Source organism: Antechinus flavipes, chromosome 1, assembly GCF_016432865.1.
Source record: "Antechinus flavipes isolate AdamAnt ecotype Samford, QLD, Australia chromosome 1, AdamAnt_v2, whole genome shotgun sequence".
NCBI lineage: Eukaryota > Metazoa > Chordata > Mammalia > Dasyuromorphia > Dasyuridae > Antechinus > Antechinus flavipes.
This window is the reverse complement of record NC_067398.1, coordinates 138,722,798-138,866,976: the sequence shown is the minus strand read 5'-3', so window position 1 is coordinate 138,866,976 and position 144,179 is coordinate 138,722,798. Positions and strand designations below refer to the sequence as shown.

Here is a 144,179-nt window from a genome sequence, read left to right as displayed (position 1 = left end):
TTTACACCTTGGAAATTAGCAAATGCTAAAAATCAGGGTTTGATTTGTTGTCTTGTTGATTGGCCAGACTCTTTCCTCCACCCTTTCCTTTCCTTTCACTTCTTACTTCCCCAGTGTCCTTCAGCACTCAACTCAAATTACCCCTTCTGCAGAAGTTTTTTTTCCCAGACTCTGTCCCTCTTCCTAGTACCTTTCCCTCTCAAATTACCTTTTACCTACTCTGTATTTATCTTTTAACTGTCATCTCCCCCATAAGAATGTGGCACTTTTTTTTGTTTCAGTCCTTGGCACAAAGTAAGCACTTAACAAGTGCTTTATGGCATAGTGACTGACCTTTACTAATACAGGTGTTCTAAGTACACTTAGAACTTGGATGAAACCGCAGGGAGAATACAATACTATACACTTATGCTATTGTAATGAATGACATGTAACACCAGAGGGCACTGTGGATATTAGCCATACCAACTTGCTGTTTATCTCAGAAACTCAGGGCAGCTATTGCTAATCATTTCTTAATTCTTTCTCTTTTGTGGATGTTATCTTCACAGGGGTGTATGTCCTGCATTCAAACAATGATCAAACAGAGCTTAGTTATATATTCCCACCTTCTTATATCATTAGGTCATCCTCATTTGTCAATAGTCTAGAAAAACATTTAATCAATATGATAAAAATAAATAAATACCAAAAAGAATAAATTAAAAAGTGCATAGCAGGGAACAAAAAAAATAACCTGCCTGGGAGTCAAGAAAAGAGATGGATAGTCATGATTATAATGCCTTCCATTATCATATCTGTTTTCTTGAAATGGAAATTTATTATTACATATTTCAAATCCTTCTTGATATTCTGTTGGACACACGACAATATTATGTTTTTTTCTTTTTTCTTTTTCTTTTTCTGTTTTGTTTTTTCTTATTTTTTACTTGTTTTAAATAAATAAATTTTAAAAGAAAAAAAAAAGAAATAAGCACCAACAACAAAGCAATAACCTAATGTATCATTCAATGTTTAAAACTTAACTGCTCCCAGAGACAGAAATCCTACCCCTGAAAAAGTATATAGATTGTCTTATGAGTTACCATATCTAAGTTAAATGGTGAAGCTATTTTTTGAATTACTTAAAATAATCTGGGGATATATTAGTTTATACAGAAATCTATAATGCTTAACAGTTTGTCTAGTTTATAGAATGGGAGCCCTAAGGTGTACATGTGTACAGGGTATCTCTGGTGTGAGGGATGCTGAGCCTTTTTCAGGGCAGCTTTCCACTGTTGGTGTTCATCTGATTTACCCAACTCTCACCAATGGTTTCAAGAAGATGTAACATGCATGGTAACCACACCCAGTAAACCATTTCTGCAGATGGGCTAAACCAGGTTGAAAGTACCTGAGGGGTTTCAAACCTATCAGTGAGCTAGGGAGGTGTGTATTGTAAATATGTGAAGACTTCTCCAAGTGTAAGGAACAGGTAATTTGTTCAGCATGAAGGCAGCTGAAATAGACATTGAGGAGTGTTTAGAGATTGGTTAGTTATCAAAGATACCAAAATCATCCACTGCATCCAAAGCCATTGACAGTTATCTTCTTGACTTTTGTCATGCCTCTGGACTTCAATAACTAGAAAAGAGTGAATCCAACAATCTTGTGCAACTCTGCTTCATTAAATACAATGTTATTTACTAGTCAAAAGGCATCACTCATATCACTTTACCATTTTTAGTTACTTCAAAGTCTGTGGTAGCAGGCAAGTGATGAAACAGTAGGTACAGATATACTGGGAGCTGCACTCATCACCCAGCACCCAGTGGTCCAGACTGAGGCAGCATTGGGATTTGGCAGCCTCTTGGGTGTCTGAGGAGCCTTTTCAAGGACTTCACTGTTCACTTTCTTCCATAAGGAAGGGGATAGAAAGCTTTTCCTAAAAATTGTCTGTTTCACCCAATAATGCCCTGATTGTTGTAGTAGGTAGGAACTTCACCCTGTGGTCAAAACACACAAAATAATGAATGAAAAATTTTATAAAGATTATCTCACACACCATCAATATATAGAATATGCACACATGAAAGATGAACAATTCTTGTTGTGAGGGAACTCAGTAGTTATCAGTTATATCCAAGTAGCAGCCCTGAAGGAATATAGCTGTCAATTGAAGGCCAATTTACCAAAATAGGAACTGGATTGTGTTTTTCTAAAGTGACTGAAGTGTAGGTTTTGCCACCAAAATAAATATAGTCCACAGGCTTATATAGCTACCAAAAGGAATGAACAACAGATTCATAACAATGCGATTGCCACTTGCAGGAAAGCACCATGCTATTATTATCATCAGTGCATTTGCTTCCACCTTGAAGCACCCTGATGAGATCAAAGCAAAATTTTAGGAAGACCTGGAGACCCTTATTATTAATGTGTCAAAAGAAGACAAGCTTCTAATTCTGGGTGACTTTAGTTCTAGAGTCATCAAAAACTGTCAGATATGGCCGGGAGTGCTTGGGAGGAATGGAGTTGGAAACAGCAACAGCAATGGACACATACTACTAAAGATTTGTGCATCTTATCATTAGCAATACCTTCCATTCTTAAATACCATAAAACTTCATTGATACACAGTTAACAGCAAACACTGGAATTTAATAGACTATGTCATTGTAAGGTGAAGAGACAGATATGATGTGAGAATGATAAAGGTAATATGTGGCAAAGAGTGCTAGAATGCTCAATCAATCTATCACAGACTCATCCTTTCCAAGCTAAAAAGTCTCATTCAACAAAGCAGTGGCCCCCATGGCAAGATGATTACCAAAAATCTTAATATCAATAGATCAGAACAGCTCTCCAAAAGGAAACAGTTCCACACTAATTTGGAGGGAAAACTAAGCCAACAACAGAGAAGCAGAAAAGGAGTTGGTAGCTTTCAGAGATTTGGGATACAGCTACACATTTATTCATCTGAGCCCGAACATTCGCAAACATCAAGACTGGTTCATTGAAAATGATTAGGAAATTCAGAAGCTGATAAAGGAAAAATGAGAACTCTATAGAGTTTACCTGTGGGATAGCTCTTTTATCTCTAAGAAATTGGTGTTTAACTTCATCAAAAGCAAGCAAAGCTTAGAGAGATGCAAGATTCTCGGCTCTATAAGAAGGCAGAGTGAATTCTGTTTTATGGTGATGGTAACAATCCAAAGCATTTTTAAGATGTCCTAAGGATATCTGTGGGCCTCATATATTCACCAGGACAAATCACTTAGCTTCTACAGACCTCCATTTTATCATATGTAAAATTAGGATATTGGCCCAACTACTCGATGCTGATGGAGCCACATTGATTAGTGATAAGGATCTCATCCTAGAGAGGTGGGCTGAGCACTTCCATGGTGTTCTCAACAAACCATCATCTCATCAACCAATGCTGAAGTAACTGACAGTTTATCTTAGGTTGAAATCAATCCCTCCCTAGCTGAAGTTCTAACTGTAGAAGAAGCCACATTTTCGATGGCAAGCATGTGGTTCCGATTGTGTTCCAACCGAGATTTACATGGCAAGGGATTCATTGCTCATATAAAAGCTAACCACTATTTTCTAGCAGTTCCAGGATGCCTCCATTGCCATTCCTACAGAAGAAAGGGAAGTAGTTTGTCCCATGACAATCATAATAGGGTTTCTCTCTTGGTCAATGCTGGAAAGATTTTGCTAGTCTTCCTTAATAGGCTGATCCTTCATCTAGAAGATGGTCATCTACCTGAGAGTTAGTAAGGCTTCAGAAAAAGCAAAGGAATGGTTGGTATGCTATTTGCTAACACCAACTCTAATAGAAATGCCAGAAACAGAGGTCTATACACAATAAATGTCAATCTAACCAAGGTTTTTGATGCTATCAGTCATGAGGGCTTGTGGGAAATGATGGCAAAATTTGTTTGCCCCACAGAAGTTCATCAGTATTGTGTGCCAGTTTTATGCTGGTATGCTTGCCTTGCTTCTGGATAATAAACAAACCTCTTGTACTCTCCCAATCATCAATGGACTGAGGCAGAGCTGTGTGCTTAGTCCCATGTTTTTAGCATGGTATTTTCAGTAATGTTGTTGGACACCTTCAACGAGAATGAAAACAGCATCAAAGTCAGCTATTGTACCGGTGGTAAATTATTTATCTTGAAAAGACTACAAAGCCACTTAATTAATATCTTGGCATCTGTTGTCTACCACCTTCTAGGATGCTTTCTTTTTTCCTCAATGAATTCAATGGCTCTTTTTGCCAAGACAAATGCCTCTACATGTACAAGTGATTCCATTCCATGTCATTTTCTCTAGAAGTTTGATCACTCCATCATCCCTACTTGTCTTCAGTCTCTCCTTATCTATGGACTACTTCCTTACTCCTTACAAACATGCCCGTACCCCTCCAATCATCTGAAAAAATCTCACTTGATTCATTGATCCCTGCTAGCAATCAGTCTAAATCCCTTTTTTGCAATTAAAATTTCTTGAGAGAGCTTCTGTAATAAGACCACTGCTACCTTTATTCTCTTTTCTTAACTCTCTATAGTCTAGCTTCTAATTTCATCATTTAATCAAAACTGCTCTCTCCAGAGTTACTAACAATCTCTATGTTAATAAATATAGTGGTTTTTTCTCAATTTACATCCTTGACTTCTCTATAGTCTTTGGCTTTATTAATCACTCTTCTCCTTAATACTCTCTTCTCTCTTGGTTTTTCATGACACTATTGTCACCTAGTTCCTCTCCTACCTATCTGACTTCACCTTGTCAGTATCCTTTGCTAGATCGTTTTTTTTTTCCATATTATGCCTACTAATGATGAGTGCCTCAAAAGGCTCTGTCCTGGGCCTCCTTCCATTCTCTATACTATTTCACTTGTGGTTCAACAGCTCCTATAGATTCAGTTATCATTTCTGTACAACTGATTCTCAAATTTACCTTACTAGCATTAACCTCCCTACTATTCTCTAGACTGAAATCTTCAGCTGCCTAGAAATCTCATGTTGGATGTCCTAAGGTCATCTTATACTCCATATGCCCCAAACTGAACTCATTATTCTCTCCCCAAGCCCTGCCTCCTCTGACTTCCTTATAACTAGAGAGGATTTCACCATCTTCTCAGTCATCAAAGATCACAAACTGGATTTGCTGCTCTATCTGGTTTCAGCTCCATAGAACAAAACACTTGTTAGCTGTGTGATCCTGCGCAAGATCCTGTGGTAGGAGAGAATTCCATTATTCTTCTGCCTTCCCCTACACTCTTTTACCACTAACATCTAGCTCCTTACTACTAATTTCATTATTCCAATTTATTTCTCTATCTTCCCTTCCTGGCCACTTGATACATATTGAAATTCTGGGAGAGAAAATTTGACTACTTCTCTAGAAACTATGTCCCACTAGAGGGAGTCAGAATCTAGAGTTTGAAAATCTTACCTTAGTCTTATGCATCTCATAAAAATGTTTTCCAAAGACAAAAAGGATAACTGAGCCAGAGCCATTATCTAAAAGTATTTGCAACCACATAGGTCATGCCTTCAGAGAGCCCTCAAGGATGTTGCTAGCCAAGTAGGGCAACAGAGGAGCTCATCTGGGGGCCAGAGCCTTCAGAAGGAAATATACAATCTGGAAATTCCTGTTATAAGTTCATGTGTACTAACTAGAAATTAACTGTGTTGCTTCTATTCTTCTGAAGTGCTATCACCACCTTCTCAATTTGGTGCCCTAGAGAAAAGTCTCATTTTCATATCCTAGTTGCAGCTCTGCCCTGAACTCTTCTCAATAATTGTATTATTCATCTAACCATTTCCCACACCTCTTCCTTTAAAAAGAAACCACTTTCCTGACAAGACAACCTCTTGATAATCCATTTGTCTCCTTTTCTAACAGATTTACCTCCTTCAGATGAGATAAAAGTCACCCACTTCCTTTGTCACATCCTCCAATCACTTCTGTAGCAACTTCTCTTCTTGATTGTGCCATACCAAGTTTTTCACCAAGCATTCAGTGAGCATCTGCAATGTTACATAGGGAAAAATGAAATGGTCTGTATACAAGGAATTTACATTCTATATGAGAAAATAAAAATCAGACAAGTAAAAAAAAGTTTAAAAAGTAAAAACAAAATTTAAAATCAGACAAGTAAATAAAAAATATATAAAACAAATTGTTATTTATTTGTTTCAATTGTTTCTGAGTCTCTATGACCCCATTTGGGATTTTCTTGGCAAAGATACTAAAATAGTTCATTATTTCCTTCTCCAGTTCATTTTACAGATGAGGAGGAACTGAAGCAAACAGGGTTAAGTGATTTGCCAAAAGGTCACACAGCTTAACTGCCTGAGGCCAGTTTTGAACTGATTTGAACTCTAAATCCAGCATACTGTTCCAATTAGCTGCTTTACAGGAATACCCACACATAAAAGGCAGAAAGACCAGGATGATGCTGCAAAAGAAACTGAGAAGGAGAACCAGAAACGAGAACCATGATAGAACAGTATGAACTCATGCAGATAAGTCTTCCAGATTCCAAGACCAGTGCTCGATTCACTGTACCACTTACCTGCCCATTAAAAATAAAAGCAATGTAATTTTAGTAGGGGAACTAAAAAATGGGGAAGTCAGGAATGGCCACAAGTAGAAATGACACCATGAAGGAGCCACAAAGCAGACTCCAAGAGGCAGAAATGAAAGGAAAGACCATTTCACACATAAAGGGTGACAGATGGTACAAAAGTATGAAGAGTGGAAAGGGAATGTCTTATATAGAGAGAGTATTTTTATCTAAGAGATAATAAAGAGTCACTTCTTGAAGAGAGAAAAATAACATTTTAAGAACTTTAAGGAAAGTTTTCTGTTTGAGGAAAATCAATTTAGTAGTTGTTTTGAGGATAGATTTTGAGCATAGAGAGTTTTGAGGCAAAATAGATTTGAGGTAAAGTGGCTATCAATTACGATTGTTTGGGCAAGAAATAGTGAAGACCTAAATAATGGTGGTATCTTTATCAGTATAGAGAATGGCATAGATGCAAGTGATGACGAAGAGGAAGAATCCACAAAACTTGGCAAGGGATCAGTTGTGTCAAGTAAGTGACAATGATTGGTTAAGGATGACTCAAAGGTCAGACACATAATACTTCCTAGCTGTATGACCTTGGGCAAGTCACCTAACCCCACTGTCTCAGGGAAAAAAAAAAAAAGGATGACTCAAAGATTTCAAACCTAGATGACTCAAAGAGTGGGGTCACCTTCAACTACAAGGGGAAAATTAGAAGAACAATTAGATTTAGTCAGAAGGATAATTAGTTATGTTGAGTTTAAGGTACTTGTCAAGTGTTCAGTTGGAGATGTCCAATAGTCAGTTAAAATTTTGTCAGCACAAAATGGGTTCAGAATTTAGTCCTGGAATTCAGGAGGGAGATGGGGATGAAATACATAGATTTTTGAGAGATTTACAGAGAAATATTAGTTGAATATGTGGGACTTATGAAGATGACAAATAGTAGATATAGAGTAAGATCCATGAAAGATTTCCAAGGTAGTTGTTTAGTAATTTTTCAGTCATGTTCGACCCTTCATGATCTCTTTTGGGTTGTTTTTTTTTTTTTTGACAAAGATACTGGAGTAATTTAACATTTCCATTTCCAACTAATTTTACACATGAGGAAATTGAGGTAAATTGGGTTAAGTGACTTGCCCCTGGTCAAATAGCTAGTAAGAGTCTGAGGCCAGATTTGAATTCAGTAAGATGAGTCTTCCTGACTCTAGACCCAGCAGTCTGTCCACTGTATCACTTAGCTGCCCTATAAGAACACCCTCACAGAAAAGGCAGAAAGGCCAGGATGGTGCTTCCAAGGAGACTGAAAAGGATAATCAGAAAGAAGAAGAACCATGATAGACCAGAGTCACAATATCAAAGGGAGGCTAAAAAAATTTAGAAAAAGGGTTTTGGTCTTATTTTTTCAAGGATGGAGTGGGAATCTAGAAATGTCAAGGAAAGAAAGAATCTCTTTATCTAGGATGGAGCAAAGGAAAAAATGGCAGATGGTGTTGAGGGATTTAAGGTATAGAGTTAGGAGAGCAAAGGAGTTGGGAAGAGTTTGCCCCAATTTGTTTGTAAAGTGTGAGACAAGGTCCAATGACAAAGGGAGGTCATTATATACATAGATTAAAGAGAGAAGAGAAAGGTGGTATCATTGTTTCATGTTGCTGTTACCTCTGTACATAGCTCAGACATTGCTTGTCTGATCATGATTTGTCTAGTTTTGATAACATATATTATCTCTATTCTCAACTAAAAGAAACCATCTCTGTTAATACCTTCTTCTTCAGATTATAGAAACGAGAACCATAGTGTTTAAACCCGCCAGACAAGTACTTTTCTTTGTCTTCTGAATAGCATTGAACACATTGCCCAAAAAATACTTATCAATATGATTCATAACACCATAATAAAATAGTGTTAATAAAATAAATAATTTCACTTGACTCATTTTTTACTCACACAGTACTGGAACTTTACTTGTGCAAAGAAAATTTAATTCAAGTTAGTACTTTTTTTTTCTTATTTAGAATCCACTCTATCCAAGGCAAGGTCTCTGAGTTCTTTTAGCCTATATTTTAAGATACACAATTTCAACATATTTAAGTTTATCAAGGAATATACAAAAGCAGTATTGCCCAGAAGTTCATATGCATGAAAAGTGTTTTTACTTTACTTATAGCATACATGCAGTAAGTCAAGTAGTGCTTATTTGTAGGAGCTGTGAAAACTGGTCATAGGATGTGCATGTCAATGACTCCCCACTCTCATTTAGTCAGTGGAACAGACTTTGGGTCAACCTGCAGCTACATCTGTGCTAAGCTCTATTACTGAGAAAGATGGAAAGTTTTATGCGTCCTGAGGACTCCATATTTCCTAATATGGTTAGTGATCTGATGATGATTTAAGTCTCCTGAACTAGTAGATACTCCAAAATAAGGAAATGATTCTGAGCCTGAGAATATGAGTTCCCAATTCATGAAAGCAAGATCCTAGATGAAGCAAAAATTCTAGTAACAAAGGGTAACATAAAAGATGTGCTGATGTCTGTACCAATTTTTAAACTATCTTAATTAGTTCCTATGAGTTTAGTGCTTATGTTAAGATGACACTTCCTTGACTACAGATGAATGAATGAAAAAGCTAAATGTTGGGGATACAAATACATAAGCTCTCAAAGAGTTTATATTCTGATTAGGGGAGATGACATATACAAAGAATAATGGCCCTGGAAAGATATTTTGCTTAGAAAAGTCACAAGGATGGAGAGTGAGACCATAGGAGAATTAACTGGCAAATCCTTTCCAATACCAGTGGCAATACTAATTTGATTATACTTCGAGAAATGGAAATTGGGCGATAAAGGAGAGGAGGGAAGTGGTGACGAGGTCCAGTAGTTCAATAAATGTATCAGGCCAGCAGTAAAACAGATGGTCCAATCATAGTCTGATTAAGGGAAACAAGTGTGGTTCTCAAGAAGGGACTTACTAACCTCCTAGCTGTTTCTTCTTTCAATCTAACAACCTTCCATTACCCTATTAGTAATAATGAGCCTCCCTTCTTCTATCCCTTGATCTCAGAAAAGGCAAATCACTGTATTTCAGATATTATTACATTATACATTTCAAGAGATCTTTATATTTTATATTTTTTATATATTACAAAGTTGTTGTTGTTTGTTTGTTTGTTTGTTTATTGGTGTCTCAATAAGTTAGGTGAACAGATAATATTGCTCCCTGTTTACAGATGAGTAAACTGAAGTATAAATAACTTGCCCGTGGTCATATACATAATTAGTGCCACAGGCAGAATTTGAACTCATATCTTTCAACTTCAAGACTAACATTCTAAGCACCAAGTTAGACTGCCTTTCATGGGGGTAAGAATTCCTTCCTATGATATAGATCATGGTCCACCCACAACTTCTCATCCATCCTGTGTGATTTGTCCACGTATATCTATAAATCCTTTACAACAGCTCCATTCAAGATATTAGAAGTGTTCCTCATGATCTCTTGACATTGCATGGTAGCCGGTAGAACTCTTGGACTGCGTATCAATTATTCCTCTCCACAACTAACCCACTTCCTTTTATATTTCTTTGACATAATAACTTCTCCTCTGTTCTTTTAGTATAGTTCTCTGTTGATAATAAGTTCCAGTTTACTCACACCCACCATGCATCTTTTTAACCTTGGCGTGATCTTCAGCTTTAATTCTTTGGAGAATATAGTATTGTAGGATGTATAGAAATATGCAACGCCAGAAGGGTGTTAGTATTTAAGAAGAATTTATCATTTCTGGTTGTAGTTTAGGATTGTTCCAAATTCATTTGATCCCATTCTTCTGTTCAATTCTGAGCCTAGATAATTATCATTTGCTGTATGTTTCCAAGCTCTATACTAATGGAACAGCTCCATAGATTCCCCAGTGCATGTCCACAAATTTTTGACAATTCTTCACAATTCTTGACAATTCTTTACATCTCCTAACACATAGTATGAACTTAATAAATTCTTATTTTCTTTCTTTTTCCTTTCCTTTCTTTCTCTTTTCCTTTTACTTTTTTCTTCATTCCTTCCTTTCTCATTTCTTTCCTCCCCTTCGTTCTTTCTTTTCTCCTTCCTTTTTATCCTTCATTTTTGTCCCTTTCTTCCTTTCTCCCTTCTTTCTTTCTTCACTTCTTTTCCCCTTCCTTCCTTCTCTTTTTTCCTTCTCTCTTCTTTCCTTTCTCCTTTTCCTTATTCTACCTTCTTTTCCTTCTGTCTTCCTTTTTCCATTCCTTCCTCCCTTCCTTTTTTCTCCTTTCCTTCCTGCCTTGCTTCCTCTTTTTTTTCTTTTCTTTATCCCTTTCCACCTTTCTTGTTCTTTCCCTCCCTCCCTTCCTTTCTCTCTTTCTCCCTTTTTTTCCTTCTCTCTTCCTGCCTTCTTTCATTTCTTGCTTTCTTCTTTCAAATGTAAATAACTAGGTTAACTTTGGGGAATGTGATTTTTGAATCTCATCAAGAAGCTCAATGGTTTGGGGAAACTTGATGCAATAAGTCCTATGTGATCCACAAACATAGGGAGGGAGAACTTTACACTCCATAGAGAATCCCTCTTTGGTCTTTGTATTAGACATCCTCCATCCTCTTCATTTTCTTTGATGTCATTTCTACATAAAGCACATGGATAACTGTTATGTTATACTACTAAAAGGAAGACTCCCCTGACATTAATGGAGAAATAATTTGTTATAGAAAGGTTGATAGATTTCCATTTAAAAATGTTTTTAGTACTCCTACATATACCATTGCTATATGGTATCTGGATGATCTGTTTGATTCAATCTTACAAAAAGCTTTCCTAAATTTGTTTTCCCTCTTATATTTCTCCCTTGTCCTGGGTAGCCTTTAATTTCATTAGCTAATGTCCTATTTGGACTTGCATGACCCACCTCATAATTTGTATGAAAGTGAAACTCAAGGATAGACCAACCCTCAATTTTTTTGTTGTTGCTGTTACTTTACTGTCATTCTTGTCAATGTTAACTGCAAAAGTAGCCCCCATTTTTGGAGGAAGGAAGCCTGCATTTATCAAGCACCAACTATAGCATGTGCCAAGTGCTTTATAAATAACTCATTTGACTTTGGGAGCAAGATGTTATTATTGTTGTATCAGTGAGGACACTGAAATGGACAGAGGTTAAGTGACTTGCTCAGATTACTAGGCTAATAAGTAATCTGAGGCTAGATTGAGATTATATTGTTGTCTCAAGATCTGTCATTCTATCCACTGTGACACTTAGGTGCCTAATAAAGGTAGGATCCTTTTTAAAACAGAAGAAATTTTAAAATGGTATATTGTAATTCTTTTTGCTTACATATGTTATTGCTTTTTTTTAAAGCATTAATGACTTTGGTCTTGTACATTTCATCTGATCATAAACTCCTACCATTTTATCTTTCCTGTCATCTTGCCCCTCTTAATCCTATTTTTTTCCTCTCACCATAACCTCTAATTTTTTTACCCCTTGGTATTTCTTACTATGGCTTCAGTTTCTTCTCTCCCCAGTACAATTTAACATTATATTGCTATTTTTCAATCCTTTCTATTATTCTACTAATGCTCATGCTTTGCCAAACCTTATTCCTGTATTTCTGATTCCATCTGTTTCCTCCTCTCCTACTCAAGTGCTATTAAACACAGTTAAAGTCATTGAGTCAACTACATTAAAATTCATGTTATCTAATCTCTTTTGGCCCCCTCCCAGAAACAAACCAATTGGTTCTTTAATCAACAGAGGGTATAAATCTTCTTTTTTATAATTAACTCTTCCATATCATCTCTCATTCTACTCTTTCATCTGAAAACTTCATTTCAAACCTTTCTGAAAAAAATGGGGTCCCTTCTTTATTATAGCCCAATGATAAAGTGGATAGAGTGCCAAATATGGAATCAAGAAGATTTATCTTACTGAGTTCAAATCTGGCTTCAAACATTTACTAGTTGTGTGATTCTGGAAAGTCATTTTACCCTCTTTGCCTCAATTTCCTCATTTGTAAAAAATAATTTGAAGAAAGAAATGTTGTGCCACAGTTCCCTTTTAATGTCCTAACCCAGTTTCCCTAATTATCCTACCTCAATTACTCTGTCCCAAGACCTTAGGTTATAATCATTCCCTCTTAATGTTTGATGGAATAAAGGTCTTTAACCATTTTAGACATCATTAGAATATCAGGAACCTCTCTAGTACTTCCCTCTATTATATCATCCTAGATGCCTCCCCCCATTAGGTCATCATTCTTGTTACCCTATAAAAGAATCTTGTATCAACCATTCACAGCTGGATTCTTAGAGATGATAGTCTCATTCAGCCCTGGGACCAAACCATGGATCCATTTGGTCCCAATAAATCTCTCCCTTTCAAATAAAACATTAATAACTCTCTAATCTCCATCTTGCCTCAGTTTCTCTGGCATTACAGAAATAATTGAAAAAATAAAATACTTTAATTAAATTTAATACTATTAAATTAAAAAAAAAAAAATGTTCTAACACAAAATAGGTGGAAATAACAGATAGAGAAAAACCAAGCAAAATAATTATGTGATATATAAACTATCTGAGAGACAACCTGCAAGGATTTAAAAAATATTTATTTAAATAAAACTACAAAATTGTCTTTAAAAACACAAAGAAAGATGTAATTAATTGGAGAGATATCCATTGTTTATGGTTGATCTCTGCCAGAATAATAAAAATAATGATGACACCTAAAATGATTTTTAGATTTAGTGCCACTCCAATCAAATTTTCTAAAAGGTTATCTAAAATTTTTAATAATTATCTATAGTAAGAAAATATTTGTACTCAAGAATTTCAAGAGAAAAAAAATTTTTTAAGAGGAATAAGGGAAGCCTGGAGTCATTACATTTATATCTCATTATAAAGCAAAAATCATCAAACTTTTTGGTACTATCTAAAAATAGAAAAATTAGTCAATAGTAGAAAATGGAGAAGATCCAGTACAAATCCTAGATCTAGAAATCATTGGACATAGTTGTCCAGTGTTTAATAACACCAAAAATACATGTTAGTGGAGAGGGATTCCCTATTCAAAAGGAATTGAAAAGTAATTTGGAAGAAATTGTTTAGAACAACCTTAATACATATACCACAAAATGTTAGATTTTAGGATTGCATTACACTATAAGACCTTAACATAAAAGATTATATAATTTTAGAAAATAGAAAACCATGGAAGCATGTAATATCCATATATATGAGGAGAAAAAAATTTAACCAAATAAGACATAGAAATGATCAGAAAAGAAAAGAAAAAAAAAATATATATATATATATATTTGACTAGATAAAATTTAAAAGTTTTGCAAGAACAGAATCATAGCAAATAAAATAAAAAGAGAAACTATTAGGAAAAATCTTTGCATTGCATAATTCTGATGAAAAAAAAAATCTGCTATAGTGGATTAACCCAAATAGATGAGAGCAAAAGATATAAGGAGTTTTAAAAAGAACTGCACAAATCTGGAATTATGCCCAAAAAATTATCAAACTGTGCATACCCTTTGATCCAGCAGAGCTACTACTGGGCTTATACCCCAAAGAGATACTAAAGAAGGGAAAGGGACCTGTATGTGCCAAAATGCTTGTGGCAGCCCTGTTTGTAGTGGCTAGAAGCTGGAAAATGAAAGGATGTCCATCAATTGGAGAATGGTTGAGTAAATTGTGGTATATGAACATTATGGAATATTATTGTTCTGTAAGGAACGACCAGCAGGATGAATACAGAGAAGACTGGCCAGACTTACATGAACTGATGCTGAGTGAAATGAGCAGAACCAGGAGATCATTATATACCTCAACAATGATACTGTTTGAGGATGTATTCTGATGGAAGTGGACCTCTTCGATAAAGAGAGTCTTAATTGATCAAAGATGGACAGAAGCAGCTACACCCAAAAAAAGAACATTGGGAAATGAATGTAAACTGTTTGCATTTTTGTTTTTCTTCCCCGGTTATTTCTACCTTCTGAATCCAATTCTTCCTGTGCAACAAGAGAACTGTTCGGTTCTGCACACATATATTGTATCTAGGATATAGTGTGACATATTTAACATGTATAGGACGGCTTGCCATCTGGGAGAGGGGGTGGAAGGAGGGAGGGGAAAAGTCGGAACAGAAGTGAGTGCAAGGGATAATGTTGTAAAAAGTTACCCAAGCATGGGTTCTGAAAATAAAAAGTTATAATTATTTAAAAAAATAAAAAGAACTGCACATTTCTAATCTTGTGAAGAATTGCCCCAAATCACCAAGAAGAAAACTCAATAAAACAGCTCTAAGATTTCACCATCTCATACCCCTCAAAATGGCAAAGATGATAAAAGACAGAAAGAATTGACATTGAAATGATGAAGGGAAGACAGGGTCAGTAATCTGCTGTTTGGAAAATTACATATTATTAGTCCAACCCTTATGGAAAATAATTTGGAATTTTACCCAAATAAAGTCTCTAAACTATCCTTTGATCCAGTAATCTGACTCCTGGATAGTTAGACAGAATGTATCCACACATGCCACAGTATTCAAAGCATATTCATCTTGTGGTAGCAAAAAGAGAGAGAAATTACCAACAAAATGGATGTCTGTCCATTCTTTTGGGAATGACTAAAGAGATAGAGGTATTTGAATGTAATTTTGTTATAAGGAAAAATGAATATGAAGAATTAAAAATAATTCCCTAATAAGGGAAAATAGGGAAACTTGATGAAAGAATTAATAAAAAGTGAAATGAGTAGAATCAAGAGTGCCATGCAAAATGATTATATATATATATATATATATATATATCCAATTCCTTTAATGCCTCCCAAAGGAGAACCCAGGTTTAAGGGTAGGAGGTGCATTGGGAGTAAGGGAGTATATATATATAAATTTAATGTGTTTAGCTACATGGCCTCTAAGGTTCTATCTAGTTCTAAATTTATGATTCTATCATCTTTATCTAGCATTTTTTCTTAGTATAGAAGCAGAAAAAGACTCCATAGGATTGGGGATCAGTTTGTGTTTTCCAAGGGACTAGCTAGTGATGAGCCTCACCCTACCTTCCTTGGAAGGTGACAGGTTGTTCCATATTGAAAAACATAGAATATCAGTCGGCAAATCATTTAGCTTCTCTGAACCCATTTCCTTAATTGCAAAATGGGGTTTCAGTGAGGATCAAGTGAAATAACAAAATGTTTTACAAAACAGAGTGCTATATAAATGCCTTTATTATTATTTAGGGACATATGTTTGAAATCATGTGACTGATGACAAATGAAAAACTAGATTTTCTGTAATGATCAGGAGGAAAAGAAAAGGAACTAGAATTAGAACTTGGTTTTTGTTATTCAATTTTTTCAGTCATATTTGATTCTTCATGGCCAATTTTGGGGTTTCTTGGTAAAGATACTAGAGTAGTTTCTTTCTCCAGTTCACTTTACAGATGAGAAAACTGAGGCAGAGTTAAGTGATTTGCCTAGAGTAACACACCAATAAATGTCTAAAGCTATATTTGAACTCAGTTCTTACAATCTTCAGGTCTGGTGCCTTCTATACAAAGAATAGTTGAAAGCCTGGTGTAAACGAAATTTGAAATACATGAAAAGGAGAGTGATAAATAAGGCTAGAAAAGTAGGCCTTTTCTATCTAGTCCCAGGACTAGATTGTGAAGGACCTTTAATGTCAGCTTAAACTCATTTGATAGTTTTCAGCACATGTGTGCCACAATCAGACTCGGATACTATATAAAATCTATTTTAAAAAAACTACAAAATTTATACATTGGATTTCTCTACTACAAGTTATGGAATCTGTAATGAATTTCTACTTATCTGACTATTTTCTCCTTGTTCTTATTGTGACCAATGGGAGGTATCTGTCAAATGGTTGACTGCAGTTTTTGCTGTTAGAAGAGAATGAAGATTACTAGCCTGTTTGAGACCTGAACCCATAACTCTTGTCTCATTAATTGGTACACTAGCCAGCTGACTTAAGATGCTGCAGACTTTCTTCCTCTTAACCACATTTTAACCTACATTTTTTTCCTCACTATACAAGAAACTTTGGATGTCCAATTCCAATTACATTTGGCATAAGACCTATTTCTCAGAAACAAAATGATGCAAGGGAAAAATATTTTCCAAAAGCCCCTAAGTCTTCCTGACATGCAAGACAGATGCTGATTAAAACCATTAGGAGATAATTTCTCAAGGGGAATCATAGCTGGCTTAGAAAATGGGAGAAAAAGGCGTGTAGCTGAAATCAGGAGTATTTTTTTTAAAAAAAAACAATCTTTGGGATATTCAGAGAATCTCCAAACCATTTGGGATTTACAGTCATTCCATTTGCCCTCTAAATAATTTTATGACTGAGGAAATGGCCTTGGGATAAATGCAATTGAATTGAACTTCCCAAAGTTTCCAGTTAAAGTGGAAACAATATGGTTAAGATACAAGCTGTGCACAGAAAGCAAAAAAAAAAAAAAAAAAAAAGCTTCCAGTATTGTCCATCCATGTTATTTAAATGCTGGCCAAAATTATCCTGAGTCACATTCAGCTATGATGATAAACACTGGCCCCATTAAATAACTTAAAGTGAAATAGTAAATAGAACACTGAGATACCTTCTAAATTTTTAGAGCTGTTGTATAATAAATAGAATAGAATAGCACAGAACAGAATGTAATTTAATAATTTAGTGTAGTTCAGTAAAACATAATATATTAAGTACATCATAATAAACATTCTTTAATCACCTTCCATAGGCAGTTCATCTTGTTAAGTTCTTTGATGAAGCTAAAACACAGACTACCTTTACATTCAAGAAGCTTATAGTCAAGAAGAAAAACAACTCAAACACAAATTATATGCAACATTATATGGTAAGTATATGGAAAGACAGCAATGGCAAAATGCAACACAGAAACCAGAGGGGTTTGTGACCATCAAATATCATAATAAAAGTAGAGATGAAGAGATTAATGAACTTGTCATCTACTTTTGTAGCTTTTGTTCTTTCCCAAATTCATTTGCAGCTCAGCTGGGGAAATATCTTGGGAGCGAGCTGGGCTCTTTTAGTGCACTGTCATATTGTTAGAGTGCCCCCAAGCTAAGATTAAATCTATGTTTTTGACCACCTTTATCTGGAATTAGTTAAAAATTTTCCACATTCCCAAACCCCAATAACTATCTAACTTAGGGTTATAAAATTGTTTGTAATTTCCTTCATATTTCCAACCTTGTTTTGTCTTTCTACCAGTAAGGACAAAACAAAATAAAATAAAACTGACTTTTATGCTGTTTTGGTTAGAACAAAACCTAATTCTATGAAGGACTAGAAGGGTTCCTATAAAAACTATTATAAGATTTCCACACATTTTCCAATCTGCAGTCAAATAATGTCTCCTGCCTTTTGTATATTGTTTCCTTCCATTAAAATGTAAGTTCCTTGTAAACAAGTACTGCAGTGTGTGTGTGTGTGTGTGTGTGTGTGTGTGCGCGTGCGCGCGCATCTGTTCACTTGCTTATATTTGTATCTCCAGCACTTAATTGGAATGCCCTTAATAAATTCCTGTTTTCCTTCCTCCCTCCTTTCCTCCTGTGTGGTATGGCAAATCCAATTTACAAATACTCAGAGATATCGCAAATGAAGAATAGAAATATTTATTTTTAGAATCTTGCAAGAAGCAAACATCTCCAGACTGGAATCCAAACCAGTCTAGAGAGGTTACTTTCCACAGAGATTGAAATGAGTTATATAGTCATGACCACAAGAATAATGCTTGGAAGTACCATGAACTTGTTAAATTTTGACCTGAATTTTATGATGGTCCATTTTACAACTGCTTTCAATTGTTTACCTTATTTCATTTGCCAGATAAATTAAATCTCAATCTACCTTAATGATTTTATAAGAAACCATATAATCACCTCACAAAGATATTTGTTTAGAGATAAGTAATCCATTAAACTAGAATAATCAAGGAGAGATTACCCAGTTTACAGATTTCTTAGAATGTCTCCAGTTCATTAATTAGTTAGCTTCTTCTAAGAAGTTAAGTAAAGGTACTTAAGTTAAGATCCGATATTTCTACTAGAGGAGCAGGTCTTTTGTTCTCTTTTCCAGAGCTTTAATGATTAACAGACACTTGAAATTGGGTCTGGAATTATCAAGTGAGAGGTTTAAGTTTTGGGGTTCTCTTCAAATGACTTTCTTGGGAAATCCTCAGTTTCCTGCTACACTCACTCCTTTTCTTCCTTTCTTTTTTCTTTTTTTCTCCCTTTCTATAGAGTTGCAAAATGAAATTTCATGTGAGTTTGAAGACCTTTGACAATGTGGAAGAGGGTGATTATTAGGGAATCCTTCCTACTAGAAGTAGAATTTTAGCTGCCTTTTATCCAAGGGTAAGAATTCAGGAAATAAAGACAGGAAAGAACACATCCCAGTGGAGGAATGTTGTGAGAAGATACTCATGTGAGAACACAACTTATGTATAAGGGAGCAGAGAATTGTACAATTTTCACAATCCAACTTTCATACTGAGAGTAATATGAGCTGAAGGTATTGTCTCTAAAAAAATTGATGAAGTGAATAAGACCCCAGGTCTTTGGTTGATAGGACAAGGCTTTTGTTGAATTTAAGTGTAATTTAAGCGGGTTATTATTGCAGTGGGCTCTAACCAATTCCTAAAGCTATCTTTTGAGGCAAGCAGGGAGGAGTATTGACAGGATTATCTTGTCCTTAAGTGGACCCCTTTGTTGTCCTCCAGTGAGTTGAAATGAGTCTTTATTGAATTCTGTGTTGAATTCCCTGCACTGACAAAATTATCATGACCCCCACAGTTACTATATTCAATCAGAAAATCATGCTATAGATGTCAACCCTCTAAGTTATTTTTCTCCTATAAAAGAACCTACAGGTACCCCATTTCTTTGCTAACTCCTTTTTGGGAACTTAGCCCACCAGTCAATTGTGTAATCCCATCCTAACCCCTTTTAGGAACTAACCCACTTACTAAGAATCACAATGGATAGTTCATTAGAAATTTAACCTGCCTTTGATGATGTGTGAGAATTGAGGGTAAAAGATCCCCTCTGGTCTGATGTTGCAGATTCTTTGGGAAAGAATTCACAAACCTGAAGTTTGCGTTAAAAGAAGTTTTATTTACACTAAGAAGACAGCTTTCTTAGTGGGCAAAGAATCCTGTTAGGATTTTTAGCAAAGATGGGTTTACACTGAGAAGAAAATAGCTTCATCAGTGAGCTAAATCCAGAAGGGCATTTAGCAAACAAGGGTTGACAAACCCTTGCTTATATAAGGTTAGTGTTGGCCTGGGGCTGGGAGGCAGTTTGAGCAACTCAATAGAGAACTTTGACTATTCCCCAGGAGGAGAAATCCAACTGAGGGAGATTACTTATCTTGGGAGTCCATGGGTGGACAATACTGGCCCAGGGGCCAGGAGGGTTTGAGTGTCAAGAGCACCCTTCCCCCCAGAGGGGACACAGTTTACATCATCCCCGCCCCCCCTCCCCAAGCAGTCTGAAGGAATAATTAATAGTTCGTAGCTTGGAGCCTGAGAAGTAAAAACTGGACTATTTGTAGATATGCAAGGAGGAGGCAGATGTAGGCAAAATATGATCTCTTTTAGCAAGCATCTTGATACCTCCTGAGCCTTCTCAGTCCTGCAGGGAAAAGCTTCTCCCCAATTAGCAAAGGTGTCAAGAAAGCAACCTGAAACCAATCTCCCCTGGGTGTGTGCCCCTTTTCTGAACAGGCTTCAGGAAAGCGGAGGTTTAAACCAGCCAGACGGAGAAAGGATTTGTTCCTGTGGGCTATAAGAAGGGGTGTGAGAATCAGGGAGCTGGGAGATTAAAGGTGCCATAGTCAGGGGTGAATGAGCAGTAGCTTTAGCTGTAAACCCATTCCCCTTGGCTTGACTCCCTTCTGGTGTCCTTTACAGAATATGACTGAAACCTCTCTGGGTTTATGGACAGCCTGTAGTAGCTGTAGAATTTCTCTTGCATATTTAATAGGAGAGTTCTTTGCTATCAAAAGTCCCCTTTCTTTCCATATAGCCCCATGAGCATGCAAAATATGAAAAGCATATTTGGAATCAGTATAGATGTTTACTTTCATTTCCTCTCCCAATTCCAAAGCTCTGGTCAGGTCAAGAAGTCCCAGGGGGAAGTGGTTTAGCTTCATGTCGGGGGTGTATAGTAGGAGAGTCTGATATAGTAAGTCTCCCACTAGCAAGCCACTGACGCCCTTTAGCTTCTAAAATGCCCTGGTGCCCTAGGTTTAAACCTCCCCTCTCCTGAAGCCTATTCAGAAAATGGGGCACACACCCAGGGGAAATTGATTTCAGGTTGCTTTCTTCACACCTTTGCTAGAAGCTTTTCCCTGCAAGACCGAGAAGGCTCAGGAGGTATCAAGGTGCTTTTGAGGCTTCTTCTCTAAGGCACAAGAGCCATTCTAGGGAAATAGTCCAGTTCCTTTGAGAAATAGGCTATCAGCTTGGGATCTCCCAGGGCCTCACTCTGCCTTTTGGGACTGTAGATCAAGATAAGAATGCAGTTAAGTGGTTCCAAATCTCTTAAATCTTTAGCTAAAAGTTTATGCTTAAGAAATTTCTCAATCCTGACTAAGGTTGAAGTGGTCCAAACAAAAGAATCTATTTTCTCCCAGATTTCAGAGGGTTTTGAGAGCAGCACAAAAAAGACTATCTGGAGGTCTGGAAAGAGAAAATTGGGTCCCCAATTTCTCTATTAAATTACACCCCAATAAGGGAGCAAGATAGGAGGGAATAATAAGGAATGAGTGTTTAATAACAGGTCACCAAACTGGCAAGGCAGAAGGAAAGTCTCCAAACAATTCTTAAGTTCCCCTGCAATCCCCATTCTAGGGGGGAGGAGTAAGTGAGACCAGAAGGCCAGAGCAAGAAGGAAGGAAAAGTCCTCATTTCAAAAAGAAATTCAGTGGTCTTACTGGCCAAATCCAGGGATAGCCAGGGTTCCGATGTTGTGGTGGAGTTAGGGGGAGCTTGACCAAGCCCCAAACTCCTGCCAGAAGGCAGGGCATTGGGGGGGGGGGGGGCAGGAAGGAGGGGGAGTAGCAGCTTGTCCCCTGTAGGCAGTCTCTCTTTCAGTGCCCCTCAGGGCAAGGACTGGGTAGTTTCCTCAGACAGTTTCCATGACACCTAAAGCACAAACCTCTATGTTTCCCGGAAATGTCAGCAGCCAAAAGTAGGGACTGTTCTCCATATCTCGCTTTAACTCTGTGATCTTTTTCCTCTACTGCAGTTTGATTCCTATTATTAAAGAGTCCAACAGCTGCTTCTACCAGCTGAGTGGGAGAAATTTGAGGGCCTGAAACTGGTTTCTGCAGCTTCCTCCGTATATCTGGGGCAGATTGTTTAATATTAACATCTCCCCAGGACAAATCAAATTGGAGGGCATTCATTGGTCTTAGACCTCTCAAAAAAAGCAGGATGGGGTCCTCAGAGTAATGGCCAGGTTTTTCCTTAGTCTGAGGAGATTTAACATTGAAAGAGGCACCTCTGCTCTGAGTGTCTCTCCCTGAGAATCTGCTACTCCTCTCAGGGAGCAGAGGTTAAAATCAGTATCCTGAAGAGGAGAAAAAGGGGTCCTACTTCTTGTATCAGAGGGATTGAGGAGTGGAGGCTAAGAAGTCTCAGGATCTGGTTCAGATGAGGGGGATAGAGTTAAAAAAATGTTGTTGGACATAAGGTCCTGTTCTGGAAGGAATTCAGAAGCCTCCTGATAAGAGTTGCATAGGGGTACAAGAGAGGGATCCTGTGTCCCTAGAGGAGCAGGAAGGAGGGAGTTTGATTTCCCTCCATCAAATTTAAGCATCCTGCACTGCTATTTTAATTTAAGCTTTTTAGTTTTGAGATCTTTTAAGCCAAATTTGTCTCTATTTTTTAAAAGACTGCCTAAGGAAGAGATAGATTGTCCCATTTTGCCACAAGCCTTAGATTTCCCCAATTCTATAGTGCCTCATCCTTCTCTTAGGCATCCCCAGAGAGAGAGAGAGAGATGACAAAATGTCCTCTGATTAAGGGGACTTTTGTCAGAAATGCAGGAATTCCCAGTCCAAGCATCCCTGAGAGAATTCTGCTCAAGCATGAAGCTCCCAACTACCCAAATTTTTCTTGGGAATTTGAGTGTCCTAACTATAGAATAGGCAATCAGAAAGAAAAAGGCTTACCTCAGCCAGATTCTCTGGGATCCCCATATGGGCCACTAAATGATGAAGTGCAAGAATTGAGGGTAAGAGATTCCCTCTGGTCAATGTCACAGATTCTTTGGGAATGAATTTGCAAACCCGAAGTTTGTGTCAAAAGAGGATTTATTTACACTAAGAAGACAGCTTTCTTAGTGGGCAAAGAATCTTGTTAGGATTTTTAGCAAAGATAGGTGTGAGGGATGTAGAAGACTCTTACCCAAAAAGATTACTCAGAGATCACTCAGTAGAAGGCAGAAAAGTTGTTTATTGAAAACCTCCAGAGGATGAGCCATCCCATCGCGAGATGAGAAAGAGAATGCTTGCAGTAGGAGGGCTAAAGAAGTAGTAAAGATACATAGCTTTTATACAAGAAATTGAGAAGGGGATGGGAAGGCACCTAATTGCTTTTTGCTATTTGGGGAGATTGGAATGGAAAGTTTCTGTTTCTCTGAAATCCCCTGATTTCTAGGAAATAGAAAATCAAGCCTTTAGGCTAAATCAAGCAAACGGTGGTCCAGCTAAGAGACTAAATATCAGTAAATGTCAAATACCAATAAATGTCATCAGCTCAGGTTAAGTAAATATGTTTCTAGCTGGTCAAGGCTCAAGTAGATATGAGTTTGCACATATTATACAGGTCATAGGGGAAACACAGAAATAATAAAATACAGAAAAAGAATTCATACCTGTAAGTTCTTCATCTTATCTATTCCCTACATAGGTTTACACTGAGAAGAAAATATCTTCATCAGTGGGCTAAGTCCAGAAGAGCATTTAGTAAACAAGGGTAGCAAATCCCTGTTTATATGAGGTTAGTGTTGGCCTGAGGCTGGGAAGCAGTTTGAGCAACTCAATAAAGAATGTTGTCTATACCCCAAGCCGAGATTTCCAATTGAATGAGATTACTTATCTTGGGAGTTATCTGGGAAAGTGTTTCCCTCCCAGGATCCTAGAAGGTTTGAGAGTCAGGAGCATCCTTCTCTTCAAAGGGGACATAGTTTACATCAGGTCCCCCCTCCAAAGATTAAAGAGGACATAATTTACATCATCTTCAGAGATTAATTCATGAATTTCTAAGAACTAAACTTTCTTTTTGGAACTGTTGAAGTTGGAAAGGGAATCCTAAAAGGTGGGAGTCACAGACCAGTGATGTGAGGTGTCTCAAAAGAGTTTACAGACTTGAACCAATTTTCTGGTCAAGGGGCAAACTTTATTGTAATTGTAATGCCATTGCAAGTGGTCTAAATTCCAAGAAAATTTAGCAGAGAAAGAGAAGCAAAGGTATACATTTATCTAGTTCTTCATGATAATTTTATGGCTCAGAGGTAGGACCAAGGAATGGTCTCTGGTTGAGGATCAATAGACTTACAAAGAAAATCAGTGTAGCTGCTTCAAAACCACTGGACAGAAAGCTAGACCAGAGAAGTACTGCTTTGATATAGGTGGGACACTAGACAGTGTGGATTGTAAGAAAGCCTTCAGGTAAGTGGCCTCTCACCTTAGGTGAACAATGGGAGGACAGCTGCATGGGCTGAGACAGAGCCTTCCTCTGAGGGTCTGAAAGTACTGTTATCAAAAGATCCCCTGGTACTTAGCACGATCGGGGAGTGAACCCCATATGAGCTGCTGCTGCCCACTGCTTCCCCAGTTGTAAAGTAATACAGGAGTAGGCTTACAACCAACATTCTTTTAGTGTGAAAGAAGAATCCTTAATTCAATTCTTGGGAGGATCAGGTATACTCAGGAGGAGGACGCACCAAATACAGAATCTGGAACAAGCTTTATACTGTAAGTTTGGTTTCTAATGCCTCCCTTTAAGGTTCAGATTGGTTGGATTTACAGTAAGAGTTAGTTACAATTGGCTAACTTTACAATCCAAATTAAAATGAGGCAGGATTTGCAATCTGAGTTACAATTGTTCGGATTTACAATCCTCTTTCTTCACCCATTCTGTTTGTGCCCTGTCATTTGACCCTAGCCAGTTTGGATTGGTTTAAGCCTGGCCCCTTTTGTCAGGAACTTTGTTGTTTAGCCAATTCCTTGACTCCCATGGCGATTGGAGATACCTTAACAAAATACTTCATCCCTCCCTTCATTCCATTTTTGACAATATCTGTGGAAACCTAACTTCTCACACTCCTCACAGAAACCTGTGGGTTCACCAAGGGTGCCTGGGGTAGAAGACATGGAAAGTTAGATCTCACAGGAGTATCTAGAAAAATAGTTTTGAGGCAAGTCCATAGGACAATGAGCCAGAAGCCACTCCCTTCTCATGGAAATTCTCTGGTCAAAAGTTCTAGTATTAAAAATAGCTAAGATGGTAGTGTTGGTTCTCATAGTAAAAAAATTATTAAGCACCTACTATCTTGTATGACCCTGGGACCTCTATCTACCTCAGTTTCCTCAACTATAAAATGGTGATCATAATAGCACCCACCTTCTAAAGTTGTGTGGATTCAATGAGATATTTGCAAAGCCTTTGGCACATAGCAAGTGCTATAAAAGTGTGTTTTTTTTTTTTTACATTGTTTTTGCTATGTATATGTTTCAGGCACATAGTAGGAGGTTGGTTAAATATTTGTCAAGGATATTGTAGGAAGACTCCTATTCAAATGCAAGTGAATCAAGATGGTCCCGAAAACTTCTTCCAAGTCTGTCTGTAATTTTGTGAAAATCAATGTCATAGGATTGGGGACTGCAGGTGAAAGAGTGGATTAGTAGAGCACTTAATTCTGGACATTACTGTTAAAGTATCACATTACCTTGTTGTTCCTTATGATATAAAACTGAATTATTTGTTCCAAACTTGTAACAATTGAGGATGATCATCACTATCACTAAAAATATTTAAGTATCAACAACATGGTAGGGCTGTTTGAAATGTGTCAGATACATCTTCTGCCTCTGAGGATGTCACTTTGATTATTCTTCTATGAACCTTGGAAAGCAATTTTTATAAAAAAAACTAGTTTTACCAGTAATCTTTGAATTATGGGAAAAATTGAACAGCAAAGGAGGTGACATTTATAAAAATTGCTTTCCAATATATTCACACATGGTCTTCCCAGATCCCACACTCTGATGCTGTAGTCCATTGAGATAGTGTTCCCCAAGCAAGCTGCACTCTGAATGCCATTTGCATCCTACGAGGAAATCAGTATCCAAACTGCATTGGCAGTTTTGCACATGCTCTGTGTGACACTGAATTCTCAGTCACCGATTGAGATTTCTGTTTGTTTAAAACAGCCTTTATGCTGCTGATACAGGGTGACCTGCAACATCTTTCCCATCCTAGATAAAAGGAAGATTACCATTCCATATACAACACTAGGATATTTGGGGGATAGTTCTCCATCCCTCCATTTCTCTCTCTCTCTCTCTCTCTCTCTCTCTCTCTTACACACACACAAACACACACACACACATGCAATCATAGCTATCTAGTGAGACCATTCAAAGAGATTCTATGCCTATTCCAGTTTAAGCTTGGCAGCTTATACCTGATACCTTTTATTTGCCTTGACAACAACCTGAAGCTATAACATATGTTTAATGAGAGCACTTGGCCACAGCTATCAGTGAGTGTTCTATGGCTCAAATGTGTGTAATGGTGCAGTATGGGTTTTTTCCACGCTAGAGACCTGGAAGATGATTTTTGTTCAGTCTGAATGGTAAGCCAGTCTGATCTACGACACCATGGATTTTAGTCCCTCATCTATGTTTGATCAACATAAGGGTAAGCTTGTTTTTCCTTTTTTCTTCCTTTTTCTTTTTTTAAAGAAAAAACAAAATCTACTGGTCCTCAGCATCCCTGATATAACTAGAAGGGTTTATAGTTGTAAAGCTATTAAAATGAGAATGTGTGTGCATGTTGAATATAGAGGAGAAGGTAATATACGCACTTAGCCTAGTAGGGAAGAGATGTGTCCCAAAGGTGAGGTTTTTTCCCCTGACAATTATTCAGGAAAGAAAAACGAAGTCCATCATGATCTGATTGAGCTTGCTGCACCAACAAAAGCATCTCTACCATTTTTAAGAACTGGGATTGGAAGGTAGCAATATGCTTCTTATTATTCTCATTTTTATTCTCATTAGAGCTACTAATACGAGAAAAAGAGAAAGAGAGAGAGAGAGAGAAAGAGAAAGAGAAAGAGAGAGAAAGAGAGAGAGAGAGAGAGAGAGAGAAAGAGAGAGAGAGAGAGAGAGAGAGAGAGAGAGAGAGAGAGAGAGAGAAGTGATTAGGACAAGAAATGGAAACAGAACTAAACATGTGTGTGTCATTTTGTCTCCTATAAAACCAACATTTTGACATGTTGACTATGTCATTAATTTTCAGTTTCCTTTGGGAATGGCTGACATTCAAATTTGTAATGTCAAAAGAAACTTTCCCCTAGGGGATATACTATTTGTTACACAGAGATCATTTTTTTATTATCATAGAATAGAACTCACTTACACATAAGAGAGACATAATTTCTATATGAAGGGTTTATTGAAATACAGACACATCTTTATATTATCCTTATAAATTTAATAATAGATTTATATAGTGTCCATATAGATTACACATATTTTATGCATATATAATATGCATTATATATTTGTGTATTTCTAAATTTGTTTTTATATATATTTAGAATACTGTTTATATTTCATATACATAGTGCTATTTTTATCTCATGCATTTATTTATATATATATATACACATATACATTTTGTATAGATGAATAACATCTGCTTATTATGCTTTTCTAATTCCAATGTATCTTTTTTTCTTGTATGGGGCAGAAAATTTCCATTCTGCAAATATAAATATAATCCTCTTAGTCAGACTCTTTTAAAAAATTTCTTATGTCTGAGCCCCATTTTATAGCTTATTGGATATTTTACAGGATGTATCTCTAAGGTCTTAGGGACTTTTCGTTCATTGACATTTGCTTGATGAAACTGCAAAGGGCCAGGGAAATGACTGGATTTATAAACAATCATTAGGAATACTTAACAGTTCAGCTCTCTTTCCTCTCCTTCTCTTTGAATCTACTGCCCTCTCAGCTCATGGCATGATGATCCAATAAGCTCCCTTTGAGTAGCAGCACCATAAGATTTAATGAGTGGCTTTTTCCAGTGAAAGATTTATATTAAATTGCTAAATTTAATCATATTGATACATATGCTTTCATCTCCCATGTTAGCATTTGTGCTCTTTTGCAAAGAGGTAATTTGGGCGGGGGCAGTGATTGCCTCCCAAACCACCAAAATTTGTTAATGCTTTAATGGAGCTTATTACTTTGTGGAAGGTACTCATAATTGACACAAGCAAATCACACACTTTAAGTACTGGAAGGAGCCTGAGAGATCATAATTTTACAAATGAGGAAACTGAGGCCAAAAGAGTGAACTAATAATATTTAAAGTATGCTATAAACATTAGGTGAGAGTCAATATGTTGTATTAGATTGATGATAAGTCTCTGAAACAGGGAAGGTAACATATATGCTTAGCAAAGAAGGGAAGATATGTGTCCCAAAGGTGAGATCAAGGTTCAAGTTTTGCCTTTATGCTTTTTCTGTGACTCTCTGTAAGCCACTTAATCTCTTAATGCTTCCCAGGCAACTCCAAAAGACTATAACTTACAAAGTAGTACTGTCTCAGTAGAAGAAATTTCCATACCAGGAGTTCCTCATAAACAATGAAATCACAAATCTGATCCCCCAAAGTCATCATCATCATCATTATGATGCCAGGTCATTTACAAGTCAAGGAGCTGAGCCACAATTTAACCAGGTCATTTAACTCTGCATTCGGAATATTTTATACATTTAGATAGCTGCTGATTCATCTTAGTAAAAGCCATATTGTTACCATCAGAAAGTAGCAGAAGGAAAAAAATCTACTTAAACTCAAAAAAGTCTTCAGGCAGCAAAAAATTAGATTGGAAAACTATATAATCCAATTAGGAATGTCATGGATTTCTTTTTTGCAATAATTTAGAGAATTATTCCGGACCTCATGAAAACTGGAAACTTCAAGCACCATTACACATGCACACAAAAATAACAACAATAAGAAAAATATCTAATAGTCAATTTTTTCCCCTTATTTTCTTCTAGCATTGTAGTTCAGTAGAAAAAAAATCTGGACTGGGAATCAGGAGACCTTAAGTTCTAGACTCCTTTCTACCACTAACGTAAGTTAGTGTACTTGAACAAGTAACTTTATTCCTATTTCTTCATCTATCAAATAACAACATTGGTCTATAATAAGTCCCTTCCAGCTCTGGTGTTCTATGATTCAGACCTTCCAGTTGAGAAAACCATAACCCTTTCTTAATACTTACCCATTATAAATTGCTTTCCCTTATGCTGATGGATTAATTAGACTTTTCCAGACCTCCCAGGTTTAGTGCCCTGGAATAATCCCAAACTAAATGTTACTTTGGCAAAGTTGCTGGGGTATTTTCTTAATCCTTTTAACTTCTTGGGAAGATTTCGGGCCATTGCAACAATATTGAAGTTTACAAAGTACTTTTCTCATAATAACCCTGTTAATTAAATAGTATTAGGTATTACAATCCTTCTTTTAGTGAAGAGGGCACTGATGGTCAGACAGCTTAAGAGGCACTGATAGTAATAGAATTCAGATCCTAACACAATTACCCAAATGGACAGAGATAAATTTCTCCAGAATATGCATTGTCCACTAAGAGATTCAGTGTGAAATATATACTAGACTGACATTTCTCATTTTTTGAGTATGTACAAAACATTTATACTCTGGGAGCCATATTGCAATGCCGGAGAAACTGAAGCAAGACAGAGATTAGAGAGTTGTTTTTGTTTTTTTTTTTTGTTTTGTTTTGTTTTGTTTTTTTACATTTTATTTGAAAGGGAGAGATTTACTGAAACCAAATGGATCCATGGTTTGGTCCCAAGGCTGAATGAGACTATTGTCTCCAAGAATCCAGCATCCAGCCAACATCTAGCCACCAATGAGTTCTCAATGACATATTTATACACAATAGCTAAACAAAGACAGGGGGGTGGAGAATGGCATAAGTTCATAGCTGAGAGAATCACAGCTATTCAGGAGATACATTTGAAGTCATTTTCTTGTCACCTGCAGCACCCCAGGGGAGATAGGTCACTAGCATCAAGACTGAGTATTTTCTCATGTTAGCAATCATACTTTTTGTCTACTTAAGAGAAAATTCAGCAGACCAGGAACTTTCTGAGATTCCACAGCAAGGGCATTCATAAAGAACTATGTGTTCTTTATGAAGAATAGCGTCTGGAATTACTTTCTCAACAGGCCCTTTATGCAAATATATAGCTTTCTCTAGATCAGCCCTTTCAAAGTAACTAATCTGTTTGATATTTAAAGCTTTTCAAATGTATATTCTAGACTTATTTTACATTTAATTCTCTCCATAACCTCCACGGTCCAGCCAAACTACAGTCAAACAGGACTTTATGTTGTTCCTTGAAACAGCTTTCCATGTTCTATCACCATGCCTTTATCTAGGTTGTTACCACCCTCAAGCCTACAGTGACTCCCTCTTCTTTTCATTCTTGGCATCCTTAACTTGCTTTCAATACTCACTTCAATTTCTGCCTCCTATATTCTGCCTAGGCAATTTCTGCCTGCCTGATTCCCCTCTCCCAAATATTATTTCATCCTGCCAAAATTACCTGATATTTATTTTGTGTATTTTCATATGTACATGTTCACTTCCACAAGACTGTAGATGCCTAAGGAGCTGTTTATTTCCCTTTTGTTTTGTATTCCCATCATTTATGTGGTACAGTATATAAAGCTTCAGACATGGATTCAGGATAAGTTCAAATTTGGCCTCAAACATTTACTAGCTATGTGACTAGCCAAATCATTTAACCTGTTTGCCTTAGTTGCTAATTTTCCAGGGTTGTTTTGAGGATCAAATGAGATAATAATTGTAAAGCTCTTAGCAAATACCTAAATATGCAGGTAAATTATTACTTTTATTAACTAAATTAGCTTAGAAAACTTTTGAAAGTCCCTTAGACAGTAGGGAGACACTTTAGTCAATAATTAAAGAAATTCAATTCAAGCTTTTCAATGGAAGGTCAAATATTAAACTGAAACTTAAATACTTTGGCCACATAAATTGGAGACAGGACTCATTGGAAAAGACCTTAATGTTAGGAAAGATTAAAGGCAAAAGGAGAAGGCAATGGCAGAGGATTAGATGGATAGATAGGGTCATGGAAGCAATGAACATGAGGTTGGACAGACCTGGAGAGATAGTAGAGAAAAGAAGGGCCTGGTGTGCTTATAGTCCATGGGGTCACAGAGAGTTAAACAACAAAAAATTAGTTAATATACCAAAGAAAAATGTTTTAATCTTTTATTATGATTTTTGCTGTCCTGTATACTTTGTATTAATTGAAAATATCTGTGTGCTTCCAGTGAAAGATTTAAGCAAGTAAAATGTAAGAGTAGTCTCTGACTGCTTGGATTTGAGTCTGTACAGGTCCTTTATTAGCATAAATCACAGTAGAGAAAATTTATAAGCCCTTCTCTGATATATCTTCCTTTATCTGTACTTAGGTCTCTTTCTTTATATGTGACTTTCTTTGGACATCTGCTTTTGTCCTTTTTATCCTTCTTTCTTTCATAGAGTTCTGTTTGGTAATTAGATTTACTGTTACCATAGTAGACATCTATCCCATGATCCACTGTGGTTGTAAGCTTTGATATCTCTTCCTTATTTTCCCCACTTTTCACTTCACTTCACAACACTTCATATCTTCTATGATACCATTCCTGGTTGGAATCCTTAGAACATTTTACTATTGTATATTCCTATTCAGAACAGTGACGAGTTTTTTCCTTAAGTTTTTTACTTGAGTTTAGAGGCTTCTGTTTCTTTCTTCATCCAACACAAGATCATATTTTGTAACTGTTTGGATTTTAATTTAATCTCGAGAGCAAAGTTAGAAGATTTTTCCTAGTCCTTTTATTATATTCCTTGAAATCATCCTTGATATATGTCCCCTTTTCTTTTACATTTAACTTTTGCAACAGATGGGCTAAAAGCTATACATAATATATTCTATTCATTTGCCATCTACAAACACAATATCAATTTTGACAAAGCCTTTTTCACAATGTTCTTCCTTTTCAAATTCAATAAATGCATAACAAAGGGACCCTCCCAACTTTCAGTCATGAATAATTTCACAACTTTTATGGACCCAAATGTTGAAAATATTATTTCCAGATTTTCATCTGTGGTTACTGGATTCAATTTGCACACAAACAGAAATTTTCTAGAGGTTTGATAACTGCTTCAGGTAAATCTCCCACCATTTATAAAATAATAACCTGATTTTTTTTTCTTCTTCAGCCATTATTTCTTCAGTTTCTTTAGCTGGTCTCCTTTTGAAATCATTGATTTCATCATCTATTTTATTCAGTCACTATCTAGTTGTTCCTTTATTGGTTTTGGTGATCACTCAGGAATAGGTACACCAGATAAGTCATCAAATGCATCATCTAAAATCACTCTATGATTTATTCTGATATTTTGATAAGTTACAAAGTCTTTGTCAACAGAAGTCTCATTCATTTTCTTGAATACAGCCATTCTCTCTATTAGTTCATCAGACACTTGATGCACACCTGATCAAGGTAATCTAGATTTTCTCTTGTGGTATCAAATAACTGAGATCCATGGTGATCACTATCATTGTTCACTATGATATGTACTCTTTTTCTTGTGCTTAATTCTTGGCATTTTTTCTGTCTCAAAAAACCTTGCTTAATCACCATATGGTTGCACATAGACTGACTCACTACCCATATCATCACCAATTTGTACAATAAAATTTCTCTGGACATTATGAATGACACAATATTTAAGTATTTTGTTTTTTACAACTTCAGAAAATTCAGTCAAGCCTATGACCTCCCCTCTGCATAGAAATTAATGACAACATCTCCCGAAGTAGTCTCCAATAGCACCACCAGCCTCTGGGTCCTAGAGAACAGAAATTCACAAAACACTCTTTCACACTGGTGATGTTTCAGTAAGACCAGTATTATTGCTATGGATATAAGCTGAAATAATAATTTTATAAAATGCTTCACAAACCTAACAGCTAGCTAAATGAATTCTAGCTATTATTATTTACCATCTGTCGCATCTCCCTCTGTCACCACTGTATAAAGACACAGATTCAGATCAGTGATTCCGTGGTTAACCACTACATATCAAAGAATAGCAAAACAGATAGTAAAACAAAAATTTGAGAAATAGTAATTGAGAAACAAGTTTGTTTCTCTCCTAAGAGAAGGAGATACCAGGAGTGGGAGTGAAAGAATATGCAAGTGTGAATTCACCAGTTCTGTTCTCAGCAGCAACAGAAACAATGCCAACTATTCTGTCACTGTTACATTTGGCTTTCTTATAAGTGTTACAAATTTAGTGTCTTAGTATCTCAAAATCTACTCTACCACCCAGTCACTTGTGGTTATGGTGGTGATAGTTATAGAAAAACCCATGCAAAATCCCACATGAAAGTCCCCAAACTTGCCCTCACTTCCACTGAGAAAATCATCCTTGTTGTAGCTCTACTCCCTCACTTCTCACTTGTCTTCCTGGACATCTTCCCTTCTAAAAGTGTGATGGAGGCAAGCCTTTCAATCACTTTTTGGCTTCCCATGGGAGCTAATCAAATGCTGAGCAATTGCTGCCCATCAGAAAGTGTAGGGGATTTAGTTTGCCACTGTCCTGCCACACATTTCTATGTACATGATTTTCCCCCTATATAAAGTATTTTTAACCCAGTACTTAGTACAGTTCCTAAATCACTCCTTCAGTCTGATTCACTTACATGCCATAGCTTCACCTCCCTGATGTTATGGTCCTCTTCGAGAACGAAGGCAAACAACAACAGAACATAGTCAACCCTTAATACTTATTGACTAATTGGAGGCAGAGAGATGAAGTAACTTTGTTATAAGAAACACAAATTTAAAACAATAGCAGAACCAAACCTAGAAGCCAGTTCTCCTCACTTCTAGTCCAACAGTTCTCCAACTCTCCTGCTTTCTTTTCTTCCCAAACCATGTTAAGTACAGGGGAACAAATGGAGAATTTCATTGGCAGTTATTCTTTCTCAGGCTTCCAGTTGACTCCAGAGGATATTGGCATCTTGTACTGGGAAAACCCTGACTCACACTGTACTTCACCACAGGCAGAGAGTTTTTCATTACAATCTGAGTTCCTCCTTATTTCTTCCTCCATTTTCTTCTACCCAACTAGCTTCTTCTTAAGTGATATTCAGGAGAGACAACCAGAAAAATTCTCTTTTTAAGGGAGGTAGATTGAGGCAAAAAAAAAAACCAACTGAACTTGAGATCAAAAAGTCAAGGCTTGAATCTTAGACAGATATGTAACCTAGGACAAATACTCCTCTGGAAATCTGCTATCACATCTATAAAATGAAGCTAAGTATTTTTTTTTAAATTTACAAAGCATATGCATGGGTAATTTTTCCAACATTGACCACTGAAAAACCTTTTGTTCCAAATTTTCCCCACCATTCCCCCACCCCCTCTCCTAGTCCAATACATGTTAAATATGTTGAAATGCGTGTTAAATCCAATATATGTAGACATATTTATACAGTTATCTTGCTGCACAAGTAAAATCAGATCAAGAAGAAAGGAAAAGAAAAACTGAGAAAGAAAATAAAATGCAAGCAAATAATAGAGAGAGTGAGAATGCTAAAAATTGTCTTCTACACTGTTCCCACAGTTCTCTCTCTGGATGTAGATGGCTCTCTTCATCACTGAACAAGTAGAACTGGTTTAAATCCTCTCATTGTTGAAGAGAGTCATGTCCATCAGAATTGATCATCATATAGTCTTATTGTTGCCGTGTATAATGATGTCCTGGTTTTGCTCATTTCACTCAGCATCAGTTCATATAGGCCTCTCCAACCCTCTCTGAAATCATCCTGCTGGTCATTTCTTACAGAACAATAGTATTCCATAGCATTCATATACCATAATTTATTAAGCCATTCTCCAATTGATGGGCATCCATTCAGTTTCCAGTCTTTTGCCACTACAAACAGGGCTGCCACAAACATTTTTGCACATGTGGGACCCTTTCCCTTCTTTAGTATCTCTTTGGGATATAATCCCAGTAAAAACACTGATGGATCAAAGAGTATGCAGTTTGATAACTTTTTGAGCATAGTTCCAAATTGCTCTCCAGAAAGATTGGATCCGTTCACAGTTCCACCAGTAATGTTTTCCCACATTCCCTCCAACATTCATCATTATCTTTTCCTGTCATCTTAGCCAATCTGACAGGTAGGTAGTGGCATCTCAGAGTTGTCTTAATCTGCATTTCTCTGATTAATAGTGATTTGGAGCACTTTTTCATGTGGGTACAAATAGTTTCAATTTCTTCATCTAAAAATTGTCTGTTCATATCCTTTGACCATTTATCAATTGGAGAATGGCTTGAACTATTATAAATTTGAGTCAATTCTCTATATATTTTAGAAATGAGGTCTTTATCAGATTCTTTGAATGTAAAAATGTTTCCCAATTTATTGCTTCCCTTCTAATCTTGTCTACATTAGTTTTATTTGTACAAAAATGTTTTTAACTTAATATAAACAAAGTTATCTACTTTGTGATCAATAATGGTCTCTACTTCTTTGATCACAAATTCCTTCCTCCACAAATCTGAGACGTAAACTATGCTATATTCTTGTAATTTGTTTATAATATCGTTCTTTATGTCTAGATCATGAACTCATTTCGACCTTATCTTGGTATATGGTGTTAGGTGTGGGTCTATGCCTACTTTCTGCCATACTAGTTTAAAATAATGTTGAGTCAAGGAGCTCATCATATAATGTTCATAAAGTATTATATAAATGTCAATTATTTTCATTCTTTATTCCCAAACTACTGTTTTTTTTATTTAGATGGGCTTTTGAGGGATCTTGGACCAAGATATATTGAGCAGTAGAACAAAGTATTTAGAGAATCAGGATATCTTAGAAATAATGTCATCCAGAAGAAAACGTCCTGGTTTTAAAGTCAGAAGAACTGATTTGTGTTCTATCTCTGTATGATATGCCATTTCTGATTCATACTTTTCTTATAAGCAAAATGGGATAATAATAATTCATCTAAGAAGTTCATAGGGAGGGATCCTGTAGAAAGTTCTTTGCAAACTTCTAAGTGCTATATAAATGTGAATTATTGGCCAAGTGTGTCAGAAAAGTCATACTCAGCTGCTTAAAATATTGTGAAATAGACCAAGTTTGTCTTCAGGCCTACTTAACCTCTTCTCTTTTTGCATACTTTTATCCTTTCAATAGTAACATATTTTTCCTCTTGGTCCCAACAAAGAATCTGATATTACTAATGTATTTCTTAGTATAAATTTAAGTTAATTTGGGTTTTATATCTAAAAACCTCTCATTGTAAAAAAGACAAAACACTTGTTTTCCATCCTTAGGCTTAGGATCCTTCCTCCCCGACCTCATCCCACTGAAATCAGATAGCAACAGGACTAGTCCCATCAGGGCCAGGCTTGTCACAGTCTTTTAGAGTCAAAATGAACCTCTTATCATGGGGAACAGTGGAAACTGGGGTTGACATGCTGTCTTTGCAATTGAGCTGAGAGATCTTGAGGAGGTGTTTCTATCCTCCAGTGTAAAAGATGGGAAGATGAGTAATACTCCTATATCCCCCATCATTAAGTTTCAAATATCTTGGCTTCCTTCATCTGTAAAATTTATTGAGAATTTCAGTAAAGAAACAAATGGCATTCCTCAAATCTCTCCCTTCTTTGTACTCACATGGCCACCATCCTTGTTTAGGTCCTCAAGAACTTTCAACTGGATTATTACAATAACTTAATTGATCTCCCTTCCATGTGACTCCACCACTCAATGAATTTCAGTGGTTCCCTATTGCCTTGAGGAAAAAATACAAGTTTCTCTGTTATTTTTGTCTTCCCAATAGATTATTAAACTTCTTGAGAGTAGAAAGTGTTTCATTCTTTTGCCTGCATGCCTGCTTCTGAGAACAGGTGCATGCTAAGTACTTAAGAAAAACTTGTTGATAGGTTGAATAAATGAGACATAGTATGTTGTGTTATATATATGTTTTATATATAAAATATACCTTCCTATTGAAGAAGTGATGGTCCGCCTCATCACTTCTTCACTAGGAAGATATATTTTAATCATCCCATCGTGAGGACTGTAGAAAGCAATGGTATATTTTGTCATCCCAATTTGGGGGCTCTAGAAAGCAGGATGCAAACAATGGTATATTTAAAAACTCAAGCTGATGTCCCAATTGTGCTTTTTAAAAGCTCCCTCTGATAGATATGATGGCTTTGCATTTCAACTCTTTATGAAGATGGAAAAGTTACTCTGAGAATGCATTTGAAACATTCAGATTTACTCTTTGCTGAAAAGGCAAATATTATAAATCAAGTATGATCACCAGATGCCTGTTGAAAGAAAATTAAGGGAAATGCAAGGAGAGTTTCAGAAGGAAGGAAGGAACTTGAGGAGAAGCAGATAGAGGAGGTTAAAAAAAGGAGAATCAATTTGGGGCAAATATTTATTACAATGTGTATCAAGGTCTATGTACCTGTTCCTGGAATATAATCCAATGAGAGATTTGGAGAGTTTTGCAATCAGTTTTCAAATTCCAAACATGGAAACAGCTGGCACATTCAGAAGCGCTTCATATTTGGAAGGACATTGTTGGGTTCCTTTAAAAGAAAGATCATGTGTTTTAATGTAGACTCAAAGTTAGGAATACCACTAGTGAAGGGAGACATTAACAAAACAAAAGGCAGTCAGAGAGAAAGATAAAATGCAATTAGGCAGCTGGTGGGTCCCTAGAGGAAATGTAGTACCTTCTCCCTAACCAGTAAAATGTGGATTTTGATAGGGTTCTTCTCTTAGTCTAGAAAGACCAGGCATTGTGACAAGAGAATATGGAGCATAGAACTGTGGATTGGTGCTAATTCATTCTAAGAGTCCTGGGAAATTGGAGGTCTATTCAAACTCTTCATCTTTGAAAAAGGATCTCTGGGCTGTTATTGTTTGGTTTTACATTGACAAAGAAACTCCTCTTCCCTCTCTTTTTTTTTTTGAACCAAAATTTGATTTTTAATCTATTACATTTTCAGCTATTCTATACATAACTCTCTCTCTCTTTTTTAATTATAGCTTTTTGTTGACAGAACATATGCATGGGTAATTTTTACAACATTATCCCTTGCACTCACTCCTGTTCCAACTTTTCCCTTCCCTCCCTCCACCCTCTCCCCTAAATGGCAGGCAGTCTTATATATGTTGAACATGTTAAAGTATATCCTAGATACAATATATGTGTGCAGATCCATATAGTTCTCTTGTTGCATAAGAAAAATTGGATTCAGAAGGTAAAAATAACCTGGGAAGAAACACAAAGATGCAAGCAGTCCATATTCATTTCCCAGTGTTCCTTCTCTGGGTGTAGCTGATTCTGTCCATCACTGGTCAATTGAAACTCAGTTAGGTCTCTTTGTCGAAAAAATCCACTTCCATCAGAATACATCCTCATACAGTATCATTGTTGAAGTATATAATGATCTCCTGGTTCTGCTCATTTCACTCAGTATCAGTTCATGTAAGTCTCTCCAAGCCTCTCTGTATTCATCCTGCTGGTCATTTCTTATAGAACAATAATATTCCATAACATTCATATACCACAATTTACCTAATCATTCTCCAATTGATAGGCATCCATTCATTTTCCAGTTTCTAGCCACTACAGAAAGAGCTGCCACAAACATTTTGGCACATACAGGTCCCTTTCCCTTCTTTAGTATCTCTTTGGGATATAAGCCCAGTAGTAACACTCTCAGCTTCCTTCTCAAGGGTTTTGAGTTTTCCCAGGGTTTCTTCATTTAATGAATCAGGTACCTATCCAGAAGTTGCCTCTCTACAACATGGTCAATCTTTGCTTCAACCCCACTCCAGTGAGGGAGAGCTCACTGACCCTGCAGGAAGTCTACTTTTGCATAGTTCTTTTTGTTATGAAATTTTTCTTAATTAAACCTAAATCTGACCCTCTGAAACTCCTCTATGTGCTCCAAGTTCCTCATTCTAGGGCCAACTAGGACAAGGCTAATTATGCTCTTCCACCTCACAGTCCTTCTAACATTGAATGATCACCACCTAGTCTCTCCAAATCTTTTCCAAATTCTAAGCATCCCCAGTTTCTCCAACCAATTTTAATAGTCATTTTTTAATATTATCCAGCTATTTGTGATGCATTGGAAGGAGCACTAGGCTTGGAATCTGGCTTCAAATCCTTGAATAATTATTTGTTATATAATCTTGAACAAATCACTTTTGGTCTCTATCTAGTTTCCAGCTATAAAATCTATGACCAAAAGATAACAGAAAATCCTGTCATTTCTACCTTTGCTTTATTTCTCACATATGCCTCCTTCTTTCCTCTGATACTGTCACTATGCCATGCCACCTCACTTTTTTGACTACTACAATTACCTACTGGTTAATGTCTGCTTCCTCTCCCCTCACTTCAGGATATCCTGCTATCAGCTGTCAAAAGTGATCTCCCTAAGCCCTAGATCAGACTATGGCATTATTCAGTAACCTCCCTGTAGATCTCTATTACCTTCAGAATGAAACATAAAATCCCATTTAACTTTTAAAGCCCTTCCTACTTTTTCTAGTCTTCTTATACATTTCTCCCCACCATAATCCATGATCTGTGACACTGTCCTTAGTTGCTGGATCTTGCCCATGACACATCATTTCTTAACCACAAGCATTTTCTCAGGCTGTCTTCCATGCCTGGAATTCTCCTCTTCCTCATTTCCACTTCCTAGCTTTCCTTAAATATTACCTAATTTTATTATTAAATTAATATAATATATTATATTATTATATGTAATATATAAAATATAAATTAAATTATTAAATATTACCTAATTACCTAAAGTTTCCCCAATGACAAGATGCCTTTCTCCATCTGTTTGGTTTTTTTAAAATAACTTTTTATTGACAGAACCCATGCCAGGGTAATTTTTTACAGCATTATCTCTTGCACTTCTGTTCCGATTTTTCCCCTCCCTCCCTCCCCCCCACCAAGATGGCAAGCAGTCCTTTACATGTTAAATAGGTTACAGTATATCCTAGATACAATATATGTGTGCAGAACCGAACAGTTCTCTTGTTGCACAGGGAGAAGTGGATTCAGAAGGTATAAATAACCTGGGAAGAAAAATAAAAATGCAAGCAGTTTATATTCATTTCCCAGTGTTCTTTCTTTGGGTGTAGCTGCTTCTGTCCATCATTGATCAATTGAAACTGAGTTAGATCTCTTTGTCGAAGAGATCCACTTCCATCAGAATACATCCTCAAACAGTATCGTTGATGAGGTATATAATGATCTCCTGGTTCTGCTCATTTCACTTAGCATCAGTTCATGTAAGTCTCGCCAGTCCTCTCTGTATTCATCCTGCTGATCATTCCTTACAGAACAATAATATTCCATAACATTCATATACCACAATTTCTCAACAATTCTCCAATTGATGGGCATCCATTCATTTTCCAGCTTCTAGGCATTACAAACAGGGCTGCCACAAACATTTTGGCACATACAGGTCCCTTTCCCATCTTTAATATCTCTTTAGGGTATAACACTGCTGGATCAAAGGGTATGCACAGTTTGATAACTTTTTGAGCATAGATCCAAATTGCTCTCCAGAATGGCTGGATGTGTTCACAATTCCACCAACAATGTATCAGTGTCTCTGGTTTCCCACATCCCCATCCAACATTCCGCATTATCTTTCCTTGTCATTCTAGCCAATCTGACAGGTGTGTAGTAGTATCTCAGAGTTGTCTTAATTTCCATTTCTCTGATTAATAATGATTTTCTCCATCTGTTTGTACCACAGTTCTCTTTTATTATACTGACTCAGTTTCCCTAATTGTCCTGACTCAGTTCCCCTAAATTGTCCTGACTCAGTTTCCCTAAATTGTCCTGACTCAGTTTCCCTAAATTGTCCTGCCTCAATCCCCTTACTTGCAAATCCCTCCCTCTGCCGCTCCGCCCCCCCCCATGAAGATTGAAATAATTCAGGACTATTTGCTCTAAGGTTATAAATTGTCAATGCATAAACTCAGAAAGGGGAATTCCAAACTTTGTGTCTGTAATCAGACACTTTCTTAACTCCCAGTTTGTTAGAATTTATAGTCCCATCCCCCAACCTGCCAGAACTGGATTTATGGTTCCTGCCTGAAGATTCCCACTTTGGACTTCACCCCACTGCCTTTGTTTAGCTACTGTGTATAAATATGTCATTGAGAACTCACATTGGCTGCTGAATGCTGGCTGGGCTAGCTGGGTGCTGGCTGGATGCTGGATTCTTAGAGATGGTAGTCTCATTCAGCCCTGGGACCAAACCATGGATCCATTTGGTCCCAGTAAATCTCTCCCTTTCAATAAAATATTAAAAACTCTAATCTCTATCTTGTCTCAGTTTCTCCAGCATTACACATCCCCCTTTATTCTAGTACATTATCTCTAAGAATATCTCCGTTTATCTGATATACAACTGATTTGTACATAGCTGTGTGTTGTCTCCACCATTAGACTGTAAGTTCCTTAAGAGCAGAAATTGTTTTTGCCTTTCTTTGTGTTCCTAGCATTTAGCACAGTGCCTAGTATACAGTAAATGCACAACAAATGCTTGTTGACTTGACTTGTAGCTGATAATTAAACTTGTCTCTGGCCATTATGCCTTCCATGATCCATCTCATCTTTTGCCACTTCAGTAGGTAATCATTATGGATTAGTATAACTAAAAATGTTCATTGCCCATTGGTCATTCCAAAAGTGAGACTGTCCAAATATAGCAAAGCTGATCTTTATACAACAGATACAAAGTTTGTGATTGGTCCTTTCCAACTCAATAGAAGTTATCATTGTCATAAGAATTTTTATTACTTTTTATTATACTTTATATTATTAAAATATAAATTAATTATGTTTATGTTGTTAGATCTCTGATATGAATGTCCCACAATGCCCATCACAGTATTTTGCACACAATGGGCATTTAAATGTTTGTTGACTTGACTTTATTTGACTTGATATCTGATTTTTAGTTTTTAGTTTTTATTTAAACAGTGGATGATTAAGCAGCTTACCTTGGGGGAACTTGTAAAATTTTAAAGGCCTCCTCTCCAAAAATCCTGCCTTATTTACATTTTGTTCATCACTTTCTTAAATGTAGAAAATCAATAAAACAATAAATCAAATCCTGATTTGAAGTATTTGTAAATATTTGCTGTGTAAATGCTTCTTTTGAAAATTTAGCAATAGCTACTACACAGTCAAGAGAAGCTGGCTCCATTTATCTCTACAATCCCCAGGTTTTCTTCAGAATATCTGAACAATAGTTAGACCCCAGTTACTTTCAGAGTTTTCTCTAATTAAACTGGGGATTCATGAGAATTGGCTTCGCCATTCTGAGGAATAGTGTGCTAATATGCTAAGCAAAAACCACCTAAAATTGTAATCAAGTCATAAATAGCTCTAACAGTGCTGAATGTCTGTCTCTCTGTCTCTGTGTCTCTGTCTGTCTCTCTGTCTTCCCTCGTCTCTTCCTCCTCCCATTAATTAGCCACATAAGCTACCAAATTGATATTCCTAAAATGCAGGTCAGACTATAACATTCCTCTGTTCAAGAAGCTTCAATGGCTCCAAATTGTCTCTAGGATAGAATATAATTCCTCTTGTCATGCCGGAGAAACTGAAGCAAGATAGAGATTAGAGATTATTTAATATTTTATTGGAAAGAGAGAGATTTTAGTGGAACCAAATAGATCTATGGTTTGGTCCCAGGGCTGAATGAAACTATCATCTCCAAGAATCCAGCATCCAGCAGCCAATGTGAGTTTTCAATAACATATTTATACCCAGTAACTAAACAAAGGCAGGGGGGTGGAGTCCAAACTCTGATGAGCGGGAATCTCCAGGCAGGAATCATCAATTTGGTTCTGACAGGTTGGGTAGGCGGGGGGAGGTAGGACAATAAATTCTAACAAACTGGGAAGTAAGAAAGTGTCTGGCTGGAGACACAAAGTCTGGACTCCCCCTTTTTGAGTTTACACATTGACAATTTGTAACCTTAGAGCAAGTAGCTCTGAGTTATATCAGTCTTAATGAATCGGAGAGGGGGGTTGCAACTAAGAGGATTGAGGCAGAACAATTAAGGAAACTGAGTCAGGACACTAAAAGAAGACTGTGGCACAACACTCTGGCATTTAAAATGCTTCAGTGTCTGGCTTTAGTTTATCTTTCCAGGATTATTGAATGTTACTCTTTTTTTCTATCTAATTCCACTTAACATGGCCTTTTCACTCTTCCCCATTCATGACATTCAATATCCCATCTCCATAGATTTGCAGAAACATGGCTTACCTCTGCATACATACAATACTGTCCCTCTTATCTTAGTTCAGCACTCCCATCTTCCCAACAAAGTGTCTTTTATATTCACTTGGTGCTTTCTTATGTAGATACTTCAAAAGCCAGGATTCTGTCAGTTTTGTCTTTGTAGCTCTTGCCTCTCACATAATGCCTGGAACTAAATAAATACTTGGTGAATGAATTGATTTTCTTTTAAAGTAAAGGAAATATGGGTCAAATGCTACAGCTATATAAACTAAGAAATGCAGTACTTATTTTAACAGTGTAGAATACAAGTGGTCCACCATGTAGAAGTGAGATCAAAGAGAGTTCTGCAATCATTTGTTGTCAGGAATTATCAAACTATTATAGCTCAAAGTGTGAGACTAACCTTTTTCAGGATGGGAATTGATTTAGACTCCATGGTAGCCTGATTTCAGAACAAACTGTAATTATAGAATCCTAGGAAATAGGTAGTGGTACTGTGTTAGAATACATGGGAGAGCTGCTGGAATACACAGGAGCCACCTGACAGTGGCTGCTGGAGATCCAATCCAGAGTGGATCTCCTTTTGTGAGAGGATGATACAAGAACACTGAGAGGCAATTGCTGTTCTCTGACCTCTCTGACTGAAAGGCCGTTGCATTGTCTGATTTCTCTCCTCTTCCCTCTGCCTCCAATTTATCTCATTCCCCATCCGCAACACCTATGTCAGCAAAGACTGCTTTCCAATTCCTTTAGATGTTATGATCCTGTGGAGGCTCTCGGAGAATTGACCTGTCCCTTAACAATACAATTATAAATTGTTTAGGGAAGCTAATGCTAAAAGGGGGAGCTAGGCTCCATTTTAGTAACTTCAGAAAACAGGTTGTTTTGCCCTGGGAACAGCTGTCATTATTCAATGTGGTAGAAAGTTAGCCCAAGTAGCTTATAGAGACAGTCTTTGGAAATGATTCCTTTCTCCTTTTTTTTTTTTTTTTTTTGGCCTCTGATTTTTCACCCTTGGCAACACACATAGCATCAATAGAAAGAGGGGCAGCTCTGACTTTGACTTTTTCAGGAATGTCTTCTTCAGATTTTCATCATTTTTGCTTTTTTAATCATATGTTTCAAGTCATCATAACAAGATGCAGCCTACCACGCCTCATTTTAATGATTGAATTTAATCATTTTATGATAGGAATGCATTGAGATTCATCTATATTTTTTATTTTTTCTGATCATATAACTTCTTAGATATCATAGCAAGAGAGGCTTTTCTGTTTTGTTTTGCTTAGATTTCATACAGCTAGGTTTATTCTAAGGAAATGGTAACATAATTTAGAGTGAGAAGATATCTAGATTTGAATTCTATTGCCAAAACTTATTAGCTGAGTGACCACGAACAAAACACTTAATCTTAATTAAACTTGGAAAAACAGCAACAGAGAATAAAATACTTACACCTCAGAAATGTGAATTAAAGGATTTAGAAAGGAAAAAAGGGAAAAAAGCAAGACAGAAATTAGAAATCTATGTCATTCTGCATTAAAAACCAATCAAAGGAATGTTACTATTTTCTGTTTTTGCAATATATTCAGCTTATTAAACAGTTTCTTTATTTAGTGTGCTTTAAGCATCAGGACCCACCTGAAGAGAAGACAAAATAATATAGAAGTTGCATCAATTCAGTGACCAATTATGACTTCAGAGAACAAATGAGAAAGCATTCTACATTGTTTTGGCAAAGACAAGATGGATTAGATGTAGAGAATGAGACATGCTCTTTCAAACGTGGCCAATTATGCATATTTGTCATTAAGAGGGGGCACTTTACAGAGGGGGAAAAGATAATAATATATTAGTGTGTAGTGATATAGATGCAAAAAAAAGAAAGAAAAGGTCATCAATAAAACATTTTAAAAGTATGCTGGAGAAAATGAAAAGAAGTTGATAAAGGATCACAAACAGGGCAGTTCTGTTGCAATTGTATTCTCTTTAATATCTACTTAAAAAAAACAAATTTATGTAACAGAAATTTATAATTTCTCATACAATACTCATTTTATTTTTCCTTAATTATTAATGACTGTTAAGTTAAAAATAAAAAAAGGAAAAAAATTAAATGAAGAGATGGAGCAAGTGTATGCTCAGCCCCATGGTAAGTTTTGAAGATCATCGTGGCCCAAAAATAACATTTCTACCACTTGTCACTCAGTGTGGTTCCATCATTAAAGATATATTTCTTGGGCTTCTAGGAATTTTTAGGTCTTCTAGAGTCCAAAATCAAAAGCAAATATCCTTAAAAGAGATAATTTCAGTAATAATAATAATAATAGCAACCCTTCAAAGTTCAACCTCTCATCTATATATGGAGATAAAATGGTTAAAATAGCAAAGTAGGCAAATGCCATTGAGGGTGAGGTACATGAGAAACTTAGTACGATCTGAGACCATTATGGTGATTGTAAAGGCCTGATAGAAAACCTGAAGCACTGGCAATTTAGGCTCTGGCAACACTATCAATTGGATTAGCATTGCAGTCAGTATAGCTGCTTCTAAAAGTCTAAGAAATAGACAACTAGCATAAAGAACAGGGTGACCCTACTTGAAGAAACTGCCACAAGTTCCAGCTTGATACAGAGAATAGAGCAATGAGAAACAACTTTGTATGTTTTGGTAACATAAGAGGAAAAATATACTGGAATAAATCAGAAATATCAATGCTACCATCCCTGCCTCCCCTTTGCTGAAAAAGCTTTAGTGCAGATGGCACTGACTACTAAAGTGAGCAAACCATGATTGTACATGAAACGGACTGAACAAATCAATATCTTCATTATGTGCCAGTACTACCTCCTAACAAAACTGGAAATAGAAGATCTCACCTGTTGTCAATTTAACTCAGCTTTGGTAAATGTCCAAATCACCTAAGATAGGTCCATGTGGGAGATGGCAGAGACCTAATTTTGGTAGAAGATTTTCTTTGTTCCTAAGAATATCTTAGAGGCAACTTTTCCACCAATCAGGCTGCATCTTTGAAACTAAAACACTAGAATGGGCCTCAGCATCCATGATAAAGGCCCTGTTTACTCACAGCAAAGGCACCTAAACTAGGTCCCCTTTCACTTATGCTCTGCAATCTCAATAAATGGGTTTGATATTTGGGTCTATTTTATCTGTTCTTTAGAGTTCTATATGAGGAATCACACCTGGGCTCAGGTTACATCATTCAGGGCTTCTCTACTGAGCAGATGCAGCTTAGAATTCTGGCTCCAATATCATAATAGCTCAATCTCCTGGGTCCAGTACGCCATCACATGTGCACATGCATATGTATATGTATATATACTTAGAATTGAAAAGGAAAATCAAAAGATGCCAAGATCTCAAGCCCAAAGTCCATTTCTTGGGCTTGAAGAAGGACTTAAGGAAAGGAGAAGGTACTACTTCCCTCTACCTAGTGTATTTCATGATGCCTATGTTATGAATAAACAGGCTCTTCACCCCTGGATGGCAGTGGTAGGGACGCTGGCGAGACAGACAGACACACACACAGATGGACAGACAGACAAACACAGACAAAGAGAGAGACAGAGAGACACAGAGACACGGAGAGAGACAGAGAGAGAGAAAGGCTACATCCACAAATTCTTCATAACAGCTAAACATTAATGATCAGCATAGGACAAACATTTTAAAAATAATTAAATAGCATTTTAAAAATATTTTAATAGCCTTAACCTAGATTAGCAAAATAAGAAATGAAATTAAGAAATTACTAAAATCTAGAAGAAAAGTTAAAGAATCTAAAGGCACCGAAGATCTCTCAATGCAAACTACAAAAATCTACTATTAAGTAGATTAACATTTACCTAATTATTATTATTATCTAATTATTAAATCAAACTAACCTAGCACAAGGATCAAATGATTTTGAAAGGGAAATAGGTGTGCTTGGACTAGAAATTTTAAAGACCCTTTTTTGAAACTCACAACATGAACCCAAAAAGGAGACTACTTATACCACAACTGAGTAATCCAAAAAAGCTAGTATCTGCTGTAACCATTATGAATGAATATGTTCTCCCATAGTGTTATTGTTTTCCATAAGAAATGATAAAAACATATACAGTGGTATATGTGGTGACTGTTGCCATGGCAAAGAATCATGAAAGAAAGGTTGAGCTATTAGGAAATACTTCTAGGGGAAGGTGTCAAACACTATCATGGCAGAAATGACTTGAGAAGTCTTTGGAATATCTTCAGGAAGACAAGGGAAAATTACATTAATACCAAGCTATTTTTTTCTTTCTTTTCTTTATAAAAGCTTTTTATTTTTCAAAACATATGTGTGGACAATTCTTCAACATTAGTTCTTGCAAAACCTTGTGTTCCAGTTTTTTCCCCCTTCCCTTATGCCCTCCCCCTAGATGGCAAGTAGTCCAAATATATCAAGCATGATAGAAATATATGTTAAATCCAATATATGCCTACATATTTATACAATTATACAAATATACAATTATAGTGCCACACAAGAAAAATCAAATCAAATCAGTAAAAAAGAGAGAGAGAGAAGCAAAATAAAATGCAAGCAAACAACAACAAAAAGAGTGAAAATGCTATGTTGTGAACCACCTCAGTTCAAAAAGTCCTCTCTCTGGATATAGATGGCTCTCTTCATCACTGAACAATTGGAATCATCTCACTGTTGAAGAGAGCCACATTCATCAGAATTGATCATCATATAATCTTGTTGTTACTGTGTATAATGATCTCCTAGTTCTGCTCATTTCACTTAGCGTCAGTTCATGTAAGTCTCTCCAGGCCTCTCTGAAATCATCCTGCTGGTTGTTTCTTACAGAACAATAATATTCTGTAACATTCATATACCAAGCTATTTTTCACAGTAGAGCATTGCCCATATTGCCCAGTTAGATACAATAAAAAAGAATCATGAAATACACACCTAATATTCATAACTGTGGGTATGAATGGAATGAACTCTTCTACAAAATGGAAGTGAATAGCATAATGCACAGAAAACCCCACACAAAATCTCACACTGTGTTGTTCACAAGAAACACATTTGAAGCAAGGAATCACACAGAGAGTAAAGATAAAATATTAGAGCAGAATATAATACATGGGTAGTAATTCTAATCTCAGACAAAGCAAAAGCAAAAATAAACCCAATTAAAAGAGACAAGGAAGGAAACTACTTCTTACTAAAAGGTGCCATAAATAATAAAGCAATATCAATATTAAATATATAGGCACTAAATGGCATAGCATGTAAATTTTTAGAGGAGAAGTTAAATGAGTTACAAAAAGAAATAGACAGGAAAATTATACTAATAGGGAGCTTCAATCTCTTCCTCTCGGAACTAGACAAATCTAACCACAAAATAATCAAGAAAGAATTTAAGAAGGTAAATAGAATTTTAGACATGTTAGATTTGATAGGTCTCTGGGGAAAAAATTGAATTGGAATAGAAAGGGATATATCTTTTTCTCAGTGGTAAATGGCACCTACACAAAATTGACCATATTTTAGGGCAAAAAAACTCACAATTAAATGCAGAAAGGCAGAAATATTATCATATCCTTTTCAGATTATAATGCAATAAAAATGACATGTAATAAAGGGCCATGGAAAGATAAATTAAAAATAATTGAAAATGAATTAATTTAATCCAAAAGAATGAGTGGATCAGACAAGGAATCATAGAAATAATCAATAATTTCATCAAAAAGAATGACCATAATAAGACAACATACCAAAGTTTATGAGATGCAGCAAAAATTTTATATCTGCAAAAGCTTATGTGAATAAAAGAGAGAAAGAAAAAATCAATGACTTAGACATGAAAATTTAAAAGCTAGAAAAAAAGAACAAATTAAAAATTTTCAATCAAATGCCAAATTAGAAATTCTAAAAAATTAAAGGAAAAAAATAATAAAATTAAAAGTAAGAAAACTATTGAACTAATAAATAAAACTAAGAGTTGGTTTTATGAAAAAAATAGATAAACTTTTAGTTAATTTGATTTAAGAAAAGAAGAAGAAAACCAAATTACCAGTATCAACAATGAAAAGGGTGAATTCACCATCAATGAAGGAAAAATTAAGGCAATAATTGGGAGCTATATTTTCAAACTGTGTACCAATAAATCTGATAGCCTAAATGAAATGGATGAATATTTACAAAAATATATCTTGCCCCCAATTAATAAAAGAGGGAATAAAATATTTAAATAACCCCTTTTTGGAAAAGAAATCTAACAAGCCATCAGTGAATTCCCTAAGAAAATATCTCCAGGGTGAGATGGATTGAAAAGTGAATTCTACTAAACATTTAAAAAACAACTAATTTCAATACTATATACACTATTTGGAAAAATAGACAAAGGAATCATATCAAATACCTTTTATGACGTTTTATGACACAAATATCTTGCTGATACTTAAACCAGGAACAGAGAAAGAAAATTATAGCTTTCTGTATCCAAAATAGAAAAAGAAAATTATACTCCAATCTCCCTAATGAATGTTAATGCAAATATTTTAAATAAAATATTAGCAAAGAGATTATGGCAATTTATCATGACTGCATGGGATTTATACCAGGAATGTAAGACTGGTTCAAGATTAGGAAAATTATCATCATAATTGACCATATCAATTAAAAAAACACAGAAATCACATGATTATCTCAAAAAAAAAAAGCTTTTGACAAAATACAGTACCCATTCCTAATTAAAATACACACACATACACACACAACAAAGAATATAAGAATAAATGGTGCTTGGCTTGAAGTGTTAAATGATATCTACTTAAAATCACCAGCAAGTATTATCTGTAATGGGGATAACTGAAAAACCTTCCCTAGTAAGATCAGGGGTGAAACAAGGATGCTCATTATCACCATTATTTTTCAATACCATTTCAGAAATACCAAATCAGAATAAGAGAAGAAAAAGAAACCAAAGGAATTAGAATAAGTAATGAGGAAATAAAAGTATCATTCTTTGTAGAAGATATGATAGTATATTTACAGAATTGTAGAGAATCAACTAAAAAACTACTTGAAATAATTAACCACTTTAGAAAAGTTACAAGATATAAAATAAAACTATATAAATCATCAGCATTCCTATTTGTTATAAAGTTCAGTAATAAGAAAGAGAAATTCTATTTAAAATAACTGTATACAATGCAAAGTATTTGAATGTCTACTTGCCCAGACAAATCCAAGAACTATATGAATACAATTAGAAAACACTTTTCACACAAAATCAGATCTAAAAATGTCAATTGCTTAGGGATAGGCTGAGCTTATAAAGTAAAAATGACAATTCTACATAAATTAATTAAATTATTTAGTGCCATGCCATTTTGTAGAGCTAGAAAAAATCATAACAAAATTCTTCTGATAAAGCAAAAAGTCGAGACTATTAAAGGAATTAATGAAAAAAAGTAAAGAAAGGTGGTCTATCCATACCTGACTTAAAACTACACTATAAAGCAGCAACTATTTTGTACTACCTGAGAAATAATGTTAGATCAATAAAATGGATTAGGTTCACAAGACACAGTAATAAATAACTAATCTACTGTTTGATAAACCCAAAGATTCTAGCTTTTGGAATAAGAATTCACTATTTGATAATAATTGTTGTTAAAAGTGGAAAATAGTATGACATTAGGCATAGATCAAAATCTTATACCTTATATCAGGATAAGATTAAACTGGGTATGTGATTTAGATAAATAGGGTGAAAAAATAAGCAAATTAGGAAAGCAAGGAATTGTTTACCTTTCTACTCTATGAAGAAGAAAAGAATGTATAAATAAACAAGAAATTGAGATCATTATGAAAAGCAAAATGGCTAATTTTGACTACTTTGAATTTAAAAGGCTTTATACAAACAAAAGTAATACTACTAAGATTAAAAAAAAACAAAGAAGGGAAAGAATTTTATCTGATACAGGCATGATTTCTCAAATATATAGAGAACTGAGTCAAATGTATAAAAATACAAGTGATTCCCCAATTGATAAATGGTCAAAGGAGATGAACAGAAAGTTTCCAGATTAAGAAATTAAAGCTATGTATAATTATATGGAAAATGCTTCAAATCCCTATTGATTAGAGAAATGCAAATTAAAATAACTCTGATGTATCACCACATACCAATCAGATGGGCGAAAATGTCACAAAAGGAAAAAGATAAATGTTGGGAAAAGATTTGGGAAAACTGGAACACTAATGAATTGTTGGTGGAGATGTGGACTGATCCAACCATTCTGGAGAACAATTTGGAACTGTGCCCAAAGACATTCATCATGAAAAGGGGGAAAGGCCTTCCATGTACAAAAATATTTATAGCAGTTCTTTTTGTGGTGGCAAAGAATTGGAAACTGGGGAAATGCCCATTAATTGGGCAATGATTAAACAAGTTGTGCTAAATAAATGTAATGGAATACTATTGCACAATAAGAAATGATGAGCAGGCAGATTTTAGAAAAACCTGGAAAGACTTAGAACTGCTGCTGAGTGAATTGAACAGAACCAGGAGAATATTGTCCACAGTAATAGCAACAATGAATGATGATTAACTGAGATCTTCTCAAGAATACAATGATTTAAGATAATTTCAAAAGACTCATGATAGAAAATGCTATCCACAGCCAAAGAAAAAACTATGGAGTCTGAATGTAGATCAAAGCATACAATTTTCACTTGTTTTTTGTTTTTGTGACTTTTCCCTTTTGCTCTGTTTCTTTTTTTACAATATGACTAATGTGGAAATATGTTTACATGATTTCACATGTATCATCTACATCAGATTACTTGTCAAATTGGAGAAAAGAGATAGGAAAAAAATTGAAACTCAAAATCTTATTTTTTAACAAATGAATGTTGGATATGAAATTCCTTCAACACATCAAAAAAAAAAAAAAAGATGGGGACAAAATGTTTGTAGGATATTTTGTTTCTATTTCAGAGTGGTATAAAAATAAATTAATATATATATGTATGTATAAACAAAAAGTTTTTTTATAAGAACAGTATGATTGCATGTAGTTCAATATAATTAAAATGCTAGTTAGACAAAAAACACCAGAAAGTTTGAGAACTATTAATATGATGAATTTTAGAATAGTTATTTCAAAAGAAGTGACTAAAACTCTTCTCTTAAAACGTGAAAAACAGTGAACACTGGGCCTAGACATATTCCATAATTATTTCAATCACTTCACAAGGACATATTAATGATTAGCAAAGCACTCTTTTATGTTCCTCTCAGAAGAAACAAGAACAAGAATGACTCTCAAATATAGAAAAATTCTATTTTATACCCATTATTCACAAAAACAGAATACAGAAACAATTCACAGTTTCACGAAATAAACTTATAAAATTCATAAGAAAGCAATATTTTGTCTGAGGAGTAAAAAGGCTGGATCCAAAAGTCTTGGGGATTAAAAAAGAAGCTCATTGATTTAGTAACTATTGATCAAGTTTCCTGAAAATTCTTTTATATTTACATTGCCTTTGTTTATTACTGCAAAAACTTTGGTTCAGTTCTGAATCATGATTTATTCATATACTGAATTGTAACTAGAACCAAGTATATTAAGACCACAAAGTATTTAATATCCACATGGAAAACTTCTCTATTTAAAATGCAGCATCAACATAATTATGTAAAGAAAAAATTATTTAAAATCAAGTTTATATTGATATTTGAAGGGAATAGTTTAAATACAATATGCTTCTGCCTAGCCTTAAATATGCCATCACTTTTCCTAAACAGAATTAAGTGGCTCTCAAATTAAAGGAATTAAGTCAAAATCCCTAATTAACCACTCAATGTATATAGATAACTTTATTTGCCTACACTGAGAAACAAAGCAAACAAATCCTTCAACTCACAGTCTCTTTCTCCAATACTCTTTTGGATTAGTTAAGTATAAAATTCCTAGCATATACCAAAGAAAGATAAAAACTGAAAGCTTCATGAACCTAGAGGTAATATTTAACTAATGGATGAAGATGAAAGCCATAAATATGTTGGTTTCCTTCAAGGAAAACACCTCAAGTACAAAAATATGCAAAATATTCCCAGAATATTTTTGAAAAAAAAAAACTGATATTCCTTCACTGAGCAACAGTAAAAGCTGGTAAAAGGTAGATGCTATTTTATTTAATTTCTTGTAACCAAAAGTTACTTACCCTTTCAATGAAACCTATGAAAATGCAGAAAGCAAAGGCTACATGTTAGAAAAGACAGAAAATTTATATCAGACCACAAAGGCTATATCATAGAATAACTGCCATCTAGTAAAGAAAAGAGACAAAAATATGAATAATTATGATATAACTACTAGTGTACAATAAACTATGGTTTTGCTACATTAAATAATAAGGCATTAGCAAGATAACCACAAAGCTATGTGAGGTCTGGAAAATAAATTCAATTCTGATCTGGTGAGATCATGGGAAATTTTCTGGCAGCACAGAATACTTTTGGAAAAAGCTGACCTTCCTTCACTGAATAATAATTTGTCTTCTATAACCAAAAGTTACTTACCTGATGATAAAACCTAAGAAAGAACAAAGATCCAACCAAGACTGGAAATAAAAGATTCATCATGGATGAAATCCACATAAATTCAGACAACATATGTCAACAATGAAGACAATGAAGTGTCAAATAAATGATTGAGCCAAGGAGATTTGTTTGTGGAAAATGCATCAGTTTATGATGGCAACTCAGAACCTGGTCATTGCCATCAGAAATTGAAAAGAAGCTAATTATTCTTAAACCTGAAATTGGTAATCAATGTAGATTATGGAAGGAAATGGGAAAGACTGTGAAATGCCTCACTGTAAGCTGAATCCTAGCAAAATATGACTATATTATAACTATATATCAGAATCTCATTATCTCTCATAAATTGAAATAAATCCCCAGCTAGAATACAGATATCTGAAAATAGTCTGTAAAATTTGATCATTAAAAATTATATTAGAAAAAAAATTATTTCAAATTGCCTTTGAAGGAGTTCTTTTCTTCAGTGAATTTATGTGCCATTTGGCTTATTCTGGTTTTGAAGATTTTTTTAGCATTTTTTTTGTGTGCCTCATTTACCAAGCTGTTAATTTTCTTTTCCTATGTTCTTACATTACTCCCATTTTTTTTTTAATTTTTCTTTTACCGTTCTTATTTCTTTTTTTCATTCTTCCAGGAATTCCTGTTGGAAGTGGATCCAATTAACATTTTTCTTTGAGACTTTGCTTGTAGCTCTTTTCACATTGTTGTCCTCTATGGTCAAATTCTTTTTTGTTGTTGTTACTATTTGCTCATTTTTCTAGGTTATTTCTCAAAAATATGTTATATTCATATTAAGCTGGGCTTTGATCATCTGGAGTTGAAAAGCCATTGAACCAACTTCAGATTTTTTTCTCACGGCTGTTTTTATTTTTATTTGTTTATTTTAATACCCATTGCTTTATGAATCATATTGGGAAAGAAAAATCAGAGCAAAAGGGAAAAACCATGAGATTAAAAAAAAAAGAAATTAATATAGCATGTGCTGGTTAACATTCAGGCTCCTTAGTTCTTTTTGTACATGCAAATGGTATTTTTGTCCAAAGTCTATTAGGATGCTTTGAATCACTGAACCACTGGGAAAAACCTAGGCTTTCATAGTTGATCATAGCATATTCTTGCTGTTATGGTGTACAATGTATTCCTGGTTCTGCTTGTTTTGCTCAGCATCATTTCATGTAAATCTTTCCAGGCCTTTCTAAAATCAGATTGTTCATAATTTTTTTTAATAGAACAATAATATTCCATTACTTTCATATATCTCACTGCTGTTTTTAGATTTTGTTCTGGGGGAATCTGAAAATTTTCAGTACTTCTAAGGTGAGGTGATCCAGGGAGAGCTGTGGTCAATGTTTTTCTGCTCTGTGCTCTGATTTTTACCCAGAAAGGACCCCTGAATTGTTGCAGCTGCAAATACTAACTCTTTTCTGCTTTGGTAATGTGATCAGGACCCTTGCTACCTTGTGACCCATCATAAACACTTCTCTTCAGCCTGGACCTGTAACCTAAATCTGTGTATTAGCAACAGAGTTGACAATTAACCCTAGTGCCCAGTGCCAGAAAAGGACTCCCTGTACTCTCTTTCTGACTAGTGGTCCTACCCTCTTATCATTTCTAGACTGAGAAGTAAAGTTACTGTGGGTAGAGAGCACTGGCTATGTACTAGAAGAGACAGAAAATTTAAATCAGATCACAAAGACTACATCATAGAGGATATACCATCCAGAGACAAAAGCACAAATAACTATAATATAACTATTAATGTATAATAAAATGTGGTTTTTATAATAATTTATATTAGATTGCCATCTTAGAGATGGGGAGAAGAAAGATAGAGGGAGGAAATAATGTGGGACTCAAAATCTTATAAAAGTGAATGTTAAAAACTATCTTTACATGTGATTGGAAAAAATAAAATACTTTTAGATGGGGGAAATAAACTATACTTTACTTGCATTAAATAATAAGGGCATTAGAAAGTTATTAGTTATTTTGAGGTCTGAAAAATAAATTCAATTCTGATCTGAAGGGAGCATGGAAAACTCTATGTAGGCATCTAAGCTACATTTTAATGGATGAGTAAGAACTAAACAGACTTCACTGCTGCCTACTTAGGCTATCATCTCCACCTCATCTTCCCCATTCCTAGAAAACTGAGCTCCATAAATGAAACTACTCTGAGCTTTGATAGGCGAGCTTTGGCTTTCTATTGGCCACATTCAGACCTATAAAGCACTTCCCAGACATCACCATGCAATTGTGCAAATTTCCAGGGTCTTTAGGTCAACAGAACTGAACTCCCAATGTATCTTCTGCTTTCTCAGAATAACTAGACTAGACACAATTCTGAAGTCATGTTTGATAGTATTATTTCTCAGTTCATTGATGTACATACCCCTAATGCAGATTTTAGGGAGTGATTTTAGTAATATAGGAATTCCCAGGTGGGGAAACTTCCTCTACAACCTAGGTCATCACTTTTTCTGCAAGTTATAATCTTAAAGAATTGTCTAAAAGATTAAGAAGCTAAGTGTTTCACTTAGCATGATATAGCCAGTCACCTATGTCATGAGCACAACTTGAACATGGGTCTTCCTGGCTTTAAATCTATTAAGTAATTTTTGCTGTTAATGCAAATGATATGGCAATATTCTGCCAGGAACAGCCCTGTAAGCTCTGTCAGAGCAGGAATCTGATTTATTCATGTATTTTCCCAAAAAAAACCTTAGCACAGTGCTTTGCATGCAATATATGCTTAACAAATAGTTCTTTACCAACTGAATCGATTTCATCCATTCATGCACCGATTTAGGTGGTAAGGATTAGGATGTCTCTTTTATAGGAGAGTAAACTAAAGCAGTGAAAAGCAAAATAATATTCCAGGAACACACTAACAGACCTCAGAATATGTCTTTATTTTCCAATATTCGTGTCTTGTTCTCTCAACCACACAGTGTATACATGATGCTTTAGAAGTGGCAAGGGTAAATAGATTCCCAATGATTCAGTATACTTCTCTGGATCATTATAGAACTTTATGATTCTTCAATACTTCAAAAAAGGATTTTTATTATTATTTGTGTGTGTGATTTATCATAATGAAGAAACTTCATATACTCTAGCCACTGTCTCTAATTTATTAAGGTGAGTCAGCTGAGGAAACTGACCTGACCCTGGTTTACCAGGCAGCAGAAAATGGAGATGTCGACACACTGACAGCAGTGATTCGGGAAGACCCTTCAATTCTAGAATGCTGTGACAGTGAAGGTAAGATGCCTATTCATCATAGTCCTGGGAAACTGTAACTTTTACCCTTTTGGGTCAATTTTTCAAGATAAGCAATACTAATGCAATAGTATCTGACAAACTGTTCTCAAGGAAGAATCCCTCCCAACTAGCCCTATAGCAGATCCATGTTTGTTCTGACTGTGAGCACCTCAAGCCTTGATGGCCAAGGATCCCCATGATGGAGATCTTGTAACTACCAATTTCCTAGTTTGCCTGTCCAAGGAAAATTGCAAGCTATCCCTCCATCTTCTTGGAGCTTGGTTTATTAAACTACTTCTCTCTTTTCCAACTACATGTCTGCATTAAGCTAGATTTTCTTCATGAACTTCAACCAAAATAATACACCACAACGGTATTAATGTGGAAATGAGGACTTTTATTAGGCCAGACATTAAAAATATTTGCAAAAATATGCAAAACACTACCACCTTTCTACTAATTATTTTTGCTTTGGAAAGTATGGTTATTTTTCATATTTAAAAGATTATTGAGGATCCCCAAAGAGCATTCTCTATATGAGTTATATCTAACAATATTTACTTATTAGAAATTAAAATAGATAAATTTAAAATATTCATTGATTCACTTTAAAATAATAATAAACCTATTATCTATTAACACAAATAGCATTTAAATTACTGCCTTCTTTAGCAATTAGTCCCTAAATTATCCCCACTTTCTTACTATCTAATACTCAGTTTCTTATATGTTTTTCGTTGCATATTATTAAATCCTTTGAAGTTTCTCCCATCTTTAAATTAACCCTTACTAGATCCTACTATGCTCCAAAGATATTATTCTGTTGCTTTTGCTTTGCTTGTAAAATTCTTCAAAAAAAAAAAAAAAGCTGTCTATATTCATTTCCTCCCATTCCTCTCCTTTCACTCTATTCTCAATCCTTTGCAACTTGACTTCTGACTTCACAACTCAACTGAACCTGCTCATTTAGGGTCTGGCAGCCTTTTCTCAGAACTCATCTTTTTTTTTTCCTCTTTCTCGCTCTCCATTATTTGACATTATTGACCACTTTCATCTAGAAAACTCTCTTTTTTGGGTTTTTCTTTCCCCTTGGTTCTCCTATCTACCTGAGGCTCCTTTGAGTTATACACATTCTGCTCCCTAACTATGGGTATACCTAAAGGCTCTTTTTTGGGTCCTCTTCTTCTCTATGCTATTTTAGTTAGTGAACTTATCAGCTCCCAGGAGTTTAATTATCTATTCTATTGCTGATGATTCCAATCTATCTATCCATTACCAGTCACTCTTAAGCTCCATTCTTGCATCTTTAGTTGCCTATTGTATGTCCTGCAGATCTCTCAAAATTCTTTTTTTTTCAATTAAAGTTTTTTATTTACAAAGCATATGCAAGGGTAATTTTTTCCAACTTTGACCCTTGCAGACCCTTTTGTTCCAAATTTTTCCCCTCCTTCCCCACATCCTCTCCCCTAGAGGGCAGGTAGACCAATACATGCTAAATATGTTAAAGTATATGTTAAATCCAATACACACACACACACACACACACACACACATATTTATACAGTTATCTTGCTGCACAAGAAAAATCTGATTAAGAAGGAAGAAAATGAAAAACTGAGAAAGAAAAAAAAATGCAAGCAAATAACATCAGAGAGAGTGAGAATGCTACATTGTGTTCCACACTGTTCCTACAATTCTCTCTCTGGGTGCAGATGGCTCTCTTCATCTCTGAACAAGTGGAACTGGTTTGAATCATCTCAATGTTGAAGAGAGCCACATCCATCAGAATTGATCATTGTATAATCTTGTTGTTGCTATGTACAATGATCTCCTGATTCTGCTCATTTCACTTAGCATCAGTTCATGTAAGTCTCTCCAAGCCTCTCTGTATTCATCCTGTTGGTCATTTCTTACAGAACAATAATATTCCATAACATTCATATACTATAACTTATTCATCCAATTGATGGGCATCTATTCAGTTTCCAGTTTCTGGCCACTACAAACAGGGCTGCCACAAACATTTTTGCACATGTGGGACCCTTTCCCTCCTTTAAGATCTCTTTGGGATATAAGCCTAGAAGTAACACTGGTGGATCAAAAGGTATGCACAGTTTGATAACTTTTTGAGCATAGTTCCAAATCGCTCTCCAGAATGGCTGGATGTATTCACAATTCCACTAACAATGTGTCCCAGTTTTCCTATATCCCCTCCAACATTAGTCATTACCTTTTCCTGTCATCTTAGCCAAACTGACAAGTGTATAGTGGTATCTCAGAGTTGTCTTAATTTGCATTTCTCTGATCAATAGTGATTTGGAGCACCTTTTCATGTGGCTACAAATAATTTCAATTTCTTCATCTGAAAATTGTCTGTTCATATCCTTTGACTATTTATCAATTGGAGAATGGTTTGAACCATTATAAATTTGAGTCAGTTCTCTATCTATTTTAGAAATTGGACTCTCAAAATTCAACATGCTCCCAAAAGAACTCACCTTTCTCCAAAAATGTAACTTTTGTCCAAATTTACATATTTCTTTCAAAGTCAACACCATTCTTTAAGTTTCATTGGTTCACAACCTTGATATTCTCAACTCCTCAAACACTCACTTCACAGATTCATTTAGTTAACAAATCTTGATATTCTTCCTCTGTATCTCTCATATCCATTTCCTTTGTTCCAATCACATAGCCACTCTTCCTAACTTCTGTTCAGGTCTTTATCATCACTTGACTATACAATTGCAATAGTTTCCTAGTTAGTCCTCCTTACTTCAAGGCTCTTATCTCTCCATTTCATCTTCCATATAGCTTAGCTTCTAACATGATTTTCCTAAAGCACATGTGTGACCATTTCACTAATACACTCAAACATCTCTTTATTTTCATAAGGATCAAATAGAAATCCCTTCATTTGGCACTTAAAGCCCTTCAGATCTGTTCCCAACCTACCTTTCTCATCTTATTATATACCGTGTTTCCCCAATAATAAGACACTGTCTTATTATTATTTTTTTTTTTGGACAGAAAAACACCAGAGGGTTTATTTTCAGGGGAGGGCTTATTTTAATGAACATTGACAGCAATTTTAATAAACAGGTAAATGTGAACAAAAAAAAGTACCTTTATTCAATAATGATCATGTCATCTTCTTCAACAACATTGTCATAAGTGTCCATACCCTGAATTCTATTCTGGATGTCTTGCGCCTCTATTTCCTTCAGAAGAAGTGGACCCAATCTGTCATGTCCAGCACTATAGCTCTCTTTAAATGAACATGTCTTGTCCAGGTAACCTGTTCATAGTGCCTTGGCGACACAGCTGTCAGTAATTTTATCCCATGACTTCTTCACCCAAGTCACGACTTCTTGCAGACAGGGCTTCACAAAGTTTTCACGCAGATTTCTTTCCATTCTATTTTCAATGTAGTCATTGACTTCCATGCACAAATGGTCCTTGAATGGCTTGTTTATTGCAATATCAAGGGTGTGGAGATAGGCAGTCATTCCTGCAGGAATCATTACTTGATCTATTCTTCTCTCTGCAAGGAAGTTCTTCATTTCTTTAGCACGGTGAGTGCTGGCTGAATCCCAGATTATCAGACCTCTTTGGTTACCTCGCATAACAAGTGGCAGCATTAAATCAACCCACTTTCTTATAACAGCTTGTGTACACCAGGCTTTTTCGGTTTCATGAACGTAAATACCTGATACACGTTCAATCTTATCTTTCTTGCCCTTACTGATGATTAGAGGTGTGGCTTTCTTTCCATCCAAACGAATTGCCAAAACACAGGTGACCCGTGCAGACAGAATAATAAAATTATGACCATCAGTCCTTCTTTTCACTACATCATGCCCCTCAATAATGTTTTCACCCCATCATGCTCCCTGAGTGCTCCTTCTATCCTCCATCATGCCCCCTGAGTTCTTCTTTTATCCTCCATCATGCCCCCTGAGTTCTTCTTTTATCCTCCATCATGCCCCTTTTATTCTCCATCATGCCCCCTCACTCCCACTTACATACCGGGTTTTTATGTTGTCCTGCCTCAGCTCTCCTCCGCGGCACTGCTCTCAAAGGCGCCAGCAAGCAAATCACTGGGGAAGAACAGGATGACACGCTTACTGCTGCAGCTCTGATTGGATGCAGCTCAGAGCGTGGCATGCATGTCACCCAGGGCAGGAGAGGGGGGACGGTGCATACAGAGGGTACTGTAATATAGCGTGTAGCATAGGGGATCACCTTCACTACAGTAGCAATCTCAATAAGGCTTATTTTCGGGGGAGGGCTTATTTTAGAGGAATCTTACACAGTAAGGAGAGGACTTATTTTCGGGATAGGCCTTATTATCAGGGAAACACAGTATTATTCACACACAGAGAGATTCTGTGAGCCAGACAAATTGGCTGCACCCTTTCACTGATAAACCCCTTTCCCCAATCCATCCCAGAGGGCTTAATTCCTTCCCTTCTACCCCTTAGAAACTCTTGTTTCTTTCAAAGCTCAATTCACAGACCATCTTCAATATGAAGTTTATCTCCTTACCTTGTAGTTTCCTTGTCAAAATCATATTGTATTTATTTTGTATTTTACTTAAATAAGTACATATAACATAAACTCTTTGAGGGTAATGATTATCTCATGTTTATCTTTATTATCTCCAACATATCACATAGTAAGTAATTAATAAATGTTTGTTGATTCATTAAAAGATGTATTCCTGGTTTATACCTCCCTTGATGTTGTGTGTGCTCAGTGAATCATCTGTGTATTCACATCTTTCATAGAACACTGGATGATATCATCCTATGCATGGGAGGGACAAAGTCAAGGAGAGTTCCAGTTCTTCATTTTGCTGCATCAAGTTAAACACGTAGAAGGATCTTAGAGACTCTTCATCTCCCAGTGAAGCCATGTGACCATGATTATGTGGTCTGTTGTAGAAAATTGCCTACAAAATGTTGCTTAATATATTTTCCTATTTTCATTATTATATAATTAATGCTTGCATAGATCATTATGTGAGAAATTTTTAGTCAAACATATAGATCTTATTAATTAATAGGGTTTTTTCCAAAAATATGCTGAAATAAGATGAGATAGGCAATTAATTTATACAAGATACAGAAGCAATTTTCTTTTGCCAAAAATCATCTTAAGGTTGAACAGCAGGGTTTCTATTATTATTCATTTGTTTCCAGGAGACTTAATGTTCTAAAATAAATTATTGCTTATCAATCTAATAAATGCAACATTTTAAGGAGTATTTAAATATTTTCTTCCAGGTTGTACCCCTTTGATACATGCTGTCTCTGGTCGTCAAGTTGACACAGTGAAGCTATTGCTGAAAATGGGAGCCAATATTAATACTCAAGATTCCTGTGGGCGCACTAGCTTATCACTAGCAACTTATGAGGTATAACTTTATGTCTGTCACAGAAGAAGAAAAATCAAGGGCAGGACAAGGGGAAAGAATTAAAAATACAATGGTTGAGTAGCCATAAAAAAGTTATTTTGATTTTTATAAGCAGCAAATGGAGGAGGACATTTTAAGTTTTTTTCTAATATTGAGGAGTGACTAGCTGGATAGAGTGCTGGACATCTACAGAAATTAAGGGAAACATTTAAATACGAAAAGTCAGTCAGCATATGGCTGAGGGGGAGGATGGGAAGGGGTGAGGGGATGGGGAAAGGGTCCAATAAGAAAAAAGGAGCAGGTTGTTGCAAGTTAAAGAGGCATAGCTGCTATTTCTGGATTTAAGAAGATCTGGATTCAAAACCTGTCTCAGATATTTATGAGCTCTGTTATTCCGGACAAAGTCACTTAACCCTTATCTACCTCTATTTTCTTATCTATAAAGTGGTGGGGGGGTTATAATAATATCTATCTCCCAGAGTTGTTGTGAGGATAAGATAATAATTGTAAAGTGTTTTGCTGGCCTTAAAGCACTGTATAACATAAAGCAGTATATAGAAGATGACTGTTGTTTCTCAGTCATATCCAACTTTTTGTGACCCCATTTGGGATTTTCTTGGCAGAGATACTGGAATGGTTTGCTATTTCCTTCTCCAGATCATTTTACAGATGAAAAAACTGGGGTACCCAGTGTTAAGTGACTTATCCAGAGACACACAGCTAGTAAGTGTCTAAGGCCATATTTGAATTTAGGTCTTCCTGATTCCAGACCCAATACTATTTCCACAATAACTAATTGTTATTATTTTACTATTATTATCATCATCTGCATCCCCAAAGTAAAAACTTAACCATCATAGTGCTGTGTTGTACATTTCAAAGAGAATAGTTTTATAAGACTTTAAGCTTTGTAAATTATTATAAGATTTTAAGCTTTGTAAATTATTTTTCGCTAATACCATGCCTTGCACTTAGTAGGTGCTCAATAAATGTTTTTTGAATAAATCTAATCCCCATGCAATAATTTTGTCCAGCTCAGCCTTGAACACAAGCTATCCATTAACATTTAAATGAATAGATAGTTTTTATTGAATATTTCATTTTACATGGATAAATAATAAAATACCTCATAATATTGAAATCACAATATATAAAACAGATTCACACACACACACACACACACACACACACACACACACACACACACATTTCCCAGCTGCTGTCCTTAAGTTGGATGAGCAGTTCATTGAAAAGAAGTAAACATCATGATTTCAGAGAGGCCTGGAGAGACTTACATGAAATGATGCTAAGTGAAATGAGCAGAACCAAGAGATCATTATGCATGGCAACAACAAGACTTTATATTGATCAGTTCTGATGGATGTGGCCCTCTTCAACAATAAGATGATTCAGACCAGTCCCAATGACCTTGTGATGAAGAGAGCCATCTACACCCAGAGAGACGACTGAGGGAACTGAGTGTGGTTCACAACATAGCATTTTCACTACTTGCCATCTAGAGGGCATGGGAGAAGGGGGAGGATTGGAACACGGGATTTTGCAAGGGCTAATGTTGAAGAATTGTCCATGCATATGTTTTGAAAAATAAAAAGCTTTAATTTAAAAAAAAAGAGAGAAAACAAAGAAAAGAAGTAAACATTAGGTAAAAATCAATTATAAAGTAGATGACAAAAAATACATTATGATATACTGTATAGAAATTAATAAAGAGACATAATAACTTTTCACCATTTTCTTTATTAAATTCAAAGCCTGAACTATGTGTGTGAAGAAAAGTAAAAAGCAGGGACTTCCGGTTAAGATGGCGGAGAGGAGGCTCACAGTTGCATAAGCTCCGCGCTTTCTCTCACTATCCACTTCATTACAAGCCTCTGAATCAATGCTTGACTGAAAAAAACCCACAAATAGTTACCAAGAGAAGCCATCCTTGAGATCCGCCAAGAAAGGTCTGTCTTTACTGGAGGGCTGGGGCGGTTTTAGATCGGGCGCAGGCTGAGGGCAGCGGCAGTGAGAGCACGGGAGCAGAGCTGAGAGGGGGTGGGGAGTGATCGTAGCCGTCTCTGCGGGGAGAGCTTCGCTACAGGTTTGGAACCTGCAGCAAGTCAACAGCCCAGCAGAGAAGCTAAAAACACCGGGGCTGAAGAACACAACCGCAAACAGCTGGAGTCTCTCAGGACCTGGCCGCCCCCCCCTTCCCCTCCCTCAGTGACTCAGCACGCTCTGGGATCTCAGAGCACAGGCGCAGCACAGTCCTGCTAGTGCCTCACTGCTGCCCCCTGCAGTCTGTAGAGGAAGCTCGATAACACACCCAGCCCCCCCCCCAAAGAAAGACTCCAGTTTTTTCTGTTTTTCTTTGGTAGTTTATCTCTGATTAATAGACAGAATGAGCAAGAAGCTGAAGAGGACTTTAACCCTTGACAGCTTCTATACAGATAGAGAGCAGACTCTAAATCCTGAGGAGACTAAAAACAGGCAGTCCCCAGGTGATTCCCCAAAGGAGGAGATCGTCTGTTCCTCAGCACAGATGAACCTCATAGAAGTGATTAAAAAGGCTCTCACAAGGGAGCTAGAAGAAAAATGGGAAAAGAGTCTGGAGAAAGTTAAAGAGAGAGTGGATAAAGAAGTAAAATCCTTGAAAAATAGGATTAGTGAACTGGAAACAGAAAACAGCTCTCTAAAAAACAAAATTGGCGAAATGGAAAAAAATTCCACAGAACAAAAGAACTCAATTGGACAATTAGAGAAAGATTTTAAAAAAGTGAGTGAAGAGAATACTTCACTGAAAATCAGAATTGAACAAGTGGAATTGAATGACTCGAGGAGACAAGAAGAATCAGTCAAGCAAATCCAAAAAAATCAAACAATGGAGAAAAATGTGAAATACCTTCTGGGGAAGACAACAGACCTGGAAAACAGATCCAGGAGAGACAATCTGAGAATCATTGGACTCCCAGAAAAACATGATGAAAAAAAAAGCCTGGACACTGTCTTCCAGGAAATCATCAAAGAGAACTGCCCAGAAGTCATAGGAACAGAGGAAAAAATAAACATTGAAAGGATTCATCGATCACCCACTGAAAGGGATCCTAAAATCAAAACACCAAGGAATATAGTGGCCAAATGCCAGAACCCTCAGGTGAAAGAAAAAATATTGCAAGCGGCTAGAAAAACCCAATTCAAGTATCAAGGAGCCACAATAAGGATCACCCAGGATCTGGCAGCATCCACATTAAAAGATCGAAGGGCCTGGAATATGATATTCCGAAAGGCTAAGGAACTTGGTATGCAACCAAAAATAACTTACCCAGCGAGAATGAGCATCTTTTTCCAGGGAAGAAGATGGACATTCAACGAAGTAAGCGAATTTCATCTATTTCTGATGAAAAAACCAGAACTTAACAAAAAGTTTGATCTACAAATATAGAACTCAAGAGAAATCTAAAAAGGTAAAGATTAATCTTGGGAACTATATTTTGACTATATAGATGTATAAAGAATACATGTATACCTTGTTCTAGAAATTGATGTGGAAAGGACATTGTACCAGAAAAAGGGTAAAGTGGGGGTAGTACATCTCATGAAGAGGCATAGGAAACCTATTATATCTGAGAGAAAGAATGGAGGGGGATGAATATAGTGGGTATCTTACTGCCTTCAGAATTGGCTTTAAGTGAAAAATCTTAAGACATATTCAATCTATGGTGAAACTTCTCCCATCTCATTGAAAAGTGAGAAGGGAAAAGTGGAAAGGGAAGGAATAAGCTAAGCGGAAGGGAATACGGGAACTGGGAGGGAAAGGGGTAAGATAGGGGGAGGAACTCTAAGGCGGGGGGAGGGACACTAAAAAGGGAGGGCTGTGAGAAGCAAGGGGTGCTCACAAGCTTAATACTTGGAAGGGGGGGAAAGGGGAAAGAAGGGAGGAAAGCATAAACCGGGGTTAACAAGATGGCAAGTAATACAGAATTGGTCATTCTAACCATAAACGTGAACGGGGTAAACTCCCCCATAAAGAGGAAGCGGTTAGCAGAATGGATTAAAAGCCAGAATCCTACAATATGTTGTTTACAGGAAACACACCTGAAGCGGGGAGATACATGCAGGTTAAAGGTAAAAGGTTGGAGCAAAATCTACTATGCTTCAGGTGAAGTCAAAAAAGCAGGGGTAGCCATCCTGATCTCAGATCAAGCTAAAGCAAAAATTGACCTAATTAAAAGAGATAAGGAAGGACACTATATCTTGCTAAAGGGTAGCATGGATAATGAAGCACTATCTATATTAAACATATATGCACCAAGTGGGGTAGCATCTAAATTCTTAAAAGAGAAACTAAGAGAGCTGCAAGAAGAAATAGACAGTAAAACTATAATAGTGGGAGATCTTAACCTTGCACTCTCAGAATTAGATAAATCAAACCAGAAAATAAATAAGAAAGAAGTCAAAGAGGTAAACAGAATACTAGAAAAGCTAGATATGATAGATCTCTGGAGAAAATGTAATGGAGACAGAAAGGAATACACTTTCTTTTCAGCAGTTCATGGAACCTATACAAAAATTGACCATATATTAGGACATAAAAACCTCAAACTCAAATGTAGTAAGGCAGAAATAGTAAATGCATCCTTTTCAGACCACGATGCAATGAAAATTACATTCAACAAAAAAGCAGGGGGAAGTAGACCAAAAAATAATTGGAAACTAAATAATCTCATACTAAAGAATGATTGGGTAAAACAGCAAATCATAGACATAATTAATAACTTCACCCAAGAAAACGATAATAATGAGACATCATACCAAAATGTATGGGATGCAGCCAAAGCGGTAATAAGGGGAAATTTCATATCTCTAGAGGCCTATTTGTATAAAATAGAGAAAGAGAAGGTCAATGAATTGGGTTTGCAATTAAAAATGCTAGAAAAGGAACAAATTAAAAACCCCCAGTCAAACACTAAACTTGAAATTCTAAAAGTAAAAGGTGAGATCAATAAAATTGAAAGTAAAAAAACTATTGAATTGATTAATAAAACTAAGAGTTGGTTCTATGAAAAAACCAACAAAATAGACAAACCCTTAGTAAATCTGATTAAAAAAAGGAAAGAGGAAAATCAAATTGTTAGTCTTAAAAATGAAAAGGGAGAACTCACTACTAACGAAGAGGAAATTAGAGCAATAATTAGGAGTTACTTTGCCCAACTTTATGCCAATAAATTCGACAACTTAAATGAAATAGAAAAATACCTCCAAAAATACAGCTTGCCCAAACTAACAGAGGAAGAAGTAAATATCCTAAACAGTCCCATCTCAGAAAAAGAAATAGAACAAACTATCAATCAACTCCCTAAGAAAAAATCCCCAGGACCAGATGGATTTACATGTGAATTCTACCAAACATTTAAAGAACAATTAACTCCAATGTTATATAAACTATTTGAAAAAATAGGGATTGAAGGAGTCCTACCAAACTCCTTTTATGACACAGATATGGTACTGATACCTAAACCAGGTAGGCTGAAAACAGAGAAAGAAAATTATAGACCAATCTCCCTAATGAATATTGATGCTAAAATCTTAAATAAAATATTAGCAAAAAGATTACAGAAAATTGTCACCAGGATAATACACTATGACCAAGTAGGATTTATACCAGGAATGCAGGGCTGGTTCAATATTAGGAAAACTATTAACATAATTGACTATATCAATAACCAAACAAACAAAAACCACATGATCATCTCAATAGATGCAGAAAAAGCATTTGATAAAATCCAACATCCATTCCTAATAAAAACACTTGAGAGCATAGGAATAAATGGACTTTTCCTTAAAATAGTCAGGAGCATATATTTAAAACCATCAGTAAGCATCATATGCAATGGGGAAAAACTGGAACCTTTCCCAATAAGATCTGGAGTGAAACAAGGTTGCCCACTATCACCATTATTATTTAATATCGTATTAGAAACACTAGCCTCGGCAATAAGAGTCGAGAAAGATATAAAAGGAATTAGAGTAGGCAATGAGGAAACCAAACTATCACTCTTTGCAGATGATATGATGGTATACCTAGAGAACCCCAGAGATTCTACCAAAAAGCTATTGGAAATAATTCATAATTTTAGCAAAGTAGCTGGCTACAAAATAAATCCCCATAAATCCTCAGCATTTTTATACATCACCAACAAAACCCAACAGCAAGAGATACAAAGAGAAATTCCATTCAGAATAACTGTTGATACCATAAAATATTTGGGAATCTATCTACCAAAGGAAAGTCAGGAATTATATGAGCAAAATTATAAAAAAGTCTCCACACAAATAAAGTCAGACTTAAATAATTGGAAAAATATTAAGTGCTCTTGGATCGGCCGAGCGAACATAATAAAGATGACAATACTCCCTAAACTAATCTATTTATTTAGTGCTATACCAATCAGACTTCCAAGAAAATATTTTATTGATCTAGAAAAAATAACAACAAAATTCATATGGAACAATAAAAAGTCGAGAATCTCAAGGGAATTAATGAAAAAAAAATCAAATGAAGGTGGCCTAGCTGTACCTGATCTAAAATTATATTATAAAGCAGCAGTCACCAAAACCATTTGGTATTGGCTAAGAAATAGATTAGTGGATCAGTGGAAAAGGCTAGGCTCACAAGACAGAATAGTCAACTATAGCAATCTAGTGTTTGACAAACCCAAAGCCCCTAACTTCTGGGAAAAGAATTCAATATTTGATAAAAACTGCTGGGATAATTGGAAATTAGTATGGCAGAAATTAGGCATGGACCCACACTTAACACCATATACCAAGATAAGATCAAAATGGGTCTATGACCTAGGCATAAAGAACGAGACTATAAATAAATTAGAGGAACATAGAATAGTTTATCTCTCAGACTTGTGGAGGAGAAAGAAATTTGTGACCAAAGATGAACTAGAGACCATTACTGACCACAGAATAGAAAATTTCGATTACATCAAATTAAAAAGCCTTTGTACAAATAAAACTAATGCAAACAAGATTAGAAGGGAAGCAACAAACTGGGAAAACATTTTCACAGTTAAAGGTTCTGATAAAGGCCTCATTTCCAAAATATATAGAGAACTGACTCAAATTTATAAGAAATCAAGCCATTCTCCAATTGATAAATGGTCAAAGGATATGAACAGACAATTTTCAGAGGATGAGATTGAAACTATTACCACTCATATGAAAGAGTGTTCCAAATCATTATTGATCAGAGAAATGCAAATTAAGACAACTCTGAGATACCACTACACACCTGTCAGATTGGCTAAGATGACAGGAAAAAATAATGATGAATGTTGGAGGGGATGCGGGAAAACTGGGACACTAATGCATTGTTGGTGGAGTTGTGAACGAATCCAACCATTCTGGAGAGCAATCTGGAATTATGCCCAAAAAATTATCAAAATGTGCATATCCTTTGATCCAGCAGTGTTTCTATTGGGCTTATATCCCAAAGAAATACTAAAGAAGGGAAAGGGACCTGTATGTGCCAAAATGTTTGTAGCAGCCCTGTTTGTAGTGGCTAGAAACTGGAAAATGAATGGATGCCCATCAATTGGAGAATGGCTGGGTAAATTGTGGTATATGAATGTTATGGAATATTATTGTTCTGTAAGAAATGACCAGCATCATGATTTCAGAGAGGCCTGGAGAGACTTACATGAAATGATGCTAAGTGAAATGAGCAGAACCAGGAGATCATTATACACTTCGACAACGATATTGTATGAGGACATATTTTGATGGAAGTGGATTTCTTTGACAAAGAGACCTGAGTTTCAATTGATAAATGACGGACAAAAGCAGCTACACCCAAAGAAAGAACACTGGGAAACGAATGTGAACTATCTGCATTTTTGTTTCTCTTCCCGGATTATTTATACCTTCTGAATCCAATTCTCCCTACGCAACAAGAGAACTGTTCGGTTCTGCAAACATATATTGTATCTAGGATATACTGCAACATATCCAACATATAAAGGACTGCTTGCCATCTAGGGGAGGGGGTGGAGGGAGGGAGGGGAAAAAAAATCGGAACAGAAATGAGTGTAAATATAATGTAATTATTAAATAAAAAAATTAAAAAAAAAAAAAAAAAAAAAAAAGAAAAGTAAAAAGCAGATAAGCATGAGTCTCTCACTATGAATAGAATCCAACAAATATTCAAATCTGACCAAAACCATATTTCAAAACTTGACAGGCCATCCCATTCAGTCTATCATGCACTAGAATAAAACTGCCTTCTACAGTATACCTGGCAAGAAACCACCCATCTTGTTCAAATAGGAAATAGCTTGTCAAACAGAAAGACTAGGGCAATCAGTTTAGGGTATAAAGTCACGTGTGGAAATATGTAGATGAAGATACATGTGGAAGGAGAATGGTTTCAGGTTATGGACAATATTTGTTCAGAAAAGATGTAATGGCAGAAGAGGAGAAAAGAAGCCTGAGTGTGAGGTCTGAGGAAACTAGCTCATCCTGAAATATTTGGGACAATAGTTAGAGAATGAAACAAATCTTCTAGAGTTTCTCTAGTGTAATTTCTCATCAGTGACAAGAGTGGAGCCATCACATTTATATTCAACACCCTCAATATCTTATGGCCCACATGAGGAAATGGAAATGACACCAAAGATGATGTTGGAAAGCATGTCTGGATCTGATCAAATATATAACAGGGAGAGGTGGAAAGATCTGTTAAAAATTACATACTTTTAAGAACTCATGGCATTTTCGTGATATATTAAAGAAGGAAATGTTTCCTTTCTTCTAAAAAAATGAAAAAGATAATTGAATATATTTTAACAATAATCAGAAACTCTAATAATATGCCTACTTTCTTGACTATAAAATCATTGTGGGAATAGTTTTAACAATGGTGTCAAACTCAATCAGAAACAGATCCCTGTAAACTGCATATTCATTTAATCGTGAATTAACATTATATATGTTGTATATATTTTCATTTATTTATTAAATATTTCCCACTTACATTTCAATGTGGCTTTAGCCAATATCAGAAATTTTGAAGGCCATGAGTTCTACACCTCTATACAGTATATCATAATGTACTACACCAATTAATATTATATATGTTGTATATATTTTCATTTATTTATTAAATATTTCCCACTTACATTTCAATGTGGCTTTAGCCAATATCAGAAATTTTGAAGGCCATGAGTTCTACACCTCTCTACCTATAGTGTAGGAGTATGTACACCTACACTATACATAAATGAAAATTGTCCTGCATGAAGATATGTAAACAGATCAGGCAGACTTCTGTGAATGATTTTCTAGAGTAAAGCAAAAATTTTCATAATCATATAACTAACTTAGGCAAAAGAGAATATAAGATCTTTCTTTGTCTATTTAATGATTCTCCCCCAAAAAAATACCTACTTAGGAGCTTAGGAGAGCAATATACATACTTAATGTCTTTCTTCAAAGTAGTATCTCTATATTAAGATTATTTTTTAAATTATATGACATGTGAACACTGATATTTTATTGACCACTAAGCAAGATATAAAGCAACCCCATCCCCTGCACAGAGGTAAAATTGAAGAAGGATTCTATACACATACAAAGATCCTCAAAATATCCTTTTGCATAGATAATGCTATACTAATTTCATTGACCCTTGTTGTTCAGTCGTGTCAGTCATGTATGATTCTTCATGACCCCATGTAGGGTTTTCTTGACAAAATACTGGAATGGTTCCTCATTTCCTTCTCCATTCATTTCAAAGATGAAGATACTGAGGCAAATGGGATTAAGTGACTTGCTCAGAATCACACAACTATTAAGTGTCTAAGGTCATATTCAAATTCAAAGAGATGAGTCTTCCTAACTTCTCTCTATACCACCTCGCTGCCCTTGTTGATTCCCAAAACAAAACAAAATCTGAATGAAATTCATACTCACTCAAAAAGTATTGGTCTAACCATTCACATTGGAAAAGCAAAATGGATTCAAACACATACACATTACCTAGGACCGTCCTTCAGTTGGATGGGTGGTTTATTGAATTATTCCATTAGTATCTAGATTTTGAACTGCTAGAGTAGAGGACCAAGTTGGACTCAGAATTGAGTAAGATAGAGAGACCAGATTAGATCATATTAAGTAAAAGGCATAATATTTCTACTGATACTAACTTGCTCCCTGCAGTAAAAGTTTTTTGGGTTTTTTTGCTTTTTGTTTTTAGTATCAGTACTTTTCAGTGAAAGTACAGATCTTCGAATCAACTTACAACCCAGTCTCTAAGTGCTGTAATTGCAAATAACTCAAAAGGCAAGGGAGGGACATATAGCCAGTATGAGGAGACTGCAGTATATTACCAACAATGATTGCATACAAGAACTATAGTAGATTAAATAACATCTTCAAGGACATGCATGACCAGAAAAGGAAATAAGCTTATCATGTATGTGAAAGGCTAACAGAGCAGTTCCTGGATGGTACTGATTCTATCCCTTCCTCTCCCCCCACAAAAAAAATAATCAAAGGAAGGTGTTCTACTCTTCAAGATTTCCTTAGATGGTATAGAGAAAGACATAGATAAGAATCATACAAGATGAGAGAGTTGGTAAAGTCTACGAGCTGCACTAATATCAATAATGTCCATACTGGTATTATTTCAAATTCATCAAGTTTTCAAACTGAGTCATTCTGTGACTCAAGGTCATCTAAGCTATATGAGCAAGGGGCTGTGTTAGCAAATCTGGTTCTCCATACCACTAGTTCAACTGCAACGCCTTTAATAATATATATGCATACATGTCTTCCCAGATAGAATGTAAATTTATCCATGAGGGCAGGGATTGTTTCACTTTTTGCTTTTATCCCCATCAATCAACAGCATATGTGGTACACTATAGGTGCTTAATAAATGCCCTCTGGGTGGCTTTTTCATTGGAGCCTAAGGAGGAAGCTAAATGAACTTGGGATGTTAGAGCAGGCAATATCAAGGGACAGGTACCAGCCAAATGTTTCATGGTGACCACCAGTCATAATAATAATAATGAACTATATTTCTTCCAAAGTTTCAAAATAACTGGGGGTTTTTGAATGAGACACCTAACCAGGGGACTGAAAAGAACATCCTGTTGGGGGCACTGTGAGGGAAATGCAGTAGAGCAGGGGTTTCCAGTTGACAAGAACCATTGTGTTTAGCAGAAGTCACAAAGAGCTAGTATAAACTGAGAACAGTCTTTTTTCTTTGAAGTTTATAGTTTTGAACAGAGAGACAAGAGAACTAAGTTCCTATAACTGTGTTTCAGGGTCCCCATCCCTAAAATGAACTAATTGAACTAGATGATTTCTAAGACTACTTCTAGTTCAAACATTCTTTGAATCTATTGAGAACTCAGATTCAAAATAGCAGAATAATAGAATATGTTAAAGAAAGAGACCAAAAAAAAAAAAAAAAGACCAACCTCTCAGTTACTCCCACAGAGATGACTTTTTTTTTTTGGTTTAACATCTGAATGTGTGACATGACTCTTGGTATATGTAATACCTCTCTGGGTTCATTCACCCAAATCTTAACATACACAGTCAGTCTAGGATTCCAGGGGGTGGTTAGCTGGATTTTAGTAATACTGCTCATTATCCCCTACTTGTGTGCTCCTCCCATAACTGATTAGCCTATTAATACCAATTGCTCGATCTTTTATAATGGGTTATCTACTAAGCAGGTATATCAAAGACAGTTCAAATAAAATACCCATTCAAACGAACAGGCACATTCTCCCCTCCTACGCAGATACATACATAAAGTCCATTTATGGTGGGCTATCTGAGGGGGCTCAGACTTGAATTATCAAAGTCTTGGAGCAGTCATATAGAGAAGATACATAATCCAGAAGGATCTTCCAGCTTTGAAATTCCTGTTATCTTTCTGGAGTCACCATCAAGTTCACTTCTAAATGTGACATCATTCATGGACAAGTTGTTCTCTTGCTTTCAGGACATAGTGTCTTGGCTACCGGGTTGATTTACTACTGGCCTGAGTCAAGCAGATTGGTCCTTGGGGAGTTGGCTCCTCACCAGACTCAAATATTGGTAACACTGGCTCAAGTGACCTCTCTTGCTGACTCCAGTTACTGAATCTCTGATGGCTTTTCTGAACTTTCAAAGTTCATAGGACTGTAACTTAATGCAATTCATACTCAATCACCTATGATCAGTACAGAATAAACACAAAAAATAAAAGACAAATAACAACAAAACCTTCAAGGTGCCATGTATTCATGGACACATGGCAACCAGATACATGATAGGGGCTAATTTCCCTCATCTACCAATTCCACTCACTCAAAAGCTATGAAGGAAAAGAGTGAAAAGCTTTTGCAAACATACTCGGTTCTGGATCCATTTCCACTGTGTCATTATGTTTCTATCTTCTTGGCAAGCTAGAAAACTTTTCATCATTACATTGTCCTTCAGCCATGAATGGCTAGAAACTAAATCCTCAAAGTTCTGCATATTATATTGGCAGAAAACAGAGAATATTGCAGGTAGTCTATGTAATCCAGCAGAAAGATTATATCCTCATTTGCTTTAAAGTTCAGTCCTTTGCTTAATTGATTTCCCCTTCCCTTTATACCTAGATTTACCTCCTTAGTCACTGTTGATTTAAACTGGCATGGAATCTTATTTTATTGACTAGGGGACAGTGGAGAGAAAGGGCAGAAGTGAAAGAGGGAGAAAATTAGCCAGAGAAAAGTTAATAAGATAAGTATTTTTTTAGATCATTCCAGGTGGTAAGAATGCAAATAATTTGTATATGACAAATTTGAATTGGACTGTTGTATATTAGACAGATAAATAAACCACTGAGCTTCTGATTTTTAGGAAAAAATATTTAAGGAAATAATTTAGGGAAAAATTTCAGTAATTCTTACAAAATTTGCAAAAATATTCTAAACTATAAAATATGTGTGCCAGATTTATGTCTGCTCAAATACCTTTGACATATAAAGCTTATCCAAAACAAAACAAAAAGGTTTTTACTTTTGTTCTCCTAATTATATATATTTTTTCTTTTAGTTTTATGGGATAATTTGTTTGACAGTAATTTGATAACTTGGTGAATAGCAATCCAAAGCAGTGTACTGTGCCATATTTTTTTTTCCTCTGTCTCTCTTTTTTTTAATTAAAGCTTTTTATTTACAAAACATATGGATGGGTAATTTTTCAACATTGGCCCTTGCAAAACCTTCTGTTCCATATTTTCCTCTCCTTCCTCCCACCCCCTTCCCCTAGCTGACAGGTAGTCCAATACATCTTAAATATGTTGAAATACATGTTAAATCCAATATATATATATATACATATTTATACAGTTATCTTTCTGCACAAGAGAAATCAGATCAAGAAGGAAGAAAAAAACTGCAAAAGAAAACAAAATGCAAGCAAACAACAACAGAGAGAGTGAGAATGCTATGTTATGGTCCACACTCAGTTCCCACAGTCCTCTCTCTGAGTATAGATGGCTTTCTTCATCACTGAACTGGTTTGAATCATCTCATTGTTGAAGAGAGCCTCATCCATCAGAATTGATTATTGTATAGTCTTCTTGTTGCTGTGTATAATGACCTCCTGGTTCTGCTTATTTCACTCAGCATCAGTTCATGTAAGTCTCTCCAGGCCTCTCTGAAATCATCCTGCTAGTTGTTTTTTACAGAACAATAATATTCCATAACATGCATATACCATAATGTATTCAGCCATACTCCAATTGATGGGCATCCATTCAGTTTCCAGTTCCTAGCCACTACAAAAAAGGAGTGTCATATATTATTAAGAGGGCCAGAAAAACCTTGACACCAGCTACCATTTAACAATATTTTTTTGTTTTCCACAAAACTACATCCAAAATTATAATTTTATCTACAAAATTTTAATGTGATTCTAGTTTCTTCATTTGTTTTTTTTCTTTCTTACTATCTCTCTCTCTCTCTTCCTTTCTGTCTACTTCTCTATCAATCACCCCACTTTGGTAAATTTTTCATTTTTTAAAATGTATGTATATTTCTTGTTTTTATATTATCTTAATTTCCAAATATATCCTATTCAATAATAAAGAATACAAAAGCAATTCATCAAAAATTACTAGAAATATATGCAATGTTCTGCACTACAAATGCCTCATATCTGCAAAGATGAGGACTTTTTTTGTCTTTTGGATATCTGAGCTTTGTCATTATAATTAAATAATATTTAGTTTCATTATTCTTGTTGCTCTTTCCATTTACACTGTTGTAATCATTATATATGTATATATATGTATACATACATATATATTAATTTTCCAGTTTGATTTACTTCCCTCAATTTTAGGTTATACATCTTCCCAGGCTTCTTAATATTCTTAACATGAATTCTTAATATTTATTATTCCTTATGTTATTCCTTAATATATTCCACTACATTCTTATTTCATCACTTGTTTATTGCCCTAATCGATGGACATCTACTTTTTTGGCAGTTCTTTGCTAACACAAAAAGTTATGTTATTATATTTTTGTGACTATGGGATCTTGTTTACTGTCATTTACCTCATTTATATAGAAATACTATATAAAGGGATCTCTGATCCAAAGAACAGGGATATTTTAGATATTCTATTATCACAATTCCAAATTGCTTTGCACACAGGTTGGCCTGCCTTACAGGAACTTTGTATTTTAGTGCTGTTATTTTTGCCATCCAGAAAACATATCTGTTCACTCATTTTTCTGAAGCAACTATGAAACCTTTGACTTTTTTTTACCTTCTCTACACTAGACTGGAAGAAGACAGGAAACCTGATTTGGAACAGAGTAGAGAGGCCTTGAGGTATTTTTCTTACTAAAAGTTAAATTTTAACTCATTTCTGTTCCTTTCCCACCTGTTGGTAATTTGATTAGTAACCCACATCCTTTGAATCAAAAGTAGCAGGAAGTGCTAGAGATGGCTGGCATTGTTTTGAAGGTTTAAAAGACTTATAGCCTAAGAAATAAACCCATCCCAGGGCTTTGCTACTTCATCTGAGATATTCAGGCTTAGAGCAGAGGTAATTTTTTAAAGAAATTTTCTAATGCCCCATTAGATTGTGAGCCTCTTAAGAGCTGGGATTATCTTTTGCCTCTTTGGGTATCCATCACTTAGTATAGTGTCTGGCATAAAATAGCTGTTTATTTCTGACTGATTGTTTGCCTTTGAATGAGGTATTTTGCAACTAGACAGAATCATGTGCAAAGGAATAAGAGAAACAGAGACAAGAAGAGGGAGAGGGAGACAGACAGAAAGACAGAGATAGCAAGTCAGCGAGACACAGAGACAGAGAAAGAGAGAGAGACATACACACACACACAGAGAAACAGAGAGAGAGAGAGAGAAACAGAGAGAGAGTGTGAAACAGAGACAAGAAGAGGAAGACAGACAGACAGAAAGACAGAGACAGAGATAGCAATCCAAGAGACACAGAGACAGAGAAAGAGAGAAAGAGACACAGAGAGAGACAGAGACAGAGAAAAAGACAGAGACAGAAAAACACAGAGAGAAAGAGAGAAGACAAAAAGAAAGAGAGACAGAGAGAGACAGAAAGAGAGACACAGAGAGAAAGAGAGAGAAGACAAAAAGAAAGAGAGACAGAGAGAGACAGAAAGAGAGACAGAGAGACACACACACACACACACAGAGAGAGAGAGAGAGAGAAGAGAGAGAGAGAGAGAGAGAGAGAGAGAGAGAGAGAGAAACAGAGACAAGAAGAGGGAGAGGGAGACAGAGAGACAGACAGAAAGACAGAGAAATAGAAATAGCAAGACAGAGAGAGACAGAGAAAAAGAGAGAGACACAGAGAGACACAGAGAGAGACACACAGAATTATAGAAAGCTTATTATGGTATTATGTGGTTATTGGGTTTTTCTTTAACCTTGTTCTCTGTCTTCCAGGGATGGCTAGAAGGCTGTGTGAGTCTGCTCAGAAATGGCGCCAAACAGAATATTCCAGATAAAAATGGGCGCCTACCACTGCATGCTGCGACTGCTGAGTCAGATGTGAAGTATGTATAAATGTTTAGATGAAACTGTTGATTCCACATAATTCATTCTTATATCACTAGGATTATTCCAGTCCTTCCAAGATGCCTACCCAGAGAATAGACTCTACATAGTCTAAGATCTTTCCTTATCCTCAGTAAGTTCTGTCCAATATCTGATCTAAGTACTTCCTGCTACAAATCAATCTTTTTCCCCTTTGTCCTGCCCTTAGTACAAAGAGATCAGAACCCACTCCTTCCCATAAATGTAGGGCAATCAAAAGTGATATCTTTTGTGAAATACATGTTCGCTAATTAATCACTGATTTAGATATTTATTCTTTCTAATCGTGAAGACCATTACCTTTCTCTACCATCTCAACCAATGCCATTCTTGCATGGTATGGGAAGAGGTATAGAATTATGTTTCATCAGTGCAGGTATTTCCATGTGTAGGAACTCCCTCCATCGATGATCAACAACTCATCTGTATTTGTAATATTAGGGAGTTGCCTGAGTCACTAAGAAGTTAAGTCACTTATCCAGAATCACATGTTATTTTATCAGCAGCAATACTCAAACTCAGGTCTCCCTGATTCCAACGTGAGCCTTTTATTGACTATGCCAGACTTCCTCTCATTCTATCCATGTTCTCCAGCAAATCCTTGAGGATTTGTCATGCTGGGGCTTCACTCTAGGTCTTTTTCAAATTCTGTGCATACTCAGGTTGCCTACTTCTAATTTACTCAACTTTATTCTTTTCTGATACTATGTTTCCTTGATGATATCTATCTTGCTACTTCTTTTGCAAAAGGCATAACAGCTAATATACTTCCACCTACTTCAACTCATTGAGTCTCTATTTCTTTCTGCTTTGGCAGTTGCTATATTCCAGTTCTCAGTTAGATAGCATCACTTGGAGAATGCCAGTGTTTAAAAAAAAAAAAAAGACAGGGCTTTGTGTTAGAAAACGTGGAAGAACCTACTTGCTGACTAGTCTGGGCAAAAAACTTTTGTTACTGTCAAGTCAAATACATCTCCATTATTACCTGACCATCCTCACCCACACCCTAGTTCTAAAGCCCCTCTATTATCCATTATCCAGCCCTGCTTAGAGAAGTCCTTCAAAACTCAGCATGACAATAACTCATTGGATCAGTCATTCCATAAAGGTATCCCCCAATTCCTACTATAGAAGAATGACATTGAAAGAATCAACTGGTCCACATAGATTTGAAATTGTTAGCACTGAACTCAAGCTCCGGTTTTATTCCCTTACTTTAAAGGCACTTTCCTATCCATTCCCTCTCTTCTCTGATCTCAAACTGTGAGATAATACAATGATGAAAATATACAATGCCCACACCCTAATACAGAACAGAATCAGACCAGAATTTGGTTGTGGGAAAAGACAAATTTGCCACTCATCTGGTTTTCCTGAAGTAAAGATCAAAAGATTTCTCTTCTTTTTTTCTTCAGTTTCTCTTATAAAGAAATGAAAGGTCTAGGGGAATTCCAGGATTATTCCCAGAGTTTGCCAGTTATTATCATTGGATCACACACAGGAATAACAGAAAGAGGATTTCACCAAAACTCATCAAATGAGGAAGTTTAGAAAATAGGTTAAAACTACACACAGTTCTGTATGAGAAAATATTCAGGCTCTAACTCCTTTTTGATGAGTAAGTTAAAAACAAAACAGCTTTTCCCAACAATACATAAAAACATAATTGCAAAAACAAATTCTTTCCCAGCAATGATCTTAAGCAGACACACTTCAAATGGATTATTTAGGGCTATCCTACAGTGACTTAGTAAACTTACTAGGTGATTCCTTAGCTGCTTTTATTCATTCATTTATTCAATAAACATTTAACAAATGCTTACTTTATGTTAAGCACTGTTCTAGAAACTAAAAAAGTCCCTGCTCTTGAGGAGTTTACATTCTACTTGGGGAAATAGCTGGGTACATATAAATAAGAAAATACAACATCCAAGTAGTCAACAATAGAATTCCTTCTAAATTTAAAAGATTACTATAGAAGGTGACCTAGTACAGATAGAATCGGGACTTGAATTAGCTAATTAACACACATCATTCCATAATGTCTTCTCTTTCCACAGAAGAATTATCTCCAATTCTACTTTTTTATTTAGCCCAGGGATTCTTCACCTTTTTTGTGTGCCTTTGCTAATCTAATGGACTCCTCAGAATAAGGTTTTCAACAAATAATATGAAACCCATAGAATTACAATAGAAATCAATGATATTGAAATAAAAACGTGATGTTTTTCTCTATATAAGTTCACAGACTTCCAGAATACACTCCAGTTAAAGAATCTCTGCACTAAGCTACACCCCATAGGTAGTCTTAGTATGATTATTACAGTACCACTGGTCCCTGGTTAGAGGTGAGTCACATAAGTAACTATGTGCAAAAGATTGAATCTGAAACCTCAGTTTCTCATAGTGGAAAATCATTGACACCACATCAGCTCTCAGGCTTCCTTTGGAGCATACTACAAAATACAAATCCAGATTCATATTTACTCTAGAAACCACTTTACCACAATAGTTCACTGAAAACACAATTCTCACTAAATCGATAATGATAAGCAGATTGTGCTAAAATTCAAATTCTCTTGCTTTCTCAGGCTAGGAATTTCAGACTCATATTAAGATCAGTTATCCTTTAAATAGCCAGAGCAATGACTTGGGAAAGAATTACAAAGAGGTATGAAGCAAAGGAACTTGTAAACCAAAACTCAGGGACATGCCCCATGTTAAGATTGCTTCAGACATCATTTTTATTCACTAGATTCAGTTGCTGCTGCTTATCAGAGCTTTTCAATTCTAATGTAAGCATTTGACTAAACTGTAAATTGATGCACGATATAAGTGATGCAGGGGAAAATGATTTATGAAAATGTACAAAAGGGTTTGCTAATCAAAGGAGCAAAATTCTTCTCCTTGAAGCTTCTATGTAGATTTCAAGTTCATTGCCTTCTTGCAGCATTTCCATAGATCAATCTCATTCTCCCTTCTCTTGTTCATTAGGTATTATACTCAAAAGGCAACAGAAGAAGAGAAGGTGCAATGTCATAAAGTAAAGTAGACTCTTTTTGGAAAAACACTCTTTCCTAGAGGCTCAATACAGAAAAACTCATTCCTAAATTATTGTCTTGAGCTTCAATCCAGAAAACACTCTTTTCTAGAATTTCAATCCAGAAAACACTCTTTTCTAGGATATTTTTCTAAAGCCTCAATCCAGAAAAAGCCTTTTCTTCTCCTAGATTCTCTTCTGGAGTCTCTCTCTAGAAAAAACTCTTTTCTAGAGCTTCACTCCAGAAACCACTCTTTTCTAGATTCTTTTCTGGGCTTTCTCATTAGGAAAAACTCTTTTCTAGAGCCTCAATCAAAAAAAAAAAAACTCTTTTCTAGATTCTCTCAAAAATTTTTCTACAACCTCAATCCAGAAAAACTTTTCTAGATTCTTTTCTAAAGCTTCGATCCAGAAAAACTCTGCTAGATTCTTTACTGGAGTCTCAATTCAGAAAAACTTTTCTAGATTTTTTCTAGATTCTTTTCTGGATCTTCTATCTAGAAAAACTTTTTTCTAGATCATTTTCTAAAGCCTCAATCTGGTAAAAATTCTTTTCTAAACTCTTTTTTAAAGTCTCAATCCAGAAAAACTTTTCTAGATATTTTCTGGACCTTCTCTCAAAAAAACTTTTTTTCTAGAGCTTCAATCCAGCAAAAAAAATTTTCTAGATTCATTTCAAAAGCCTCAATCAGAAAAAAAAAAATTCCAGATTCTATTCAGAGTCCTTGATCCAGGAAAAAACTTTTCTAAATTTTTTCCCTACATTCTCAATCCAGGAAAACTTCTTTTCTAGATTGTTTTCTAGAGCCTCAATCCAGAAAAGACTTGTCTAAATTTTTTCTAGATTCATTTCTGGATCCTCTAGAAAAACTTTTTTCTAGATTCTTTCTGGATCCTCTCTTTAGAAAAAACTTTGCTAGATTATTTTTTAAGCCTCAATCCAGAAAAGATTTTTCTAGATTTTTTTTCTGGATCCTCTCTCTAGAAAACCTGTTTTCTAGATTCTTTTCTGGATCCTTCCTCTAGAAAAACTTTTTTTCTAGATTCTTTTCTGGATCCTCTCTCTAGAAAAAACTCTTTTCTAGAGCTTCACTCCAGAAACCACTCTTTTCTAGATTCTTTTCTGGGCTTTCTCGTTAGGAAAAACTCTTTTCTAGAGTCTCAATCAAAAAAACTCTTTTCTAGATTCTCTCAAAATTTTTTTCTACAACCTCAATCCAGAAAAACTTTTCTAGATTCTTTTCTAAAGCCTCAATCCAGAAAAACTCTGCTAGATCTTTTTCTGGAGTCTCAATTCAGAAAAACTTTTCTAGGTTTTTTTCTAGATTCTTTTCTGGATCCTCTCTCTAGAAAAACTTTTTTTCTAGATTCTTTTTTGGATCCTCACTCTAGAAAAACTTTTTTCTCGATTCTTTCTGGGTCCTCTCTCTAGAAAAAACTTTTCTAGATTATTTTCTTAACCCTCAATCCAGAAAAGACTTTTCTAGATTTTTTTTCTGGATTTTCTCTCTAGAAAAACTTTTTTCTAGATTCTTTTCTGGATCCTCTCTAGAAAAACTTTTTTTCTAGATTCTTTTCTGGATATTCTCTCTAGAAAAACTCTTTTCTGGATCCTTTTCTAGAGCCTCAATCCAGAAAAGACTTTCTAGATTTTTTCCTAGATTCTTTTCTAGATTCTCTCTCTAAAAAAGCTTCTTTTAAGATTCTTTTTCTAGAGCTTTGAGCCAGAAAAACTTTTTTCTAGATGCTTTTCTAAAGCTTCTCCCTAGGGGAAAAAACCCTTTTCTAGAGTCTCTTTCTAGAAAAGCTCTTTTCTAGAGCCCCAATCCAGAAAAACCTTATTTCTGGATTTTTTTTCTGGAAACTCTCTAGAAACAACTCTGTATGACCCTGGAAAAGTCACTAACCCCAATTGCTTCAGAAAATAAAAACTAAAGCTTTTTATTTTCAAAATATATGCATGGATAATTTTTGATATTCACTCCTACAAAACCCTGTGTTCTAATTTTTTTCCTTTCTTTCCCCCACCCCTTCCCCAAGTCAGCAAGTGACCCACTATGTTGAGAACATGTGCAGTTCTTCTACATATTTCCCCAAATATCAGAAGCATATTATTTTCACCTCTTTTTTGTTTGTTTTTTATTTCTAGTGGTTTTCTCATTTTGTTCTGATTTTCCTTTCACAACGTGACTAATATGTAAATATGCTTAAAATGATTGTACATATATAGCCTATATTAGATTGCTTGCTATCTTGAAAAAAGAGGAGGTAAGGGATGGAGGGATAAAAAAAAAAAATTGGAACTCAAAATCTTACAAAAATGAATGTTGAAAATTATCTTCACATGTAATAGGAAAAATAAAATACTATTGAGGAAAAAATAATAAAGGTAATGAATGTGAGGCTTAAAAAAGGACACAGTAGCCCAAGAGACTCTATGAAGTGATTTGTAGGGACTCTGCTTCCTAAGCTAGTTTTTCTTTCCAGTGTATCAAAAGTTCTACTTCTTTCTCATCTATATTATTAGACCTAAAGGGAAAAAAAATCATTTTTTGGGATTTGATTACTCAATTATTAGAACTGGATGGAGTTTGTGGTCCCAAAAAAGAAATTCTCCCTACCTGAGTTTTTATTCAAGGGACCCCAAGAACTTTTCCATCACATTTGGATCTGATAGTCAATGTTCCCACTTACATTTGGAATCTATCATCTATTTTCAATCAAGCCCAGGTTTGGGGAATATAATCTTGTCACCTGAACCCCAACTCTGAGTATGTTCTATCTCGAACACATATTTCTTTTCTTCAGGCTCAGATGAGTTTCTTGCACATGTGAATAAATTATATTGCCATATAATGTGTATGTATGTGTATTGTATGTGTGTGCACGCTTTGCCTATTTGTGATAAACTCAACAATTAACTCATAATCATATAATTTTCCTGAGTATAAAATTTACTAGAAATTTTCAGACACAGGCATTTGCTTTAACTCAAGCCTTGAGAGGGCAAATGAACCTATGACCCTATACATTTTGGATAACGGCCTTTTGAGTGAAGAGAAAGAGGTAAATATGAAAAATTTGGAGGTAGAATCATAAGATTTAATTTAAAAAAGTGATTGGATGTCAGAGAGAAGAATCAAGAAGGACTTTAAGGTCTGCATTCATTAAGGTCTGAATAAATGAATGCATGAATATCTTTTCCTTTTCACACAGTTTGAGAGAGGGACATTTGCTATCAAAGTATAGCATACAATTTTGCAATCTCTCTCTTACAATTTGTGCCATGGGATATTAAAAAGGGACAAAAACCTTAGAGATTATTTAGTCCAGAGGAGCAGCTCATAATAGCTAACTATTGAATTTTCTTTTTTTTCACTTAATAATATTTTATTTTTCTAATTATATGTAAAGATAATTTTTAACATTCATTGTTAAATTTTCAACATGAGTATTTATACCTCAGAAATCAGCAAATGCTAAAATCCAGGGCTTAATTTATTATTTTGTTGATTATCTAACCTTAAGGAAGTAATGAAGAAAATCTTTAAAATGAAGGTTAAACTTAAAAGTATTGTTAAGTAGATTCATTTTTCTAGAGAGCATTTGCCAGCATACCAATAATCTAGTTTAACTTCTCAATTTCTAAATGAGGTGAGACCCAGAGAAGGTAAAGAATGGGCCCAAAATCACAAGGTTGGCAAGTAGCAAAGTGAATACTCCTTTGAATGCTTTGAGTTCTGAGCTTGCTGGTGTTGTCCATTTCACAGATTCACACAGTTTGAGGTTTGGAATGGAACCTTCACAACAGTCGTGTCCAACATACATATAAGGAGTCCTCAGTATAAAATATTTCACAAGTGGTTTTATGAACTCTTCTTGAAGACCTCTAGAGAGAAGGAACCCATCCTATCTCTGAACAATTTATTCTATTTTTCCTGTTTAATCATTTTGCAGATAAATCCAACTCTTCATGATCCCATTTGGAGTTTTTTGGGGCAAAGAAACTAGACTAGTTTCCAACTAATTTTTATGGATAAATAAACTGAATGAAGTGACTTGCCCAAGATCACACAATTAATAATTGTCTGAGTCTACATTTGAACTTATGAAGATAAGTCTTCCTGAAAAATCTAGTGCTCTATCCATTGGATCACTTGGGACATGAAAACTAATTTTTTTCTTCTTTGCATTAGTTTTGCTTTCTGAGATCAAACATAAGAAACTAATCCCTCTCCCACATAGCAAGTACTCAATTGTTTTAAAAGAGTTATCATGCTCTTCTCCCTGAGTCTTCTCTTCCCCAAGTTAAATTTCTTTTAAACAATCTTCATATAACATAATTTGAAGACCCTTTACCATACTAGTTACCTTTCTCTGGACAAATTTGATAGTTTTCTTAATAATGTCTTTCATAAGCTGCCTCAAACTGACTTTCTTCACTATAGCTCAAGATGGCATTTGTTTTTTGGGTTTTTTTTAGCTACCTCATATTGAGTTTGGAGCTCACTAAAACTCGTAGTTCTTTTTCAAAACAACTTTCTAAATATGCTTTCCCTATCCTATACTCATAAATTTAATTTTTATTGTCTTCAAATGCAATTTTTAAAAATTTATCTTAATTAGATTTTATCTTATTCAATTCAGTCCCATACTCTAGTCCAGTGGTATCAAACTCAAGTATAAACTAAGCCATACCTAAGGATCATGGTGGGGAGCCATGTGTTTAATACCTCTGGCTTAGTCTGCCAATATCCTTTTGGATTCTTACTTTATCATCCACTCTGTTACCTATCCTTCCTTTCTCTGTCTCATTAATAAATTTAATTTAGTATAGCATTCTATTCCTTTATTCAAATAAAAAAACAAAAATGTTACATAGCACAAAGTCAAGAATAGATCCTTGGTATACTTCAATAGAGATTATTGAACCATTACTAATTACTCTTGAGTTGTCATCAAATTAAGTCTGAATCCACCCAATTTTATTATTGTCTAATCAATCTTTTCATCTTTTTCACAAAATAGTTTATCAAAAAGTTAGCTAAAAATATGTTACAGAAATTATACAAATAAAAATTGCTTGATACACTATATACATAGTGTTCTCTTTGCTATTTATTAAGTCTGTCAAAAAAGAAAATAAAGTTAGTTTGGTGTGACCTTGATGAAGTGAAGATAGCCCTTTGTAACCACCATTTCTCTGTCTAGATGTTAGTGAGCCATTTTGTTACCCATCTATTCTATAATTTTCCTAGCTATGGGAGTTAAGCTAACTAATCTATAATTTTGAAAATTTGTAATCTTCTTTTTTGAAAATAAAGACATCATTTCTTTCTCCAGTCTTATAGTATCTCTCCCATTTTCCATGATTTTTCAAATGTCAATGACATTTGACCAAGTATATCAGCCAGTTTTTATAAGGCAAGGAATATGATTTCTCTGGGTGATTTGAATTCATCAAAGAGAGTCATATCATCTCCTTATTTATTTTGAATATCACCTCCTTGTTAGTCATTTTTTGTTGTCTTTCTTCTTGGCACAGAAAACAGAAATAAAAGAATGAACAGCTTAGCTGCTCCTCTGTTGTCTATTAATTCTTCACCACAAAGAAAGATCCATTATCTAATCCTTCCTTTTCTCCATTATAGCTATAAAGAAAGAATGAATGTACAAACAAATGAATACCTTTTAAAAAAAACATTTAATTATTCTGAGGCTTATCATTCTTGACATCATTTTTATTGTACTGTAGCACAATGTTATATTCATTCCTTATTTCCTTGCATTGCTTTCATTTTCTGTACATTTCTTTCTAAAATTTAAGGTGGTTGATGAATTTCCTGTATAGTTCTATTCAGACTATCTTATTTTTTCACTTTATTAGAATAGTTTCTTTTTCTCTCTTCACAAATTTATTCTAAATTATTCTTCATCCATCTTAGGTTATAACATAGGAATATAATGTATTCATCCATAAGTATCTTACTATATTTCATCTGCACCCTTCAAAATTTATCTTCCCTAAATCTAGATTGCATGGTCTATAGTACACTCTAATAACATTATCACTTTCTTGAATTTCACCCAAATATTCTCCATCAAACTTTTCCTTTTTGCTTCCTGGATTTCTCTATAAATCTATATTTTTAATATATATTATAACTACCCCCACCTCTTTCCTATCATGTGCTTTTCAAATAAAGTATACCCATCTAGTCATGACCCAGTCATGGGTTTCATCCAACCAAGCATCAGTGATATCTCTCAAGTCAAATTTGTGTATAGTACAATTAATTAAAATTTGATATTAGATTTGGCCACTTTGGTCTCCACAAATAACAGAAATGGAAAACTATTCATTTCAATCACTATCTTCAGTAGAATTATCAAATTGTTTGGTCAACCACTCCAGTAGTTTCTGGGACTTTTATGGTTTTCATTAGTCTGTGTTAAGATAGCACCAAGCTGTTAGGTGACAAATGACAATTGGAGTTGAAGAGGACATGAAGAAGTGTTTCATCTATGCCTTTCACTAATGACAGCATGTGTCTACAAAACCAAATCTTCCAGTCCTATTCAATGAGACACAGTCTAATGTGGTTCCAAAAACAAATTGGCAGCTTTAAGACTGCTTAAAGGAATTAATCCTCAGAAAAAGTTAGAGACTGGGTTATGTTACAGGTGACAGAACACATTTTACTCTGATACAGTTTGCCAAGTTTATGAAATTGTCCAAGTTCTTGTTTTAAAATCCTCCCTAACTCATCTGTTTATGAAACTATTTATTGTTTATGAAATTGTCCAAGTTCTTGTTTTAAAATCTTCTCTAATCTATCTGAAGTCCAAGGTTATCATCAAGCCACAGACTTAAACACCACGGGATGCTTTCCACCATATTTGAATCTTTTCCAGCAATCAACTGTGTAACTGTACTGCAATTGTCAAACTCCTTCTCCATAGAACTACTGAAATAAGTGACCAAGTCCTGTGGCCAGGAGTCACAATTAATTCTATTCTTTGCTATATCACTAAAGACATGGTGAGAACACTGACCTAAGTCCATTGAGATCAATCAGCTGACTATATAAACCAGCTCTCTATTATCAACCACCACAACTAGCAGTAAATTCACTCCACCTGGAGCTTGTACAAGGGTTCAGTGATGACTATTTGAGGAAAGTACATTCATTTCTTGCCATCCTTTTTAACTATTCTACCCAGGAGGCTGCGTGTACTCTTAGGACTATACCACTCTTAAAAATGAAAAGAGACACCAAGTAAAAGTACTCACTACATACAATTTTTGCAGTGTTCTAACTCTTCAGCCTATTAGGTCCAAATCAAATGTGATATATTGTGTTTCTCATCATTGGCTGAATTTGTAGTGTGGAGCCCCATAGAAATTCTGAATTAGAAATACATGACTGCCTCTGACATCAGAGAAATCTCTTAGTTTTGAACACAACAATGCACATTGTATTCACTTAAAATGTAGCCCTATCCATGTAGCAACCTCAATATCTTTTTTCCAGTCTTTTAAAATAATTTTATTAATTTCATTTTTAATGTATGACATAAAACAAGCACTTCCTTAACATAATAAAAAAAAGATTATTGCACATGAAATTGCAAATCCCTTTGTGTACAATTTGCTATAAAAACAAGAATCTGAGGGATCGGCCATTATGACTAAATCACTCACAAATTCCAGGCAATTGGTTTTTGTGTCATACAATTTACAGCCCAACACTGTCCTCATCTTGGCCTGCACTGTTCACACCCTTATTTTTAAGTATACAAATAGGGCCCCAAAAGTAGAGAAATACTCCCTAGTTTTGTTTTTAACTCAATTTGTCTTTCAGTGCCATGTTGGAACAGATTCTGAAAGCACAATACCCAGTTTGTTCTTCAGTATATTGACTTATCATTATCTGTTTTATTTTTTTTTCCTTACAGACTATTAACAGTGCTCCTTCAGCAGTCCAATCTCAGTGAAATAAATCACCAGGATAATGAGGTGAGTCAATCTTATTTAGCATGAGTTGTCTATTCACTAAGAGTTAAAAGGACCTACTCAATAATTTCATTTCTCTTGTGATTCTGCTCTTAAAATTTTGTCCTTACTGCTCTCACATGCCACAGACCATGTGGTGAAGGGGAAAAAACACTAGACTCAGAGGCAAGTTCAAATCTGAGTTGGCTCTATAACCTGGAATAATTGCCATCAGCTCTATGTCACAGTTCTTCACATATAGGATGAGAATAATGATGCTGGCATTCAGTATCTCATAGAGTGGTTGTGAGAAAGACTTGGTACTTGACAGTAGCTAGGGGAGCTAGGTAGCCCAAAAGTAAACAGAAGTCCAAATCTTCTGATTTTCTTGATTTCAGCAACTTTGCCAACAAACTAGGGTGTCAGTGTTTATGTGTCCATATGAATGCTAATTAGAATTAGCATGTACTTTCCTGCAATTGTCACATATTGGCTCAGTGGGGTTTATAGGGTATTCAGGGAGGACTAGTACTTCTGGTGTTAGGTCTTGCTGAGCCCTTTTCAGGGATGCTTCTCCATTCCTGGGATCCACCTTCACCCAACTCTCACCTATGACTCTAAGAAACCATAGCATTCACAGAGGCAAAACCCTAGTAAAATAATCTTAAAGAATGGCCTAAATTAGGTTGAAAGTAATTGACATGCTTCAAATTTGTTGATGAATTAGAGAGGTATCTACATCAAACTTATGAAGTCTTCCTCTGGAGAAATGGGCAGATGAGAACATTTTGTTCCAGTGGTTATGAAGGCAGCTAAAGCAGGCATTGTAGAGCACTTAAATTTTGGTCAGCCATTGAAGATGCCAAGGTCATCCACTGCATCCCAGGCTATCTCCATTTGTTAAAGGACTTTGATAACTTTGGTAGAGAAAGTAAGGCTGACAACTTTATGCAACTCTGTCTCATTTAAATCCAATTCAAATGAAAGTCAAGATATCACTCTGTGATGTTATTGGTCCTATGTCTCTGTCTCTGTTTTCAATTCTCTCTCTCTCTCTCTCTCTCTCTCTCTCTCTCTCTCTCTCTCTCTCTCTCTCTCTCTCTCGGATTTGAGTCCACATCTCCTGCCTCCAAGCCCAGTATTTTTTTCCATTGCATCACACTCTAAGGCCAACAGGGAAAGGCCTTCAGGTTCTCTCCCTTTCTCAGACACAGAACTTTTCTACAAAGACGGATATGTATGTGCTGATTGAAGCATTCTAACTACTCTATGAGCATACTCAGCACTTCAGAGAACCTCTAAAACATGCAGTTTATTTCTCTTGACTTAGAGAAATCTAATATTCCTGTCACTCCCTCTTCATTAGGTTCTGAAGCAATTCCTAAGAATAGTTGAGGACCTTGTCCATTTGATGATAGTTCTGCTCTATCCTTTTCACTCTTGTCATTTTCAATGTGAGATAATTAGGAGAAAATTGCTAGACTTAGGAATTCATGGAAGTCCTCTTGCCATTTGGAAATAAAGACAATTCAGTCTCAAAAAGGACACACCCAGGATTTCATTTTCCACATTACACATTTCCTTCTTGGCTTCTCAGTATTTTGTAAAAAACAATTCTTCCACCCTCATCAGTTCTAACTTTCCCTATCTTCATTTCCATTCATCTCATTTCCCCTGTCTTTTCTAAGCAAGAATAGTCTCCTTTGCACAAGAAAGGTGAACACTTTTGCAGTTAAAGATTATATCTGTTTCTTACTTTCAAAATAACAAGGAATAAATGAAGCTAAACCAAAGAAATTAGAGAAAGGAAGGAAAAGGATGACACACTAATGTGTGCTGTTATTATAATTACCAGGAAAAGGAAAGCACACACCTAAATCAAGATGTATGGGCCAAATTATTTTAAGAGAATAATTTAACAAGGAGTACTGACCTACAATGTATCATAGAATAGGAGAATTAGAAGGGAACCAAGAGTATTATTGTTGTTATTATCATAATTGTTCAAAGATGTACAGCTAGTTAATTGAAGAACCAGATCTAGAGCCAAGATCCCCTGACTTCTTTATATATGTTCTTCCCCCCTTATCATGTGATAGCAGATAAATATGGTAGCATCAGTCAAATCAGGACATAGAGATGGAGAGGGATCTAAAGACTATTCAGTCCCCAGGCAGCCTAGGAAAAAACCCTGGATTTGGAATCAAAGAACTTTGGTTAGAACCCCAGACTTGATATTTCCTATCTATGTGACTGACCATGGACAAGTCATTTAACTTCTTTTAAATGTAATTATCTTGGTTTCCCCAGTTGTAAAATGAGAAGGTTAGAGTTAGTTGACCTCTAGGGTATCTTCTTCATTTAAATCTATAATCCTATGAAGACGTTCATATTATAAATAAGGAAATGGAGGCCCAGAGTGAAGTGACCTGGCCAAAATCATATAACCAAGATTTCAATCCAGATTCCCAAATCCAATATTCTTTTTTTGACATCACCCTGCCTCCAAAAAGCAAAGAGGCAATTAGCACAGACATAACTTGATTAAAATTACATTGAACAAAAATTAGTAGAGAGGAAGAAAAGAGAAAAATATGCCTTAACATATCTCTCACTCCCTAATAAAGTAATCTTTTATGTAGTAACAAAGGCAGGTCTATTGAGATATTTCATGAGATTACCAAAACTTACAGGTATGGTGAGCATTTATTTATTCTCCCTCAAAATCATATTGTTGTTAATCTGTTTCAGTCATATCTATAACTCTTTGGGACACCATTTGAGGGTTTCTTGGCAAAGATAGTAGAGTATGTTGCCATTTCATTCTCCAACTCATTTTACAGATGCAAAAACTGAGGTAAACAAGATTAAGTGATTTGCCCACCCCAAAACATAGAAACAACTAAAATTAGCACCTATTCATTAAGAATTAGTTGAAAGAGAAAGGCAACATAGAGGGCAACAGAAAGGCTTATGTTGGGTTTGACCAGCCTGCTATATATAATGGAGAGACCCCCAAAAATGGTACTTAAGAACATCATCAAGGAATTCTATGGGCTGGTCACTTGGAAAAAATGATAGATGACAGTGAACAGCCAAAATCCTACTAAGAAAAAGTGAGAAAGGGTTATAGAATGTAAGGTGGACTCACTAAAGTAAGAAAATATGAACTAAAGTCTCAGTGGATAGATAGAGAGAAATAGGTTGTTATCCCTCAGACTATTGAGATGAGAGAATCCTTTGATTATTTAATAGGAAAGAATCAAACGGCCTACTTTCTGCCCCCATTGGAAAGTCACAGATAAATTCCTCCCTGATCTTCGCTCACAAGCTTTCTGGCCTATCAATGACTTTTTTTTATCATTTGGAGGCCTTGCCTCTCATAAGGTGCCAAGTTTTACACACACACACACACACACACACACACACACACACACACACGTGTGTGTGTGTGTGTGTAATTTATTCCTGTTTTATCAAGGAATTAGTAAAATTTGAGTTTTTTCTGTTTCATTTTTATATGATGGCTATTAATAGACATTCCCATAGAACTACTAATTCAAAGTCCATTTCTAGTTCTTGATTATCATTTTCCACCCTCGAATATAGCGAAGAATCTCCATCACAAAGAGAACAAATGAATTCAACAATTTTCCTGATAAATTGTAGCCATTTGGCAGGTTGAAAACCATTTTTTTCTGATGCCTGTTGTATCAAATGTTGGAGAATTCCATTTACTCCATCTATCCAAAAAGAGTTACTACTATAGAGACAACTATATTTGATTCACCCTTTATTCCCAGGGTACTTCCTCAGGATTATTTTACTATGAAAACAAATCTGACAGGAAAAGGAGGCAAGCTGAACCACTATTCTCAGATTGTTTTGTTCCTCTCTTAACCACACCCCAAGTGTTTGCCGAGGCATGATGCACTCAGCGACCTGCCACATCACACATTCTTCCTGGTGCATCTCAGCATAGCTACAGGAAAATGCTATCTGAAACTTAAAACACATAAGCACCTTATCAGGTTTCAGGTTCAAACATGAACTTATTGTTGATTTGAATTTCAAAAAAAAAAAACTTCTGAGAATATATTGAAGGAAATGGGCCTCTTCAAGAGCTTGAAATTTCAACTAAAAACACTGGCTTAGAGAGTTAAATTACTTAATTTTAGAAAGACCACTTGACCCTTTCTTCTTCTGCAAAAACAAACAAACAAATACCATGAATGCAGCATGATTATGGGTCTAGGTCATAATTTGGACTGCATAAATCAGAAAACGGTTTGAGATTAAATGAGGGAGTTTGGCTCTGTGGGGAAAGAGGAGATAGTTGGTTTGGAGTCAGCAGGTCTAAGGTCCAATTTAGTTTCTTCTACTTATTACTTTGCCACATCCCTTTATCAGTTAATTAATAAGCATTTATCCAACACCTACTATATGCTAGGCACTGTGCTAATCACTCCAGATCTAAAGAAAGGCAGGTGACATTTTTTGATCTCAGAGACCTCACAGTCTAATGGGAGAGATGGCATGAAAGCAACTATGTAAAATCAGAAGGGCAGCTATGTAGCACAATGGATAGGGTTCTGAGCCTGTAGTTAAGAAAACTCAAATCCAGCCTCAGACACTTACTAGCTATGTGACCCTGGACAAGTCCCTTAACCCTGTTTGCCTCAGTTTTGTCATCTGTAAAATGAGCTGGAGAAGGAAATGACACACCAAGCTAGTATCCTTAGTAAGAAAATCCCAATGGGATCATGATAGATGAAACTGAACAATAGCAGCAGAAGAGGGAGTTGAACTGGAATACCTCGAACGTCCTTCTCAGTTTTCAATTTATGATCCATTAACTCCTCTCAAGAACCTCCTGCTCCTGTGGAATTATCTTCCTGATTATATACATCTTTTACCCATGACTCTTTGAGTCAATGCTATTCTGATAATATAAACCTCTGTGAGTGCCAGCATTTGACTCTAAAAGCTTCTGACACCCACTGCATGGGAGAGTCCCAGAGAAAGTCACCAAAATGTCAACAGCCATTAATCTTAGTCAGAAACACCTACTTAGATCAGAGAAATTGGGAGTTGGAAGATACCCCAAAGGTCATCTAGGTCTCTCCTCAGAGGAGGAAAATGAAATACAGATAGGGAAAGCACATGCAACTATCAGATAGCTAGTAAATGGCAAAGCTGGTATACCAACTCAAATCTTGTGGTTCCAAAGTCATTTCTCTTTCTCCTGTACCCTGAGTTTAAGCATTTTGTTTAAAAAATAATCACCACCTCCAAAAGAAAAAAAAATTGATGGGTAATCTCCAAATCACTAGAAGTAGCTCTGCTCCTCGTATCCAGTGACCCCTTTTGGTCAATTATATGCAGGAATAATTGGTATTTTTATCAGCTTTTCAGTAATATCTTGCTATTACAAGTTAGTCAATGAACATTAATTAAGGATATACTATGTGCCAGGAAATTTTATTGAACATCTGCTATATAACAGGTAAGTGCTGGGGATACAAAAAGTGGCAAAAAACAATCTCTGTCCTCAATGAGCTCACTAATCTGATGAATTTGATTTGAGATTTGGAGCTGGAAAGGGTGCCAGTGGTCATCTATTCAAATCCCTTCATTGTATAAATAAGGAAACTGAGGTTCCACAAGAGTAGTGTCAGAGGTAGGTTTTAAACCTAGGTCCTCTGATTCTAACTAGATCCTTTTCAACTACCCCTTACCATTCCTCACTTTTTATTGTATTTTATTTTTAATTTACAAAATAAAACAAGCATCCCAATAACACAGTACAACAATAAAAAAAAGATTGCACATGAAACTACAAATCTATCATGTACAATTTGCTATTCCTTTTAAATTTATAACAAACTGGGGCAGCTAGATGGCACAGTGGATAGAGCACTAGCCCTGGAGTCAGGAAGACCTGAATTCAAATCGGGCCTCAGTCACTTAACACATACATACTAGCTGTGTGACCTTGGGTAAGTCACTAAATCCTAATTACCTTGCCAAATATATGCAATATATATATATAATATACATATATATGCAATATATATGCAAATGTAGTTACAAATATATATATATATATATACATATATAACAGTTATCATACAAATTTTTTATTTTTCCTTTTCCCCTCCAAGCCTAGAGATAGCTACCATTAGACATAAAAATGTATGTATGTATGTATATATGTTATGTACATATATATGTAAAACCTTTCTATACTTTTCTCTGGATGTAGATACTATCTTTCTTCATAGTCTTTTGTATTTAATTTGGGTATTTATAATCAAAATAATTTAGTTGTTCAGTTACACTTGAAACAATGTTGCTGTTACTGTATACAGTGTTCTCTTGGTTCTGTTCATTTCACTCTTCATTATTTCATGCAAGTCTATCCATGTTTTTCTAAGACCATTGAGCTCATTATTTCTTATAGTACAGTATTATTCCCATTGCAATTTCTTATAGTACAGTATTATTCCCATTGCAATTTCTTATAGTACAGTATTATTCCCATTGCAATCACATATCACAACTTGTTCAGCTATTCCCCATTTGACTTTTACTTGCAGCAAGAAACTATTTGTTTCACTCAAAGATTATCCCCTTAACCACTCACCAGAATTAAAACACATTTGAGGTTGAAGAGATCAGAAGAGACAAAATGACTATAGATTACGAGCTCATAGGGTCCAACTTCCTCATTTTTACACAGGAGGAAGTCAAAGCCCAGAGAGATAATCTGATAAAGCCCAAGATCACGTAGCTTCTTTATGACAAAGCTGTGATTAAAATCCAAGTCTTCTGAAAGCTGATTAAATATTCTATCCCCTATACCTTACTGCCTAGATAATAAACAGCAACTGAGGAAAGGGGAAAAAAATAAAGGCATTTGTAAGGCAAAGAGCTTGAATGAATTGTCCATATTACATATAATAATGGTATTTCAGCTGACTCAAAGAGCGTCTTTCTGTTCTTATATTGTTAAATATAGGGGATTTGTTTCTTTTGCTCATCTAGCCTAGGGGAAACAAAATGGCTCCCAAACATGGGAAGAAAGTTTTTCTTGACATTTTTAGGTTGTTAGCTCCTAGAGATCCATGAATCCCAGGGTAAACAGTGAGAAATCACAAAATTCTGGTGGAGAGCATAAGAGGATGAGAAACTAATTTACTTTACTTTAAACATACACACATACACACAGGCACAAAATTCCAAAGTCCTATTGAAGTTTATGAAAGACTGTATATGAAGTCTCAGAATGCTACACCTAAAGTCAGAAACACTCCTCTTCCCAAGTTCAAATCTGGCCTCAGATTTGAACTTATTTACTAGCTGTGTGATCTTAGGCAAGTCACTCAATCTCTGTTTGCCTCAGTTTTCTCATCTATAAAATGAACTAAAGAAAAATGACAAACCATTCCAGTATCTTTGCAAAGAAAACTCCAAATGGGATCACAAAGGGTATGAGAAGACTGAAAAGCTTGAGATAGAATAAGGCCATCTTATCTGTGATTGATTTCCCAAACTGCTCTCAAGAATTTCTCTCAAAAGATTTAGTGAAATCTAACATTGAAGTTGAATCCTACAAGCATGGAATCCCATGCTTCAAAAATAAAAAATAAAAAAAGGAACAGGACATCAGGAATGACAAATTCAATTCTGATGGTTTCTTACACCTTACTCCCCTCTGCACACATTACAATGACTTTGGCTTTCTTGTGGTGTCTTCTGCAAGACATTGCATTTTCCCCAGTTGTCCCTCATGCCCAGAATTCTCTCTCTGCCTCCTAGATTTCTTGGTTTCCTTCAAGTCTCAGCTAAAATTCCATTCTTCTGCCAGAAGCTTTCTCCAATCCCTCACAGTGGTGGTACCTTCCCTCTGAGATTGCCTTTAATTTATTTTGTATGCCTGTTGTTTGTACAAAGTTGTTTGCATACTGTCTCCCTCATTAGAACATGTCCCTTGAGGACAAGGATTATTTTTTACTGTTCCTTATAATCTAAGCACATAACACAGTGCCTGGAACTCAGTAAGCATTTAATAAATTCTTATTAATTCACTGAGTTACTTAGTCAAATCCAAATGCTATGTGAACCTGAAATATCCAGAAGTCCCCAACCTATGCTTTCTCCTTCATTCAGGCCCGACACTTGAATAGAAGTCAGAATGCTAATGTTATTGAAATAGTTATAGAATCATAAGATTTAGAGTTAGACAAGATCATAGAGATGCCTTAGATGAACCTTGCAAGTTCTTCTCAAAAGGAGGAACTAAAGAGGAAAAATTAGAGTTTTTTTGTTTGTTTCTTTGTTTTTGTCTATGTTTAACCTTAATAGATTGCTGCTGGATCACCACAGGAGCAAGAAGTACTGTACTAGCTAGTTCCCTGCTTGATACTTGGAAACCAAGGTTTGCACAAAGGCTCTACCTCAGAGGAGCTTGCTTGTAATTAGCAGATGTAGGGTCCCTGTTCTCACACTTCTTTACCTTGTTAAAACTCTTTTTATGTCCACAACTAGGACATCCCCCCCCCAAAAAAAAAGTAAGAATAGGAGGAGGGGGAGAAAGGTACTTAGAATATAATATGGATCATGTATAAGTGAAGCAATTTATTCCTACAGACATAAGAAATGATAGATATAAAAGACTCACAAATATATATTAACAGAACAGGATTCAATAATAATGAATAGCTAATGTTACAATCTGCTGAAAGGCATCAGAACATAAAGCAGCTTGCAAGACTGCTAACTACACATTTTTTTAAAAAGCACCTTGACTTGGGATAATCCAAGCAACTCCCAATACATGCCTTTTTGTAAAATGATCAGGCTTGGATTAGCCCTCTTTTTTGTGGCTACTCTCTCTGATGCTAAAATTTCTCTTATCAATAGCTCACTTTCATAGTTGCTAAAGCTAGCCAAATGGCCCCAAGACCTCTGGAAATCTTAAATCTACAATGGCTTCTATTCCTGGACATATCTATCTCAGAATACTTGTTCACCCAAAATAAGAGAGAAGGAAAAGGGGGCAGGTTCTGGCTTGACAATACAGGACATCTGTTTTAGATAGCATGTTCTTTGCTACATGGAAACTGGAAATAGGTGAATGGGGCCAGCTACATCTCTCCAATCAACTCTGGGGAAACAGCAAGAAATAGTCCTACATGAATCATAGCCCTTTGGGGTTGGGCCATTCTGTTTTCTACACACACTGAGTCATAGGCCTCATTGGTTCTGCAGCCAATAAGAGAAACTTTTCAACATCTCACAGTAATGTGTCACACGTGACCAGAAACAGGATCCAAAAACACTTGGAAGAAAAGCTGGAATGGTAACGTTGAGTATGCTGGGGGAGGAGTTATTTCATAGGGCCTTTTCCTTTCAGAGGACCTTGTTTTGAGCAAAGAGATGTAGATACTATATAGCAGAATAGGTATTTGAATGAGAAGAGATAAGGAATAGACTTCTGGCTTTAATTTACTTGTATTCACTCGATCTCTGTGAACTTCAGTTTCATCATCTCATAGCTAAAAAGCAGGGGTCCTCAAACTAGGGCCCGCAGGACAGATGCAGCAGATGAGGACAATTATCCCCCTCACCCAGGGCTATGAAGTTTCTTTATTTAAAGGCCCACAAAACAAAGTTTTTGTTTTTACTATAGTCTGGCCCTCCAACAGTCTGAGGGACAGTGAACTGGCCCCCTTTTTAAAAAGTTTGAGAACTCCTGAATTATAGACTTTTCCTAAGGCATCTGCCATATCGGTTAGACACGAAGATCCTTTATAACTGACATCTATGATTCTGTGATAATAACACGTATTACTAAACTCATATAACTATTATGAGGACATCCCAATATTGATGTCATATAGCATGAACTTGAGACTGATAGTTCTATTTTTCTGCCTAATTCCTGTGTTCACATTATTAATGTAAATCCAATTAATTAATTTAGGATGAGGAGAAAGAAGAGCAATGTCCTCTATTTTAATTAATTCAACCAGTCACCATTAAATCTTTTCACTGATTTGCTAGAATTATAGATTTAGAATTGGAAGAAAACTTAGAGACCATTGTCATAGAGTCTCATTTTAAAAATAAGGAAACTAAGGCACTAAGAAGTTCAATGACTTGTTCATAGTCTCTCAGCTCAGTGTGTGAGATGGGATTTGAAATCAAGTCTCCCTTACATTAGGTCCAACGATATATTTACCTTGACCATATCTTGAACTCCCAAGTATCCAACTTCTGAGGCATATTGAATATTTTGCAAATAACTGGAAGAAGTTGGACAAGGGAGGGAGGAAAGGATAATCTACTTTTCTGGACCCTCCAAATAATTCCAACCATGATTTTTGGTATCCAAGTCTTTCTCTCATCCTAAACTTCATACTTCTCTGACACTTTCTGAAATAAAGAAAACATCCTCTTCCTATTTTCTAATCTCTCTTTCTTGAACTATTGCATTATAGGGGATGACTCCGCTTCACTGGGCTGCTTTTCATAACCAACCACAACATACACAAATCCTGCTGCAGAAGGGGGCAGACCCAACACTGGTGGACAAAGACTTCAGAACAGCCCTCCACTGGGCTGCCCAGGTGAGGAAAAAAAATAGGCTAAAATGAAATCGTGCCTTCCCTTGTAGCTTCTATCATTCAGGGAGAGACAACATGAATGATATGGATATATATGTCTATACAAAGTAAGCATAAACAAAATAAATGCAACATAATTTAGAGGAGAGACACTAGTAATTGGAAAAATGTCATGACTGTAGAAGGCAGCTAGGGTGCACAATGAATGTACACTGAATTTGGAATTAGGAAGATTAATCTTCATGAATTCAAATTCAGCTTCAGATATTTTCTAGCCATGACCTTGGGCAAATCACTTAACCCTATTTGCTTCAGTTTCCTCCTTTGAAAAAGCTAGAGAAGGAAATAATAAACCACTCCAGTATCTTTGCCGCCCCCCCCCCCCAAAAAAAATGGTCACAAAGAGTCAGACACAATTAAACAAGAAATATATAGAACAAGTACCAGACATGGTGCTAAGCTTTAAGGATACAATTAAAAACAGAGTTTATATGCTAATGGGGGAAGACAACTAATAAAGAAAAAGTAGAAAAGGTTGGGGAAGAGGAAGAACATGGAGAGGCAGTATGTGAAGTGAAGCAGGCTGGGAAATGGTGTGGAGACCTGGGCCAGACAAGACCAGACAAAAAAAGAGTTGTGTAGAGCCTGGCTTATTAGTACAGAAAAGGTGGAGATAAAGTTTATGTAGAAAATCAGAGACATACAAGAGGCTGGGGAATATTAATAATTTGAGGAAGGAAAGGAACAACTTGATGGAATGAGGGTTGTCAAGAAAGAGATTTATATGAAATCAACTTGGAAGTTGTTTGTGATTGTGAAAGTATTTAAATGCCAAACAGAGGAAAGACAAAAGACAGCCACTTGAGCTTCTTAAGCAAGGAAGATGAACAATAGGACCTAGGCTTAAGGAAAGTCATTTTGGCAGTTGGGCAGAGGATGGATTATAGAGGAAAGAGACTGTATAGTGAGAGAGCGATCAATCAGAAAGCTTACTGCAATAGTTCAGGTAAAAAATAATGAGGTACTGAAATACATAGAATGAAGCAAATGAGATGGTTGTGAGAGATATGGAGGTGGTATTGGCAAAAGTTGAAGACTAATTAGATGTGAAAGATGAGGGAGAAAGCTGAATCAAAAATGAGTAATTAAAACCCATTTGCAGAAGGCAGATAATTAACTAAGAGGAAAATTTTCCTATTGATCAGAACTGACTCCAAATGGAACAGATTGCTTTGGTAAGGTGGGAAGGTGTTCCTAATCACTAATTTTCTTTAAGAAGAATTTTGATGACTGGTTGTTGAATTAAATAATGTCTGAAGGCCCTTCCAACTTTAGGAATCTATGATTTTATGATTCTGTTCCTGTTTCATGTTTATTCATCCTATTCAATGGTTGAGAAAACGAAAGAACTTGGGGATCTAGAGTCTCAATTTGCTAATCTCCCTGATGTTTAACATCAAGGACCATTGTGATCCTATATTGCACATTTCTCCTTTTCATGACATCTGAATTGACATGGTCCATTTTCAAGTTTTGTGTTTAATAGGCTTTACAAAGTGAACAGGTTTTTGTCCTCCCTCAAATAATAGTCACCCACCTAATCTCCCTGCTTCTTTAGCTAATCTTGATTTTGTGTTTACAAAGAGTCAGAGCTCATTTTTCTTTGGTGATATTAATCTTAACATTTCTCAAGAAAGGATTTTTACTTTGATCCCAAAATTTAATGGAACATAATGTTAGAAAATTAGAAATAAAGAAGAGGGGAAGATGAGTGGAGTTGTAATTGATCCAGTAAACAATTTGGATACAGGCTTCCATGTAAGTATTGGACAACTCTGGGGCAGAGCTCACTGACCAGTGTATAATACCCAGGAATAGGTCTCTATTTTTACAGAGCAACCCATTTGGAGTAATCTTCAGGATGATCCTATTGAAACTGATTAGATTATCACTGAGATGGTCTTTTCTACTTTTCCCTTCCCATCCTCACTTCCCAGTGAGATGAGAGTTAGCCCTGTTTTTACACATCATGAGAAAAGGGCCATTGCTGATTCTATTATGCATAATTACCCCAGATATACAATGTCTGTGATTTAAAATTCAACTATTCTTACAAGCCCCTGAACAAGAATTTATAAAAGAATGCCTTTATTTTATTTTATTTTTTGGATACAAAAAATATCTTGAGTCCCTTCCCAGAATTTGCTTGGTCTACTATCTTAGTTGAAGTATAAAACCAATTGACCTCTGAGTTAATCTGTCTTAGTAAACTTTTGGTCAGACTTGCTCACATAAAGAACCCAATGTTTTCAGGCTTTTTTTGGGTGAACAATCATTCATTTCTCTGGGCTAAACATTTTCACTTCCATTGATTGCCGTCCTGGCTAAGGTACTTTTTTGGACCCTAAGACTACCTTTGGATTGGGGTCTCTATTTTCAGTGATCTTGCTTCAATCTCTTCAGTTCTAACCCTGTCATACAATAGGACTCAGAACTTTGTTCTATTGATTTGGAATGGGGGTGTGAATAGGGATAGCATAGCACCTGTGATTGCATTGATATAGGGAATTTCCTTGTGAGAGAGCTCCTTTTACCAATGTAGATCAACACCACTTCTTTTTTTCTTTTTTTTAATAATAATTTTTTTTCAAAATACATGCAAAGATAGTTTTCAACATTTCCTCTTGCAAAATCTTGTGTTCTATTTTCCCGCTCCTATCCTAGACAACAAGTAATTCAATATAGGTTAAACATATGCAATTCTTCTAAGCATATTTCCACATTTATCATGTTGCACAAGAAAAATCAGATCAAAAAGGGGAAAAAATTAGAAAAAAAACAAGCAAATAAATAGCAACAAGAAAGGTGAAAATACTATATTATGATCCACATTCAGTCCTTTTAGTCCTCTTTCTGGATGCAGATAGCTCTTTCTATCACAAGTCTATTGGAACTGGCCTGCATCATCTCATTGTTGAAAAGAGCCAAATTTATTACAGTTGATCACCACATATTCTTCTTGTTGCTATATACAATGTTCTCTTGGTTCTACTCACTCCACCATGTAAGTTTCTCCAGGCCTTTCTGAAATCATCTTTCTGATTGTTTCTTATAGAATAATAATATTTCATTACATTGATATAACCCTAACTTATTCAGACATTTCCAAGTTAATGACTATCCACTCAGTTTCTAGTTCCTTTCCACTACAAAAAGGGCTGCTACAGATATTTTTGTACAAGTGAGTACTTTTCCCTTTTTATGCTCCCTTTGTGATATAGACCCAGTAGAGACACTGCTAGATCAAAGGGTATGTACAGTTTGATAGCCCTTTGGGCATAGTTCCAAATTGCTTAACAGCTGGATCAGTTCACAACTCCACCAACAACATATTAGTGTCCCATTTTTCCCACATCCCCGCCAACATTTATCATTATCTTTTCCTGTCATCTTAGCCAATCTGAGAGGAATCAAACACCACTTCTACAACTTACCATATTAGAGAATTGATGGGAACACAGACAGATTTACCCAATGTCATACAGCCTAAACACAGGAATTCCTGACTCCAAAGCAGTTGCCTATCCAATACTACTCTACTTATAAGGTGTTCAAGAAGGAATAGCACCTTTAATGTGAAGGTTTGCTGAGCCAAGCCCTTTTTAGGGCCACTCATTCACTTTTGGTTTTCACTTAGCACTCAGTTCTCACCTGTGGCTCTAAAAAGTTGTAGGATTTGTAGCGGCCATTCTTGGTAAAACTATCTTCACAGATAGGCTAAGTCAGGCTGAGAGTAACTGATAGGCCTCAGCCTATATCAGTATAAAAAGAGTGTTTATCCCAAGCATGTGAAGACTTCTCTTCTACAGAATGAGAAAACAAGAACAATTTGTTCCAACAGCTATGATGGCAGCTTAAGCAGATACTGTGGAGTGTTTAGAGCTTGATGAGACATCAAAAACACAAGATCATCCACTACATTCCAGGTCAACTGATTATCTTGACTTCTGTCTTGCCACTAGATTTTTAATCCTCTTCAAAAATGAAGGATAAAAACAGTAACAGTAGCAACAACAACAATATCATACTAGATACTTAAATTTAACATTTTTTTTGGTCCTGCCCATGTCTACATCTCTAAATTTGGTAGTTTTTAACCATACTCCTAGGGCTTGAAGCTCTGGTTCCTAGTTTTACCCTGAACTCCAGAAAAGATAATGAGGAAGTGTATAAAATGTTTCTATGGACATTTCAAGTTCATTGGTCTATAGCTTATGAATAGTCATAGATCTCCACCACAGTGAGAAATATGGTTTAGGAGATAGAGGAGTGACTTTAAAGACAGGAAAACCTGGTCTTAAATCCCTCATTACTAGCTGAATGAACCTAGACAAATCTCTTACCCTCTCTCAGCCTCAGCTCTCTCATTTGTAAAGTGGATTCAATGATAGTACCTACTTTATGTGGTCAAATGATATACATACCCATTACACACATACATGCACACATTTTTATATATAAATTTATATATGTGTGTATATATATATGTTGGTCTTAATATATACACATATATAACATGCTTTATAAATTTTAAAATGCTACATATATATTAGCTATTATTGTAATTTCAGATCTCACCCCAATGTTTTTGAGAGGTCACCATAGAGCATATTCTTTGAGATACTTTGGCAGAGTTGCTGTGTCTAATTCTTTTAAAAAATCCTTTAACCAGAGTTTCACTAGAATTAAGCCAATACAACAAGGCACCAGATTTTCCCCTCCCTTCTGCAATATGTGAATTGCAAGATCCAATCCAACGTTCCCCAGAAGGGTTTTCTCATAAGAGCATAGACCAAGGCAGTAAAGAATTAATTCTTTATTTATTTAGGCAGGATTTGGATCCATGTTGTATAATTCCAGTAAAATGCACATTTCTTCTATTTTCCCAGAATCTATCTCTACCTGACTAATGGGGCTGGGCCTAAAAAGGCAGAGAGTCACAGAGTGCACAGAAGATTCATGCTATGAATCAGCACTTTAGAATTTCATGTGATTTGTGATTGTATCTCTTTCTCAAAACCCTTCAGGCCTTTTAGGTTACTGCTGCAAAGAAAAAACAAAAAACCATGGATAATCAGGTGGCTCAGTGGATAGAGCTCAGGAGTCAAGAAGATCTGAATTCAAATCTAACCTCAGGCTCTTATTAGCTGTGTGATCTTGGAAAAGTCATTCCAATCTCTATCTGCCTCTGCTTTCTCATTTATAAAATGGGGATAATAATAATAATATCTACCTCATAGGGCTTTTTTAGGTTTAAATGAAATAATAATTATTAAGGCACATAGTATGGCACTGCATAAATGTTAGCTATTATTATAATTAAGTAGTTAAACTTTTGCAGAATTTAGCTAAATTGGTTCTTAAATAATAGACAATTATTAAACTCACAAACAAAATTAGCTAGTTCTTGCCAGAGCCTGGACTTATTCCTAATCAGAAATTCTTTTCACCAGCAATGTGAAAAGAGGAAGGGAATGGGGAGGTCTAGAAACTGGAAGTGATGCAAAGAATATTGGATGTGGGGACAGTACAGGAAACAGCTCAACCATGGAGAATTGTTCTAGGAAAAAAAGCAGATTATACCCCAAAGAGAACAACTTGCATTCCTAATGAGGTTGAGAGTGAGGGAAAGTGGATCCCCAGAAGAAGGGCACTATAGTATCAGGACCCCAGGATGAGAGTAGGGTCATGTTAGTTACTATGTGCAGCAAATAAATCCTGCAGATGAGAGTAGATGAGAGCATGAGCTTGAGCTATACATCAATGGAGTGAACATCAGTGGTGGGAAAATGGATGCCTATGCCTGGGACAAAACCTGATGTTCCATCATAGCCATGTTCATTACTATCAAGAGCTGCAGATCACCTCCATGTCATGATAAGCGATAAAATAAAACTTTTGTGAGGAATAATATAGATTATTCAACTGGATAGAATTTTAAAAATACATTTAAATAATAGTTTCACAACATAAGTTTATATATTTTCCATTGTTTCAGTTGTATCTAACTCATTATGACTGCATTGGGGGTTTTCTTGGCAAAAATGCTAGAGTGGTTTGCCATTTCCTTCTCCAGTTCATTTTACAGATGAGGAACTAAGATAAATAGAATTCAGTGACTTGCCAAGGGTCACACAACTAGAATGTGCCTGAGGCTGGATTTGAACTTATAAACACCTCCTGATTCCAGGCAGGGCTCTATCCACTAAGCCAACTTGCCCTAATTATACATACATACATACATATACATATATATATATATGTGTGTGTGTGTGTAAGTAGATGTATACATGTGAGCATGTATTTATGTATAATAATTATTCCTTTATACATATATTTTATCCTATATCATAAAAAAGAGGATTTTCAGAATGCATTTATCCAGAGAGGATGCCAACAATTCCCTGGGTCACTACTAATTTAGACAGGTTCATGATCATTCCAGTCACTTAGACATATGATAAAGTAAGAGAAGTTCTCTTTAAGAAACATTTTTCAAAAACACCTTTTGTGTGCAGAACACTATGTTGAGCACTGAGGGAGACAAAAAGTTTAAATAGGAGACAGTCGTTGCCCAAATCAAGCATATAAGCTAGAGGGAGAATAATATGCATAAATGAACATAATACATAATAACATAATAATTTCATTAGGGAGGTGCAAAGAAAATGAAATATTAGGCTAAATAGTGGGACAGATCATGTTTTATTAGAAGCATCAGGAAAGATTTCATGGAGAAGGCAGCATAAATGTGAACTAGAAAAAACAATCCCAGTTGTTTCAACATTTGAGTTGATGATCAGGCTTCTTGAATGAAAATTAGAAATCCTCTAAACTTGTTAAACCAGTGGGAAGGAATAGACAGGACTAACAGATTATATTACAATATCTTCACCACTTAGTTTCACCTATATCTTACTAGAGATTACATAAGAGCAGGTATTTTGTCTTATCTGATTTTTTAAAACTTATTTTCCTCCCCCACATAGACACAAAGTTTACTTATTGAATGTTAGCTGTAGTTATGGAATAGCTGAGAAGGGGAGGGAAGAAAAGAAGGAAGATTTTCATCCCCAGATTTCATCTCTTTGTCCCTCAAAGAAGGGAGTTGCCTCTTTAACATAAAAACCAGGCTGAATTGATTTTCATATGAAAACGGGAATAGGGCACAGCCATCCAAATTGAACCATTATGCCAGCACTAAATTCCTTCCTTCTTTCTTCTTAGAAATATAAGCAAGGCATATTAACTCCAAATTCTTTTCTCCTGATTATTTTTATTATGATTCCCCATTCCCTCCCATTTGATTATTGTTTAAAAAAAAAAAAAAAAAAAAAACACCCACACAAAACTGAGCCCTGATATTATATTTTTTTAAAAAGTTAAAAAAATAAACTTAGGCTTTCCCAAAGCACTGTGATCAAATATACAGAAAGTAAAACACATAAGAAAGTGAAATTAAAAATTGAAGAATTGACCAGCATGAGTTTTAAAATGTTAAAGAGTTCAACTTAGCACACAAGTCTTCTAGAGAGCTCAGGACATTAGCTGATGTTATTGAAAAACCATTAGCCATTGATTTTAAGAATTCAATGCAGGAAGGAAGTCTTCTTGAATATGGTATTGGAACAAATTATCCACTGATCTTGGAATACCCAGAAAAGCATAACATAATGCATGAACTTTTTCAAGGTGGGGAAGATATTTGCTAAAGCAGAGACCTTTCAGGAGCCTTCAAGTTTTACTGTTCAATTCAACTCAATTCAAAAAGTTATTTATTTGCATGTGGCCATAGACAGTTCCTATCCTCAAGTAGCTTATTTGCTATTGAAAGAAAATATTACAAAGGTACATGAAAATATGTGCAAAATAAAATTTTTGATGGAGTAACTTCCTACTCTGCCAATATAAGAACAAATCTTGGCCCTGACTGGTACCAAGCCTGGTAGGTTCAGAAGCAAATTAATCAGGTGGTAGTTTATTTAGGCTCTTTGTTTCTCTTCTAACCCCTTTTCATCCCAATGCCTTTTGAACCAGTATATAGTAGCATCAACGTGAACTACTCCTAATAATTCAATTTGAATTGAATTGAATATGAAAATATGAAAATTTAAGCCAGGCAAATAGGCAAATGCTACAAATGAGGGCTTGATTTGTTTTGTTTTTTTCCCATTCTCCAGATTTCAGAAAATGATGGATGAACTGCTAATAATAATGATTAAAATTAAAATCATGTCATGCATACATTTTTTTCCTTCCTCATCCCAACTAGTTGCTCAAGATTCACCAACAAACCCCTGCCTTTTATTATTATTATTCTTTTTATTCTTTTATTATTATCCTTTATTCTTCTTTTTATTCTTTTATACCTCCCTAACAAGAAAAGCATGGAACTGATGAGAAAGTTACAACTCAGAATGCCATCTGTCCTCTTAATATATAAAAGCTTATTTTTTTGTGAATTGGGTTTTCAGATCATTTTCTGAGTGAAAATTTTAATAAGGAATTGATGTAGAAAGTTCAGAGGACAGAGAGGATAAACAGCAAAGATGAGAAAAAACACAAATTTGGGGAGGGGTTGCCCAAAAGGGAGACTAGACGTATTGAAGAAGAACTTTTAAGTACTTAGATTTTCTCTAGTCTAACTTTCTGGCAAGGCAGCTAGCTGACAGTGGCTAGTGTATAAGGCTTGAAATCAGGAAAACTCATCTTTTTACTTTAAATCCTGCCTCAAACACTTACTAGCTATGTGAGTCTGGGCAAGTTTAAAATTTAACCTTTGTTTGCCTTAATCCACTGGAAGAGGACATGGCAAACCACTTCCAAGAAAACCCCAGTGACAACATTGGCTTGCTATGGTCCATGGGGTTATGAAGATTGAACAACAAAAATTTTATACTTCTTGATGCCATTTGGGATTCTCTTCACAAAAATACTGGAGTAGTTTGCCATTTCTTTCACCAGCTCATTTTACAGATGAGGAAACTGAGGCAAATAGGCTTAAGTAACTTATTTAACCAGGATTACATAATTAGTAACTGTCTGAGGCAGGATTTGAACTCAGGAAGATAATTTTTTCTGATTTCAAGCCTGATACGGTCCACTGTGTCAGCTAGCTGCTTCACCAGAAAGTTAGACTGGAGAAAAATTCTGAAATAGCTGAAGTTTTCCTTTAGTATTTCTTGGTAACTCCTTACCAACCTAGTGTTTCTTCCCATCTTTGCTGTTTACCCTCTCTGTTCCTCTGAACTCTTTACATCAATTCCTTTATTAAAATTTCCACTCATCACCAGCCCTGAAGTCAGGAGGACCTGAATTCAAATCTGACCTCAGACACTTAACACTTCCTAGCTGTGTGACCCTGGGCAAGTCACTTAACCCCAATAGCCTCAGGGGAAAAAAATCCCATTCAGAAAATGATCTGAAAACCCAATGCACAAAAAATAAGATTCTAAAAGTCAGGAGGACAGCTGGCATCCTGAGTTGTAGCTTTCTCACCATTTCTACCCTTTCTTCTTAGAGAAGTATCAAAAAATAGTGAAAGGATCCCAAGACAATAGTGTGTTGGTAAATGTTTAGTAACTAGTTGGAATGAGGAAGTGAGGGGAGGGGGGGAAAGGAGTATGCTTTTAATTTTAATCATCATTATGTGTTGGTAAATGTTTAGCAACTAGTTGGAGTGAGGAAGGGAGAGAAGTATGCTTTTAATTTTAATCATCATTATTAGTATTTTCTTGATCACTTTCTGAAAGTCTAGAGAATGAAAAAAGTAAAACAACAAATCAAGCCTTAATTTGTAGCACTTACTTATTTCCCTGGTTTAAACTCTCATGCTGAAAATGTAACTATCAGGGGCAGCTAGATAGTGCAGTGGATAGAGCACCAGCCCTTAAGTCAGGAGGACCTGAGTTCAAATACAGCCTCAAATACTTCCTATCTGTGTGACCCTAGTTAAGTCACTTAACCCCAATCACCTCAGGGAAAAAAAAAGAGAGAGAGAGAGAGAAAAGAGAAAAAAAGAAAATGTAACTATCAGTTATTGTTAGTGGTTCAAGTTAACTTGTTCTTTTACTCTTCATGACCCTATGGACCACTGCAAATCAAAATTGTCCATGGGGTTTTCTTGACAAAGTGATTTGCCACTTGTTCTTCCAGTGGATTAAGGCAAACATGGTTAAGTTATTTGCCCAGTCACACAGCAAATAAGTGTCTGTATTCAGGATGATGAATCTTCTTGACTCCAGTCCCAATGCTCTATCCATTGAGAAATCTAGCTGCCTCCAACTACAAAATAAACACGAGATAAATAATTCACAAAATGACCTTCAAGTTGGAACTAGACAGAATTGATACTTACATAGCCTTTTAGGTTTTCTAATTGCCTTTATAATCTTTGATCATTACAACAGCCTAGCAAGGTACAGTTGAGGCATGACCATATCCATTTTACAGATGAAAAAATTGAGACTCAGAACAGTGAGGTGATCTATTTGTTCATGAACAGAGTAAGCAACAAAAGAGAAAACTGAACCCAGATCCCTTCTCTCTTCAAGTCTAGAATTCTATTATACCACAAAACTTTAAGTGATCATAAAAGATTAGAGAAATTTTTTATCAGCAGCAGAATGAAGGTCTATCAGAATACAGTGTTGAATGATACACTAAGGAAAAAAAAAGACTAACTGTGCTAACAGCAGGTGAGGGGATTCCAGCCTAGGCAGCTCAGGGATTACTCTCTAGCACTACAATTATATCCACAAAAAGCTATTCAACTGTATAAATGGGTATAAAATATGTAAGAGTCTGGAGGCAGTTTCAATGAGATCATACATTTGTTATTATTTTTTAGTTCCATATTTTGAAAGAGAGAAATTGAAGGTGATTCAGATAAGAATAATTAAAATGATTATTTAAAAACTAGGACCCTTGGGAAAGGATGGAACAAAAATGATAGAGCAGAAAGAGCACTGGATTTGATCTCAGAGAACCTGATTCCACTTCTTACCATTTATATGGCCTTGGACAAGCAATTTCCCTGGGCCTCAATTTCCCCCTTTGTAAAATGCAGGGATTGTGGTATCTCTAAGGTCTTTTCTAGATAGAAATCTTATAACATGATCTAAATTAAGCAAACTAGAATTATTTAGTGTAGAGAAAATTGAGGGGTGAAACAATGACTAGTTTTAAGTGATTCTTACATTTCAGTTCTATATAAATGTTAGGTATTATCATTCTTCTTCCTGAGAAGGATGCTGACTAGTATAAAATGAGACTCTTATTAGGCAACTAAAGCTAGATTGCTAATGTTGTAGTTCTGAGAAAAGAACAGCTAAGTTAGTAAAGGCTCGAAAAAAATGAATTGATATAATGTTTGAATGGAGAAGTCACAATTTTTGCCTTTAGCAATGCAATATTCAAGAAAGAAAAGGATACTTTGATCATTGAAATAATAGGTTTTGTTGGCCTCTCTTTCCAGAGTGGAAACAAAATTCTATGTTCCATCATTCTGAGCCATCATGAGGGTCAATCCATTATCAACTATGATGATGAAAATGGGAAGACATGTGTGCACATTGCTGCTGCAGCAGGTTATAGCGACATTATCAGTGAACTGGCAAAAGTCCCAGATTGCAACCTACAGGCACTGGATGTGGATGACAGGTATCCATGGCAACTTACTAAAGGGCTGTAAAGTGTGCTCCACATCTCAGGATGTCAACCTGGGGATGAGCATTTTTATTGACTGATCATGCTTTATTAGATCCTGGGTGCCAATAAAATTCACATGCAGACTGGTGGTGATGGGAATAATTGTTCTATTTCTGAGAAAGGCATAACCTGGACAGAAATTGCTAAGTTTTCATCTTTTAACCAAACAGCATCAGTGGTCTCAGGCTATTTCCTGAACATCAGCCATTAACTGAATTCATGCTCCCTGCACCACCCTTAAATTTGCTTTTACAAAGATGACTCTAATCATGACTGTCAAAAAAACAAAGAGGAAACATTGACATGAAAATGGACCAGATTTTGGAGTTAAGGTTTAAAGCTAATATCTACTGGTTTTTCGGTTTGGGTTTTGGTTTTTTGCTATGTGCAAGTGGATAGAGTGCTTGAATCAATAAGATCTGAGTTCAAGTGAAGCCCTAGACCTTTACTATCTCTGTGACTCTGGGCAAGTCACTTGCCCTCTGTCTCAGTTTCCTCACCTAATTCCCAGAGTTATTGTGAAAATAAAATGACATAATAATTGTAAAGTGTTTAACTCAGTGCCTGGCTCATAGTAAGTGTCATATAAATGTTAGCAATTATTATATTATTCCTGGTATTGTTGTCATTAGCCATTATCATGGTATGGTGATTATAGTCATGGAATTACTGTTGAGTTGAAGTTTTAACTCTGACATACACTGGTTATATGATTATGAGCAAACTGTTAACTTTTTTTACTGTTCCAAGCAACTTTCTAAGACTAGGTCACAGGCAGAAGCCTACTGGTAAATACCAATCAGATTTCTGAAAATGCCATCCATGCTTTTAAGATTAAGATTAATTAATAATGTTATTATTAACATTTTTTCACTTTAAGTCTAGATAATTCACAAAACAATCAAGTTGATTTGTGGCATCTACTGATTTCTGAGGTATATTTGTTCATGCTGAAAATTTAACAAAAATTCAAGCCAGTTTGAGCTAGCTCCAATACACTCTGGTTACAAGCAAGCTGTTGATCTGCATTGATAGAGAGGACTTCCACAATCGGAGATCCCAAAACCAATATAATCTCAAATTCGGATTTTTAAAAAGTACAAACTTCACCATACAGGGTCATTATGAAGGTCAAATGATAACAGTGTGTTTAAAGTGTTACAAAGTCCAGGTAAATAAGTTATTGCCAACTTGTTTTTCCAGCAGGGTGTTGAAAGTACTAAGCTGTCTACATTATTTCCTCTTATTACCAAAGGGTTCCTTTGCAAGATGGTTGACTGAGGTCCAGAGTGTAATTTGTGGCCATGAAATGATAACAATCAAATTATCCTATGTTGATATAATGCTTTATGACTTACAAAGGACTCTACACATTTCATGTCATTTGATCCTCATAGAGAGCCAGTGTCCAGAGAATCAGTGGAGAGAGAGAGCTGGCCTTCAGATAGGAGAACCTGGAACTTAACCCCACATCTGACATGTGATAGATATGGGATTTGGGGCAGGCCACTTAACCTTTCCTTGCTCTATCCAGTGGAATCAGACTGACTGTACATTGACTTAGAAAAGCAAAAAATGAACATTATTTATGTTGTATTTTTATTTCATTAAAAATTTCCTAATTACATTTTAATCTAGTTAAGAGAGCAACTAGGAGTGATCCACAAGATTGACACCTCTGTTCTAGGTAGTTCTAAGATTCTAAGTCTTAGAGATAATGGAGGAGCTGACTGCTTTGGGAGAAGAGGTGCAGGGGGCAAGTTTCTAACCTAAGAGTTCTAAATACCTCTGACATTATAGATTCAATCCACATCTTTCATCTTCACAACAACCTGCTAAGATAGATATTGAGAGAAGTATTATTACCATAATCCCCATTTGATGTCTCATAGGATCATAGATTTAAAGACCTAAATAAGGGACTTACCTCCTAGTTAACTCACCCGATTTACAAATAGGGAAATTGAGATTCAGAGAGGCCAGGTCACAGAATTAGCAAGTAAAGGATCTGGATTCAAACTCAGATCTTCTGACTTCCTGTCTCAGAGTCCTTTCCACTACTCCACACTGCTACACAGCAAGAATGTCTCTGAGTAAAGGTAATTAATCCACAGAAGGATTGACTTGTGATTTTAGCTTCATTCACAATTTTATTTTTTATTAAAGCTTTTTATTTTTTAAATATATGCATGGACAATACTTTAACATTAGCCCTTGCAAAACTTTGTGTTCCAATTTTCCCTCTTTCCCCCCACACCCTTCCCTAGATGGCAAATAGTTCAATATATTAAACATAATAGAAATATATGTTAAATCCAATATATGCATAAATATTTATAAAATTATTGTGCTACCAAGAAAAATCAAATCAAACCAGAAGAAAAGAAGAAAAAGAAAAAATAAGGAAGAAGAAGAAGAAGAAGAAGAAGAAGAAGAAGAAGAAGAAGAAGAAGAAGAAGAAGAAGAAGAAGAAGAAGAAGAAGAAGAAGAAGAAGAAGAAGAAGCTGTAAACAAGCAACAAAAACAGTGAAAATGCTATGTTGTAAACCACATTCAGTTCCCACAGTCCTCTCTCTGGGTGTAGATGGCTCTCTTCATCACTGAACAATCAGAACTGATTTAAATCATCTCACTGTTGATGAGAACCACATCCATCAGAACTAATTATCATATAATCTTATTGTTGCCGTGTATGATAATCTCCTGGTTCTGCTCATTTCACTCAACATCAGTTCATGTAAGTCTCTCCAGGCCTTTATGAAATCATCTTGTTGGTCATTTTTTACAGAATAATAATATTCCATAACATTCATATATCACAATTTACCCAGCCATTCTCCAATTGATGGACATCCATTCACGTTCCAGTTTCTAGCCACCACAAACAGGGCTGCCACAAACATTTTTACACATCACAATTTTATTTTAATCAACCAAGTTAAAGTGACTGAGCTCATCTTTCCTCTACAAATGTAAAGTTGCTTATTCTCGACATGTATACTTTGCTGAAATTGATTTAAAACTGTGCTGTATAAATAAAAATAAAAACAAAAAGAATTTTGAGGGCTTAGCTTTTTAAATAAGTTTTATGGTGATGTATAAATTATTTGGGAAAAGCAAAAATTTTGATAAAATTTTCTTTTGAGCCAGCAATGGTCATGTGCCAGCATGGCCATATCAGATTGAACTTCTACTGACTTTAGGACAACTCAGAAATCTGATCCTAAACAGATGAAAATGTATTGAGTCGTTTTCCTCCGTCTTTTATTAGTGTTCTTAGTTTGTTGTCACTTGTGTATTTCATGCCATTCACCTGTTTCATTCCTTTTGTTGCTGTTGTCTTGTTATTAAGAACAACCATTATTTCCAAGGAAATATGCTAATGTAGTTATGAGGGCAATTGTTATAAATATTGCAATCACTTTTGGTATGGGGAGATCACATTTCAGAGGTCATTCAAACTCACAATGAAAAAGGATCAGTCACATCAAAGCAAAATGTGGTTTAAAAAAAATAGAAAACAAACTCCAAGAAAGGATGAACTATTACTTCAAAAGGATCTAATTTGGGGCAGCTAGGTGGTACAGTAGATAGAGCACCAGCCCTGAAGTCAGGAGGACTTGAGTTCAAATTTGGTCTGACACTTAACATTTCGTAGCTGTAAAAAAAATAAATAAATAAAATTAAATAAAAATTAAAAATTAAAAAAAAAAAAAACACTTCCTAGCTGTGTGACCCTGGGCAAGTCATTTAACCCCAATTGTCTCAGGAAAAAAAAAGGATCTAAATCATCCTCAGAGAACAAGGTACATGGCAGGTAAAAGGATTGTTTTTCACTCCTCTACCATGTAATGTAACCTTCTTGAAAGTAGAAAAGCAAAAATAAGACCACTTTTTAAAAAAAGACTTTTTAAAAAAAAGTTAACTACTGCAGTGAAGAAAAAAATACTTGCCCTGAGCAAGATAATACAAAGACCATAGAACTGAAGATCGGAAAAAGGCAGATTTTACCAAGGAAACTTGTTTTTTCATTCAAGATAGAATGGCAATTTCTTGAGGCAACTTCTCTTACTCCAACAGAGCTTCCTTCCCCACACAAAGTGATTGAGCTAAGCTTCCTTGATTCAGCTTCCTGGTCTGGGGGCTTAAAAGATCCCAACCTCTCAGACTTGGTATATGTCTAAGACCACACAAGTTACAAACATTTTTTGATGACTGACTGACTGACCAGGATTATTTCCAAATGGAGATGAAAGGGGACCTCATATAGAGATCTAAGAGTCACTATATCTTTGCTGTGTTAGAGCAAGTCCCTTCCTTTGCTACTTTTTCATGATTTGGTAGTGCCTCATTTTGTCCCAACATTGTACCTGAACCAAGAGAGTGGTAGCTTTAGAGCTATGCTTACAACAAAGGCTGTAACCAAAATTTGGTCAAAAGAAGTCCTGATGAGCTCATAAGATCTAGATATCTTCATCAGATTATAAAATATGGCACGTGTTTTTTGGTTTAGTTTAGCTTTTTTTTTTTTTTTTTTACTTCCAAAGGGCCTGAAAGTCTTATTCACATTGAGGGAATGATGAAATACGATAAATATATTTATATTCTGAGAAAAAATTGTTCTTAAATTATTAAAATTCCAAAATAGAGATGAAGCTAGCCTGGCACCATACTAGGTACCATAAAAGGCTAAGATAACCAAGCAATGGAGATAGATGCAGCCAAGAAACTTACCTGATTGAAATTTCTTTGAAAACTTTTGGTCTATACTCAAGGCTAGATTTGGAAAAATGGATTACTTGTCAAAGGTATGCTTCTAATTAAGTAATATCCAATGCAATGTATAACTTCATGACAAAAAAATTAATATCTGTCAGAATCTTATGAATTCATCGACAAATTTGTAAAAATAAGTGAGCACAACAAAAGGATGATATATTGACCACAAAAGATTTTTTAATGTAAAGAGTTGTAACTTTTGTTATATGTCAATAAATTTAATTATTTTATTCTGTCCTAGTTACTGTCTATACCATTGTAAATTATTTTTTTGTGGCAGAGAGAAAGAGAGAGAGAGAGAGAGAAGAGAGTGGTGGGGAGGGAGAACAAGAGAGAAGGAAGGGGAAGGGAGGGAAAGTAGGGAAGGAGAAAGAGAAAAAATTTATACTGTCAAAACTGATAGCAAAAGTTTGAAAAAGTGATCATCCTACATAGTTCCTTGTGTAATAGCCTTTGTCAAAAACTTCCATATTTTTTCTTCAAGGACACCTCTCCACTGGGCAGCAGCAGCAGGAAAGGCTGACTGTGTCCAGTTGCTGTTGCAGCTTGGCATGGACAGCAGTCCTAGAGACATCAATGAGAACACCCCTCTGGCTTATGCGATGCGTTGTGGACACACAGCATGCATCAATCTGCTCTCTCAAGATAGCAGGTAAGTGGGGCAACTAGATGGTGCAGTGGATAGAGCACTAACCCTGAAGTCAAGAGGACATGAGTTCAAATGTGGCCTTAGGTACTCAACACTTCTAGCTGTGTGACCCTGGGCAAGTCACTTAACTTCAATTGCCTCAGGGGGGAAAAAAAGGCAGGTGACTACATATAACAGGTATTTTCTTAACTCCTACAAAGAGCTAGAATTTTCCCCTTTGGTACCTCTTCCTACCTAGGCCACTCTTCATATAATAGCTGTGTAATGTGTTTCTTGTATACTGGTTTGACTTTTCCTCTCTTGATAAGATGGAAACTCAGCTACACCTTTCATTTAACAGATGAGAAAGGAATTCATTACCAAGTGGTCTACAGAGTAGTCATTTGGGGAGTCACAGAACTTTAAGACAGTTGTTTGGATGTACTTGAAAGCTGGCATGTATATGTATATATACATATATGTATATGTATGTGTATATGTATCATATATGTGTTAACTAATGAGAACTTCAGTCTGCAACAAAGATCTCATTTCTATTTGGCTTCTTTTCTTTGTAAAATTAGAAAGCTTAAGAATACAGATTATTAGGATAATTCATTAAAATCTCTGAGTCTTTAAGAATTTAATTTCCAGGTTAGACAATGATTTTACAGACAGTGGACTTCCTTCCCATCCAATTCCCATCCATGATTTTTATAGCAAAGACACTAATTAAGAATACAATAAAATTTTATCTTTATATTAAAAAAAACCCTGTCAGTAAAATTTAAGCAACAAGTAAGCAAATAAAAAAGAGCAAAAAATATTGGAAAAAACTAATATGGAAAATAGATCCAAAATTTATTGGATGACCTATCATTAATCATGATGAAAACAGGAGCCTAGACATCATCTTTTCTAAAAATTATCAAGGAAAACTGCTCTGATATTCTAGAAGGAGAGGATAAAATAGAAATTGAAAGAATTCATTAATCACCTGAAAGATTCCAAAATTAAAATTCTTAGGAATATTATAGCCAAGTTCCAAACCTCCAGTATCAAGGAGACAATACCACAATGCAACCAAAAAGAAACAATTCAAATATTGTGGAGCCATAGTTAGTATAACACAAGATTTAGCAGCCTCCTAAAAGACTGGAGGGCTTAGAATATGATATTCTAGCAATCAAAGGAGCTAGGATTACAACCAAGAATCATCTACCCAGCAAAATTGAGTATAATCCTTCGGGGGGTAGGGAGGGAATGGATATTCAATAAAATAAAGGGCATTTAAGAATTTCTGATGAAAAGATCAGAGCTGAATAGAAAAATTGAAAATTTTTAAATTTAATAATTCATATTAGAATACTAATGTGCTCTTAATGAGAGCATTACAGAATATTCTCAGTAAAGTATGGAAAGACTTACATGAACTGACTCAAAAGTGTAATGAGCAAAATGTTTGTGGCAGCTCTCTTTGTAGTGGCTAGAAACTGGAAACTGAATGGATACCCATCAATTGGAGAATGGCTGAATAAATTGTAGTATATGAATGTTATGGAATATTATTGTTCTGTAAGAAATGACCAGCAGGATGATTTCAGAAAGGCCTGGAGAGACTTACATGAACTGATGCTGAGTGAAATGAGCAGGACCAAGAGATCATTATATACTTCAACAACAATACTATATGATGATCAATTCTGATGGATGTGGCTCTCTTCAACAATGAGATAAACCAAACCAGTTTCATTTATTCAATAATGAATAGAACCAGCTACACTCAGCGAAAGTACTTTGGGAATTGAGTATGAACCACTACATAGCATTTCCAATCCCTCTGTTTTTGTCTGCTTGCATTTTTGATTTCCTTCACAGGTTAATTGCACATTATTTCAAAGTCCAATTCTTCTTGTGCAGCAAAATAACTGTATGGATATATATATATATATTGTATTTAACATATACTTTAACATATTTAACATGTATTGGTCTACCTGCCATCTGGGGGAGGGGGTGTGGGGAAGGAGGGGAAAAATTGGAACAAAAGGTTTTGCAAATATCAATGCTGAAAAATTACCCATGAATATATCTTGTAAATAAAAAGCTTTAATAAAAAAAGTGTAATGAGCAGAACCAAGAAAACATTGTACACAGAAAAGCAATATTGTATGCTGACCTATGAATAAGTTAGTTAATCTAAGCAGTTCAATGAGCCAACACAATTCTATAGGACTTATGACGAAAGATGCTGTCCATCTCTAGAGAAAGAACTGATAGAGCCTGAATGCAGATCAAAAATACTTTTTCTTTACTTTATTTTTGTTGTTGGTGTTGTTTTGATCTATGTTTTCTTTACATAATGGTTTATGTGGAAATATGTTTTGCATGACTACACATGCATAACCTATTTCAAATTGCTTGATACCTTGATGTATAAAGAGAAAGAGAATTTGCAATTCAAAACTTCAAGAGGGAAAGAATGGTTTTTTTTTTCATAATTATAACTATTTATTGACAGATCCCATGCCTGGGTAATTTTTTACAACATTACCCCTTGCATTCACTTCTGTTTCCCCTCCCTCCCTCCACCTGCTCCCCCAGGTGGCAAGCAGTCCTATACATGTTAAATATGTCATAGTATATCCTAGATACAATATATGTGTGCAAAACCGAACAGTTCTCTTGTTGCACAGGGAGCATTGGATTCAGAAGGTAAAAATAACCCGGGAAGAAAAACAAAAATGCAAACAGTTCACATTCATTTCCCAGTGTTCTTTCTTTGGGTATAACTGCTTCTGTCCATCATGGATCAATTGAAACTGAGTGGATCGAAGAGATCCACTTCCATCAGAATACATCCTCATACAGTATCGTTGTTGAGGTATATAATGATCTCCTGGTTCTGCTCATTTCACTCAGCATCAGTTCATGTAAGTCTCGCCAAGCCTCTCTGGATTCATCCTGCTGGTCATTTCTTACAGAACTAATAATATTCCATAACATTCATCTCAGAAAAATGTAATTTAAAAAGCTTTACATGTAATTTTGAAAAAAATAACATTTTAAAAGAGAAGGAGAGAGCTGAGGTAGGGTAAAATATTCAGGAGAGGGAAGGTGTTCCTTGACCAATAAACTATATAAAAAGAAACAACAGGAAGACTTCAGGTATTTTTATTCTCTTTTAATGTCTATCTAAATGATCCTTAAAGTCTTCTAGATCTTAATATGTCAACCTAAATAACAATACATTGCAATATTGTAAATGTTCAGTTTTGCTTCATCTTTCTATCTTCACTCACAATGCTTCCTTTTTTTATACTCCCATAGACTTGAATCTATTCATCCCCTTTCTTCCCTGAACAGTAGACTTCTAAAGAAAGAGAGGCCATTCAGCATGCTTAACCAAATCTTTTGTAAGAAGAAGAAAGAAGAGCAGAAAATCAATGAGAAAGACCACAGCCAGGACAAGTACCAGGAAGAAGATGCTTCAGAAGTTGATGACATCATCACTACCTTTGACTGCATTGTGGATGCCAATTGCCAAGAGGTACCTGATCAGAGAACGGTGATGGTAGACTTCAAAAAAAGGGCCACAGAAAAGAAGCAGCAGGAGCGTAAAGGACTACCACCAATCAGAACACAAAGTTTGCCACCCATCACTCCAGGGGTCTCCTTTCTAACAGCCTCCCAGATGGCTACTTCCCATGATGGCTTAGGTTCTAATGCTCATCGTTTTTCATGTAAATCTCAAAAAAGTAGAAGTGAGCATGACCTATTAGATCACAGGACTGGCTGCCAGGCATTGATAGATAATCCATGGCGATCTGATTCTAATCAAATTTTCTCCTGCAAAGATTGGACAGTAGCTCCTTCAGGTAAGCTTCCAGATGGATTATTGACTGGAAAACCAAGCCATGTGGAGTTCTTGGGACCCGTCCAGCCTTTACCCCGATATAATCGTACATCAGGTAATAGTTTTATACCATCTTTCTTCACTTGCTATGCTTGGTAAATTAACTGTATTGCTCATATCCCATAAGCAGGTTGGAAAGAGAATAGTAGAATTAAAATTAGAGTTCAGGTTAGTTCAGATTAGGGAAGTGGAAAAATATGACCCCTTCTGAGCATCTCCAGAGCCTCCCTTTCTTCCAAGTGAAATCCCAGACTCCCTCGGAAAAAAAAAGCGTCAGAGTATGAGAAAGCCCTCCTTCTCTTCTACCACAAAGAGAAACCAATAAACAAATGCCTTCTTACGCTATGGAAAGATGTGGGAGTGATATCAGAGACCAAAATAATCCCCTTCTCAATTAGACTATAACAAGAACAAGAACATAGTAGTATAATACCATTAATAGGTAGTTCACAAAAATGTAGTTTAGCTATTTTCTGGTGGCTGAGGGTCACTGATTGGGCTGCTTCCAGAAGGCATCTGATGGCACCATGAAACAACATGCAATTTTCCAAGAGGATAGGGAAAAGTGAATAACAAAGGGTTTCAATCCCTAGAAACCCTAATAAGTGCCCAGTCATCCTGGGAATTTCCCCTGCTTACATTAGGAGGTAATTCTAATCTAAGTTCATAACTTCTCTATTTCTACTAATTTACTCATCTAAGCCTGCTACTTTCATGTCCCAAAGTTATATCAAACTTTTGTTTTCCCTTTTTCATATAATTTCTTAAAGGAGGAAGAGAAGTATAGTTTATTTAGGCTTTATTCATTCACTGATACATTGCATTCTTAGGAAATTAAAGCATCTTGTCCTCTCTGTTCTTATAATATACAAGAAACCATATTTTGCACAATAAGGTCTATTGTTTCTGATATCCCTGTTTCCTGATGAACAATTACAGCATGTATTTCAAGCACCAACAAAGATTTAATAGTATAAAACCAGATTAGAAATCTGAAATAGACAGAGTAGTCCACATAAGGGTAATATGAAATCTTATTCAGCAACTTGTAACTACATCAAAGGCATGTCAATCAAGTCCTAGATGAGGATGAAGTAAGTCTTTCAAGAGCCTTTAAGCTATAAATGGGAGTTTTAAAGAAGATGTATTTGGTAACATTTTAGATAACTCTGTACTTACTATTCAATCACCAAAATCATAGAAGTTCAGAGTTGGAAGAGACCATTGTCTTCATCTAGTCCAATTGCTTCATTATTACAGATAAGGAAACTGAGGCTTAGAGAAGTGATTTGCCCAAAACAATACAACTATTTAATAGCACAACCAGTTCTCCTAACTCCCCAGGTCAATAGTTTCCTACTTATTTAGGTTACTTTGACTAATAGATTATAATAAGCAAAGTGACAATGCTATTTTCTCAATACCAAATCCTCAAGTCATTTTTGTGGGAATGATCATCCATCAGTAAGCATTTGACTTGATTGCAAATGATATTATAAATTTAGATACTTTAATTGTTATGTGATATAATCACTCTACCTTCACTGGTAAAGATAGAAAGTCTATCTTTCCATATGTGATGCTGTTGGCAATGTGCTAGACTTGGATCCAGGTTTAAATCCAATCTCTAACACTAGCTATGTGACTATGGACAAATTATATAATCTTTATGAGCTTCAATTTTCTTGTCTAGAAAATAAAAATAAAAATACCTGTAGTATCTTGACTCAAAACATTACTAAAATATTCAAATTAGAAAATGTATATAAAGACTTGTCCAACTCTAAAACATAAGAGAAATACCATCTATTTCCATCCCATATAGTTTTTATCGCAAACATTTTGGAAATGTTTGACTATAATGGGTTATTTTACAAACATGCTAGAGTCCACCATCTCTTATTATCAGCCATGTGGCACTCCATTGTTTTCCATTCTCATTCTATGACAACCAAATCATCTTCCTTTCTAATCTTTTTTTACATCTCTTATCTCAAACAAATTTTTACTGGTGATCTGCTACAAGTTGATAATATGCTCCAAGATATCTTTTCCCCCAAGATATCTTGTCATTTTGATTTACTCAAAGCCATAATAACTCCTTGACTGACAACCATGATACAGTTTTATGCTAAACTACATTATCTTCACTAACACAGACCTCCTACTCTTCCCCTCCTTACACATATTTATCTGATGGGTAATTATACCCTAATCAGACATCTTGGTATTGAGGCTACTGAGCAATGTGGAAGGAAATCCAACAGAGGCCTTTCCAGCTTTTTAGCTATAATCCAAGCAGTAAAATCTCAGCACATTTCTAAGCAAGATTTCTGTATTATAGGCAAAGGCTTGCTGTGGTAAAGCAATTGGATAATTTAAATAATATCCCTACACCATTGGCACAAACCACCATTTTCTTTTGAATCTTCTCCACTCCTGCCTTGGGTTTAATAACTAATAATGGGAATGGGCTGGATTATTGCTTGAATTACTGGCAATTGCTGCACTTTGCTTACATCAGCAACCCAGAACTGTTAGCCTTAATGACTATCGTTTAACTGTTACCCAGAACTGGCATAGAGGACTAGAGGCTGAGGAAGAGGGGGAGGGAGCTGAGGCACTTATCTTAATGAGTTGGAATGTAAGATCATATCAGCATAATATCCTTTGACTAATGTTTTTAAAGAAGATGAATGAAACATGGCCTATTCTAATAGCCAGAAAATAATCCCTTTCCTAAGCTAACACTCCAAATGCAGAAAATGCTCGCTTTATTTTCTCTTTCCCCAAAACAGCCCCCACCCACCACATGATAAGAAAACTATTGTGAAATTTCTCTCTAAAACTTTTTAACCGATTTTTCATCCACCCTAAATTAAGCACTTTCATCAAACTGTGAAAGACCTTTCTTTCTACTTTCTGCACTCTTGTGATTTCATGCAACGGTATTACAGGGCCAAATCTAGCATTTTCTTCCTTTTGTTGCCCATTTTCTCCTCCTCCTGTCCTTTGCCCCTTTACATATCTTAAATACATTCTGAGATACCTAGCCAAGGTCTAATCCTTGCTAAAAATGTCACAAATTAAACACTAGCTTCTAAGGGCTATCATCTTCAAAGAGCTTTATCTTTTATGTTGTTCTGTTTTTAATTGAAGACCAAAATGGTTTAAAAATCAAAGAAACTATACAATAATGATTAAATGATAAGTAATATATAAAGTAAGAGCTTAAATGCCTTCACATCATATCATATAGGAAGCCACACTGGCAGTACATAACCTGCCATAGCATTCTTTTACATATATACATATGTCACATTTCAATTTCAAGCCATTTCCCTTTGCCATAGTGTTCTGACATAGACAATCCAATGCTTTGATCAGTAAATCAATTTGCCAGTGTTAAGTGGGAAAAGCAATAGGATATAGTATACTGTAGATATAGTACTATAGTTATAGTACTACTATACTCTGTCCTGACTCTGAAATTATTTTTCTGTGTCACTTTGGTAAAGTCACTTCCCTCCCTGGCTTTTATTGTCCCCAGGAGAAAAATCAAATACTGTCTGGAATCCCTTCAAGCCTTTATATTATATGGCTCTGCATTTCTTCAGCCAAAAGGAAATTAATAGAGAAAATGTGCTTTATTTGGTCTTGTGATGCAAATACTACTTAGGCTTTATTCATTCACTGACACACTGCATTCTTAGGAAATTAAATTAAATTGTCTTCTCTGCTTTTATAATACACAAGAAACCATGTTTTGCACAGTAAGGTCTAGTGGCAAACCCTGAAAATCCATACATGTTATAGTTGTGGTTTGAATTCTTTCTTACCCACCAGATCACTAACCAAATGAATGGACAACATATGCCCCCTCCAGAATCTCCATCTATCTGAGAGACTGCAGTTAACAGTGTTGATGGTGGCAATACTCAAATATTTCTTTGGTTCACTTCAGTTTTCAGATGTTTGGAACTCAACTCTGTTGTATTAAGAATAAGATCATAGATTTCTTGAATAATTTTGTAACTACATTGCCACTGAATAAACTGAACAATAACACTAATTCTTGGTTAAATCTTAAATTTCATTAATAAATATAAACTATTTGTATCAGGAAACTCCTAGATGTAATCTGTTCAGAACACATGTAGATAATTATGTTTACTTCCACACAGTATATTTTAGGAATTATATTGACAAGGTAAAGTACTTGTAGGGGAGGATGAACAGGATTTTCAAGGGAAATGCACATCTACATATATGTATTATATCTGTGTATGTATGTGTGTGATTTATGTATGTATGATATTTTTGAGAGAGAGTAAAGTTCATGGCCTTGGATGCCTGTACACAAACATAAAAGGTAAAATTAATAAACAAAATGAACTAGAAATCTTATCAAATTTGACTTCTTAGATATCTCTAAGATTTGATAGGTTGGTATTCTTACCTACAATATGGTTTCATGTCCACAATATGACTTATATGACTACAATGTGTTACATAAACAGAACAAAATACAGCAGTAAATGACACTGAATATTTAAAATAAAAACTGATTAAAGTAAATTCATGACACAAAGAGAAGAAATCTAATAGTGAATAACTCAATAAAGAAGAATGAAGAAACACAAGCAATATTGTAATACAAGTCTAGTATAAACGATCAAGCCAGAAGGAAAAAATAAATGATTTAAGAAACTGATCACAAATCTGGGACAAAAGCAGGATATAATTGAAATATGTGCTGAAATTGTCTAGAGATCTTCTGATGTCTGATCTCTGCTAAAAACAAAGCAACTAATAAATTATTGACTTAATGTTCATTTAAGTTGTTATGGTGAAACAATATTGAAACCATTATTCTGCACCTGATTCAGAGCAATAAGGAGAAAGTGGTTGCTAGAGTAGAAATGATAGGAAGAACATTGGGAGGAAGTGATCATTTCAATCTTAGCTCTCATGATAGAGAAGGAAAGTAAAGTTGGGCATTATCTAATGGTTCCTTTGACATGAGATTTCAAAGAATTCCAATAAAGAACAAAAATTCCACGGATATTAGTCTAATGAGGAGAAGAAGCTCTTAATAAAGAAATGTGATGACACAAATATAAACAATGCTGGTGAGGATCACACAAAGTAACTATTTAAAGAGTCTAATGTAGAAGTATAGAGAAGTTGTTGACCAACTTCTTAGATTTCAAAAAAGTATGTAGAGAAGATATAAGCAAAGAAAGGGAACGAGGAATAAATTGAGACAATATTCTATAAAAAGAGTGTGCTGGAGCTCAAAATGAAATGCTAGGCATGATAAAAGTAATTTATTAATCTTTGTTGGAGTCAAGAGGAAGATGAAAAACATAAAAAGATCAGAGGTGTGCTGACTCACAAAAGCAAATTGTTAAATTTTCAGTGTAAGCATTCATGCCCCAGGTATCAATCAATAAATACTACAAATCAAGGGTTGGTTTGCTGTTTTGGTATTATTTGAACATAAGAAAGAGATGGGGCAAATATTAATAGTTTGGATTTAACTTAAATGTATGTTGTGTATACATTTTCCCCCAGATAGCAGGTTGTTAAATATTTCCCAGCACATCCCTGGGTACCTGCCAACCTTAACTCTATTATTCTAGCTTCCAACATGGATTTCAGCAAAGCTATTTAAAAAGCTCTGGATAAAATGGAGCATATAAGCCAAGTAACAGTAACAAAGTGAATTCAGGTTATGACCCAAAGAATAATGATTAACAGGTCCATGTCAACTTGAAAGGAAGTCTTCAGTGTTGCACCTGATAGATTTGTCCTTGGTCCTGAGATGTTCAACATTTTTGATTGTTTAGATGCAGGCACAGTTTACTTGCTGCTCAAATGCATACAGGACACAAAGTCGGAATATATAATTAATGCATTACATGACAAACTTAATATTTAAAAATTCCTCAGCAGATTATAATCATAACCCAAATCTGATAAGATAAAATTGAACAGCCATAAATGTAGCCTAAAAAACTAAGTGAAAAATGAGGGAAGCATAAGTAGAAAGAAGCTCATGTGAGAAGGATCCTGGAGTGGGGAAGTTGTGGCTACATGCTCAGTATAACTCAATAGTACCTGTGATATGGCAACAGTGACCCTAGCTTGAATTAATAAAGGACTGAATTAATAGTGTCCAGAATAAAAGAGGTTCTAAAGGTTATCTAAGTTCTGCCCAGGTCAGGCCACACTTGAAATACTTCTTTAGTGCTCTGTCTCTTTTAAAAAGGGTGTTCAGGAGCAATCAGAATGGTGAGGTGACCAAAGGACATGTCATGTCAAGATAAGCTGAAGAAACTGAAAGTGTTTCACCTGAAAAAGAGAAAACTTGGGGACTGGAAAAATGTTATATAGCTTCAGATATCTGAAGAGATGATATGTAGAAGTAAGAGTAGATATATTTTCAGATCCAGAGGACAATTTTAGGAATGATAGAATGGTAGAAATGGATAGAAACTTGCTAATAACCATAGAGGATAGGGCTTCCACCAATGATTTCATTAATGTAGGGAACTCTTAGGTGAGAAAATTTCCTCTATCAATATAGGTTAGTACCTCCTCAGCAATTAACAGTCTCAGAGAGGTATTTAGAGCACTGAGATATTAAGGGACTATCTCCCCATAGCCAAGAGGCAGGACTTGTACCCAGGTCTTGCTGGCTTAGAGATTGACTTTCTATCCACCATGCAACATTGACTCACTCATCTAAAAGTTAAGTAAACTGCCTTGGAAGACTTCAGAGGGAAAGTAGCAGGTTCCTCTCCATTGGAGGTTTTTCAAGCATGTGTAAGATGGCCACATTCCAGGGATATTGTAGAGGGTAATTATTCCTTTTCTTGCATAGGTTGGACTAGACAACTTTGTAGGCACCTTCTGACCCAATCAATAAGTCTTTATTAGGCATCTATTAATATGCTAAGAACTATGCTAATTGCTAGATTCTGAAACTATATAGTAATAAAAGCATGTCTTATGAGACCCAGTTGAAAGAATGTGGGAACTTTTACCCTGGAGTGGAGAAAACATGGGGGACAGGGACATTACTTCAAATATTAAAAGGATAATCATGTGGAAGATAAACTAGTCCTACCTATTTTGCTTGCCCCCCCCAAAATAGATCTATAACCAAACTATAACAAAAATATTATCAGAAAGGCAGATGTTACCTCAGTATAAAAAAGAACATCCTAATAGTTAGGCTTTTGCCATCCCAAAATGGCTTGAGTCTAAATTACCCTTCACTAGAAATGTTCAAGAAGAGGCTAGATGACTTCTGTCACTGACATTCTGGAGAGGCTTCCATTCAGGTGGGTTGGGACAATTTCAGCTTAAAGGTTCTGTGATTTTAATATACTTTTAGGTAAATTTTCATGCAGATACAATTCATTCAAGAAATCATTCCAAGTAAATTTTCTTCTTCTTCTTTTTTTTTTGGACATTGCAAAGTTTCTAACCCCAAACAACTTTTCTGATTTCACTCCTCATTTGATATGATTGTGAGCATTTTATTCTCAATTAAATTATGTGATTATATCTGTCCATAGGGCAAAGTTTTCAGCATTTCCCCCTAGACAGAACCAAAGTAAAAGATATTCCTTTCGTGCGCAACAGTCTGGCTCCAATACCATCTCACTGTGTTGGGAAATGTAAGTATCATTATTCTCATTGACTTCCTTTATTATTTCTATTAGATATCTAGGGTTCTTCCTGTTTATTTTCATTTTTCCAGGGAATGTTGGTTGTCAGACTTCTAATTTAAAGGAAAAAGTTTTAAAAAATCATTTTACTTCCTACATCCCATTGCCAATCTGCTAGTCAACTAAGAAGACTTTGGTTCTCTTACTTTTTTCTGGGATCACATGGCTAATTTGTCTTCATCCCAAATATGTGTGTATGGGGGGGGGGAGGAATTCTAAGAAAACATTTCTTAATCTGGGGTTCATGGATAGACTTCGTAGAATCCAGCAATTTGGATAAGAAAAAAAATTACATCTTTATTTTTACCAGACTTAACATTAAATTTAACATTTCCTTCAATTATGATTTTTTTAATGCTTCTAAGAAGGGTCCACAGGCTTCACTACTTCATGACACACAAAAAGGTTAAGAACTCCTAATCTAAAAGAATTTCTTTCTCATGGAAAATTTCTGAGATCTCATCCTAATAACATATGAAAATAATCTTTAGGGATAGGATTTGTTTTCTTTATGACTCTTCCTAAAGAGTTTTGTTTTGGTTAGGATTTTTATATCATATATTATATAGGGTTTTTATACATCTCAAAGAAATAGCCTCTTTATGCATGTCTTCTTTCTCTATTGGTAAAGATGTGGTCTTTCATGATTGAAGGATATCCAATCCCTTACAAAAGAGGAGAAAATTAAATTTGTTGACCATCAGAAAATTTCAGATAAGCCTAATTGGTGAGTTGTGTGAGGGTGAGAATTAACAAATTCCTGAAGAGTAGAAAAATGTTATTAAAATATTCAATCAGATGGTGAGCTTGTTTCATGAATATAAATGTCAAGGCTTTGACATTCTATATCCAGAGAGTATTCTTTAAACCATTCAAAGTCTTAAAAGCGTCAAGTCATCCTCTGAAATTTTTCTTTGAACTAGGAAGGAGAAAATAAACTGACATTTTTTCCTGATAGTTCTGGGACATTATGGAGTCTCCTTTTCCCATTTGATAAAATATTCCATCAGAATTTAAGGAGATAATTGAATGTAGGAGGAGGTTCTCACTGTTGCCAAGCCAATTCAATCCCACAAGCTATTGGGTTTTTTTTTTTGTTTGTTTGTTTGTTTTTTAATGAAAAGTACTTGTCTATCCTCTATGAAAGATCTAAAACTAAGCAGGAGTATGTAATTGTTTTAACCAAGGAATTATACTCAATAGTTAATGCAATGTAGAAAGTTAGAAGTGACATTGAGGTTTAGGGGTTTTGTGGTATTTTTTTTAACTGTCAGTAGCTGATTTATTTATTTTTTAAAACTTTTTATTATTGTGTTCTGTTTTTTATAAAATCATACTTTTTTCCAATACTGTTTTCCCTCTCTTACTAAGTTACATCATATAAAAATAATTTTTAAACACAACAAAGAAAAAGAGGGGAAAATCATCATAATTGATCAATATATTAAATAGTCTGAAATTATGTGTATATGTAAAACATATGGGGACCTCTTACTCCACAAAGGGTTGGATTTTAGGGGTGTCCTTTTATAGCCCTTCATTTGAGTCATGTTTGATCATTCTAATTTTGTTACATTCACTTCATGTGTATTTGTATGTGGTTGTTATATTGTAGCTATTGTGAATATAATTTTCTTGACTCTTACTTCACTCTGCATCAATGTATATATAGATCTTTTCATGCTTCTCTGTCTTCCTCACATCTATCATTTCTTACAAAACAGTAATATTTCGTTACATTCATGTACTATAATTTGTTGAGCCATTACCTAATTTGTAGGGATCTATTTTTTGTTTCCAATTCTTTGCTGTCACAAAAAAATGGTGCTATAAATATTTTGGTGTATATGGGGACTTTCTTTTTATCTATGACATTGTTGAAACTTAAACCCCGTAATGGAGTCTCAAAGCGAGTGAATATGTTTTGTTTTGGTTTATTTTACTGCTGAGGCAATTGGGATTAGGTGACTTGCCCAGGGTCACATAGTTGTCTAAGGGCAGATTTGAACTCAGTCCTCCTGATTTCAGGGCTGTTGCTCTAGCCACTATGCCACCTAGTTGCCCTGATGAATGTATTTTTAAAAGATTCATCATATCCTTTTTGTTTTCCACCCCAAATCTATGATTTCTCCCAAAACAATATCAAAAACAAGCATTTATTAAGCATTTATGTTCCAGGCACTGTGCTAAATGCTGGAAATGCAAATACAAGAAAAAAACAAACAAACCCAGACCCTGTCCTCAAAGAATCTGCATAGGAGAAGATAACTCATAAAAGGAAGACAAAAAAAAATAGAGTTGGCAGTAAAGATAGCAGTGCCAGGGCACAGTTATGAACTTCCAAGCAGAAAATTCCTTTCAACAACAGAGATCAGCCAATGTTCTACAACTTATAGTCTTAAAGAATTAATTGGCTAGGATACTAAGGGTTTTGTCTTTTTATTTCATATTGTTTTCAGAATGGCTATGTGGATAGAGTATTAGAATTGAAGTTATGAAGATGTGGATTCAAATCCCACCTCAGATTTGAATTATATAAAAATAAACCACTCACTTAATCTCTCTGAATTTAAATTTCCTCATCTGTAAAATGAAAGCAATAAAACCTGTAGTACTCATCTAATAGAGTTTGTTTTGGGGTATTGTTGAAATTTTTAAAAGAAATTTATTTAAGAATCAAAGGAAATTATGTATGCATATAATGAATACTATATGTCTATTATTTGTTGTTATTGTTTTTCTCCAACCCACCTACCCCTTCAAAATGGGTAATATGAAATTAGAATCTTTTCAGGATTTCTAATTTCAGAAATTAGAACATAAATTAGATATGCATCATGATTTGAACCATAAAGCAAATTGTGGATACATTTGTGGTGTCATGCATTTATTTGACCCATATTCACATAATTTTTGCCACACCCAAGAGAGAATACTATAAGGAGTCTGCAATCAGTCTAATCATGTTTTAGTAATCCTTGGCTAGGTTCTGTTTTAATTTTTTTTTATGTTTTTTAAAATGTTTTTAACATTTCTAACTTTTATGAACTAAACTCTGAAGACGATTCACTCTGAAGATATTTTCCTGCTTCAAAAAAAAATGAAAGGAATTTCTCCCCACTTTTTGCCTTCTCTAGTCCAGATACTAACTAGCCATGCTCTATAATTTCTAAGCTTCTGTATTATCCTGCAAAAGAACAGAATATAAGCTCTTTAAAACATATTAGAGAGCAAGTACAATTTGTAACTTCTCTTTATATGACTCTTTACCAAAGAAGATCCTTAATAAATACTTTAATTAAATTGAGTTCTCTATCAGTTCTCACCAAATTCAGGGATTTATTCAAAACTACCTCTTTTATTCTTTCTTGCTAGTTCTGTCTGGAGAGACTTTAAGGACCATTCGGGTGCTTCCTGCCATCCCAAGCCAGAAAGGACCCACCATCCCAAGAGAAGAGAGTAAAGACATTCCAGAATAACATCTGATGAGAAATAGCCATGAGCCAGTGCAAAAATGTACATTAAAGAGAGTCAGAATGAACATAGCATAAATATTTTAATAATGACTATCATATTTCATAAATAAGATGCATTTTAAGTTTGTATTAAAGAGCCATTACATTTTTTGTAACTTCACATTTCAAACTCTAAACATAATACATTTTAGCAAAGAAATATTGGAATTTCATAGCATATTAATATATTTTGTACATTGCAAGTTTGTGAGTTCCTGTGATTTCCATGTACAAGATGATAGTGGAAATATATATATATATATTCTCTTAGCTTGTGTGATTGAGTTTGCTTTGTAGAAAGTTTCTTAATTTTGTTAAATTATTTCTCTCTCAAGTAACATAAAAAGTTAATATGCTCTGCTAGTTTTCATATTGTAAAGACATTCTAGGATAGATTGAAAAAAAAATTTCATCTTGAAGAATTTTGCTTTAATTAAAATTAATAATTATTGACAGTTATTTCATGCTTCTGATTACAGTATATTGTATATACAATCATCTCCAATCCTATGAAGCACAGCCTACAAGCATAATTATCCCAGTTTGCAAAAGAGAAAATAGTTGAGTGACTTTCTCAAGTCATGTAGCTGATAAGGGAGGCTAGAGTCAGGGCTACAGTCCAGGTCTCCTACCTTGAGGTCCTGCCCACTCTTTCTGGTTATTTAAAAGGAAGTCAATAAACTCCTTTTAATCAGAAATAGCTTAAGACTTTTGCATACTTACTTCTGAAAAATACCTCCTAAGGCTGTCAGTTCCTGGATAAAGCCAAGTTAATGACTGTTGAATTTCCTCAACAACCTTTGTGTCTTTATTTTGCTATAACAGTATTTCCACCTATTGTCATTTTCAGATAGGAACACTTTTCCCACTACTGAATAGAGAATATGAATTGGAAAAGTTGATATCCTAGTTAAACAGGCAAGAATGAGCATTTCCCACACATTCCTCAGATAGTGACTATCTTGCCCAATTCACTCTTTCATTTCAAAATAAGAGACCCAGCTACTCAAGATCCCAACAAACTCTGGAGCCAATGCTGGCTTCAAATCTCCTCCCCACCAGCGAGTTGTTTGCTGTGGTCATTTGTTCTCATCATCTATTGTTGTTTGGGGCTCTGCCAAATGAAAGAGGCATAAAGAGAATTTAGAGCCAGAAAGATGATGGTAATTAAAGGGATAAGAAACTTGAAGGAATTCAGAGTATTCAAGCAGAAAAAAAAAAAAGACAAAGGTGAAAGGACAGTTGTAAGCCTGCTCCACTGAGGAAACTAGGAAGGAAAACTAGAGAAAATAGAAACAAGTTGAAGTCTAATTCCAGTGCACAGAGCTGGCCTTGAGTGCTCAAAGACTACCACAGTGGAGGACAAATTCTGGCCACTGTGACTAGGAAATGGGATCAGGCCAAGTTACAGACTATGTCTGTCATCCAAAGACATCAGAAAGTCTGAGCACCAGAAGGCTGGGCACTGGAGGATGGATTTTTTTTTAAATAGCCCCTGGAACTCAGAACGATTGCCTATTAAGGCAAAAAAAAAAAAAAAAAAAAAAGAAAAAGAAAAAGAAAAAGAAAAAAGGCATGATCTGGACTAGGAAATAAAATTCAATCTTCTTGAAGTCTGAAGGATTTAGGTTAAACATTGACCTCAAGACAAGAAATTGTTACTGCAAAACACCATGGGTGAATTAAATGGTGAATTAAAGTGCAATTATATGTAATACCCTCTCCAGGATATTCTTCCAATTTGCACTTGGTGAATTAAAATAATTGTTACTGCAAAACACCATGAATTGGTTTCTGTAGTCCTTTTCAGTCTCTAATAATTAGGATCTTATGATTCTGCATCATATTATCATATATTTGGAGCTAGGGGGCAACTAGATGACACAGTAGATAGAACACCAGCCCTGAGATCAAGAGTTTCTGAGTTCAAATCCAGTCTCACATACTTAATACTTTCTAGCTGCTCAGCCAAAAAGGAAAAAAAAAAAAAAAAAAGATTTGGAGTTAGAAGCATTAATGTCCATTAATTTAGTGGACAATCCTTTTCAAATAATATTCTAGTTAACTGATGCCTTTGGCAAATAGAGCAAACACTCGGTTTGCTCTTTTTAAAGTAAAACATAATAGTTTACATTCAAAGAAATTTTTAAAAAAAGATTTGAACACCTGCTATGTGGAACACCTGCTATGTCCCAGACACTCTGTTAGTCACTGAGGACATAATGACCAAAATGAAATATCACCTGCCCTCAAGATTCCATTCTGCATGTTTCCATAAGATTTTACAATTTACAAAGTGCTTTCCTTGTAATAATTAGCAATAGATAGTATGAGTATTATTAGCCCAGTTATTTTGTAGGTGAGGAAACTGAAGTAGAGAAGTTCAATGACTTGGTCAAAGACACTCATTTAGACAATATGGGAATCAAGATTCCAACCTAGCTCTCCTCTGTTTACAAGTCCAAGACTTTTTAGCCAGTTGAACATTGGGTGTGTGATGGATGATTCTTGTGCCTTGGAAACAAACCCAAATGCAATGCTTCCCACCCTGCTTATTAAGAATCATATCCTGTTACCTAGTGAGAAGGGAGATGGGTTTTGTTAAGAATGCTTCTGAGAAAGGGAAATGCTTACTTGCTCTATTTCACCAAGATATGTGATTTTCTTTGGAGACAAACATTGGCACTTTGCCATAATAACAAGAGTCCACATTTCTATAATTCTTTATAACCTACAAAGTACGTTCTTCCCATCATCCCAGGGAGGTAGTTACTATAAATATTCTCATTTTACAGATGAGGAAACTGAAACTATAAAAACCTGAAATACCTTGTCCAAGAGCAAATAACTAATAAGTGGCTAATCCAAATTTGTGCCCACTTCTTTTAGATAGTTTATCTCTGCTTGCTCACAGAAATAACTGGCAAATGGAATCAATTAGCTACTATGCTACTCTCATTTATACAAAATGTGATAATAGCATTTTATTACTGTTGTTATTACTATGAGTCCATTTTCTCCCTTATATCTTGCAACAACTCATACCACAGCTCCAACTCATTTGGAGGGCACAAATTTTGGTTATAAAGTATCGTCCCTTCTTTTTACTCCCTCTTTCTCCCCAAATCCCTCACCCCACTCGGAAGCCACCAGTATAGGCAGTGAAACTCATACCCCATTCCCAACACCATAAGTAACTCTCTATATTATCTTCCTTAGACGGTGTTACCCTATCCTGGAGATAACTCAAGTTGAGCAGAACATTTGTCTACTGGCAGTAGGACTATCTTATTCAGGTACCAGACAGGATTAAAACACACTGTGAATTTAATTCAGTTGAGATCAGGTTGCAATAAACAAAAAGGACAGAACAGTTCCCATAAAAAATATTATTACCTCCTACCTATCTCCACCTCTGCAGAGGTGTCAACCTTAGAGTTTGTCAACCTTAGCCTTCATTTCATTATCCTGTAACGTTACTCACTAAACACACTAATAATGAAAGCTGCAATTAAGCATTTTTCCCCCTCTAAAGTGAAATGTTTTATTTCCTTGCTTTTTTTTCTACTTAGCTTAGTCTTCATTACCAAGTCCAAGGTCACATCACTGATTCTCAAATATAAGACACTATTGTCTGTCAAAGGAAGCTTCCATGATATTTTGTGGACTGGATCAGTATACTCATAGGTACTTGTTTAAATTCACTTGTTTGTGACTAACAAAATATGGCATGATTGCCAAAATGTGGTTGCCATAAATATTTGTGGAAAATGCCAAAGGATCAGGACTTTTTATTTAACTTACTGAGGTCCAGGATAGATACTTTAATTCATTCCCAAAATCACTTGGACTAAGATTCTCCTAAGATTTAACTTCTGTGCCTTCTACAAAATCCTTGGTTTTCCTGGAACTGAGACAATATAAATAGATTTCAGAGCACCCAGTTTGGAACTTCTAGTTCTAACAAGGCACAGCTTGATCCTCAGGACAATTTTAGAAAACCCCCACCAATTTGCAAATTATAAATTCAGTCTTTTTTCAAAAATAAGCACAATCTTTAATTCTGCCATCATGCTTCATTTTCAAAATTGGCAAAATTGTGTTCCCTCTGGAAAGTATATGATTATGCCTTTTGGAAATCAGGCCTACCCAAGGCACTGTGGGTTTAATTGGCAGAACTAATGTTTTAGTAGGAGGAGTTGTTTTTTAGTCATGTCCAATTTTTCATAACTCCATTTGTGATTTTCTTGACAAAGATATTGGAGTAGTTTATCATTTTCTTCTCCAGCTCATTGTACAGATGAGGAAACTGAGGCAAAAAGGTTACCAATTTACTCAGGATCACATATCTAGTAAATTTCAGGAGTAAGAAGTGAGCAATTCAGCATTTTTGTTCAGCTTGTAGCAACAACTGTCATGCTCAAAATCAAGATAAGCTTTATTAAGAAATGGGAAAGCCAGTCTGGCACAGTGTTGCTAGGATGATTAAGAGATCTGGGGAATGAAAATGATATTTCACAAATCAGCAAAACTTATCTGAACCTCAAACTTTTGAGGCATGAATGCATAAGCCCACTGACACTGACACCAGTTCAGTGAAGTCTCTCATTCCTGAAAATAAAGTTTGCATTTCTATTAGGACTATGATTTTTTTTAACACTAATCCTGTCTTGATCTGACCCTAGTTTGAGGACAGCTGTGTACTCATCTGGACAGCTGATCACTTGCCAAAGCACCCCCCCAGAGACCAAAGACCAGGAAATCAGTAAACAACTTTTACCAAAAGTTGTAAGGGTTTCCGTTCAGCTTGCTGGACAAGCACAATGCCAACTTGCAAATATAGACAATTTTGCTTGAGGAGTGACAGGAAATAATTTAGTAGTATCTGAGTCCTTAGAATTTTTTTAAGTGACTATTAAATTACTCTGAACATACTAAATGTGTATGACAGGCTTCAAAGTATTTGCCTTGAAATTAAGCAGGAAACCTGATGCTTTTTGTAAAATCTGTGAAATTAACTGCTATTTGAAACAAATAAGCCTCAAAAGGTAAGATAGATTTCCATATCCAACTGAGTGTATGCTATTCTACCTTTGAGCCAGTTTTGATAAGACTAAGGTTTGAGCTTTGTCCACTACCCCTACCCCCATCTTCGCTCCAAAATAATAGCTCATTCATGCCTCTTTTTATGTAGAATAATTTACTCCATTCTATCCCCCCCCCCTGCTTCTTTAGATGTAATTTTTCTCACCTCTTTATTTTGTTTTATATCCATACTTTCTAAGTACATATCCTCCTTTTAATGCTTTTTTAATAATAAAGCTGTGGAATTATAAATTATATAGTTGCCATATAGAAATACAAATTTCTTAAGTTTTCTCTTTCTTGTTTCTTTTCAGTCTTGTATTTGGAGCAAAATTTTTTATTCAGCTACATTTTTTAATTACAAATGCTTAAAAGTCCTCTTTTTTGTAAAATATCCATTTTCCCCCTGAACTATTATATTCAATTTTGTTGGGTAAATGATTCTCCTAACTCCTTTGTCTTTTGGTATATCATATTCTAAATCCTCTGGTTCTTCAATGTGGAAGCTGTCAAATCCCATGTAATCTTGATCATAGCTCAACAATATTTGAATTGTTTCTTTTGGGCTGCTTGCAATACTTTATCCTTGATTTGTGAATTGCAGAATTTGGCTATGATATTCATGGAAGTTTTCATTTTAAAGTCTCTTTCAGGCAAAGATTGGTAGATTCTTTCAATTTATATTTTGTCCTCTGGGATAATTTTCTTTGATAATTTCTAAAAGATGTTATCTAGGTGTTTTTGTTTGGTTGTTTTTGATCATAACTTTCAGGTACTCTGATTTCTATATTATCTCCTATATTATCTACTTTCTTGGTCAGTTGTTTTTCCAAAGAGAAATTTCACATTTTCTTCTAACTTTTTAATGGTTTTTATTTTATTTATTGTTATACTTCTGGCCAAGATGGTGGAGAGGAGGCACACAGCTGTGTAAGCTCCACATTTTCTCTCAGAATTCATTTCATTACAAGCCTCTGAATTAATGGTTGACTGAAAAAAAAAACCCACAAATAGTTACCAAGAGAAGACATCCTTGAAATTCGCCAGGAAAGGTCTGTTTTTGCGCGAGGGCGGGGACGGTTTTAGATCGGGCACAGGCCGAGGGCAGGCAGCAGCAGTGAGAGCACAGCAGGCAGCTCGCAGCCGAGCAGACCGGAGGGGGCTGGGGTATGATCTTAGCCATCTCTGCAGGGAGAACTTTGCTACAGGATTGGATACTTTGCCCTGGCAGTGAGTCAGCAGCCCAGCAGAGAAGCTAAAAACACTGGGGGTGAAGAATACAACCCCAAATAGCTGGAGTCTCTCGGGACCTGGCCACCCCTCCCCCACAGTGTCTCAGCACGCTCTCGGAGTCTCAGACATAGGTGCAGCACAGTCCTGCTAGTGCCTCGCTGCTGCCCCTCGGGCTCTGTAGGGGAAGCTCGATAATGCCACCCAGCCCCAAAAAAGAAAGCAGATTCCTTTTGGGTTTTTTTTTTTTTCTTTTTTTTCTTTGCTAGTTTGTCTTTGATTCTTCTCTGACAAAATGAGCAAAAAATTGAAACGGACCTTAACCACTGAGAGCTTCTATACAGATAGAGAGCAGACTTTAACCCCTGAGGAGACTAAAAACAGACTGTCTCCAGGTGAATCCCCAAAGGAGGCGATCATCTGTTCCTCAGCACAGATGAATCTCATAGAGGAAATTTAAAAGGCTCTCACATGAGAGCTAGAAGAAAAATGGGAAAAGGAGAGGGAGGCTTGGCAAGAGAGTCTGCAGAAGTCATCCCACTCATTTAAAGACAGAGTGGATAAAGAAATCAAATCCTTGAAAAACAGGATTAGTTAAGTGGAAACGGAAAATAGCTCTCTAAAAAATAAAATTGGCCAAATGGAAAAAAATTCCATAGAACAAACGAACTCACTTAAAAACTCAATTGGACAATTAGAAAAAGATACAAAAAAATTGAGTGAAGAAAATACTTCATTGAAAATCAGAATTGAATAAATGGAATTGAATGACTTGAGGAGAGAACAAGAATCAGTCAAGCAAAACAAAAAAAAAAAAAAAATAATCAAACAATGGGAAAAAATGTGAAATACCTTCTACCTTCTTAGGAAAACAATAGACCTGGAAAATAGATCTAGAAGAGACAATCTGAGAATTATTGGACTCACAGAAAAATATGATGAAAAAAAGAGCCTAGACACTATTTTCCAGGAAATTATCCAAGAGAACTGCCCAGAAGTCATAGAAACAGAGGTAAAATAGACATTGAAAGAATTCATTGATCACCCACTGAAAGGGATCCCAAAATCAAAACACCAAGAAATATAGTGGCCAAATGCCAGAACCCTCAGATGAAGCAAAAAATACTGCAAGTGGCTAGAAAAACCCAATTTAAATATAAAGGAACCACAATAAGGGTTACCCAGGATCAAGCAGTGTCCACATTAAAAGATTGAAGGGCCTGGAATATGATATTATGAAAGGCTAAAGAACTCAGTATGCAACCAAAAATAACTTACCCAGCCAAAATGAGGATCTTTTTCCAGGGAAGAAGATGGACATTCAACGAAATAACCAAATTTCACCTATTTTTGATGAAAAAAACAGAACTTAACAAAAAGTTTCATCTACAAATATAGAACTCAAGAGAAACCTAAAAAGGTAAAAAGAAATCTTGGGAACTATATTTCTGCTATAAAGATGTATAAAGAATACATGTATGCCTTGTTCTAGAAACTAGAAGTGGAAAGGACCAGAAAAAGGGTAAAGTGGGGGTACTACATCTCACAAAGAGGCAAAGGAAACCTATGATATCTGAGAGAAAGAATGGAGGGAGATGAATATAGTGGGTATCTTACTGCCATCAGAATTGCATTTAAGAGAAAAATTTTAGACATATTCAATTTATGGTGAAACTTTTCCCACCTCATTGAAAAGTAGGAAGGGAAAAGTGAAAAGGGAAAGAATAAGCTAAGCGGAAGGGAATACTGTGAGGAAAAGGAGTAAGATAGGAGGAGGAACTCTTATTTTATTTATTGTATCTTGGTGTCTCACAAAGTCATTAGTTTCCAATTATTCAATTCTAGTTTTTAAGGAATTATTTTCTTCAGTGAGTTTTTGTACTTCCTTTTCCATTTGGCTAATTCTATTTTTAAAATGATTTATCTATTTTACTTTATTTTTCAAAAACAAAACAAAATTGAACAGGCAATTTTTGAGGAAAAAATATTTGAAGTATCAATAGTCATATGAAGAAGATACTGCAAATAATTAATAACTAGAAAAAATCAAAATAAAACTCATTTTATCTTTACAAGAATCCTGTAAGGTAGACACTGTCGAAATCATTTTACAGATATGGAAACTTAAGACTTCAACTTATTTCTGCTTTTAAGTCAGAGTTTCTTAATCTTGGGTACACAAATTTTTTAAATATTTTGATAATTATGCCAATATGATTTGGATTTCTTTATAATCTTTTCTATTATATTTGATATATTTAAAAAGACTACTTTGAGAAAGTCTACAGGCCCATGATATATACACACAATGCTAAGAAATATTGATTTAAGTCTGGGACTGTTTCTAATGTACCATCAGAACATAATTTTTTTCAGGTGAACTTTGTACAAATTGAGATCACCACAACAAGCAAGTATTCTATAGGCTTTCCAGGAGATTCATGGAGGATATGGTGAGGCAAAGTATAGAAAAAAGTTGCAAGTTGCCACTTTAGTCTCAAGGTTTAGATTTTCTTATCCTGCTGATCAGATTTTGTATATTTTTCCATAATTTCAACCATTTGTAAGAAGGATTTCATTGTTATTTGAAAAGACTCTTTGTTCTTTCTTTTGTGCGATTCTCCAACTTCATTCTTTTTCTTTTCTTTTTACTTCTATCTCTGACTCTTTTTTGTTGCTTATTGAATAGGTCAGTTTGTGGAAATGGCAGGATTTCCAAATGACTGCTTGGGTGAGGTAGATTTATTTGTACAGTACATCTGGCTGAAGTGTCTCTGTATTTCTATAGTTAATCAGACTAGATCTAGAAACTCCATGCTGTTTTGTTTTCCTTTCTTCTAGGCCAAAGTTTTGTAGAAAACTAGCAAGAATTTCTCCACTAGTTTTCTATTTGCTATCCATGTGTATACATGGATGGTGGGAATCTAGAGATTATGGAAGAGGTCTTGAATTTCCTATCATCCAATTCTGATCCTATTCTTTTGCCTCTGGAAATTTAGTCAGGAGGTAATTAATGTTGGGTGGTCTTTGGATCCAGGGGGTGATTGGTAATCTGAAATTCACCATGTTTTTAATTCTTTGGCTGAATTAAACCTCCTTCTTGAATTTATTCTTTCTAGTAGTACCTTTGTTACTCTTATTCTTCATGCATTTTTCTGAGGTACCTTGGACTTAGGAATCAGAAATGACTAAATCCACAATCATAATTCAGTTGTAATTCAGTTCATTCTTTTCCTTACTTATTTTAACCAGAAGTTTATCTAGAACATCAAATGTGTTTGGGGTATGATGTAGACTGCAATGTTCTTCTCCCTTTTGCTTAATCTTTAAATAGATTGGGATTTCTATGCTGTATACTGGATTCTTCCACAATTTTCATTGAGGCATGTCTTCTGTACATCTTTGTCTTTGGTGATTTTTTTCTGCACAATGTGAAGTGACAAAAAGTTGTCTCCATATTCAAACCAGTATGCTTAAGGCCCAGTTCTTTGCCAATCTATGATCTTGCCAATTCTATTTTTAAGGAGTTTTTTCCTCAGTAACTTTTTAAATTTTTTCCCTTCTCTTGCATTTTTTTCTGATTCTTTTGCACTACTCTCATTTCCTTTCCCAACTTTTCTTCTACTTCTCTAATTTGCTTTTTTTAATCCTTTTTTAAAATTCATCCAGGAGTTCTTTTTGAGCCTGAGACTAAATTACATTTTTCTTGAGACTTTTCATATAGCTCTTTTGACATTATTATCCTCTTCTAAATATATGCCTTGATTCTCCCTGTCACTATAGCAAGTTTGTATAATCAAGCTTTAAAAAAAAAATGTTCCTTTTTTTTCTTTCTTATGATTTGGTGTTTTTACATAAGAACTGAAGTCTGGCTCTGCACTATTCAAGGCTTTTAGTGCAGGATATCTGAGTCTTACACTGGGATTCAGGGCTTAGCTGCTTGCTTTCTCTGGAGGGTATGTTTCCCTTTTGGTTTGTACTGGGAGAGGGAGGCAGGAGCAGGAAAAGTCCTCCCTGTTTGCCTCCTCTGAGCTTGGGGCCCTGCTACTAGGTTGCTATAAATACAGGGTCTCTTTGCTGGCAGGCTCCAAGAGCAAGGTGTAGCTGTTGGCCAGCCCTGGGGTAGGGCTACACTATTGGTCAGCAATGGGGATAAGGCCTTACTGGTGGCTTGTGGGGTAGCTGGGGTAGGGCCTTCCCACACTGTGTCACAGACTGCTCACTTACCTAGGGGGTTGCTACTTTCAGGAGGGTGGAGGGCCTTGCTGGTGGATTGCCCCAATCTTGGAGTCTTGCTACAGGTCCTCACTCTGAGGCTAAAAGCTATAGCTGCTCTTGGACCTTGCTTCCCTCCCACCCCAGTGTTATAGATCTTTCCTGCCATACTGGTAAGCTGCTTCCCTGCTCCTAAACCAGGTAGATTTCTAGGTGTTTGGATGGGAATTTGTGAGGTCTCCAAAGTATTTCTCATTTCACCATCTTGGCACCAGAAGTAACAAATAAATCTTAACATAACTCACAGTTGTACAATGATTTTCTTACACAAATCCCTGAGTCAAGCAATGTTATTACCATTTTACAAATAGGAAAAAAGGTCCTCAAAGATTCAGTAAGTTGCTCTTGGCCATGTAGTTAATTTGTATCCAGGGTGAAAGAAAGGGCTGAGATCCTCCATTTATTCTCTCCTAAAAATGAAAACACAGTATATATCATCATTTTTGTTGTTATTCAATCATCATTTCAGTCATGTCTGAATCTTTATCACTCCATTTGTGTCTCACTCTTCATGACCCATTTGGGGTTTTGTTGGCAAAGATACTGGAGTAGTTTGCTATTTTCCTCTCCAGCTCATTTTATAGATGAGGAAACTGAGGCAAACAGTTAAGTGCCTTGCCCAAGATCACACAGTGAGCTAGCATCTCAAATTCAGGAAGAAGATTCTTTCTGACCCCAAACTCAGTATTATATTCACTGTGTCTACCTGACTATACAATTATCCTTTCCACATTATGGGGATTATGGGAAAGTG

General features: G+C 35.5%; 1 protein-coding gene and 1 pseudogene across 1 annotated transcript; one reads left to right on the top strand and one right to left on the bottom strand.

Moving 5' to 3' along the window:
- Positions 1-31,283: 31,283 nt before the first annotated feature.
- On the bottom strand, positions 31,284-34,129 carry LOC127544527 (peptidyl-prolyl cis-trans isomerase-like 4; annotated as a pseudogene).
- Positions 34,130-45,486: 11,357 nt separating this feature from the next.
- ANKRD55 (ankyrin repeat domain 55) lies at positions 45,487-133,105 on the top strand. Its single transcript, XM_051971186.1, has 11 exons — positions 45,487-45,514; positions 57,126-57,248; positions 62,537-62,667; positions 78,670-78,779; positions 89,819-89,879; positions 100,361-100,489; positions 112,023-112,207; positions 117,519-117,686; positions 120,993-121,633; positions 129,168-129,269; positions 132,696-133,105. The coding sequence occupies exons 1-11, from the start codon at positions 45,487-45,489 to the stop codon at positions 132,797-132,799; spliced, it is 1,782 nt and encodes a 593-aa protein (XP_051827146.1). The 3' UTR covers positions 132,800-133,105.
- The last annotated feature ends 11,074 nt before the right edge of the window (positions 133,106-144,179 follow it).

What these genes read in the sequence shown, in the direction of transcription:
- ANKRD55 (XM_051971186.1), top strand. Translation starts at nt 45,487, where the DNA reads ATGGAGCAAGTGTATGCTCAGCCCCATG. An exon ending in AGAATGCTGTGACAGTGAAG is followed by an intron (nt 57,249 to 62,536) that starts GTAAGATGCCTA and finishes ATTTTCTTCCAG; the next exon opens with GTTGTACCCCTTTGATACAT. An exon ending in GCACTGGATGTGGATGACAG is followed by an intron (nt 112,208 to 117,518) that starts GTATCCATGGCA and finishes TTTTTCTTCAAG; the next exon opens with GACACCTCTCCACTGGGCAG.